General features: G+C 42.2%; 2 protein-coding genes across 3 annotated transcripts; both read left to right on the forward strand.

Annotated features, from left to right (window-relative positions):
• The first annotated feature begins 241 nt into the window (after window positions 1–241).
• Window positions 242–57,144, forward strand: HTR3B (5-hydroxytryptamine receptor 3B). The gene is made up of 10 exons (XM_045837375.1): window positions 242–281; window positions 11,572–11,628; window positions 16,042–16,202; window positions 45,785–45,829; window positions 46,160–46,269; window positions 46,700–46,869; window positions 47,443–47,600; window positions 55,761–55,971; window positions 56,106–56,288; window positions 56,909–57,144. Exons 1-10 carry the CDS (start codon window positions 242–244, stop codon window positions 57,142–57,144), a joined length of 1,371 nt encoding a protein of 456 aa, XP_045693331.1.
• Window positions 57,145–80,971: 23,827 nt separating this feature from the next.
• HTR3A (5-hydroxytryptamine receptor 3A) lies at window positions 80,972–96,018 on the forward strand. Of its 2 annotated transcripts, none has more exons than XM_045839689.1 (9): window positions 80,972–81,046; window positions 83,287–83,430; window positions 84,528–84,572; window positions 86,781–86,890; window positions 88,302–88,471; window positions 92,612–92,772; window positions 93,161–93,371; window positions 93,484–93,705; window positions 95,720–96,018. In XM_045839689.1, exons 1-9 carry the CDS (start codon window positions 80,972–80,974, stop codon window positions 96,016–96,018), a joined length of 1,437 nt encoding a protein of 478 aa, XP_045695645.1. The 2 variants fall into 2 exon arrangements, with proteins under 2 accessions (XP_045695645.1, XP_045695640.1); XM_045839684.1 differs by having other exon boundaries at window positions 80,972–81,038; window positions 83,264–83,430.
• Window positions 96,019–135,379: the final 39,361 nt, after the last annotated feature.

Here is a 135,379-nt window from a genome sequence, read left to right on the forward strand (position 1 = left end):
CATCAGATTCCTTAGAAAGTAATTGTCTTCTAGAGAAATGAGAAACTTGGCACTCCTCACAAGTCTGTGCTGTCTCTGCAGTGGACACCTTCAGCGGTCTTCCTGCATCTCCTCAGATCCCCTTTTAGTGTTTCTGTGCTCCCTCTCTAGGCTTCTGTGTACAATGGCTTCCAAAGGCCCACACCTACAATTATTTTTCTGGGCTACTAAAAGTTTTGCCCATCCACATAAAGAACAGAAAATGCCTGGGAGTTCATTACCTGCCACCCTGACCCCAACAGGTATGAGTGAGGGCATGACAGCCAGGCTCCCTTACTAATGACAAACTCTTAGTAAAGTTTTTACTGTTAAGTTTCCTTCAGTGTTAGGCTAAAACAACCCTTTTTCCTTGGCTATTTTTTTTTTAGTCCTTCTACAAAAAGCACGCATACACAAATCCTTATCTCAGGTATACTTCAGAAAAACTGAGTCTAAGACAGTCAACTTTCTGGAATTTTACTTCTGTCTAATATTAAAATTCTACATGGCTTTTAAAAATATTTTTTATAACTTTTCAGAGGTGGACAATCAAGGCTTTATTTATTGTCATTTTTAGAAAAAGAGTAGAGAAGGTAGCCCTTGAGAAGTTGCTCAGTCACTAGGAAACTTGGGAGCTCCTGGGGACAAAAAGTTTGGAAGAACGAGAGTAAGGAAGTAAGCAGGGAGGCAGTTATTGACAGTTGTGAGCAGAGTAGAGGTAAATCAGGCTGGTTGGTGTGCATTGGTGTTGGGGAACCTGAGGAAGGGTATTTAGAACAAAAGAAAAAGAGTAATGATATGAACAGAGGCATGACATGACCTTCAAGTCATGTGAAAGTGCACAGTATAATACAGCAACTTTCACCTTCCTCATCTCATGGCACACATAAACTAATTACTAAAATTCTGCCACTTACCAAAAAACATATTTTTGCCAATCTGACAAAAAAATAGGTATAATTTTGATTCTTTTATACCAGACAGCTATTGTTGTGTTGATTGTTGTCATTTTTTAATTTGACAATCTAAGGGGAAAGAGGTCAGTGCCTCTGACTAAATAGCCAGGTATTGCATGTTTTAAAAATTCTGAAAAATCACTGCTATAATAAAATGTGAAATACGTTGGAGTTTTCTGGAGCTGCAGGCATGACAGCTGTCACAAGGTGGCGCTCTGACTACATTCACTTTTGTTTCCAAAGAACTTTCCATTTTCCCTCTCTTTGCTTGTAGTCTTTAAGGGCTCTAACTAGAGGTCTGTCACACTCCAGCCAAAGTCCGCCAACCTGTTATTAGTGCTACGCCTTCCTTCTGGAGCAATGACAGTGTAAATCTCAGCAATGGCAGAAAGGGGACAAATACAGCTGTTGTGCATTTTAGAATAATTGCTGCAAGCCATTTGGAGACTGCTTTACAGTTGCAGCACATATGCAAACTTATACAATATTTTCCAATATATTTTCCTTAACACTTTGTTACATGACCTTGTTAATCCAGTCAACTCTTGTTAATCTGGAGTCATCTGTACAACGCCCCCTCCTGCTTCCCCCGCCCCTTACCCCCCCCCCCCACACACCTTTAAAAAGTGAGGCTTGCCAGTCTTCTGGAAGGTACTATGCTCTCTCATTTCACCATCCTACCTTTTCACATGCTATTTCTTCTGCTGGGAGCTCCATTACCCCTTCTCCTCACCTAGTTTACTGTCTTTACCAGGACAAAGGAGGCTGTTTGTGAAAACTTCTCCTACCCCACCCCAAGTCTAGGCTCATTTTCTTTTACCTTCATCTTCCTCAGCTGCTGGCATTTATTATAAGTGTTTCTTATCTGTCACCTCCACCCCAAGTTCCTCGAACTTTCTTATCATTATGTATCCCCAGCATCTACCACAATTCTCCACATAGTGAGCAGATGAATGCATAAATGCATAAAACAGGCTGGAAAAGATCTAAGACCTTGCCCCATCTTGAGTCCACAGTACACATGGAAATAATCCAGAACTTTAGAACTGAACCAGAATATCTTTTTTTTAAAGATTTTATTTGTTTTTAGAGAGAGGGGAAGGGAGGAAGAAAGAGGGAGAGAAACATCAATGTGTAGTCACCTTTCATGCACCCCCAACTGGGGACCTGGCCCTCAAACTAGGCATGTGCCCTGACTGGGAATCAAACTGGTGATCCTTTAGTTCACAACAAGACTTCAAGGCCCATAAGCTGTACAAAAGCCCTGGACAGCATGGTTTACTGTGTGAGACTACCTGCCTTAAGTTGCAGCCTAAGCACTTTGCCGGAACTGGTGTGTAGCTGTGGGCATACATAGAAGCAGCAAGCTCACAGTTCTATGTTCCTCTGCATTTTAGGAGGGATACCTCACTCCTGGTAACTGAGATTGCTGAATTTTAGGCACCTTCTGAAAAAAATCAAAGAGAGGTGTGAAATACCTGTATCTGGGTCCCATGTTTATCCTTTGCATTGTTTGCTAGCTGGGTTTGCAACAAACCATAAAAATATAAAGCAATCTCACTCTGAACCCAGCTTGTCCTTCTCACTCAGCCTTTGTGAGATGGGTGGTGAAAGGAAAGCATATTGTATGTAGTTGTGAAAAAGCTAGACCCTCTTTGCTGTCATCTTTCAAGCATAAACTGAAGTTCTTTTCTGCCCACTTAATTATTCCATCCCTCTCAAACATTCAATGAGCTCTCATGAAGTACCAAGCTCTGGGCTGCAGACACCAAGATGAGTAAGATCCAGTGCTCTGTCCTGGCTGGTGTGGCTCTGTTGGTTGGAGCATTGTCCTGTAAACCAAAAGGCTGCCAGTTTGATTTGTCAGGGCATGTGTTTGAATTGCATGTTCGGTCCCCAGTTGGGACACAGGTAACTTTGGTCCCTGGTCAGGATACATGGGAGAGGCAACCGATGGATGTTTCTCGCATCACTGTTTCTCTCTCTCTCTCTCCTCTCCCCCTCTCCCCTCCCACCCTCCCTTCCCCTCTCTCTAAAATCAATAAGCATGTCCTCAGGTAAGGATAAAAAAAGATACAGTGCTTTATCTTTAAGGAATTCACAGAATTGTGGAAGAGATGGGAAAGTAAATAGTCACAATACAGCTGAGTAAGTGTGATCATGGGGATATTCACGAGACCCTGTACATTTAGGGAAGTGAGCTGTGGTGTGCTGGTAGATGTTTAGTGACCTGTGTGGGGAGGCCCTGATTTGTACAATTTCTGATTTCCACGTGGCACATACTCCCATCCTGGCTGATTCCAGGCTACTACTCTCTTGGTGTTGAGGCACACAGTTGGGAAGGCATGCACACAACTGGCACTGGTGCAGCAGTAAGACCTGGCACCAGATCACCACCATGGCTTTTGCCTTGGGAGGCCCTGTGCAGAGAACCCACCTATGCTGTTCCTGGGCTTCTGACCTACTCAGCTCATACTTGAATTTTGTTCCAAACTGGTAAGTGTGTGGTAATTTGTTATGCAGTCATAGAAAACTAAACAGAGCTTTTGGTACTCTTTCTACAGACGTAAAAACTAAGGCTTTGAAACAGTAAACAATTTGTCCAAGGCCTTGAGCATCTAACAGTGATCTGGGAGGCAAAATAATATGTGTCTGACTTTAAAGCCTGTAACCGTAGCTCATGTGTTCTATTACTTCCCATAAAAAACATGTCATGTAAATCATGACGGTCAGACTCATGGGCATTCTATTTCTTTATTTTTATTTTTTTCAGGGACCAGAAAAATGTGCATTTGTTATTATTAATGAAATTTGAGCCAAAAGAAAATCAAATATTGAGTGTAGCTTTGGATTTGAAGTGGTGCCCCACTGGTTACCTTGATATTTATTTCAGAGGACAATGCTTTAGAGTAAAAGAAATTTCACATGGGAATCTCCTCATTAAATATCTGAGTTTGGCCATAGTGTCCATTTCTGCTTTCCTCCTCTAGCCTGACCAGATGTGCTCAGAAAATTTGGTTCCCTCTGAATATATACATTTGTCAAAATTCCTGTCACTTTTAGCAAGACTGCCAAGGGAGCAAACAAAGGGAGTTGGTGATTAACTTCAAAGAACTTTGTTGGAGAGGAATAAAGATATTTAAAGGCCTATTTTGTGAACTAATTGCATTTGCATATTTATGGGATTTACTGATATAGCAGTAATTAAAAACTATTTAGCAGTCTTAAAGGACACGTAACTCAGTTGCTGTTTGCATAATAAACACTTTCTTATTATATTTGCATAATAAACCCTCTCCCCCTGTTTTCTCCAAAAGACACTGGTCCGTCTAAAAGGTGCCATATCTTATTTGGAAATAATGGAGAAACAAGTGCCCAGGCTCATGGGAATGTGGAGAAGAGAGCTCAGAAAGAAGTGTATTTCTACATACTCTCTTAATGTTAGGCCTATCTTGAACTGCTGTCAGAGAATGGTAGTTCAAACCTCAGATTAATGTCTTTCTTTCTCCCAGGTGATATTTAAGAAACTTGAATGCTTAGCCCCCAACGATTGTGATATTTGATTTAAACACTAATCTGCTTGAAGGGCCTGAATAGAATTCCCCCCACCCCAAATATTTATCCTTTCGAAGGAGATATGTAAGTGGGGTGAAATCCTTGACTAATGGATTATAAGAAATAGTGTGAGTACTGTAATCAAAACAGCCTAGTACTGGCATAAAAACAGGCACATGGACCAATGGAACAGAACAGAGAGCCCAGAAATAAACCCAAGTCTCTACGGTCAATTAATATTTGACAAAGGGAACAGCAACATAAAATGGAGTAACAATAGCCTCTTCAACAAATGGTGTTGGGAAAACTAGACAGCTACGTGCCAAAAAGAAAGAAACTGGAGCAGCAACTTACACCATTTATAAAAATAAATTCAAAGTGGATAAAAGATTTAAATATAAACCATGAAACCATTAAAGTCCTAGAGAAGAACATAGGCAGGAAAATCTCAGATATATCATGCAGCAACATTTTTACTGATATGTCCCTTAGAGCAAGGGACACAAAGGAAAGAATAAACAAATGGGATCTCATCAAAATAAAAGCTTCTGCACAGCTAAAGAACAAAGTATTAAAATAAAAAGAGAACCAACTGTATGGGAAAACATATTTGCTAATGATACCTCAGACAAGGGTTTAATCTCCAAAATATATAAAGAACTTACACGACTCCACTCTAAGAAGACAAGCAATCCAATTAAAAAATGGGCAAAGGACTTGAACAGACACTTCTCCAAGGAGGACATACAGAGGATCCAGGGACACATGAAAAAATGCTCAGTATCGCTAGCTAAAAGAGAGATGCAAATTAAAACCACAATGAGATACCACTTTACACCAGTCAGAATGGCCATCATAAACAAAGCAACAAACAACAAGTGTTGGAGAGGTTGTGGAGAAAAGGGAACCCTAGTGCACTGTTGGTGGGATTGCAGACTGGTACAACCACTATGGAAAACAGTATGGAACTTCCTCAGAAAACTAAAAATGGATCTGCCTTTTGACCCAGCAATTCCACTGCTGGGACTATATCCTAAGAACCCTGAAACACCAGTCCAAAAGAACCTATGCACCCCAATGTTCATAGCAGAACAATTTACAATAGCCAAGTGTTGAAAGTAACGTAGGTGCCCATCAGTAAATGAATAGATAAAAAAACTATGGTACATTTACACAATGGAATTCTATGCAGCAGAAAGAGAGAAGGAGCTCCTACCCTTTGCAACAGCATGGATGGAACTGGAAAGCATCATGCTAAGTGAAATAAGCCAGGCAGTGAAAGACAAATACCATATAATCTCACCTTTAACAGGAACCTAAACAACAAAACAAAGAAATGAGCAAAATATAGTCAGACACTGAAATAGAGGACAGGCTGACAGTGACCAGAGAGGAGAGGGGAGGGAATCTCAGGGGAGAATGGGAAGGGTTTACAGGAACAAATATAAAGGACACATGGACAAAAACTAGGGGGAGTGGAAATGGGAGGGAGGTGGAAAGGGATGGGTTGGTGGGCTGGGATGGGAGTAAAGGACAGAAAATTGTACTTGAACAACTACTAAAATAAAACTAAAAAGAAAGAAATAGTGTGAATAAAAAGTACAATATTTAAGAAGTGAGAAGAAATTTCTTTTTTTCTTTTTTAAATTACAGGTTGAGCAGGGGAGATATAGCAAATCAAAAGGCACCGAGTAAACAAACTAAATGTAGACAGGGCAGTCAAGTTGGAAAAAGACATATCTAAGTTGCCTGGGTGTGCAGGGCAGAGTGGTCAAGGAACAATCAAGAAGCATCTGTGTAAAACAGCTTTGAAGATAAGTTGCTCACACAAAACCTTTCCAATCTTGGCAGAATTCATCAGCCAATAAAGAGCTGTAATGGGCAGGATCACCAGACTATTGTTAAATTAGCTAATGAAGGTCATAATGTACCTGTATCACACATCATTAACAAAAGCCTTCCAGTAACAGATGGGTATATCAGAAAATGAGAAGAAAGGGAGAGGTAGCATGCCCCAGAAGGTTTGACTTAGAGTCATGGCTACTATTGTAAAATGTGTGGTAAAATATAATGTTGATCATCATCTAAATTAAACCATTGCATAAAAGGCAAGCTTCTGTGTTCCTTTCCTATAAAAAGCGCTACCTACATAGTTATGCTGCCAGCAGCTTGCCTTCCTCTTGTCCAAATTCATCTCATAGGTGAAAGATGACAATTCGGAGAACCAATGGGAAGTGCTGGGACTTTCAAGGCCAGAGCAATTCATGATGATCTTTTCTCTCAATGAAGCCTCATTTTTCTGGTCACTAGATCAATAAATCTACAGATAAGTATCTCTGAAGAATACTTCTCCAATAAATTTTCTATAACTTTGTATCAGAATTCCTCTACAAGGTAACATGTCATTATTTTTTCCCACAAAAGTATTTTCAAATGCACAGCAAATTGGAAGAATAGTAGAAGACCTCCCTCTACCCCTTGCCAACCATTTAGAGTAAGTTGCCAACATGATATCTTTCTACCTGTGATTACTTAGTGTTTTATTCTTATAAACAAGAATATTTTTAAAATATATTTTATTGATTATACTATTAGAATTGTCCCATTTTTTTCTCCCCTTTATTCCTCTCCACCCTGCACCCCTTCTCCCACCAGCATTCCCCAACCTTAGTTCATGTCCATGGGTCATACATGTAAGTTCTTTGGCTTCTCCATTTTCAAACCCTGTCTATTTTGTACCTACCATTTATGCTTCCTATTCCCTGTATATTTCCCCCATCCCCCACTCCCCCTCCCCACTAATAACCCTCCACATGATCTCCATTTCTGTGATTCCATTACTGTTCCAGCTGTTTGCTTAATTTTTTTGTTTTTGTTTTTTCCATTTAGTTATTGATAGTTGTGAATTTGTTGTCATTTTACTGTTCATGTTTTTGATCATCTTATTTTTCTTAGATAAGTCCCTTTAACATTTCATATAATAAGGGCTTGGTGATGATGAGCTCCTTTAAATTTACCTTAACTGGGAAGCACTTTATCTTCCCTTCCATTCTAAATGATAGCTTTGCTGGATAGAGTAATGTTGGATGTAGGTCCTTGCCTTTCATGACTTTGAGTTCTGCTTTCCAGCCCCTTCTTGTCTGTAAAGTTTCTTTTGAGAAATCAGCAGTTAGACTTATGGGAACTCCTTTGTAGGCAACTGTCTCTTTTTCTCTTGCTGCTTTTAAGATGCTCTCCTTATCTTTAATCTTGGATAATATAATTATGATGTGCCTTGGTGTGTTCCTCCTTGGGTCCACCTTCTTTGGGACTCTCTTGAGCTTCTTGGATTTCTTGGAGGTCTTCCTTCCCTCACCAGATTGGGGAAGTTTTCCTTCATTATTTGTTCAAGTAAGTTTACAATTTCTTGCTGTTCCTCTTCTCCTTCTGGCACCTCTGTGATTTGGATGTTGAAACATTTAAAGATGTCTTTGAGGTTCCTAAGCCTCTCCTCATTTTTTCTGAATTCTTGTTTCTTCATTGTGTTCTGGTTGAATGTTTATTTCTTCCTTCTACTCCAAATCATTGATTTGAGTCCCAGTTTCCTTCCCATCACTGTTGGTTCCCTGTATATTTTTCTTTATTTCACTATGCATAGCCTTCACTTTTTCCTCTATTTTGTGATCATACTCAGTCATTTCTGTGAGCATCTTGATTACCAGTGTTTTGAACTGTGCATCTGATAGGTTAGCTATCTCTTCATCCTTAGTTCTATTTTTGGAGCTTTGATCTGTTCTTTCATTTGGGCCACATTTTTTTTTTGTCTCAGTGTGCCTGTTATATTGTAAGGGGTGGAGACTTAGGTATTTGCCAGGGCATGGCAACCCAGGTCTCTGCATTGTGGCCCTGTATGTAAGGGAGGGGTCCAAGAGGGAACAATGTTGCTTGCTGGGCTCTCAGCTGGCTTTCAGTCACTTCCCTCAGTGCCCACAAGCAAGTGGGCCCTTCTGATGCTGATTTCCAGGTGGGTGGATTTGTGTACATTCTAGGACCATGTGGATCTTCCAACACACTCTCCTGTGAGGCTGGGAGTTTCTCCAACTGCCACAACCCCCACAGATTTTTATAGTCGGAGGTTTTGAGGCTTTATTTTCCCATGCTGGATTCCTGGGTTGTGAAGTCTGTCTCACTCCCCAGTTTATCCCCACACAAATGTGGGTCTGCCCAGTCCACTAGCTACTGCCTCACCCAACCTGGTTCCTCCAGCCACTGCCTTGCCACGAATCCTCTCTGCCCTGGCTGCCCATCTCCACCCTCCTACAAGTGTGCATGAATGTTTCTTCTTTAACTCCTTGGTTGTCAGACATTCGTACAGTTCGATTTTCTGGCAGTTCTGCTTATTTTTTGTTTTAAAATTTGTTGTTCTCCTTTTGTTGTGCAATTAGACAAAGTATATCTACCTGTGCCTCCATCTTGGCCAGAAGTCTGAGGATTAAGAATGTTCTTTTATATAACCTCAAATAATCAAAATCAGAATACCAACATTAGTACATAACTACTATCTCATCCACAGACTCCATCTGAGTTTCACCAATTCTCCCAAACCTGCTCTTTATAATGAAAGGATCAAATTCAGAATCACACATTGCAGTGACTTGTCATGTACCTTTAATCTGATTTTGTTTGATGCAGTTTCTTTCTTTCTTTCTTTCTTTCTTTCTTTCTTTCTTTCTTTCTTTCTTTCTTTCTCTCTCTCTCTCTCTCTCTCTCTCTCTCTCTCTCTCTCTCTCTTTCTTTCTTTCTTTCCTCACCCAAAGACATTTTTTTTTCATTGCTTTTTAGAGGGATAGAAAGGGAGAAAGAGAAACGTTGATGCAAGAGAAAAGCACTGATCAGTTACCTCTCCTAAGCTCCCTGGCCAGAACTGAACCCACAACCCAGGCATGCACCCTGACCGAGAATTGAACCCACAACATTTTGGTCACATGACAACATCACAACTAACTGAGCCATACCAGCCAGGGCTGATGCAATTTCTTAGTCTTTCCTTGACTTTCATAACTTTGACTCTTTTGAAGATTACATACCTGCTGTGTTGTAGAATGCCCCACACTATGGGGTTGTCTGGCATTTCTTTTTGGGTAGATTCAAGTAGTGAATATTTGGCAGGATAACAGAAATAATGCTATGTCTTCCATCTTGTGGCACACAATTCTCATGACTGGTGATGTTAACTTTCACCACTTGATTTAGGCACTGTGTGCCAGATTTCTACACTGAAAGTTTTTTTTTCCCGATCTTTGTAATTAAATTACTATCTTGTGTAAATGTTCTGTTCCCTATCAAATTTTCACTGACTAGTTTTTATCACCCATTGATGTGTCTTGAGTGAATTATTACTGTGAAGATCCATCAGTCCTTCTACGCTTATTAGTTGGCATTCTAATTTAAGGAAAAGCCTTCCTTTCTTCCCTTTCAGTTATTTACTTATATCAGTAGGACTTGTGAATTATGACTTATTTAGTGGGTTATAATTTTTCACAACCATTATCGATTTTGATGCTTGAATTGCTCCAGATTTGACAATGGGGAGCCCCTTCAAGCTGGCTTCTAGGTCTTTTTATCATGTCCCCATCATTCTTCCAGCATTTCTTTATGATACAACAAGATGCTCTAGGCTCTTATGCCATCTCAGCGCTGGCATTTGTCATTTCTTCATTTCTTCCTTTTAGGTTATGCAGTATTTATACGCTAAAATCTGGGTACTGGATATAATCATTGCTATTGGGGTGACCTTACTCCCAGGCCATCTAGTAGACAAAGCTAGGGATATGGCTGTGTATGATCATGTGTACACACAAATTTACATTTGTATTGATTTCTATATTGAGCTACATATATTGAAAACCCTGAGTTCACACTGATATCCCCAAAACCAACTCAACACCACAAGGGTCATCTTCATTTTCCCTTTTTTTCCACATTTGTAACTCTCTTCACCAAGAGTAGGAAACCAATCTGGCTACCATTTTATTGGTAGATAAAAATTAGTAAGAGAATTTCATGGATTCTAAACAAAGGGACTGGATAATTAGGAGAACACGAATCGGGTATATACTTTCCCCCTCTCAATTTGCTTTGTGATAACTTATCTCACAATTGTGCTTCTATAATCTCATTTACAGTAAAAAGAAGGGAGCTATTGGAAATGGTATGCAATGTAGTTTTTGTTTCTAGAACATCTGGGAGTCTACCAATAGAAGTTATAATAGAGTTATTATATAAAATTGTGATCTTTTTCTAAGTAATGAAGAGTGAATGGGTACTCAATCAAAAAGTGAAAAAATTTACTGAATGATGTTAAACATTGGTAGTTCTTATGTTCAATAAGTGCAGAGGATCCTCTCTTGCATAGTTACTTTCTGAATTGTGGGCAATAAAAATTTAAAAAGCACTCCTGTTTATCAAAAATCAATGTTTCTTTTCATTAAAGGGGCTTAGGAAAAACAAAAAAGCACTTTTATCATGGCGTTGTTAGCAGTTGTTCTTTGTTAGGCAATACCAAGTTTCCATTTGCTTTGTGTAATTCAAGTCCAATAACCATTGTGAAATGCTGGAGATGTTACTGCATATTTAGAACAGCTATTTGGATCTCAATTATTAATGAAATTAGTGTCCTGAATGTTAGCAAGAGTATTGCCTTAGGTAAAGGCTGTTAAGGAAATCATATTAGTGTGGAATTTCCTCTCTTTAAGGGCGCCTCTTAGATTACATTATTTATTTAGATATCTCCTGTCAAGAAAATTGAAATGTTGGCCATAATCTGACCCTGGGGCAGAACCAAATGCAGAAGTTAAGGGACATTGAGATGGTATGAATTCCAAAACATTTCTGTAGTGTTGGTATTGCCTTAGGTTTCCATTTAGTGCTCACAAAACAGCACTAGCAAGAACATAAACTGGCAAACAAAGAAGAGCCAAGTGAAGACAATACAAGCCCTTTTAGGAAAAATTAAGTGGCATTCCATCTTACAGGCAAGTTTGCATTTCTCCTTTTTTTCCAGAAACATTGGCAAGTGCAATGGCTCCTCTGTGGCCCTTCATCCTGGTGGCTGCCTCAGGTGAGTTCTCTAAATGATTTCACTAGGCATTGAGTATTAACTCTTAGAAACTAGAGACAATATTTTTCTACAGTATGCTGTATATAACTAACTCCTCATGAGTGTTCATATTTATTCATCTGTACATGAAGTCTTGTGAAGCTACAAGGAGACCAATGATTTGTTATGACTTTGCTCCTACAATTACAGATACATACACATACAGAGTTACACAGTGAGGCTTTTACGCATAGCTGAAAATAGGTTCTGAAATGTTCTCATTGTTTGCTAAATCTCCGCTGTTCTATGAACCACTCTCTTTGCTGTGATTTTCACTTAGAGTATGGGCATTCTCTTTCAGGTTTGCTTTTATGTCTGAATTGTATATTTTTAATTATCAAAAAATAGTCTTGGCTTGATCATAAGCTTTTGGTAATCCAAAGAGTCCCTAGGATGCATCATGGCTAGAGACTCCTGAATACTATTTTGGCATTAGGAGCTTTACATCAAGCCACAAAGTTTGTGTAGGTGAATGTTTCTCTAAAAACCGGTACTGTCAACTTGCATATTCTGGGTATATAATTCTTCTTAAAAATACTTTAGAAGCTAATATATTTTTCCTCAATTTTTGGAACTAAATTTCCATGTTGTGGATATTAACTCTACTGAACTGAACCATTTAAGATACAATGATTCTTAGAAAACATGCACAAATCAAGAATTTATCTTTATGCTGGTATTTCCCAATATCCTCCTTTCTTGAGGGTTCTCCTAGAGTCTAAATCTGAATATCCATGTTTTAAAATATAGCTGGAAGTGGAATTAGTCAATTATGGAGATGAGGAAGGAATTCAGTAGTCAAGAAACTGAAAATTATTTTTCTTAAAATTTATTTATTTATTTTAGAGAGAGGGGAGGGAGAAGAGAGGGTAAGAAACATCAATGTGTGGTTGCCTCTTTCATACCCACTACTGGGCATCTGGCCTGAAACCCAGGCAAGTGCCCTAAATGAGAATTGAAGCAGCGACCCTTTGGCTTGCGGGCCAGCACTCAATCCACTGAGCCACACAAGCCAGGGCTGAAAATGATTTTTTTATTGAGAGGAGGAAAAAATAGCCACTTAACATTAAAATATAAAAATCCTGGGTATTGAACATAAAGGATAAAAGCCTATCTTAATTATAAAAATGAAAACAGAGGAAATTTCATTAAATGCCAAATGGGTTCCTTAGGAGAAAATAATTTTGAACATTAAACTAAGATAAAATAGATAAAGGTAAGGAAACAGAAGAAATTCTTCTTAACAATGTCTCTCTATTGTTTTGTATTATGCTTGATTTTTATTTTAAATGTGGCAGAAAAGGGTTTTTTAATAGTTTCTAACACTCTGTGCCTAGGGATAAATCATACTGAGTATATTTGTTGCAGAAAAATCTACCCTTTAGAATTTTACCTGGGTTAGTATCAAATTGATATGTAAATATAAGATCACTGAACTGACCACCAGTCCACGGTTGCTCCTGGGAGACAGTGTGCTGGGGTAGAAGGCCTGGATTAAGAGCACCATTTAGTTCCTGCTCCACTACTCCCGGCCAGGTGACCCTGGGCAAGTCTCTTAGAGATTATAATCTCTTAGAGTTTCAGTTTCCCTGTAAGTTAACTATTTTGTACATCCAAGAAGATCAAATAAGCATGGTGAAGTTGTAAGGTGCAATGCAAATATAACATATACTTATTATTGACCTGAAAACATATATACTCAGAAAATAAAGATGAACTATTTCTGCCCAATAATGTACAGCATGCGATGTGTCAATCTTTCTTTTGAAAGTTTACATGCTGCTGTTCCTAATATTTTCAGGGAGCCAGGTCACAGATCACTCATGTTTAAATTCCAGCCTCTTCACTTACAAACTGTATGACCTTAGGTGGTACTAACCTCATTAAGTCTATAGTCCTTCACCTGTAATAATAGTGACTCATATGACTGTAGAGTGTCTATCTCATAGGCTGTTGTAAAAGTTAAATGAGTTAATTCATGTAAAGGGCTTTTAGCCTATTGCCTGACATATGGCAAGTTTTCAATAAGTAGTACCATGTACCTAAACCTGTATTTCTTTGTAACCTCTTAGATGTATGTGTAACTCTCTTAATCCTAAAGATAGTATATTCACTGAAGCCAGAGAAGCTCTTTTAATCAAAGTGCTCAGAACATTTTAAGATGGGTGTGTGAAGAGAAACTCATTTAAATAAGGAAAACAAAGGAATAATTCTATTGCATTCTTATCTTTTCTAAAAAAAAAAATCTCTCTTCACCTAAAAGTGATTCACATCTCAGGTCCTAACACATTCTACCTTCCAGAAATCTTACAAGTGAATCATTTGAAGCTGATTATTAGGGGGCAGTGCTAGTGAGGAATGGTCCCTGGGTTTGTTGATAGCTTCCATCAGTGTCTGTTGAAACATCACTTAACTGTGAGTCATTTAGTGCTTGTGTGAATGTCACATTAGCTTTCAAGAGACATAATTTACTGCTAATTAATGGTCACTTAAATCCTTAATCTCTCTCCTGTAATAGATCTTTCTCTTCAGGCAAATTTGCATTCATAGTAGAAATGTAATTTATTATTTCTTCCCATTTTAAACAAAGAAAGTTCCCCTTATAGTTTAACTTAAACCTACTTCCTTTTGCTTTTTATTTTCTCTTATCATTGCTTGATTTTCTTTTGTTCCTAGTTCTAGCTTCCAAAACTTTCTCTGTTTATCCAAAGACTTTGACATGTTCTAGGAAATATGTTTATCCATAGGGGACCTATTGATTGTTTCCTAGAAAAGATAGTAGAGGGGAATCTGAGTCTTTATGAGAAGAGGGTATAGGGAACACAGATTCATTTCTCAGAATTATGTTTTAACTTGTCTGAGGCAGTTTCTGGTATTGAAACATGCAGTTTCAGTATTCCCCCAACTGGGACTTGAATTGGGAACTTCCAAGAGAAGTAAAAGCGAGGTTGCCCAAAGCAAGTTGCAAAGAAAGCACCAGACAAGCTTTGCTTTGTGCCTCTGACTTCTCACCCCTGGGGTATGCCAGCAAGAAGTGATCTCAGGTAGAGATTTACAGCACATTTTCTGACAATCACAGTTCACAAAACACCCTAAAAATGATGTCTGATTCAAGCCACCCACCTTAGTCTCGCACGCCTGAATAGCTGATGCCATTTTAAGCATCTTCTCGGGTGAACAGTTAGGAAGTTAATATTCTCATTAGGCTTCCAGTTCTGATGGTAATGAAAGTGAATATTCCACTGCCCACAATGAGTCTGTAATTGCTACTCCAGCATTGTTGTTGGCATTTTGGTCACAATGACATTGATAAATCATAGAAATTGCTGCCTGTGGCAGCAAGTGACATGACATCATTCATAAAGAAATGGGTATAAACAGGATTGTCGCAGAGGGAGAAGATATCTCATTTACAGTTTCCTGCTGAATCCTGCATACCTTCAACAGCTCATCAAAATAACCATCAAAACCACTGAAAGCCCCGATGAATTCATGTGCAGGACACTGCAGACAGATTTCACTCATGCACTGTGGCAGGAGGTGTGCAATTTGCTTCAGTCCAATGACTTAGTGAAGCTTTGAATTCCCCAAAGGCTGGCAAAGCTTGTGAACAAAATATCTTTTTGCAATTCAGAGAAAACCCTCACAAATTTGTCACTTCCAATTGTTGATGCTCATTTCTCTGGCTTCTTTTCCCCTGGCCTCCCCTTCCTCAACACCAATCACTATTCCTCTACAAATCAAGATTCCTGGATCTCAGGAAATGGTTGTTCCCTGAAATCAAAGAGAATTTTCCCAAAATGAAGATCTCATTTTCTGACAAGTGCATTTTATTTAAAGACATACCAAGTGAGAAAATTGATTTTTTTGAGGAGAAAAGTAAGAATTGGAATCTCATTAACCCCATTATTTAGAAATCCACAAAGATCTTTGCTTTCATTGGTTTATCCATGTTTTTGTCTGGTTTTCTATTTAACTGTTGAATTACAAATGGAAAATCAAAAGAAAAATCCAATGGGAAAGTTAAGTTTGGCTAAGTGGATAGGAAGGTTTCTCCGTGTACCAGGAGAAGGTGATACAGGAACAAAGAAAGGATTCTGTCCTCAAGATGCATGTTTGCTGCAAAAATGAAATCATGGGTTTGGCATCCTTGGAGATGGGGTTGATTTATTCATCTGTGCAATGAGATTGCTCTTTTGGGCACTTGGGCCATCAGTTTATTTACATCAGTTATTTAAAACTGCCAAAACCTCTACCAGCTAACTGTAAACTTAAACAAATCGGAGTAAGCCACCAAATCTGGAAGAGTGAAATCTCCTAAAGATGCTAAGTTCTTCTTATTTTCATCTTCACAATGATAGTTTCCTTTTCCAGGAATCCTAGCCATAGATACACCTCATCCCAGGAATTCTGCTTTGTATCATCTCACCAAGCAGCTATTACAGAAATATCACAAGGAAGTGAGGCCAGTTCATGACTGGACGGAAGCCACCACTGTACACCTGGATGTATCTCTCCGTGCTGTACTGGATGTGGTAAGGACCATCTTACCCTTTTGTAACACTACCTGCTATTACATAGAAGCTTAGGAGTAGTTTTCTTCTTCAGATTCTAGTTGAGATGGTAGGGAAGTTATACTAGGCTCATTTTAGTGGTGAGCAGGAGGTAGAATATTTATTAGGCAAATCCTGCTTTCTAGCCTCCAATTTATATTGTGAGGGGTAGTCTAGTAATGTGAATTTCACAGAATTAAAATGTTTCAAGAATTCTAGTCATAGATCTGGTGCATATTTTATGAGTATTACTGAAACAAAAAAAAGGTAATGGTCATTTTTCCCCTGTGGTTCACATTTCTTAGTGGTAGTAGATTTAAGAAAACAGCTGCAAATTATTGCCTGAAAATTTAAAAAGAGAAAAAAGTACCATGGTATTAAGTTTATAAAAGGCCTTATACCTAAGTTTTTTGCTAAGGATAGTGAGGGAGAACATTTGTTTACCAAAGCATGTTTTTCCTAGTGTATCTGAAAAATAGGTTGTTGTGAAAATTAAATGAGAAACATTCATGTGAAGCAGTTAGCAGAGGTCTTATTAAGCCCTCAATAAATAATGGCCCTGATGACTATCCCTGTTTCTTCTTTCTCTTTTTTCTTAATTACGTAGTCTTCAATACCAATAATAGGTCCCAGATTTTATTTTGACTTCTCTTATTTTAATTTATTTTTCAATATAGTTCACATGCAATATCATACTAGTTTCAAGTGTACAACATAGTGACTAGGCATTTGTATACCTTACAAAGTATTCTCCCTACCGTAAGTCTAGTACCCATCTGGCACCATACATTGACTTTTCTTATGAGCAGACTTTACTGAACTTGTTTTGTTACAGTAACTTAATGATTATTTTTCAATTGACTTCTCAAAACTATTTTTTCTAATTGAGCTATACAGTACAGATATGGAAATGTATAGATAAAATTTCGTAAGTGTGTACACACATATAATCCATTCCTATCAATATATCAAACATTTTCATCACCCTAGTAGGAGTCCTCATTTCCTTCTGAGTCAATCCCATCCTATCCATCCGTAGATATAACCACTGTCCTGATTTCTTTCATCACAGATTATTTTCGTCATTTCTAGAATATTATATGAATGAAATCTTACTGTATGTCCTCTATGGTGTCTGGATTTTTCATTCAGTATAATGTATCTGAGGTTCACTTATGTCATTGAGTATGTCAGTTTTTCTTTTTTACTGATAAGTAGTATTTGGCTATGGGTTATATCATGATTTCTTTGTCCATTCTCCTGTTGATAAGCATTTGGGTTGTTTCCAGTTTTAGGATTTATTTAAAAAGCTGGTATGGATATTCCTGTCCAAATCTTTTGTGTATATGTGTTTTCATTTTTCTTAGGTAAAACCTAAAAGTGGAATCACTGAGAAACTGCTAGACTGATTTACCCAGTTGTAATTTACCTGGTTGTAATTTTACACTCCCACCAGTCATCTGTGTGAGTTCCCACTGCTCTACATCCTCATCACCATTTGATATTATCAGACTTGTAACTTTTAGCCATTCTGGTAAGGGTGCAGTGGTATATTATTGTGATTTTACTTTACACTTCCTTGATGGTTAATGATTTGGAGCCCTTTGTTATGTGCTTATTAGCTACTTACATAGCTTCTTTGTGAAGTAGCTATTTAAGTATTTTCCTTTTTAAAAAAATTTCGCTGTTGGTCTTTTTATTATAGATTTATGAGTTGCTTATACACAAGTCTTTTGTCAGATATGTATTGTGAATGTTTACTCCCAGTCTGTAGCTTGTCTGCTCATCTCTTAATGGGTCTTATGATGATCAGGAAGTTTTAAATTTAGTGAAGTCCATTTTTATCAATTCTTCATTTATGGTTAGTGCTTTCTGGGTACTAAGAAACCTTTGTTATTCCAAGTTCACAAAAATGGACTTCTGTCCATTTTCTGTCAGAAAATTTGTAGTTTTTAGTTCCTTAGATTTAGTTCTATGATCTGTTCAGAATTAATTTTTTTGATGGTATGAGGTATGGGCCAAGGTTTTTGTTGTTGTTTTTGTGGGGGAACTGGTTTTTTTGTTTGTTAATTTTTTTTGAAAAGGCTTTTCTCTCTCCATTGAATTGCTTTGGTGTCTTGGTTAAAATTAAATTAACTGATAAGTGTTGGTTTATTTCTCTTGAAATCAGGCAGTATAAATTCTTGGATTTTGTTCTTCATTTTTAAGATAGTTGGGCTTTATATGACCTTAATATTTCTTCATAATTTTTATGATCATCTTGTCTATTTCTATTTTTATCTTTTTTATTTGTCTTTTTAATAAGAGAAAGTTTATTTAGAAAATCACAGAGAGGTAATAAAGGTGAGCCAGTGGGTTGCGTAGATTTAGGAAATGACTTACAGAGGCAAAAGAAGGGTCCTTGGAGCTTAGAAGAAAAAATGGCTCCTCAGAAGAGAATGAGCCTGGGGAAGGAAAGGGGGAAAGGCATGAGCGCGTGTGTGTGTATGTGTGTGTGTGTGTGTGTGTGTGTGTGTGAGAGAGAGAGAGAGAGAGAGAGAGGGAGAGAGAGGCTGGGGAGGGGAAGGGAGGGGAGGGGAGGGGAGGGGAGGGTTGCAAATAGGGGAGAGCTGCAGTCCGTTTCTATTAAAAAAAACTGCTCAGAGTTTGTTTTGGTATTGTGGGATCTACAGAGATATTTTGGGGGAGACTGACATCTTAACAATGTTGAGTTTCTAGTTCTTGAACGTGGTGTATGTCTCCATTTATTTGGGCCTTCAGTAGTGTTTTATAACCTTAATGTAGAAGTTTTACACATATTCCTATTAAATTTATCTCAAAGTATTTTAGGTGTTACTATAAATATCACTTTAAAATTTTTACTTAAATTTTTTCTTTTCTAGTTGTTTGTTATTATAGAGAAATATGATTAATTTTGTATATTGATGCTGTGATCTTGCTGCCTTAGTAAATTAACTTATTCATTCTATTAGTTTTTTTATAGATTAATATTGTCTACATACACAATCATGTAATTTGCAAATAGTTTTACTTCTTCCTCTCCAATCTCTATGCTCTTTATTTGTTTATTTATTTTGACTTATTGTATTTCTTAAGATCTGTCCTACAATGTCAGTACAAGTAATGAGACCTACTATCACTGTTTGTTCCCATTCTTAGGGGAAAATCTTTCACCATAAGTATGATGCTAGCTGTTGGGTTTTTTTCTTAAAATGGTCTTTATTAGGTTGAGGAAGTTTTCTCTATTTTTTGTATAATGAGAGTTTATTTTAAATTATGAATTGATGTTGAATTACATCAGATTTTTAAAAATCTATTTGGATGATCATATGATTTTTTCTGTTTATGCAGTTGCTAGAGTAAATTATTTTGATTTATTTTCAAGTGTTAAACTACCTGTGAATTCTTAGGATAAACTTCACTTGATCTTGATATATTATCCTTTTTATATACTTCTAGATTTGAATCTCTACTTGATATAGATTATATTTATGCTAATGAGGGGTTTTAGGCTATAGTTTTCATTTCTTGTAATGTATGTCTAGTTTTGGTATCAGGGTTGTGTTAACCTTATAAAATTAGTTGAAAGTGTTCCTCACTTTCAAATAGAAATTTTCTGAAGGAGTTGTGTAATGTGAATATTTTCCTTCCTTACTGTTTGATAGAATTCACCAGTAAAACCATCTGAGACTGGACTTTTCTTTGTGGGAAGGCATTCAAATGTAAATTCAATTTCATTAACATATAGGAATGTTCAAATTTTCGATTTCTTCTTGTTTCAGCTTTGGTATTTTGTATTTTTCAAGGGATTTGTATATTTCATCCAAGTTGTCAAATTTATTGGTTCATAATATTGCTTTATAAAATTTTTTTAGTGTCCAGAGGATCTCTAGTGATATTGTCTTTAACATTTCTAGTATCAGTACTTTATGTTTTCCCTTATTTTCCCTTGGCTAATATGCAAAGGTTCATCAATTTTCTTTATTTTTTTTCAGAATACCAAATATTGATTGTTAAATTTTCTCTATTATTTTATTTCATTGATATCTACTCATATTTTTTTCTTTTCTTAGTTTGCATTTAATTTTTCTTCTTTATATATTTTTAGAGCAGAAACTTACATTATTGATTTTAATTTTTCTTTTCTAATTATAGCATAAAAAGTTGTAGATTTCCCTCTAAGCACTGCTTTTGCTGAATCTTACAAAATTTTAAGACATTTTTAAAATTGAGGTATAAATTACACAAAATGAGATTCTTCTTTCTTAAGCCAGTCTCTTCCTTCTATCCTCAGTCCCTGGAAGCCACTAAGCTTATTTTTCTTACTATAATTTTGACTTACAAGAATGCTGTACAAGGGAAATCATATAGTATTTTGCCCTTAGTTTCTGGCTTCTTTCACTTAGCTTAATGCTGTTGAGATTCATCCATGTTGTGCTGTTGCATGCATCAATGGTGGTATTCCACTGTAGAGATGTACTTCAATTTATTTATGTATTTAACAGTTGTGGGATATGTGGGTTAGATGTCAGTTATTGGATGTGTTTTCACTTTGTGTCTATTATGAATATAGCCACTATAAACATTTGTACGTTTTCACTCCTCTAGGATAAATAAAGAGGTATGGGATTGCTGAGTTGCACGTTTAACTTTATAAAGGACTGCAAACTGTTTTCCAAAGCAACTTTACCATTTTGAATTCCACCTGCAATGTATCAAAGTTTTGGTTCCTCCACATGATTGCCAGCATTTGATACTGTCAATGTTTTAAATTTTTAACCATTCTAGTAGATTTGTGGTGCTAGCTCACTTGGTTTTTAAACTTTTATTGTACTGCAGACTAATAATACTGAACATTTTTTGTGAACATCTAATTTGCCAATTGTGTGTCTTTTGGAGTAAAGTATTTGTTAAAATCTTTTACCCATTTTTAAAATAGGATTGTTTACTATCTTACTGAGTTGCAAGAGTTTATATATACTGTGGGTCTATGTCTGGACTGTATTCCATCCAACAGTTCGATGTTTCTCCTTACACCAGTATGCTGTCTCAATTACTATAGTATTATGGAAGTCTTGAAATTAGATAGTGCGTCTTCCAACCTTATTCTTCTGTTTCAAAATTCTTTTCACTCTTCTAGATCCTTTGTATTTATATATAAACTTTGGAATCAATTTATCAATTTCTAGTAGGAAAAATCTGATGGAATTTCTATTGGGATTACATTAAGTCTATAGATCAACTTGAGAATTGACATCTTAATAGTGTTCCAATCCATGAATGCAGTGCATCTATCCATTTGTTTAGTTCTATAATATCTGGTAATATTGTGCATTTTTAAGTGTTTTACACTTATTTTGTTAAGTTTATTACTAAGCATTTCACATATTTGATGCTATTACAACCAGTATATTAAACAGAATGCCTGTTCGTGGCTAGCACACAAAAATGCAATTGATGTATACATATTAGCCTTGGTTCCTGTGAATTCTACCATCTCTTATTAGTCAGGGGCTTTTTTGCAGATTCTTTCAGATTTTCTACATAGAAGATCATGTTGTCTGTGAATAAGAATAGATTTACATCTTTATTTCCATTCTTTACCTTTATTTCCTTTTATTGCCTATTGTGCTGGCTTGAACCTCCAGTACAGTGCAGAATAAAAGTATATACTGTTCTATAAATTTCAATTTGATGTGTTTGATCATGTTTAAAATCTTCTCTAACTTTTTATATTTTTTGTTGTTTCATTAATTTTATATTGAGGAGTGTTAAAATCCCCAAGTGTAGCTGTGGTTTGTCTATTTCTCAGCTCTGTTCTTAGGTGTATAGCCACACAGGATTTCATGTATTCTTGATAAAGAGATCCTCTTATCATTATGAAATGCCCCTCTTCATCTATGGTAATATTCTTTTTTCTTCAAGTTTTTCTTATGCTACCTTTTTGCATGGTATATATATTGCTATTCTTTTATTTTTAATCTTTCTGTGGTGTATTCAAACTCATTTCTTCGAGACAGCACATAGTTGGGTCTTGATTTTTTCCAACTTTTTATTTTCAAATAATTATAAATTTACAAGAAGTTAGAAATAAATTTACAGGAAGATTCTGTACACCCTTTACCCAATGTCTTGCAATATTAACATCTTACATTAATATAATAAAGTATTTATATTAGAAAAATAACATTGGTGCAGTCCATAGAACTCATTCAGTTTTCTTCAGTTTGACACGTATTCAGTTTTGTGTGTGCTCTTCCATGCAATTTTATCATATATGTAGCTTTGTGTAACCACCACCATGTCAAGCTATATGGTCATCACCACAGGGCTTCGTGGCATTGTTCCTTCCTAGCTATGATTGTTTCTCCTCCCACTCTTTAACTGGCAACCAGTCGGTCATGTCTCCACTTTGTAGTTTTACTTTCAAGACTATTTTTAAAATTATATTTTACTGATTATGTTATTACAATAGTCCTGATTTGTCCCCCTTTGTCCCCCCTCCACACAGCATCCCCCAACTCCCTCAGGCAATCCCCCCACCATTGTTCATGTCCATGGGTCATGTGGACAAATTATTTGGCTACTCCATTTCTTATCCTGCACCTTACATCCCTGTGGCTATTCTGTAACCACCTATTTGTATTTCTTAATCCCCTCACCTCTTCACCCATTCTCTCATAGCCCCCTCCACCCAGCAACCATCAAAACACTCTCTGTATCCATGACTCTATCCCTTTCTTCTTGTTTACTTGGTTTGTTTTTTAGATGTATTTGTTGATAGATATGTATTTTTGCCATTTTATTGTTCATAGTTTTGATCTTCTTTTTCTTAAATAAGTCTTTTAACATTTCATATAATGATGGTTTGGGGTGGTGGGGGAGTAAATGCAAGCTACACTAACCTCCTTCTAGGACCAATCTGGAATTACAACTAAATTGTAGAGAAATAATTCAGAATAACCAACTGAACACTACCTGGAGAGAAGCCTTATAACCAAGGACAGACAGAAAGAACCACTTTATCACAGTATGACTGGTAGCCAGTGTGGAGGAGGTGCAAGAGGGCTGGCTGGGCTCCCATGGGTGTCTGCTGAAGTCCTGGAGGGATATTTCAGTGGCCATGGTTTCCCTTGAGAAGTGTGGGGTCTAAAACCCAAGCTTGGCTACTCAGCCTACAGCCCCAGAGCTGGAAAGGAACCCAGAATACATCCAGCTGTGAAAAGCAACAGGGTTTCTATCTGCCATGGTGAGATGGCTGGAGAATCAGAGACTCTCTGAAGGGGCCAACGCACAAAATTTTGTTTGTAGCCTCCACCAAGGGAGGGCAGAGTGGAATAAAGACACTTGAGGACAGCCTGCGGAGGGTGGGGGCAGTGTGGCTCTGGGCATAGACCTAAAGGAACAGCTACCAGGATCCCTGTTCTGAATCATTTCCCATACAGCAGAAGCCATCTTACTCAGGTACAGCACTCCCCTCCAAATGGAATCAGCCTGAGGGGAAGCAATAGCACCACCTACAGGAATTGCTCTGCCTCACCCTATGGTGCTTGAACCAGGCTATGGATTACAGCTTGATTAAGTTAAAATCTGAGCAGGTCCTTGGCTGATTAGCTTAACATCTGAGGCAAAAAATACAAAGCAGCCAAAATGGGAAGACAAAGAAACAGACCTCAAGTGAAAAAACAGGAGAATTCTCCAGAAGAACTAGATGAAATGCACACAAGCAATTTATCAGATAGAGATTTTAGAGTAATGATTATAAAGATACTAAACTGCATGAAAAAAGACGTAGAAACCATAAAAAATGACCAGTCAGTAATAAAGAATGCAATATCTGAAATAAATAATACACTGGAAGGAATAAAAGTAAGTTACATGAAGCAGAAGATAGAATCAGTATTTTGGAAGATAAGGTAAAAAAAAAACACCAGGTAGAGCAGAAAAAAAAGAAGAAAGAAGTTTTAAAAAAAGGAGGAGAGCTTGTGAAACATTTTGGACAACCTGAAGCATAACTACATCCACATCATGGGAATACCAGATAGACAAGAAAATGAGCAAGGGATCAAGAACCTATTTGAATAAATAATGACCAAAAACTTCCCTAATCTAGTTAAGGAAAAAGTGACACATGTCCAGAGAGCTCAGAGAGTCCCAAACAAGTTGGACCCAGTGAGTCCTGTGCTGGGACACATCATAATTAAAATGACAAGGTTTAAAGACAAGGAGAGAATCCTAAAAACTGAAAGAGAAAAGCAGGTAGTTACACACAAGGGAGCACCAATTAGACTGGCATCTGATTACTCAACAGAAACATTTCAGGTCAGAAGGGAGTGGCATGAAATATTCAAGGTGATGAAAAGCAAGGACCTACAACCAAGGTGACTTTACCCAGCAAGGCTATCATTTTAAATCAAAGGAGAAACAAGGAGCTTCCCACACCAGAAAAGACTAAAGGAGTTTGTTAACATGAAACAAGTACTGCAACAAATGTTATAGGGCTTGCAAGAAGAAGAAGAGGGAAAGAAGAAGAGAAAGGAGAAGGAGGAGGAGGAGGAGGAGGGTGAGGAGGAGGGGGAGAAATGGAAGGAAGGAAGGAAGGAAGGAAGGAAGGAAGGGAGGGAGGGAGGGAGGGAGGGAAGGAGGGAGGGAGGGAGGGAGGGAGGGAAGGAGAAAGAAAAGGAAGGAAGGAAGGTAGGAAAGAACAAACATGAAGAAAACAGTCTAACAATAAAATAGCACTACATATGCATCTATCAACAATCACTTTAAATGTAAATGGCTTAAATGCTCCAACCGAAAGATACAAGGTAGCTGAATGGATAAGAAAACAAGACACATATATATACTGTCTCCAAGAGACCATTCTCAGATCCAAAGATACACACAGACTAAAAGTAAAGGGTTGGGAAAAAAACGTTTCATGCAAATGGAAAGGAAAGAAAAGCTGGGCTAGCAGTATTTATATCTGACAAAACAGGCTTTAAAACCAAGGTTACAGTAAGAGACCTGGACTTCCTGGAGTTTATTTCCTTTACTAGATTGGGGAAGTTCTCCTGCGTTATGTTTTCAAATAAGTTTTCAACTTCTTGCTCTTCCTCGTCTCCTTCTGGTACCTCTTTGATTCCAATGTTGGAATGTTTAAAGTTGTCCTGGAAGTTCCTCGGCAGGTTTTCAGTCACTTCCCCTGCTACCCTCAAGCAAATTGGGCCCTTCTGGTGCTGATTCCCATATGGGTGTGTTTGTGTACATTCTAGGACCCTGTGGGTTTCTCCAACAAACTCACCAGTGAGGCTGGGAGTTTCTCCTCTGGCCTTAACCCCCACAGGATTTTTCAGTCAGAGGTTTTGAGGCTTTATTTCCTGTGCTAGAAATCTGGGTTGCATGGTGTGTCTCGCGCCCTAGTTTTTCCTCCTGGTGTACTTGCATGCAAATGTGAGACTGCCTGGTCTGCCAGCTGCCACCACCCTGCCACCCTCCCAGCCCAGTCCTCAGCTGCTGCCTTGCCACAAGTCCTCTCCACCCAGGCTCCCCGTCTCTGCCCCTCCTACCAGTCTCAATGAATGTTTTTTTAACTCCTTGGTTGTCAGACTTCCATACACTTCGATCTTCTGGCTGTTGTGGTTATTTTTTGTTTTCAAGTTTGTTGTTGTCCTTCTTTTAGTTGTGCAAGGAGGCAAAGTGTATCTACCTTTGCCTCCATCTTGGCTGGAAGTCTAAAAATTCACATGAAACCACAAAGGGTCCCACATAGCAATACTGATCCTGGGAAACAAGAACAAAATTAGAGGAATCACAGTACTTAATATCTAACTACACTACAAGGCCATGGTAATCAAAACAGCTTGGTACTGGCCTAAAAACAAACACATAGATCTATGGAACAGAGTAGAGAGCTCAGAAATAAACCCACACATTTATAGTCAATTAATATTAGACAGGAAGCAAGCACATAAAATGGGCTAAAGATTGTCTTAGCCCAATAAATGGTGTTGGGAAAATTGGATAGACATGTGCAAGAAAATGAATACACCACACACAGGAATAAATTCAAAATGGATTAAAAACTTAAATGATAGACCCAAAACCATAAAAATTCTAGGAGAAAACATAGGAAGCAAAATCTCAGGCATTGCTCACAGCAATATTTTATCACAAATATCTCCCAAGGCAAGGGAAACAAAAGAAAAAATAAACAAATGGGTCTACATCAAACTAAAAAGTTTTTGCACAGCAAAGGAAATCATCAATAGAATAAAAAGACAATCCGCAGAATGGGTGAACATATTTGGTGGTAATTTCAAATAAGGGGCTAATATCCAAAATTTATAAAGTACTTATAAAACTCAGCACCAAAAAAAACAAACAATCCAATTAAAAAATGGGCAAAGGACCCAAATAGAAACTTCCCCAAAGAGGATATACAGATGGCCAATAGACAGATGAAAAGATGCTCTGTCACTAACCATCAGAGAAATGCAAATTAAAACCATAATGAGATACCATCTAACACCTGCCAGAATGGCTATCATCAATAAACCAACAAACAACCAGTGCTGGCGAGAATGTGAAGAAAGGAGATCCCTTTTGCATTTTTGGTGGAAATGTAGACTGGTGCAGCCACTATGGAAAGCTGTATGGAGGTAACTCAAAAAATTAAAAATGGATCTGCTGAGTTCCAACCAAGATGGAGGCATAGGTAGAAACCCTTTGCTTTCTCTCACAACCAAAAGGAGGACAAAAACAAATCTAAAATCAATAAACAACCAGAAGTGCCAGAAAATCAAACTGTATGGAACTCTGACAACCAAGGAATTAGAGAAACAGTCAACCAGAACGACCAGACCAACCAGACCAGTAAGATGGGCCAACAGAGAGAATCTGGGGCAAGGTGGGAGATCATGCAGGTGGGGCTGTCTGAATGGGAAACTGAGACTCAGAGCTGACTATGGACCACGGTGGGGGTTACCAGGGTGGGAGAAACCCCCAGTCTCACATGAGTGTTTATTGGAAAGTGGGGCTAGAGCCAAGCAGGCAAGCTGCATTGTTCCATCTCTGGCCCCTCCCCCACAGACAGCACCACAGCGCAGCAAGGAGGGTTGCCCTGCCCTGGTGAGTACCTAAGGTGCACCAAGACAAAGAACTATGGCCCATATGAAAGAACAGAGAAAAACTCCAGAAAGAGAGCTAAGTGATGAGGAGATGGCCAACCTATCAAATAGAGAGTTCGGAGCCTTGCTAATCAAAATGCTCACACAACTTATTAAGCTTGGTCAAAAAATGAAAGAACAAATGAAGGATACCCAAAGTGAAATAAAGCAAAATATTCAGGGAACCAACAGTGACAGGAAGGAAACCAGGACTCAAAGCAACAATTTGGAACAAAAGGAAGAAATAAACACCAAACCGAAACACAATGAAGAAACTAGAATTCAAAAACATGAGGAGAGGCTTAGAAAACTCTGGGACAATCTGAAACATTCCAATATCCAAATTTTAGGGGTTCTGGAAGGAGAAGAACAACAGTAAGACATTGAAAACTTATTTGAACAAATAATGAAGGAAAGCTTCCCCAATCTGGTGAAGGAAATAGACTTCCAGGAAGTTCAGGAAGCTCAAGAGAGTCCCAAGGAAGTTGGATTCAAAGAGGAACACACAAGGCACATCATCATTAAGTTACCCAAGATTAAAGATAAAGAAAAAATCTTAAAAACAGCTAGAGGGAAGGAGACAGTTGCCTAAAAGGAGTGTCCATAAGACTATCAGCTGATTTCTCAAAAGAAACCTTGCAGGCAAGAAGGGACTGGAAAAAAGTATTTGAAGTCATGAAAGGCAAGAACCTCCATCCAAGATTACTCTGTCCAGCAAAGCTATCATTTAGAATGCAATGGCAGAGAAAGTGCTTCCCAGATAAGGTAAAATTAAAGGAATTCATCATCACCAAGCCCTTATTATATGAAATGCTAAAGGGATTTATCTAAGATCAAAAACTATGAACAGTGAAACTCATAACTATCAACAACTGAACCTAAAAAACAAAAACTAAAACTAAGTGAACAACTAGAACAGAAATAGAACCAGAGAAATGGAGATCACATTGAGGGTTTTCAGTGGGGAGGGGGAGGGGAAGAATGGAGGGAGAAAATACAGGGATTAAGACGCATAATTGGTAGGCATAAAATAGACGGGGAGAGGCCAAAAGTTGTATAGGAAACAGATAATTTAAAGAACTTATGTGTACAACCCATGGACATGAACTAAGGCTGGGGAATGCTAGAGGGTTGGGGGGTTCAGGGTGGAGGGGGGATAAAGGAGGAAAAATTGGGACAATTTTAATAGCATAATCAATAAAATGTGCTTTAAAAATAAATAAATAAATAAATAAATAAATAAATGCATTTTTGTAAAAATTTGCCCCCCCAAAAAATGGATTTGCCTTTTGATCCAGCCATCCCACTTCTGGAATATACCCAAAGGAACCCAAAATACTAATTCAAAAGAACATAAGGATGCCTATGTTCATTGCAGCATTATTTACAATCGCCAAGATATGGAAGCTTCCCAAATGTCCATCAGTAGATGAGTGGATAAAACAACTATGGGACAATTACACAATGAAATACTACTCTACCATAAAAAGGAAGAAAAGTTTACCCTTTGTGACAGTATGGATGGACCAGAAGAAAATTACGCTAAGTGAAATAAGCCAGTCAGAGAAAGACAAATACCGTAAGATTTCACTCACATGTGGAATCTAATGAACAAACTGAACTAACAAGCAGAACAGAGACAGACGCATAGATGGAGAACAGATGACAGCTCTTGGGGGAGGGGGGTTAGAGGTTGGAGCCATTGAGCAAAAAGGAAAAAAGACTCATGGGTATGGACAAAAGTGTGGTGATTTCTTGGGGGAGGGCAGTATAAGGGAACTAAATGTTAATGGAAAAAATGCAATAAGGATTAAATAAAAGTAAATAATTAACTAACCAAATAAATAAATAAGTAAATAAATAAATAAAGATTTGGTTGTGATGATCTCCTTTAGTTTTCTTTATTGTAAGCTCTTTATCTGCCCTTCCATTCTAAATGATACCTTTTTTGAGTAGAGCAATCTTGGCTATAAGTACCTGCTTTGTGACTGAATATTTCTTTCCAATCCATTCTAGCCTGGAAAGTTTCTTCTCAGAAATCAGCTCATGTTCTTATGGTAACTCCTCTGTGGGTAACTAACTTCTTTTATCTTGCTGCTTTTAAGATTTTCTTTTTATTTTAACCTTTGGCATTTTAATTGTGATGCATTGTGGTGTGGGCCTCTTCGTACCATCCTGTTTGGGGCTCTGTGCTTACTCAACTTGCATGTCTATTTCCTTCACCAAATTAGGAAAGTTTTCTTTCATTATTTTTTCAAATAGATTTCCAATTTCTTGCTCTTTCTCTTCTCCTTCTGGAATGCCTATGATGCTAGTGTTGCACCTCTTGAAGTTGTCCCAGAAGCTGCTATACTATCCTCATTTTTGGTATTCTTTTTATTCTTATTGTTCTGCATGGTTGTTTTTTTGCTTCCTTCTATTCCAAATCCTTGATTTGTTTCTTGGCTTCATTCACTCTACTGTTGTTTCCCTATAAACTGTTCTTTATTTCAATTACTGTACCCTTCGTTGCTGACTGTATCTTTTTTATACTGCTGAGGTCCTTACTAAATTCCTTGAGCACCCTGATAACCCATGTTTTGAACTCTGTATTTAACAGATTGCTTATCTCCATTTCATGTAGCCCTTTTTCTGGAGTTTTGATCTGTGCTTTCACTTCAGCCATGTTTCTTTGTCTCTTCATTTTGATAGCCTCCCTGTATTTGTTGCTATGTATTAGGTAGAGCTACTTTGACTCTGTGTCTTGGTAGTGTGGCTTAATGTAGCATGTGTCCCATAGGGTCCAGTGGTACAGATTTCTCTATAACCCAAACTGGGTACACAATGTGGACCCTTTGTGTGGGCTGAGCACACCCTCCTCTTGTAGTTGAGCCTTGGTTACTGTTGGCAGATCAATGGGAGGGATTTACCCAGGCCAGTCAGCTCTGAGAGGATTGGCTGTTACCACCAACCACCAACCAACCAACCTCCAACCACTATGGAGGATCAGCGGTGCAGTGGCAGAGTAGTGGTGCTCTGACATGGTCTTTAGCCATACACTGGGTGTGCTGGCCCTGGTGTTTCCCAGGTGATGCAGGCCAAGGTCAGCTCCCACCTGTGTTTTGTGCAGGGCTAACCTGCCTGAGCTATAAAACAATCTGAGATGACTGCTACTTGTGCTGGGCTTGGAGATTCCCTGAAGAAGCCAAGCTGTGAATCTAGGCTGGCTGCTGCTAATTCCAGGCCTGGGGCTCACTGAGACCAGCTGCTGTTTGTTTGGTAGGATTTGGGAAGTTGTGAAGCATGAGACAAGACCATACATTCATAAGGAAAAGCAGCTTCAGTGGGCCTGTAAGTTGGGTTGGGCAGAGTGTTTGGGTATCTCCAAGGTGGGTCAAACTGTGTTAGCCAGGTTGATGGGATGTCAGATATAGCACCAGCTGGCCAGATCTGTGGGGGCTGGGTTTAGCAAAAGGACAATGACCTTTACCCACCTTGATGGCAGGCACTTCAGTTGCTCCCTGTATGCCACTGGTGCCTTACAAGGTGCTGCCACATTTTTGAGGCTCAGAGGGAGTGAGTCTGAGTAGGTGAGTTCATGTGTGGGTTCTTTAAGAACAGCTTGGGACTCTAGAAGATTCTTCTACTGACTCAATTCCTGCTGCTTTTTGCAGCCAGAACTTGTGAGGACTTATCTTCCTGGTACTGGAACCCTGGGCTGGGGGCCCTGGTGTGGGGCTGGGACTCCTGGCTCCCAAGATATTCCTCCCAAATTTTTATCCACCACACATGGGTATGGGGCTCACCCATTCCTGTCTGTGCACCTCCTACCAGTCTGGATGGATGTGGTTTCTTTAATCCCATAGTTGTCAGACTTTCAATCAACTTAGTTTTTGATGGTTCTGAGTGATAGCTATTCTATATTTGAGTTGCAGTTTTGATATGGTTGTGTGAAGAGGTGAGCCATGTCTGCTTACACCACCATCTTGACCAGAAGTCCTCAAGACTTTTATGATTTCACCTATAAGTGGAACCTAATCAATAAAACAAACAAGCAAGGAAAATATAACCAGAGACATTGAAATAAAGAAACTAACAGTAACCAGAGGGGAGGAGGGAGGGGCAATGGGGAAAGAGGGGAAGGGTTGTCAAGGAACATATATAAAGGATACATGGACAAAGCCAAGAGGGGCAGGAATGAAGATGGGAAGTGGTGATGGGTGGGGTGGGGGAGGAGTCGTGGGGGGAAAATGGAGACAACTGTACTTGAACAACAATAAAAAATGTGAAAAAAATAAAGAAAATGGGCTATTTTATAAATGGAACCATTCAGTATGAAGCTTTTGGGATAGAGTATTTTTCATTTAGTAAAATTCCCTTCTTGTTCTTCAAAGCTGTTGTGTATATAAATAGTTCATTCCTTTTTGTTGCAGAGCAGTAGTCCAGGGTATTGCTTTTTGAACCAGACAATCTATGCATTTTAATTGAAATCTTTTGTCCATTTACCAATACCATCTTGTTATTTATTTCCTAGTTGTTCCATTTGTTTTGCGTTCTTCTTTTCCTCTTATACTACCCTATTTCAGGTAAATTCAATTTTTTAACACTTAATTTTAGTTCTTCTAATGTCTTTTAACATCTTTCTTTATATTTTTTCAATGATGTTTTAGGGGATTTCCCTATCCATTGTTCAATTAATGTACTTAGAATTCACATTATTACACTTTACATAAATGTATGAATCTTACAGCAACAAAATTCCATTTACCTGCTTCTCATCCTTTGTACTGCTTTTGTCCTCAATTTTACATGTATATACCTAAATATATCCTGCAAAACAATGTGATTATTTTAATGTACTTAAATTGAATTAAGTTAAAATAACAATAATTCCTCTCTAATTTATTTTAATGTATGTGTTTTTCTTCCTTTTTAATTTTATTTTTCAATTACAGTTTACATTTAATATTATTTTGTACTAGTTTTAATTGTAACAGCACTTGAATCAAGTGTAACTTGAATCATGTGGTGCCAGTGGTTAGACAATCACATACTCTACAGAGGTTCCCCCAATATTTCCAGCATCCACCTGACATCATACATAGTTATTACAATATTAATAACTGTATTCCCTGTGCAATACTGTACATTCTCATGACTATTCCATCTCCACCAGTTCATACTTCTTAATCCCTTCACCTTTTTCATCCAGTCCCCCAACAGTCCCCCTCCCCTCAGGCAACCATCAATCTGTTCTTCGTATCTGTGAATCTGTTTTTCTTTTGTTTGTTCATCTATTTTGCTCCTTAGATTCCACATGTAAGTGAAATCATGTGGTATTTGTCTTTCTTTGTCTGGCTCATTTCATTTAGCATAATACCCTCTAGGTCCATCTATTCGTCTAATGACAGGCACTTGGGTTGCTTCCATATCTTGGCTATTGTAAATAATGCTGCAATGAACATAAGAGTTCATATATTCTTTCAAATTAGTCTTCTGGGTTTCTCCATGTATATTCTGAGAAGTGGGATTGCTGAGTCATAAAGCAGTTCCATTTTTAATTTTTTGAGGAACCAGTGGAGGTGTCTTTCTATGTTAATATCTTATAGCTGTGCTATGAATCATAGACTCTGATTTTCTGATTAAGAATTAGGCATTGAGTACTTCTGGCCAAGATGGAGGCATAGGTAGACATGTTTTTCCCCCTCACACAACCATGATAAGGTTTACAACTAACCTCAAACAAAATACAACCAGAGCTGCCAGAAAATCAAACTGTATGGGAGTCCTACAACCAAGGATTTAAAGAAGAAATATTCATTCAGACAAGTAGGATGGAGAGAGATAGGGAACCAGGGTGGAGAGGACATTGTGTGGTAGCAGAACAGGTGATTCCACATTCATGTATGGTGGATAAAATCAGGAGGAACACTTGGAGAGCAAGCCATCCCAGCCCCAGTCCAGAGCACTTGCAACCCAGGGTTCCAGCACCGGGAAAATAAAATCTCATAACTTCTGGCTGTAAAAACCAGTGGGGATTGGGGCAGTGGAAGAAATTGCCAGTCTCTCAGAAGAGTCCATTTAAAGGAACTGTACAGCCCTAGGATATATGCAAACCTACCCACTCTGGGATTCAGCACCAGGGAAGCAGCTAGAAGAGTGCTGGTTGCATACCAGAAGTGGTGTAAGTGACTGGAAACAGGACAGGGGCCTAGGGAGCAGCATTGTTCTCTCTCTGACCCCTCCCCCACATACAGTGCCACAAAGCACCAAAATGGGTTGTCCCACCCTGGCAAATACCTAAGGCTTCACCCCTTACAATGTAGCAGGTGGGCCAAGATGGAGTCAAAGAAGCTATACCTAATACACAGAAACAAACACCAGGAGGACTGCCAAACACCAGGAGACAAAGAAATATGGCCCAAATGAAAAAACAAATAAAAACTCCAGAAAAGAACTAAGAAGTGAGGAGATATTGCTAGAATACATGAGACATATTATATTGTTGGATACGGCAAACTTTCCTTGAGAAACCTGCAAACATCTTATATCCCATTCCTCTCTTCTAATCTCTTTCTGCTGTCTTAATGTGTCTTGTTGTCTACATGTGCTCAATACTCCATTGAATGGAACCCCTTGTTGTTTTCCTTCTTGTATGTCATTCATTCTGCCCTTTCCTCCACTGAATATCTTCATTCTCATTCTCCATCTACAAAATATTATAATCCTTTAAATCCCAGCTCCTAGTATAATTCCCCTCAATTTTCCAAGCTGACAGTGATGTCACCTTTCTTTAAATCCACTGAAGTCTATATATTTCTCAATGCATGTAATTATTTGTTAAAATGTCATGTACCCTAATTTATTAATAAGCTACTTGAGGGAAGAACTTTATTACTCACATTTCTCCCAATATGTAACACAGTATATCTTACTTCAAAGATATTTGTCTAACAAACTAATTAGTTAATTAAAATATGTAACTACAAATTATAGGATTGTCTTTATGAGTGATTTAGTCTAATATGCTTTGTAAAAGTAATACATTCAGGTGAGCCAAACCTTAAGTTCATTCCAGAGGCAAGGCCAGTGTTGAAAGTCTTGATCAAATCACTCACAGACTCTGCTCAGACAAGGACACTCCCAATGTGAATAAATAACTTGTTGGATGCATTTGCCAGCAGCTTGTGTTAGCGACTTTTGTTTGGAGTGAAGAGCTTCCAGTCTAGCTTTCATCACTGTACCTCACTTCCATTATAATGTTTTGCCTCTTGTTTTGTTTATACGAAAGACTACAGTCTTGTCTTAGAATTTCTGGGTATTATGAGTACCTTAGGGAAATCTGATTATAGAGATAATCTACTCAACAGTGAAAAGTTTCAATTTGTTCCTATTGAATTTTGTCAATTTGGAATCCTAGATACCTTTGTATTCCAGTACATTGACTAGAGCCTCCCAGCCAGACGTTGAGGCATCTGTTTCTATAGTTTTCAGAAATGGGAGAGATAAACAAGAATGTGGGGGAATTATCTGTATATTTGCTAACCACCAATTTAGATCTAAATAGACTCCCTCTGTTAGGAAGACTAATGAATTCCAATTCTCTGAAATATCCTTTGCTTTTAAACAAGCAAGATGGAAGGTATCTAAAGAAAAAACAGAGGGAGAGAGAGATACACAGAGAGAAAATCTGTGAATAATGCCACTAGAGAACCAATTATGTTTGCCAGCTGGCATTGAGAAACTTGCTTCCTTTGACAAGAAAAAAAAAGATTTCAGTTTTAGCCTCAAACTCCTTCTTGACGCTGTGTTCTTTAGGGCTGAATAATGAATCCTCCCAGACACCCCCATAAGATGTTAGAAAAGAAATTCTTAACATTATTATCACATATAATATGACAAAGCAATGGGTAAAAAGAGAAAAATGAGCTACGGCTTCAACGTGGCACTTAGTAAGAACCAGCTGGTAACAACCCAGAGGTCATTTTCCAATCTTTCTTTTTTTTTAATTTTATTGTTTTGATTATTTCACTGAGATTTACCTCTATTTTGTTATTCTTTAAGGGTTATAAAATAAATAAGAATAAATATATTGAAAAAGAAAAAAATCAACTGAATAAAAATGAAGTGAAAATAAAGCATTATAACAAAAGAGACCTTCTCCCAGCCACCTGACTGAGTCAACAAGATACATTCCTGACTTGGCATGGCAATGATAAGGAAACTGGTCAAGGCATTTCATAGATGTAGAAGTATGTTTGTTGTGAGAAAGTGGTTAACATCTATATTTCCTGGTAACATAAATTGCAACTGGACTTGTTTTTTTTTTTTTCCTATTTGTGGGGAACTCTCATTGACTGCAGCTAAATCTGAACTGAGGCTTTTGTGCTTTTGTGGGAGGCATGAGTTATTTCAGAATCTCTCAGCTGCTAACTTAGAAGTAAGCTGTGTCACCTAGCCTGGTGCTCTCAGTAGAGGCCTTTTTCCACTGATAAACCCCTGCATTGCTGATCTTGGCTGGGCATCCCCTCTGATCCTCCTCCAAACTGCTCCTTGTAGAAATGCTTGTGAATTCAGTCTTTTCACTTTGTATACTACTTTAAAAACTGCCTTTCCCAAGCATTCATTTGAAGTCCACAAAAATCTGTAACACAAGTTCACTCAGACTAGCCCCTGTTGAGCCACTGACACTCCATAACTGTTTACAATCCTTTTTTTTATTTTTTTAAATGTATATTTTATAGGTTATGTTATTACAGTTATCTCAATTTTTCCCCTTTTGTCACCCTCTACCCAGTACCCCCATTCCCTTCAGCAATCCTCCCCTGGTTCATGTCTATGGGTTGTACATATAAGTTCTTTGGCTTCTCTATTTCCTATGCTATTCTTAACCTCCCACTGTGTATTTTGTACCTACCAATTATGCTTCTTATTCCTTATACTTTTCCCCCCTTTCTCCCCCTTTTCAGTGATCTCCATTTCTCTGATTCTGTTCCTGTTGTTTGCTTATTCAGTTATTTGTTTTTTTAGATTCAGTTGTTGGTAGTTGTGAGTTTGTTGTCATTTTAGTGTTCATGGTTTTGATTTTCTTTATCTTAGATAAGTCTTTTTAACATTTCAGATAAGAAGGACTTGGCGATAATGAATTCCTTTAGCTTAACCTTGTCTGGGAAGTCTTTTATCTGCCCTTCAATTCTAAATGGACCATCTTTAGGTCCAACTTGTATGGAAATCTCTGAGCTCCCTGTACTTGTATGTCTATTTTCTTTGCCAAATTGGGGAAATTTTCTTTAGTTATTTTTTTAAATAAGTTTTCAATTTCTTGCTCTTTCTTTTCTCTTTCTGGCACTCCTATGATTCAGATATTGGTATGTTTAAACTTGTCCCAGAGGTTCCTAAGCGTCTTATAATGTTTTTGAATTCTTATTTCTTCTTTCTGCTCTGGGTGAATATTTACTTCTTCCTTTTGTTACAAATCATTGATTTGAGTCCCAGCTTCCTTCCCTTCACTGTTGGTTGCCTGTGTATTTTTTTAAATTTCACTTTGCATAGCTTTCACTTCTTCCTTTATTTGGCTGTCATGCTCAATCATTTCTCTGAGCATCTTGATTACCAGTGTTTCAAACTCTGCATTTGCTAGGTTGGCCATCTCTTCATCATTTAGTTCTTTTTCTGGAGTTTTGATCTGTTCTTTCATTTGGGCCATATTTCTTTTTCTCCTCAATTTGTCAGTGCACTTGCTACATTATAAAGAGCAGAGCCTTAGGTATTCAGCAGGGTGGGGCAACCCACTACATGGCATTGTGTCACTGTATGTAGGCGAGCGGTCAGAGATGGAATCATGCCTCTTGCTTGGCTCTCACCCCACATTCAGTCACTTCCCCTACTTCCCCCAAGTGACTGGCACCCTTCCAGCTGCTGTCTTGTTGATGATTTCCCCAGTGAGTGGGCTTGTGTATGTTCTAGGACCTCGTGGGCTCCTCAGACTCTCCTGAGAGACCAGCAGTTTCTTTCACCACTGCAGCTCCCACAGATTTTTACAGCCAGAGGTTATAAGGTTGTTGTGGGTTTTTTTTTTCCCTCCCATGCTGGAACCCTGAGTTGTGTGGTCTGTCTTGGGGCTGGAAATGCTGGCTCCCCAGTTTCCCCTCCCAGTTTCTATCTGTAGGTGAATGTGGGACCACCCATTCTGCTGGCCATCATTCTGCATGTTCTCTCCTCCCTGGTTGCCCATCTCTGCCCCTTCTACCATCTAGATGAATGTTTCTTCTTTAACTCCTTGGTTGTAAGACTTCCATACAATTCAGTTTTCTGGCACATCTTGTTGATTTTTGTTTTTGGATTGGTTGTTACTTTCTTATGGTTGTGCAAGGGGAAAAGCATCCTATCAATACCTCCAACTTAGCCAGAAGTCCCCTTATTCTTTCTCAAGAAATCTGAAATGCTTATTCATTCATAACTTGCTTTCTTGACCACAAAAAGAGGGAAGTTTAATCTGAAAAGTTTATTGTTATTCTTTTAAATGATATCATCCTGTGTGTGTCTGTGTACTGCACAATTCCAGGTGAACCATCCAAATGGACTAAATACCAATAGTATCTCTTTATCCCCCACCCAACCTGGATTAAAGAGAGGGGTAGTCTCGACCTTATGTACAAAAATGATAAATTTTTGATGTGGTTGGATAATTGACTGGATAATTAATTTAACATACTTGTTCTGGAAAGAAAACAGAATTGTGATTTGCTTTCATACCATCAACTCCCCAAACTATATTATTTTGTTAAATTTAACAAAATAATATAGTTTGATATTATTTTTGATATTGACTTTGTTAAATTATATAACTTGATACTGTACTAAATATCACAGATACAAAAGTTAGCTAAATGACTCCTTAGCTCTGAACCTAAGTCACCAAGGCATATGTTTTACTTATTCTATTTCACATGTCTTCATCTTGAATCTTCCATTTCTTTTTTTCCTCTTCCAAAGATGTAATTTTTATACATGGAAAGGAATGGAAAATATGAGTTTAAGGTGATGTCATTAACTGTTTGTGTTAGCCTTCTTACTTACAAATTCCTTGGAAATGTCTTAAAAAGGAGTTCCTTTGTCTTTATTAATATAATTTAAAATTAACAGCTTTACAATTTAAGGGTTTTTTAGTGTATTTAGAGTTGCATAACCATCACCACTAATTTCAGAATATTATATCAGAAAGAATGGATATACCATTAGCAGTCACACCCCAAGGCCCCCCCTCCACCAGCCATAGGCAAACACTAACCTATTTTCTGTCTATATAGCTTTTCCTGTTGTAAACATTTCATTTAGATTTGCCTATATTATACATTCATATAAATGGAATCATACAATCAACAATCTTTTGTGACTGACTTTTTTACTTAGCATGTCTTTTTTTTTACTTTAAATCACTTTTTTCTATTACAGTAGACATACAACACTCTATTAGTTTCAGGTGTACAACTGAATGATTAGACATTATATAACATACTAAATTATCACCTTGATAAGTCTAGTACCCATCTGGCACCTTGCAGAGTTATTATATTACTGATTATATTCCCTATGCTGTACTTTACCTCCCCATGACTATTCTGTAACTACCAATTTAATTTTTTAAAAGATTTTATTTACCCTTAGACAGAGGGGAAGAGAAAGAGGAAGAGAAACATCAATGTGTGATTGCCTCTCACATGCCCCCTACTGGGTACGTTGGCCCACAACCCAGACATGCACCCTGACTGGGAATTGAACCTGCAGCCCTTTGGTTCACAAGCCAGTGCTCAGTCCACTGAGCCACACCAGCCAGGGCCCAATTTCATTTTTTAAGCATTTTTAAAAATCCTCACCTGAGAATATGTTTATTGATTTTAGAGAGAGAGGAAGGGTGTGTGTGTGTGTGTGGAGAGAGAGAGAGAGAGAGAGATGTAAGAGAGAAACATTGATTGGTTGCCTCCCATCCTCCCATACTTGCCTGAGCCTGCAACCTAGGTATGTGCCATGACTGGAAATCAAACTCGCAACCTTTTGTGTATGGGATGATGCTCCACCCAGTAAGCCACCCAGCCAGGACATGTAACTACCAATTTGTACTTCTTAATCCTTTCATGTTTTCCACCCATGCCCCCTTCCATTTTAAGATTCTTTAATATTTCTTGTAATACTGGTTTAGTAGTGATGAACTCCTTTAGCTTTTTCTTCTCTGGGAAACTCTTTACCTGTCCTTTAATTCTAAATGATAGTTTTGCTGGGTAGAGTAATCTCAGTTGTAGGTCCTTGCTTTTCATCACTTTGAATATTTATTTCTAATCCCTCTGGGCTGCAAAGTTTCTGTTGAGGAATCAGTTGACAGTCTTATGGGAGCTCTCTTGTAGATAGTTAACTGCTTTTGTCTTGCTGCTTTGAAGAGTCTCTCTTTGTCTCTTTTTTTTTCTTTGTCTTTAACTTTGACATTTTAATTATGATGTGTCTTGCTGTGGGTCTCTTTGGGTTTATGTTGTTTGAGACTTTTTGTACTTCCTAGATGTGTATGTCTGTTTTCTTCACTAGGTTAAGGAAGTTTTTGTCATTATTTTTTCACATAGGTTTTCAATTCTTTGCTCTCTCTCCTCCTGTCACCCCTATAATGCAAATGTTGGTATACTTGAAGTTATCCCAGAGGCTCCTAATACTATCTTCATTTTTTAAAATTGTTTTTTTTTCTATTCTGATTGGGTGGTTTTTGCTTTTTCATCTTCCAAATCTCTCATTTGGTCCTCTGCTTCATCTGCTCCACTGTTGATTCCTTGTCTTACTTTCAGTTAAAGTACTCTTCATTTTTGACTGGTTCTTTTTTTTATATTTTCTAGTTCTGTTTTTATGTTTCCTATCTTTTGTTAATGTTCTCACATCTACTCTTTCTCTAAATTCATTGAGAATCCTTATAACCAGTGTTTTAAACTCTGCATCTAGAAGATTTCTTGTTTCCATTTTGTTTAGTTTTTTTTTTCTTTGCGGGGGCGGGGGGATTTTGTTCTGTTCTTTTATTTGGGATATGTTTGTCTCCTTATTTTGCCAGCCTCCCTGTGTTGGTGTCTATGTATTAGGTAGAGGCTACTACATCTCCCAGGCTTCATAGAGTGGCTTTATGTAGTAGGTGTTCTGTAGGGTCCCATAGTAGAGCCTCCCCAGTCACTTAACCTGGGCACTCTAGGTGCACCCCCTGTGTAGGTTGTACACTCTTCTGTTGTAGTTAAGCCTTGATTGCTGTCAGGAGGGATTTACCCCCAGGCTGATCAGCTATAAGGAATGGCTGTGACCACTGTGGAGTTTCAGCTATGCAGGAACCCACCCACAGAGCAGGACTTACTTCAGCAAGTCTCTGGTGCCCACTGAGTTCACCTCTTGAGTGTGTCATTTGTGGAGGTGGTTCTGGAGCCTCCCAGGCAATGCATGGCATGGTCAGCCACCACTTGGCCTCCTGAGCTACAAAGCAATGGCTGCTACTTCTGCTGGGCTTGGAGGTGCCTTGGCAAGGTCAAGCTATGAACCAAAGCCAGCTGCTACTAGTGCTGGGCCTAGTGTCACTTAGCAAGAAGAACACAATTTGGTTCATAACGGTGATGTTGAACATCTTTTCATGTGCTTGTTAGCTATTTGTATAGTCATACACTGCATAGTAATGTTTTGGTCAATGACAAAATGCATTTGTGGTAGTGATCCTATAAGATTATAATGGGTGCTGAAAGTCTTCTACCACCTAGTAACATCATAGCACAACCTCATGTGTTTGAGGTGATGCTGATGTAAATAAACCTACTGCGCTGAATCCTATAAAAATATAGCACATACAATTATGTATAGTACATGATACTTAATGACAACAAACAACTATGTTGTTGGTTTAGGTATTTACAATGTATACTTTTTATCATTATTTTAGAGTATCATTATTCTTTCTACTTATAAAAAAGTTTGCTGTTAAGCAGCATTCTATGATACGCTGACAGCAGCCTTATACATCTTGTGTTTACTGCATTTCTTGAATGTACAATATTATTTTCTCTTGTGCTTGATTTGATCTCTTGTTATTTTGTATAGTAACATGTTATACGGGCTTGTAGCCTAGAAGCAATAGGCTGTACCATAAGCCTAGGTATGCAGTAGTCTATACCATCTATGTTTGTGTAAGTGTACTCAATGATGTTTGCACAATAATAAAATCACTTAATAATGCCTTCCTCAGAGACCATATCAAGTTGTTAAGTGGTGCGTGAGTATATCTCCTTAGGAGAAATGTCTATTCAGTCCTTTGTCCATTTTTTCTACATAGGATTTTCTCATAGAGAAATTGAATTTTGTCCTTACATTTAAAAAGAAATCAACTGGAGTTGTGTATTTAACCATAAAGCCAATAAACATTACATAAAGCACGTAACCTTCAAAGCCTTAGTAGATGTTCTTTTGAGTGTTTTATTTTAAATACTATGATTTTCTTAAGAAATACAAAATTTCAGATTATTTTTACTACAACTCTTCTGGTTCAAATTTAATTATCATTTGGAAAGCCAATGCTGTATAGTAAGTTGCTGCTTACAATCAGTAAGACTTACAATGCTTTTCAACACTTTTAAACCTTCATTTATGATTGAAAACAAGTTGTTCATTTGTTTTCTTTTAAAAATATTTTAAAATTTAATTCAACTATAAAAAGTACAGTTTACCCATTTCTCACACTCCCCATTTTTTGCAACCACCAATCTCTTTGATCTGTGAGCTTGGATTTTTTTAATCCTCACCTGAGGACATGCTTATTGATTTTAAAGAGAGGGAGAGGGAGAGAAACATCAATGTGAGGGAGAAACATCAATCATGCCTCTCCTACATGCCCCGCCTGGGGACAAACCCACAACCTAGGTATGTGCCCTGAATGGGATTAAAACCTGCAACCTTTCTGTTTACATGATGATGCTCCAGCCAACTGAGCCACACCAGCCAGGGCTGAGCTTAGATATTTTTGTTGTTGGTGTTGTTGTTAAAGGTTTTATTTATTTATTTTTAGAGAGAGGGGAAAGAAGAGAGAGAGAGAAGGTGACGAACATTGATGTGAGAGAGGAACATTGATCGGTTGCTTTTCATACACACGCCGACCAGGGACCAAACCCACAACCCAGGCATGTGCCCTGATGGGGGACTGAAGTGGTGACCTTTTGCTTTGTGGTACGATGCCTAACCAACTGAACTGAGTCACATTGGTCAGGGCATGATTTCATTCTTTTTATGACTGAATAATATTCCATGGTATATGTATACCACAAATCTTTTATCCATTCATCCATCAATGAACACTTAACTGTTTCCATACCTTGGCTGTTGTACATAATGCTGCAATAAACATGGGGGTGAATATATCTTTTTGAATTAGTGTTTTCATTTTATTTTAATAATTACCCAGAAGTGAAATTGCTAGATCATATGTAGTTCAATTTTTAATTTTTTGAGGAACCTCCGTACTGTTTTGCATAGTGGCTGTCCCAATTTACAGTCTCATCATCAGTGCACAACAGTTTCCTTTTTTCCACATCCTTGACAACACTTGTTATTTCCTATCTGTTGGTAATAGATGTTCAAACAGTATGAAATAATATTTCATTGTGGTCTTGATTTGCATTTCCCTGACAATTAATGATGTTCAGCATCTTTTCATGTACCTATGTGTCTCTTTTTAGGAAAAATGTCTATTCACACCTTCTGCCCATTTTAATTAGATTTATTGTTATTGAGTTGTATGAATTCTCCATATATTTTGGATATTTGCCCCTTATCAATTATATGACTGGTAATTATATTTTCCCATTCAGTAGTTTGCCTTTTCATTTTGTTAATGGTTTCCTCTGCTGTGCAGAAGTTTTTTAGTTTCATGTAATTCCACTTATTTATTCTTGTTTTTATTGTCTTTGTTTTTGGTGTCAGATTGAAAAAAAATCGTCATCAAGAACTATGTCAAGGAGCTTACCAACTATGTTTTCCTTTTTTTTATTTTATTTATTCATTTATTTATAAAGATTTTATTTATTTATTTATTTTTAGAGAGAGGGTAAAGAAGGGAGAAAAAGAGAGAGAGAAACATCAATGTGTTGTTGCTTCTCACACAACCCCTACTAGGGACCTGGCCCAAAACCTAGGCATGTGCCCTGACTTGGAATCAAACCTGTGACCCTTTGGATCACAGGTTGGCACTCAGTCCACTGAGACACACCAGACAGGGCCTGACTATGTTGTCTTATAGGAGTTTTATGGTTCCAGGTTTAATATTCTTTAATCCATTTTGAGATCATTTTTGTGACTGGTGTAGGATAGTGGCCCAGTGTCATTCTTTTGCATGTGGCTGTCCAATTTTCCCAACACTATTTATTAAAGAAACTATCCTTTCCCCACTGTATATTCTTGGCTCCTTTGTTGTAAATTAATTGATCATATATGTATGGGTTTATTTCTGGGCTTTATATTCTGTTTCATTGATCTATGTTTCTGTTTTTATGCCAATGCCATACTGCTTTAATTACCATAGCTTTGTAATGTAGTTTGAAATCAGGGAGCATGATCCCTCCAGCTTTATTTTTCTTTCTCAGAATTGCTTTGGCACTTTGTCCATTTTTAATTTGAGTTCTTTGTTTTTTTGTTGTTGAGTTATGAGTTATTCATATATTCTAGATACAAAGCCTGTACCAGATAAATGCTTTGCAGATATGTTCTCCCATTCTGTGAGCTGTCTTTTCACTTCTTGATGATGTACTTTACAACACAAATTTTTTTAATTTTGATAAAGTGCCATTTATTTTTTCTTTTGTTGCTTGTTCTGGTGTCATATCTAAGAAGCCATTGCCTAATTCCGAGTCATGGAGATTTACTTCTGTATTTTGTCTATAAGTTTTACAGTTTTAGCTCTCACACTTAGGTTTATGATTCCTTTACAGTTAATTTTTATATAAAATTTCTCTTTTAATTCCATCCTAAAACATAGTCATTTTAGAATGTTCTTTGCTAGATTAGAGATAAAAAATTAGTAAGGAGTTTTTTAGGGTTGTTTTGGGGGGCCTTTTAAAAAATCACTGACTCTTTGCAGACATGGGAAATCACATCTATTTACATAATCAAAAATATACCTCATTTACAGAAGCTCATTTAGTCTGTTTTGTAAGAAGAGAAATCCAAACATTAGGTAACTTAGGAATGGCTGCCAATAGCAGCTGAGATAACACTTCATTCAAAGAGTATGAATAATATATTGATTACAAATAAAACCTTGGTCTCATCCTTTAGCCCAGAATTGGCTATGGCTGCATATCATTTTTTAGTTTGATTAATGGCAGAGTAACTAATTAGAGTGGGAAAGAGATTAGCAAATCATTCAAGATGTCAAGTGCAGTCATTGTGTCATAGATAATATAGTAAATCTTATAGTGACAAGTGTGTGTAATAAACAGGAGCTGAAAATACTCAGATCTTGAAAAGTCAAGATAATCCAGAATTATAGCCTAAAATTCAATAGAATCTTCACACAGGTTTTTAAAATCAGTGTAATTTATTTATTTATTTATTGGTGACTATTATTTTTTATTATATTCTCACACTGCTATTTAACATTTTTCTCTAAAGAGACATTGTTTTTTAAATATTATTTTTTTATTACAGTTGGCATTCAGTAAGATTCTGTATTAGTTTCAGGGTTATAGTATAGTGGCTAGACAATTATGTACTTTACAAAGGGGTCCCCTCAATATTTCCAATACCCACCACACATAATTATTTCAATATTATCAGCTATATTCTCTATGCTGTACTTTACATCCCCGTGACTATTTTTTTGTTTTTTTTTATTTTAATTGCTGTTCAAGTACAGTTTTCTGTCTTTTACTCCCATCCCAGCCCACCCCCCCAATGCTCCCCACCTCCTTCCCATTTCCACTCCCCCTAGTTTTTGCCCATGTGTCCTTTATACTTATTTCTGTAAACCCTTCCCCTTTTCCCCTGAAATTTCCTCACCTCTCCCCTCTGGTCACTGTCAGCCTATTCTCTATTTCAGTGTCTTTGGTTATATTTTTCTTGCTTGTTTGTTTTGTTGATTAGGTTCCACTTATAAGTGAGATCAAGTGGTATTTATCTTTCACCGCCTGGCTTATTTCACTTAGCATAATGCTTTCCAGTTCCATCCAAGCTGTTGCAAAGGGTAGGAGCTCTTTCTTTCTTTCTGCTGCATAGAATTCCATTGTGTAAATATACCATAGTTTTTTGACCCATTCATTTACTGATGGCACCTACTTGTTTATTTAGATTCGATTTTATTCCTGTGAGTTGACATATTATTGAATTGGTCTTTGATTTACTGACATGATAATATTTGGTATGTATTTTCTTTTTGTTTTGCAGGATGTACAGAACCAAAAATTAAAGACAAATGTATGGTACCGTGAGGTAAATGATTCTTTCCTTCCATGCATGCTGCACTCCTGATCTTGATGTGTTGAACATTATTATTATTCTAGGGAATAGATATTATTATCTTAATGTTTACAGTTCCTTAGGTCTGCAGCAAACCCAATTTATTTGAATCCATGTAAGTGTATGGCTATGGTTTATGGTTGGGGTTACTCTCCTTAAGAGTTGGATGAGAAGTCCTCTATCCTAGTGGATAGTACCAACAGACTGATCAGTTGGATAATTTATCCAAATCTCTCCTCAATTCTTTGGTTAGGTTGATATTGCCTCTTTTTGATAAGCTGACTTTTTGGCTACTCCTAACAGGTTTGGGATGATGAGTTTTTATCATGGAACTCCAGTATGTTTGATGATATTAGAGAGATCTCCCTACCTCTAAGTGCCATCTGGGCCCCTGATATCATCATCAATGAATTGTAAGTGTTTTGGGTATATTTCTTTGGGATTTAGACTGCTTAGAATATTCAGGCCAGTTTTTGCTTACTTTCATTCATTGTTGCTATTTTTTGTTTCTCAACTTGAAGAGGAACATATTGTTGGGATATTCAGGCTAAAAGTACCATGAGTTAATTATTAATGCTTGAGGTGACTTATGGATTGTTTGTCTCATAATAGTGGTGTTAATAGTAGAAATAATAGTAACTCTATGTAATAGTAGAGTTAATTTATGAGGTTGTCATAACTGAACCCATCTTTGCAAGGGTGAATTATCTTGGAAAAGTGATTTTGTCTACACTTCTGGGCTAGTCCTGGGTGTCATGGTCATTACCATCTTGTAATCCATTGTGTGTATTGAAACAACTAAAGCTCTCCCTGTAACAACAAGGTCTCTTTTGTTTCTTATAGTGTGGACATTGAAAGATTACCTGACCTCCCATATGTTTATGTGAACTCATCTGGGACCATTAAGAACTCTAAGTCCATCCAAGTGGTCTCTGCATGCAGTTTAGAGACATATGCTTTTCCATTTGATATCCAGAATTGCAGCCTAACCTTCAATAGCATTCTGCACACAGGTAAACTATGAGAGGTACTGTCTTCTAGGGGGAACATAGGTGTACTGGGTTGTTAGCACACATACATGTAATTACATTATACCATTCCTCATGTCTATTTTATTCTTGTATATAATTGACTTTTTCAAAACCTGAATACCTTCTTGCAGTTATTTGGCTATATTCTCTATATCCTCCTGTAATTTAGACTAAGGGCAGTTTGTGCCCAGATGTATAGCCCAATTGCTGCTGTTGCTTTGTTGCTTTGGGAATACAATTTTAGGCCTCCACTGCCATTGAGAATGTTATAGAAGTCACAGGAGCAGCTCCATTTATGAATTCATGCAGTCTATGAATAGTGGGACCAAATGCTAGATTCATAGTTTTTTTCATGGCTAGAAAGGTTTACCCATAATTCTTTGAATTACCGGTAAATGTGGTTTACCCACACTTCTACCCATAATTCAAAATGGTTATGTTGAACCCCCCTGTCATCTCAATAAGACTGTACATGCAGAGGCAGGAATAAAATGAAGGATTTGGTGTTGGTGCCTCTCTCTCTAAGGAGAAGTCAATTGTTTCTATTGTTTTTAGTGGAAGATGTAGACCTGGCCTTCCTGAGGAGCAGAGAAGACATTAAGCATGACAAAAAAGCATTTTTGAATGACAGTGAATGGGAACTTCTTTCTGTGTCCTCAACATACAACATCCTGCAGAGCAGCGCTGGAGATTTTGCACAGATTCAGTTTCACGTAGGTCCTTCTGCTTCCTCTCCCTGTTGCCCACTTCTCTGCAATCTTTGGCCTTCTGTACTGGGCTGAGGAATCTCTGCTCTGTTGCATATTCTCATTCATTATCATTCAAGAACAGCTGATTCAGATGACTCTGGACATCCATTTGCCCTCTGGCATTTCAGAGGCCAGAGGTTCAGACACAGATCCCAGAATCCTGCTGTAGATACTCCACATGTGAATAGAAAGAGAATGGTTTTCAGACACTAGAGACATGAACGACCCACCAGAACAGGAACCCTCAGCCTTTTAGCATATACTAACACCCTTGCTTCCAATTGCTATGGAGAGAAAAACATACAACAACAATAAAAAATTGGGAGAGTGGTTCTTTAACATTATTGTCCTGTTTTTAATTGAGTAAATTAATAATTAATTCCAGATGTAGATGCATAAAATTGCCATATTATTAACTGGAATACCTTGAGGGATTAGTTAACAAATCACCTGCAGGGTCCTCAGAGACCATTGGTTGTTTTCAGATCAGAGAGAACAACTGCCTTAAAAACATGTGATGAAAACCCAAAATGCTTAGATGTGCCACCCAGAATGCTCCTGGGGTGGGGTGGGGGCGGGGACAGGAGGTATAGGGGAGTGGAGCCTATTGCTTTGCACTTCATAGACAGCCATTGTCCCTTCCCTGGCCCTCCTGGCAAACCATCCTGACAGGTGGGCTACATGCAGCCAATAGACTCACATCACTAGTATTCAGCTCTACTTTTCTGCACAGAGTCAGCTAGTGGTAGTAGTTTCAGGGGGTGGTAGGAGGGGGCATCCTTTAGGCCAGGTAATGGATTCGATTGAAAAATAGAGACAACAGACAGATCAGGATTGTATACGAGATGAATTATCCTGGAAATAAACCTTTTGTATAACAAGGAAAATTCAGAGTAGACTAAGGTGCTACAGTTACAATGGATAATTACGTGCTAAGGGATAGCGGTGATGAAATAAGCTATTATTGAGGATATGGATGCCCCTCCAGTGGTTAAAAGGTATTGTATGCAGTTTTCAAGGAAATCTCATGTTAAATTGGAGCCTCTTAGAAAGCACTGTGGTTTGAACCTGGCTAATGTATAACCCTGGGTACTAGCTAATCACAACTCATACCTTCCCAGTGGTTCAGTTTGGGTTCTTGCCTATTCTATTTGGTTTTTAGCAAAGCTTGTATTGTGACTTGTTTGTCCACTTTTTTTAGTGAGGGAAAAGGAGGGGAAAAAACAAAGCTTTTTTAATTTCAATGAGTTTCTTGGCTGAGAGTAAACACCTCATTAATTTTAAAGATATCGGCCCACAAACATTATTAATGCAGTCCAAATAATGGAGAGCATTAAAGGGAAATGTGAGGGAGTAGCACGTGCAAGGTGGAACACAGTCACCTACCAAGCACTCTGGAGAATGCTGCACACTCCATTACCTACACTGCGCGGACAGAGATGAGCAAAAGCAAGAGATGGGACAAGTAAACACACACACTTTCTACACAGGTCAGCCATTATTTGTAGGTACATGTCACCCTTCACCCTAAATATTAATTTGTCTTCTCAACAGTGGTAAAGATTTTCTATGTACTATAATGAACAAAGGTGTAAAAGATTGCTTAAGGAAGGAGAGGCCCCCCTGGATGTCAGCAGCCATGGTCCTGATACCCTGTTCTCTATACTGCCATGCTGCTTCTCCATTCACAGTGTTTACATTGAAGTGTACTGTAATGGAGGTGGGCAGACTATGACTGCACGTTCTCAGAGCTCTTCCCTGGGTCCCTTTGCCCTGGGGGCTAAGGTGGGTTATCTAGCAGAGCTGGCTTCTACACTGGCCCTCCGGAAGACAGGAGGGAATGAGTAGAGTCATGGATCATTTTTGGTAAGGCAGGGAGCCAGACTCATGAGCTTAAAGGAGATTTGGTGACTATCCCAATTTTTTGTCTCCCTAGACCTCCCCCAGCCTCCCTACCTCCCCATTCCTGCTATGTGCTCTGTGGCTGAACTCATGTTCTCCTCCTCTGTACCAGACATCCTGCTTTGAATTAAGCAACTGAGGCACCCATGTCCTTCAGCAGCCCTTGGCCAATGATGTGAAATTCAGAGCCCAGTTCCAATCAAACATTGGGTCTCCTAGGGTCCTGACAGGAAAGTCATCTCCCTCTTAATCCAATCACCTGTTGTGCCCCAGTCCAGGCTGCCCAGCAGGGGGTTGGGGACAGGTGGGGCAGGCAGGAGGTACAATGATCTATTCTAAATACATCATCACCCTGGGTCTGATGTTCACTGTTGCCATTGAAATGAAATCCAATGTTCCAGATGCCTTGCTAGTTCCAGCCGATGTACAATCATACCTGCCAGCAACAGGACAAGTCTTGTTTCTTAGAGCACACTGCTGAAACTTTGGAGTTGGGCTGCATCCCATGAGGGCCCCAGAGCACAGGCACTTCCTCATGCGAGGATGTCTGTGTGCAGCCGGGCACCCGATCCAGCAGCCACAAGAGGGGAGGTTTCCTCCAACACACTATTGGAGGAAACATACTACTAGTTCTCAGAAACAGCAGGGTGAGCATTCAGTTTCTGTATGGCAATATATATATTTTTAATAATGAGGGTAGAAGTGGGAGGAGTTAGGAATAAAATTTAGGAACTCATCTTGGATAGAAAGAGTAAACAGCTATGGGAACTAAAATGAGTCCAACCACAGATCTTCACACTGAGTAAGGTGTCTGTTCAGGCAGGAGTTAGGGGTCCACAGGGCACTTTTAGGAAAATACAGAGGGGCATTTGGGAAAGGAAGGTGCCTCATTTATCTTCTTTTTCTGACTTAATTTTTTTTTAAGTTTAGTGTAGAGTTGTCTTGTTGAGATATCTATTGAATGCAGTTCATAAACTTGATAGATCCTTCTGAACACCAGCAGTTCAGGAGAGGGAGGGAGAGGGAGGGAGGGAGGGGGAGAGAGAGAGAGAGAGAATGGGAATGACTTCAGAGCCCTGGAAATCATTCCAGGGTCACTCAAGTAATCCTAGAATCGTGGACTCTGCTAATTCAGTCAAGCCATGATCCAGATTTAAGAACTCTTACTCTGGTGGAAGGATCTTACTTAAATGCCAGCAACTTTCCCATTCTTTCTGAATTAGTAATGTTGGGAGGGGCTTGGGAGAAGAGGAAAATGGGCTTCTGTATGAAGCGTGAGCCTGGGCGTCAAAATTCCAACTATGTCATAAAGACGGTCATGCAAAATTGAGTACTGGTGGGGTCTACCATCAAGGAGGCAATTAGAGGCTAACCTTGGGGCCTATTCCATCTCCAAGGAGCTCTCCACACACACATTCTGAATTAGATTGATCTCTTTCATTAACAACAATAGGCTCCAAATACCTTTGTGTACTTATTATTACCTGGCTTTAATGGATAATGAAATTGTGGCATAATATTGCTAACACCTGAAGGGTGTCTAATGGAGAACACAGACTGAAACTAAAGTGCTTTTTCTTCCCTTTCTGTGAAATTTAAAGGCACCAGCTCCTTTAGTCCATTAGAAATGCTGGGCTTTAGATAGGGGCAGTCTGCAGAGAGCAAGCAGTGTGTCACTGAGCTGATAACATACCTTCCTCACAGAATAAGCAGAGGTTGTTGCCCCTGGTGTAACCTGCAGAGAGGTAGCCCTCAGAGGGGGCTAGCTTCAGTCAGAGAACCCCCATTTGGGCTAACTGCAAGATCCCACCCCATTGAATTCAAAATAGCATTATTAATAGAGTACAATGCAACTCAACAAATACCTTTTGAGCTCTTATTTGTGCCAGGCTCAATGATAAGACCTGAGGACACAAACACAAACAAAAGAAGGCTCCTGATACCTATCACAGACCCCAAAATCTTCCCAAGGAGATATAATAACAACAACCACAAAATTGAGCATTTACTCTATGTGAGGAACAATTTTAAGAGTTTATACATGTGGTCCTCACATCTCTATGAGATGGGTGCTCTAAGTATCTGCATTTTAATGAATGGATTAATTGGGGTTCCGAGAAGTTAAGTAATTTACCCAAGGTTATAGGGTTACTAGTAGAGCCACGACTAAGACCCAGGCAATCTAACTCGAGAAACTCTGTGCCTAATTCTATATGATGATGACACAACTAAACATAATGCAATATATTCCAGTCCATTCTGTGTCATCTGTTCACCGTGTGTTACTGGGCAAGCCACCTGTATTAGTTTCCTAGAGCTGCCGTAACAAAGTACTACAAGCTGTGTGACTTTAAACAACAGAAATGAATTCTCTCACAGTTCTGGAGGCTAGAAGCCTGAAGTCAAGGTGTTGGTAGGGTTGCTTCCTTCTGAGCACTCCAAGGGAGAATCTGTTCCATGCCTCTTGCCCAGCTTTTGGTGGTTTCCAGCAGTCTTTGGGTCATAGACACATCACTCCAACCTCTGCCTTCATCTTAACATGGCCTTCTCCTTTGTGTGTCTCTTCTTCTTAAAAGGACACTCTAGTCATATTGGATGAAGGATACACCTTCTCCAGTGAGACCTCATCTTAACGAATCACCATTTCCAAATAAGGTCAAATTATGAACTTCCAGGAAGGACATGAATTCCTGGGCTCATTATTCAACCTACTACTCTCTGGCTCCTGAAAATTCATGCCTGTCCCACATGCAAAATATGTTCACTCTGTTCCAATATCCCCAAATATCATAACCCGTCCCTGCTCCAACTCTAAGATCAAAGTATCATCTAAATATAAACTGAAAAGTACCCAAATCTCACCATCTAAATCAGGCATAGAATCTGGGTATGGTCTATTTTGGAGTAAACTTCCTCTTCATTTGTAGGTTTGTGAAGCATCTAACCACCAGATTCTGGACCTGATCCCACAAGACAAGAGAGATTTCTGTTTTATATTGCAGCAGAAGCTACCATAATTGCTTACTTCTGTTCCTATTGTTTTCCCTCTTCTTTTAGCTGCTTTTGATCCAGTGAGGAATATCCTTCTGACAGGACCAGCTACATAATTTGTGGAGCCTAGTGGAAAGTAAAAATTCAGGGCCTCTTGTAAAAATTTATTAAAAATTTCAAAATGGCACCAGCAGAACATTAAACCAAGCACAGGGCCCTTGTAAATGTGGGGCTTTGTGCAACTGAGCAGGGTCCATGTCATGGAGCCAGCCTGCCTCCCAAGCTCCTAGCTCTTGCCACAACTCTCTCCTAGCAACTGCAATTTCTTGGACATCCAGAGCCCTGAGAAGTCCCATTGCCCATCCTTGGTTCTGGCTCAGATTTATATCCATTCTTTGCATCAGCCTCTGAGGGGGAGAGGAGTCATCTCAGCACGTGCTATTTACATAGGAACTTTATTTAAAGAGTACAACAGCTAATCTCAATTGTACCCAAGATCTTTGGCAAGGCAAAAGTAAATTGCTATTTTAGAGGGAAAAATCAGGCCTGGAGAGGTTAAATACCTCATTTGGGATCACTGAAACTAGCACATATAGTCACTTAGAGCCAAGGGCTCTAGAACCCTGTGCCCTTGACTACATCTGGACTCTTTCTGCTTAACCAATGTGCCTACCCGTACTTTTCTTTAGGGTGGTATTCTTATACTTTTCATCCCCCTCATGTAATAACCACAACAAAGTCTCTAGGAAGTCTCTTGCTTCTATTCTGCAGAGACAACAGGCTTGGTTCCCCACTCCCCAAACCCCACCAACCACCATGCCACATGTCCAGATCACCAATAGGTTAGCCTGGGTCCACAATCCAGGACCCCTGTGGGCTCTGACCACTTGGCTCCCTGATCTTGCCCCCGCCTAACCACAGCCAGCTCAGTCACAGCATTGTGAAGGGACCTAGAGAGGTGCAGGTTGATGACAGTTCTTTTTGTCAGTTGTTTTCCCTGTTGATTGCACTTTGGTAGAAATGTGTTTTAACCAAATTGTTGCAAAGCAGTGAGTGTTGCTCTGGTTTAGATATCTGCAGCCAATTATGTTTAATGTGAAAGACAACAGCCAGACTACAATCTGCCAATCTGTCAAATGTGCCTGGCCTTTCAAGCTCCACTGAGACAGAATATGCTCTCAGGCCCAATGGCTTGAATTGGGGAGTCCCTGCTCTCATCAGCAGGGTGATATCTGATCTTACCCAGTCAAGTTCTTTCCCTGCCCCCATCTGCACCATTCCTGGCCTCCATCTTGGCTGATTTCTCTGTAATTCTCATCCATAGCAGGAGACAGAGTTGAGGGAGAAGAACCCTGAACTGAACTCAGAGGTCTGGTCAGATCAAGAGCTGTAGCTCTGCTATATGAAAAAGAACACTGGGCTTGGAATCAGAAGATGTGGAGGCACATCCCAACTCTGCCGCTTACCTTACTAAAAGGAGCTGAGTTTTATTTGTTAAAATGTATAAAATGGGTATATTATATATTACCTGCCAACAAGCTTACAAGAATTAATTAAATCACATCACATGCATAAAAGTATCAAGTATACTCTCTGACATATAGAAAACCTAAAATTGCTTTATGAATCAGAGAAATGGAAAATTTCAGACATTATTTTTTTCCAAATCCATAAGTAAAGGCCTAGACCTTTGTTCAGTAAACATTTATTGAATACCCATTATAAAATAGGTATTATTTTTGGTTCTGTGAGAGATTTTTAAAAATTGCTGTTTTCACCCTCAAAGGGTTTACCATCTGGTGAGAAAATTTCGCAGCCATGTCATTCCCTGGTTTCTCTCCAGGAAAAATGAAAATAGTTTGTGTTTATTAAAGACACTTCTGGTCACCATTCCAGAGAAACTAAAAAATGGCAACAAAAATCATATTTCTTTTTTAATTAAATATTTTATTATTATATTACAATTGTCCCAATTTTCCCCCCATTGCTCTCCTCTATCCTACCCACACACCCTACTTCCACAGACAATCCCCACACCATTGTCCATGTCCATGGGTCATTCATGGGTTCCTTGACTGGTCCCTTCTCCTTCTTCCCACTCTTATCCCCCACTCCCCTCCCCTCTGGTCACTGTCAGTTTGTTCCTTATTTCCATGCCTCTGGTTCTATTTTGCTCATTTGTTTGTTTATGAGGCTCAAATTCCCAGCTACAAAACCCAGTCAGCAGCTCAGTACACCAGCAATGCTGCAGGCCATGATGGGTATCTTCAGTTGGTCCCCACACAGATCCACGTTCCCCTTCTCCTTGTGCTCTGTGCTCTAGAAGACTGAACTATGGCCTGCAGAGTTGGAATCCCTGGTCACGATTGGCTAATAGAGACCAGTGGCAGAAGGTTGGAGTGAGTGAGGTGCTTGCTTATCTCTCCATTTTCCTTTCTGTGGAGTCACCACCAGGCTGGCTTTGACCCTAAGAGGAAGCCACAACTGTCCACAGTCCTCCTCACAGCTTTCTCCTCAGGTCCCTTCAGGGTAGGAATAGCTCACTTAGTTACCCCAAATCCCTGGGGCACTGCCCTTTTTCTTGTGGTTTTCCTATAACCTGCCCACACCTTCTCAACAGTCTCTTTATTAAGTCCTCCTCAGATTTTCTAATTTAATTACTCTTTGTTCCTGCCCAGGCTCCAACAAATACACTCACAGGTGCTAAGAAGCTCTCATTCCAAGTAAGAAGATAGACTAAACCCAAGACAATGCAATATGTTGAATAACGAGGGGTTTAAGAAGAAAGATTTTTATGTAAGACCTGGTTTTAAAACAGTTTTGTACTCACCAGCTATGTGAGTTTAGACAAGCAATTACATCTCTATGAACCTCAGTTTCCTTGTTTATAAAATGGAATTAGTAATATTCAGCCCTTAGAGTTGTTGTGAGGAGGATTAACTGAGACAAAACACATGAAACACTTAGTCTTGTGCCTAGCAAACAGAAAGTGGTAAATAAATGGTAGCTTATTATTATTATTATCAATATTAATATTAATTGTATGTAAAACTTAAAAGCTTGTTTTCTATTTTCTAAACCACAAAATAGTCTCCTATTTCTAAACTACATAAACTTTTCACATCATGCAAAATGTTGGGACTTCAGGACACATTCTTGGCTATGGGTTTGGCCAAATACTTGTCCATTGGCTTAGACCCTCTTTTCAACAGATTTCTTGTCCCTGATCAGGTGGTGATTCGCAGGCGCCCACTGATCTATGTCGTGAGCCTTCTGATTCCCAGCATCTTCCTCATGCTTGTGGACCTGGGGAGTTTCTACATACCACCCACCTGCCATGCCAGGATTGTGTTCAAGACCAGCGTGCTGGTGGGATACACCGTCTTTAGAGTCAACATGTCTGACGATATTCCACAGAGTGCAGTGAGCACCCCTCTGATTGGTATGCAGCCTTAGGGGTGCCAGACACCCATCTTGCATGACTTGTGAAAAAGACCTGCTGTTGCATTCAGATCTGGGGAGGGAGAGGTCCCCATGACTCCAGCTAACTCCACCTCTTTTGATTCCTTCTCTCAGGGGTCTTCTTCACAGTTTGCATGGCCTTCTTGGTTCTCAGCTTATCTAAGTCCATCTTGTTGGTCAAATTCCTTCACAATGAGCAGTGCAGCGGGCAGAAGCAGCCCCTCTTGTGCCTTCAAGGGGACACAAATGCTGATGGATTTAGAATGGATCCCAGGGCTCAGCTTGTTGGGGTGACAGGTTTGTGAGAATCCTTGAGTTCCCTAACCTGTCTTTCTTTCTCACGCTCAGCACTAGTTCTCATTGGTGGAGCACCAGGTGGTGTGTTGGGTTTTGTGAAAAAATGTGAAACATCTACTTCTTAGCCTCTGTGCTGCATTTTACATTACTTCTCTGGAGACTGAAGGCTACCTCTTGCTGGCTTCCAAGAAAGTCTCATTTTAACATGAGGGTCAGATCCTCAATTCCCTTAGCTCATTCTACTTTTAGACACACACAAACAGTGTGTGTAACTTTGGATTGTAGTTGCTTAATGTGCAAAGGTTTAAGAATCATCTAGGCAGTAAAGCTCCAACTGAGTCAACAGGGGCTGGCCCCTACCTCAGAAAATTCCTGGAGGGATCTAGCCTAGACACCCTACTTACACAACAGAATTCTGCCATGTTCTCCAGAGCTTCCTTCAGCAGTCTTGGTTCCCCTCAGCAGGTAGGGAGAGAGTCCCCAACTCCAAGACAACTCACTTCCCAGTTTTGCCCATAACCTTCCCTGAAGGATGAGGCCATCAGCCTCAGTGGGAAGTCCAGGGGTAAGAGGCCTTGGTAGTCCCTGATTGACCTAGGCTATTTTCCTCTCTCACACAGAGTCCCCTGTCTGTCAAGAGCACCAGGCCCAGTCAGGGACCCTGAATGAAGTCTTGTCCCAGCTTCACTCCATCAGCAGCTACTTCCAAACCCAGGACCAGATGGACCGACAGGAGGTTGGGTGGCTGGCCCTCCTGGAACGCTTTGACCGACTGCTCTTTCAAGGCTACCTTGTGGTGTTGGTACTCTACACCATCACCCTGTGCTCGCTCTGGGCACTGTGGAGCGGCTTGTGAAGAATGAACCTGGCTTTTCTCAATCAATGTGCTCTTACAACACTTTGAGTAAGCTGAACGTTTCCTGTAGGGAGATTAGAGGAGAGGAATGGTGGGTTAAAAGGCTCTCCAACCCCTATAAGTCTTCATTCAGTCCAGTTATGATCACCTAATCAGCTATTACATGGCCCAAGAATAATGTAGTCATGATGAAAATGCATAAATAGTATGGGGCATATGGGGAAAGTAAGCCTGCCCTTATCCCAGTTCATTCCCCAAAGGGACCAATGATAGCAGTCTTTCTTAGCAAATTTCTAGGTATATACATGCATATTATGCATTTTTAGCAGGGGTTTTTTTTTCAGTATAAGATCCCTTTATCTCCTAGCCCTGTCTTGGTCACTTATTCAGTCAGTCATTCAATTAAGTTCTAGGCATTGTGTTAAGCGCACCAGAAAATACAGAACAGGCTAGCCGTGTATCATTCTTTGTTTGACTTGATGCCTAAAGTCAAGCTTGTATCAACCAGGGCACAAAATTTCTGCCATATCTGTGTCCTGAAGCTCTTGTTCCACTATCCCAGTTGAGTCCATCTTCCCCCACATCACCTCAGCAGTCAGTGCATTACTCTTGGAGGGAATCCACATGCCAAGGCTTCCAGGCTCAATCTAGTACAATGTTTAGTCAGCACACACCACACGTAAGGCACTGAACTGGGGGATAGGCTTAATGCATGGCCCTTGGGTTCAAGGAATTTATAATCTATTCTATATTAGTTAGCTTTGGCTGCCATAACAAAATATCACAGTCTGTGTGGCTTAAACAAAGCTTTATTTTCTCACAGCTCTGGAGGCCAGAAGTCCAAAATTGAGGTGATGGCAGGGACAGTTTCTTCTGAAGCCTCTCTCCTTGGCTTATAGTTGACTGACTTCTCCATGTGTTTTCATATAGTCTTTTCTGTGTGTGTGTCTGTCCAAATTCTCTCTTCTTGTAAGGAAACTAGTCATATTGGACTAGGACCCACACTAATGACTTCATTTAACTTTAATTACTTTTTTAAAGACCCTGTGTCCACATACAATCACACTGTAAGATATTGGGGGCTGGGACTTTAACCTACAAATTTTGGAGAGACACAATTCAGCCCACAACAGTAATGTGATTGTGGAGGCTGGCAAATCTAAAATCTGCAGGCTAGGCCAGCAAGCTTGAAACAACAAGCAAGAGTTCCAGTTTGAGTCTAAAGGCACTCTGCTAGCAGGATTTCCTCTTCCGTGTAGGTCAGTCTTTTCCTATTAAGACCTTCAAATGATTGGATGAAGCCCACTCACTTTCTGGAGAATAATCTGTTTTATTCAAAGTCTACCAATTTAGAATATGGAGGCATAGGCAGAAACGCTTCGCTTCCTCTCACAACCAAAAGGAGGATAACAACAAATCTAAAATCAATAAACAACCAGAAGTGCCAGAAAATCAAACTGCATGGAACTCCAACAACCAAGAAATTAAAGAAAAAGTCAACCAGAACAACCAGACGAATAAAACCCCGTGGTGTGGGCAGGATGGGCTGAGAACAATTATAGTGAGGCAGTGGACTATGTGGGTGGGGCTGGCTGTGGCAAGGTGCTGGACTGTGTAGGCAGGGCTGGCTGAAGGCAAAACTGAGACTCAGAGCTGACCGTGGACTATGGTGGTGGTTGCTGCGCTGGGGGAAACTCCCAGTCTCACACCAGAGTTCTTTGAAAAGTGGCTAGACACAGCAATCAGACAAGAAAAAGAAATAAAAGGCATCCAAATCGGAAAGGAGGAAACAAAACTATCACTGTTTGCAGACGACATGATAGTATACATAGAAAATCCTATTGACTCTACCAAAAAACTGCTTGACCTAATAAATGAATTTGGCAAAACAGCGGGATACAAAGTCAATATCCAGAAATCAAAGGCATTTCTGTACACCAACAATGAAACAGCAGAAGCAGAGATCAAGGAAAAAAATCCCATTTGAAATAGCAAAAAGAAAAATAAAATATCTAGGAATAAACCTAACCAAAGAGGTAAAAAGACCTTTTATTCAGAAAACTACACAACACTGAAGAAAGAAATCAAGGAAGACACAAACAAATGGAAACATATACCATGTTCATGGATTGGAAGAATTAATATCATCAAAATGTCCATACTACCCAAAGCAATTTACACATTCAATGCAATTCCTATTAAAGTACCATTGGCATATTTCACAGACATAGAACAAACACTTCAAAAATTTATATGGAATTATAAACGACCCCGAATAGCTGCTGCAATATTGAGAAAGAAGAGTAAAGTAGGAGGGATCACAATACCCGACACTAAACTATATTACAAGGCTACTGTAATCAAAACAGCCTGGTACTGGCATAAAAACAGGCACATAGACCAATGGAACAGAACAGAGAGCCCAGAAATAAGCCCAAGTCTCTATGGTCAATTAATATTTGACAAAGGAGGCAGCAATATAAAATGGAATAAAAATAGCCTCTTCAACAAATGGTGTTGGGAGAACTGGACAGCCACGTGCAAAAAAAATGAAACTTGAGCACCAACTTACACCATATACAAAAAATTAATTCAAGGTGGATAAAAGACTTAAATATAAAACATGACACCATTAAAGTCCTAGAGGAGAACGTAGGTAAGAAAATCTCAGATATTTCACGAAGAGACTTTTTTAATGACGTGTCCCCTAGAGCAAGGGACATAAAGGAAAGAATAAACAAATGGGACCTCATCAAAATTAAAAGCTTCTGCACAGCTAAAGAAAACAGTATGAAAATTAAAAGAGAACCAACTGTATGGGAAAACATATTTGCCAATGACACCTCAGACAAGGGTCTAATCTCCAAAATATATAGAGAACTTACACGACTGTACTCTAAGAAGACAAGGAATCCAATTAAAAAGTGGGCAAAGGACTTGAATAGACACTTCTCCAAGGAGGACATACAGAGGATCCAAAGACACATGAAACAATGTTCAATATCGCTAGCTATCAGAGAGATGCAAATTAAAACCACAATGAGATACCACTTCACACCAGACAGAATGGCCATCATAAACAAAGCAACAAACAGCAAGTGTTGGAGAGGTTGTGGAGAAAAAGGGACCCTAGTGCACTGTTGGTGGGACTGCAGACTGGTACAACCACTATGGAAAGCAATATGGAACTTCCTCAGAAAACTAAAAATGGATCTGCCTTTTGACCCTGCAATTCCACTACTGGGACTCTATCCTAAGAATACTAAAACACCAATTCAAAAGAACCTATGCATCCCAATGTTCATAGCAGCACAATTTACAATAGCTAGATGCTGGAAGCAACCTAGATGCCCATCAGTAAATGAATGGATCAAAAAACTATGGTACATTTACACGATGGAATTCTATGCAGCAGAAAGAAAGAAGGAGCTCCTACCCTATGCAACAGCGTGGATGGAGCTGGAAAACATTATGCTAAGCGAAACAAGCCAGGCAGTGAAAGACAAATACCATATGATCTCACCTTTAACAGGAACCTAAATAACAAAACAAAGAAACAAGCAAAATGTAACCAAAGACACTGAAATAGAGGACAGGCTGATGGTGACCGGAGGGGAGAGAAGAGGGAATTTAAGGGGGACAGTGGGAAGGGTTCACAGGAACAAACTTAAAGGACACATGGTCATAGACTAAGGGGAGGGTGGTAATGGGAGGGAAGGGGGGTGGTGGGAGGGGGAACTGGATTGGGAGTAAAAAGGAGAAAACTGTATATGAACAATGATTAATAAAAAGAAAGAAAAAAAAAAAGAAAAGTGGCTAGAGACAAGAAGGCAAGCTGCATTGTTCCCTCTCTGGCCCCTCCCCCACAGTGCAGGAAGTAGGGTTCCCAGGCCTGGTGAATACCTAAGGCCCTGCCCCCCTACAATTTAGCAGGTGTGCTGAGACAAAGAAATATGGCCCAAATGAAAGAATAGAGCAAAGTTTCAGAAAGAGAACTAAGCGAGGAGGAGATCGCCAACCTATCTGATGGAGAATTTAAAGCCCTGGTAATCAAAATGCTCACAGAACTGATTAAGCTTAGCTGAAAAATGAAAGAACAAGTGAAAGATACCCAAAATGAAATAAAGCAAAATATTCAGGGAACCAACAGTGACAGGAAGGAAACCAGGACTCAAAGCAATAATTTGGAACAAAAGGAAGAAATAAACATCCAACCAGAACAGAATGAAGAAAGAAGAATTCAAAAAAGTGAAGAGAGTATTACAAAGCTCTGGGACAACCTGAAATGTTCCAATACTCAAAGTATAGAGGTGCCAGAAGGAGAAGAACAACAGCAAGAAATTGAAAACTTATTTGAACAAATAATGAAGGAAAACTTCCCCAATCTGGCAAAGGAAATAGACTTCCAGGAAGTCCAGGAAGCCCAGAGAGTCCCAAAGAAGTTGGATCCAAAGAGGAACACACAAAGACACATCATCATTAAGTTACCCAAGATTAAAGATAAAAAGAGAACCCTAAAAGCAGCAAGAGGAAAGGAGACAGCTACCTACAAAGGAGTGTCCATAAGGCTATCAGCGGATTTCTCAAAACAAACCTTGCAGGCAAGATGGGGCTGGAAAAAAGTATTTGAAGTCATGAAAGGCAAGGACCTCCATCCAAGATTACTCTATCCAGCAAAGCTTTCATTTAGAATGGAAGGGAAGCCCTGGCTGGCATAGCTCAGTGGATTGAGTGTGGGCTGCGAACCAGGCATCACAAGTTCGATTCCCAGTCAGGGCACATGCCTAGGTCACAGGCCATGGCCTCTAGCAACCCCACATTGATATTGGTGTCTCTCTCCCTCCCTCTCTATCTCTCTCTCTCTCTCTCTCTCTCTCTCTCACCCCCCCTTCCTTTCCCTCTCTGAAAATAAATAAATAAAATCTTCAAAAAAATAATCTTAGAATGGAAGGGAAGATAAAGTGCTTCCCAGTTAAGGTCAAGTTAAAAGAGTTCATCATCACCAAGCCATTCTTATATGAAATGTTAAAGGGACTTATCTAAGAAAAGGAAGATCAAAAATATGAACAGTAAATAACAACAAACTCACAATTATCAACAAATGAACCGAAAAGAAAAGAAAAACAATGAAAACAAAAACTAAGCAAACAACTAGAACAGGATCAGAATCAGAGAAATGGACATCAGATGGAGGGATTTCAGTGGGGAGAGGGAAGGAAGGAACAGTGGGAGAAAGGTACAGGGAGAAAGAAGCATAATCGGTAGGCATAAAATTAGACAGGGAGAGATAAAAATGGTATAGGAAACAGAGAACTCAAAAAAACCTTAAATGTTCATGTACAAGGCATGAACATGACCTAAGTGGGGGGGAGGTGCTGGAGGGTTGGGAGGTTCAGCGTAAGGGGGAGAATAAGAGAACAAATTGGGAAAATTGTAATAGCATAATCAATAAAATATACTTTTAAAAAAGTCTACTGATTTAAATGTTAATTCCACGTGAAAAAAAATACCTTCATAGAAGCAACTAGAATGTTTAACCAAATATCTTGGTATTGTGGTCTAGCCAAGTTGACACATAAAATAACCATCATAGTCCCAATGGCCCCTTAGCTTCTTATGTATGCCTACAGCTACTCATCTTGAACAAAAGAGCCCAGATCACCTGACACTTGGGTAACTAATCAATTTCTGGGCCATACTCTTTCATAGCCATATCTGCATTGATTAGCCTATCATATGGCAGTTCCTGTGTCTTCATATCCTGAATCCTAAGATTGGAGTTCAAGCCTACCACAAAATGTCCCTCCCCTTACACTTGACTTTCTTCATTTTTTATTGCTTCCTATTACTGAGTCTTTAATTCAGCCAAGTCAACTTGCTTGCCATCCCCATCAGTACAGGCTTTATTTCCATGTAGGCCTCCACTTTTAGTTGACATAGTCTTTTGTTTCACCAGCCTGTATGTCACAGACTTCTTCCCCCAACCTTTTTCACTTTGTCACCTCATGACTCTATCCTCTTCTCTATCTTTAGTCTTACATTACCTTTTATTCTTTTCCCTTTGAATGTTTTTTGGCTGTGTGTGTGTGTGTGTGTGTGTGTGTGTGTACATCACTTGTCAAGTAGAAAACAAACTCCTGGAAAAGTAATACTGTTTTCTGTTTCTAGTTTATCTCTCCTCTCTGCCCAGATCCATACAGAGTTTTGCTTATGGTGATTCCACAATAACTATCACAGAGCCACTCATTCTAGCTCAGAGATGGTGGACATATTTCTAGTGTGTCTTCCAAAGTCTGAAGGACAAAATCTACCTAAGGTCATACACCCAGTCCCTCACTCAGGGCAACCACCAAGAGTTGGTGGGTAGATGAACACAGTGGGCTGAATGACAGTTATCACCCCTAATACTGCCACAGAGGACATAAAAGTCCAAAGCTGTTTGCTAGAAACTCTTCCAGCTCTAAAATTGCTTAAAAAAAATCTGTCGCTCTCCATCCTCCCCACCTCCTGGAAGAAAAAGAATTTAAATTCAAACAGCCTTTACCTGCATCCCTTCTCTCTCATTACCTCCCAGTTAGTGCTCAGTGCCAATTGTCCATGAAATTCCACTGCTGCTGTTAATGAAATGAGGAATATAAGAAGTTTGTGAACAGGAAGTGTCCACACAAACTTCCACCTGTTTCCCTCCTCACTTCCTACTTTCTAAAACTGGCCTCTTCTGCCTCCACCTGCTCAGTTAGCCTCTAAATTGATCCCTAAATCTCTCTTCACTTCCTCAGTTATTAGAGGAGGAGAAAGCCTGCTGTGAACTCCCCACTATGAAGTCTCCTTCCTTTCCAACCATGTTTGGATAAAGCACCTGATTTTGGTCCTGGCCCTAACACTGCATAGCTAGGGGACTTTGAGCTTAAATTCTCAGGGCTTCAGCTTACCCTATTTGATATTGGGGCTGTTTATACTTACTCTATCCATATTGTAGAGTTTTTGGAGATCAGAATGAAGCAATGTATTTAACATCACTTTTAAAAGTAAATAATACATCTCAAAATAAAAATAAGGCCCACCTGCTTTAACAGATGGATTCCAGTTTTGAGTCCTTGGTATCCATGTGAGGTCCCATTTTCAGCTACTTCCATCAGAATTCAGTAATAGGCTCTGGTACTCTCCAGAAGTGCATTTATCCCAGGATCCTGAGGCCAAGGGCTGAAGCCATCACCTGGCTTCTTGTAGGGGACTTATATGGTGGGGGCTGCAAAGGGACTCTCTATTCCACTTCCATTACAGCTCGTTCCTTTGCTCCCTTTCCAGAGAATGTGTCTCAAGTTCTTTATGTCAGCCTATAAGAAGCAGCCTTTCAGGAGTGGAGACTGGCCAGTAAGCTGAGCCCTCCTCTGTTTATGTGCCAAGTGTCCCTGATCTCAACATGGCAACCAGGAACTCATTCTAAGTCCTAGAGTTAGGTCTATTGTACATCCAAAAGCAATGCCATTATTAACAAATGGCACTAGAGACCTGCTCCTGGGATGGTGTGCCTCTGCTGTGGGAGGAAGATAGAGTCCCAACAGCCCTTATTTACAGAGCAGTTTTAGCTCAGCCCCTCCAAATGTTTATTAATTTCATGATTCCTTTTTCATAGGGTAAGGAAACTGAGGAACAGAGCAAAGATAGGATTTTCCCAGCTGTGATTGCTTCTACCATCTGCTGTTCCCCAGAATCTCTAAGGTAGTTTCAGCGCTCACCAAGAAATCATAGTTTCAGTGCTGGGGACTTTACTGACATGTAGAATAGAGTTGGTTAAGCACAGCCCCAAGCTATAGAGGGAGCCCTCTGTTTGTCATTACATCTTGGAATAACCTCCAAGTACTGCTGTAATGTTTTCTCATAGCCTTTGCAGCCTTTTGCATAGCCATTAATTAGGTGCCAGTGGGTCTCACTCTCCTCCCAAGACATCCCCATCTCCTTCTTGAGATATGCTGGAGGAGGGGAACTGTTGTGGTTAAGGAAGCTGAGCCCTTACCTCTTACATGTCTAAGATCCAGTCATCTCCAGTGGTCTGGCTTTAAGCCTGGACAGGTCAGACCAGGAAGCAAACCAAAGAGCTGCCAGCATGAGACTGCCCCTGACAGAATTAGCCCTCCTCTCAGCGCAGCCTCCAGAGTTCCCAGATCCTCTCTCCCCTCAGGGAGCTAATTATACGTCTAAAAGCAAGGTTAGTAGCAGGAGGTGGAACTCACATTTTTACCCTACCCTGTGGCTCAGGTGTCTAGAAAACTTCAGATCTTCACTTTGCAGGTAAGGCATTCCTCCATCAATTCCTGGATTGTGGGTGACTGGTCACCTCAGGGCAGAGACCTCTGTTTCCATGTTCCCTCCAGGAAGGCTATGCCTCCCTCCCTGCAACTCCAGCTGTGCCCTGGGACCCATCACAGGCATCTCCCTGTCTTGTTCCCTGGCTCACACTCCATCTCAGCAGCCAGAACCTCTCAGTTCTTAGTTATCTACCTGCCGAGACAGTAAGAGCTTCATAATTAGCTGAGCAACAGCATGGAGGCTTTTATGAGCAACAACACCCCCACCACACTCTGGTATCTGTAATTGAAATGACCCACACCAGTGATTAGATTGGGGGACTGCGCAGTGCCCTTCCCTGTCCTGTCAGGGGGGTGATGTAGTTAAGTTTGCGCTTCATTTGGCAGAGTCTGTAAAGCAGGAATTGCAGGGAGGGTTTCTGAAGGGGTGAGAAGGGGCTCCTGGGCAGTGGGCAAGCTCTGTGACAGACAGCAGACTCCAGGTCTGGAGGTGGGGGGAGTCCACTGCTCCTTCCTCTTCACCTTGAGCTTGCTACCTCTCCCCAAGCCTAGTGCCAGGCTCCAAAGACCTGGAGCCCTCTGAGGCCCAGTGGGATTATCAGCCCCACTCAGTGTCACTAGGGACCAAGCTGCACATGGACAGCCAGCCCCTAATCAGACCCCACTCCCGGTCACCTTGCTAATCCTCTCAGGAGAGCTCCAAGCCCAGAGCAAGGAAATGAAGGGGCTGTTGACCATTCTTTTTCTCTCCACCTCTCTGCTAATCTTGTCTTCTCAGCTCTTCCCCACACAAGCCTTCTCCTCCACCCCAATTCTATCCTCCCGCTGCCTCATCCCACCTCCTGGCTCCTTGAGCACCAAGACTGAATTTGGTAGTTTTGCAATAACTGAAGTTTGCCTAAATTTCAGTCTGCTCCTGACTCTTCACCTTCTGCACTTACCTAGGGACCTATGTCACCACATTGACCAAAAAACCTCTTACTGCTATGCTCTTCCTAAGTCCACCTTCCCCAACATCATGCACAAAACCAATCAAAATCCCTCCACTTATGCCCATTCCTAGAGAGTTGTTTAAAACTCTGCTATCCCCAAGTACTAATTGGTGAGAGGGGTCATGCCAAATTCTCAACAGGTGCACATGTGTCCCCAGAGGGACACAGAAGTGAGCCGGGTATACTCAAAGGCCCAGAATGAACAAGGCCCATCTTCTAGATCATCAGTTTCACTCAATATGGTGTTGTTAGGAAAAGTGTTTACTCTCTGATAAGAACAAATTCTGATACTTTGGTGAAGAAGCAAAAAATTAGAATTAAGATAAAACTTAAGACTTCACAGAAGTGGGGTGGGGACTCCTTTGGCTATGCTCCTGCTTTAAAATATAGTGTATTAATAGACAATCTGAGGTGTACCAAAAACAACAGATCAGGAGACAATTGCCACTGAAAAAAATAGTTTATTATTCACAGATCCTAGGAGGAGGGAGAGGGCATGCCATGGGAGGGGAAGGGCAAGGGAACCCACACAAGGAAACACCAATGTTGATTGCAGGCAGAGAGAGGGAAAAGGGAAGTTTGGGCCAGAGCTTTCACTGCAGTTTCCCCAGAAGAAACAGGTGAGGCAGGGGAAGCAGGCTTAAGAATGCCCATTTTGAATAATTTCAGCAGGCTCTGGGGCATAGGACTGTCCCTAGCCATCCAGTACCTGACCCCTAGTGTGGTCAGGGCAGGTGGATAATGTGGCCTAGAGTAGAGAACCCCATAAAAGAGGTGGTTGGAACATGAGCTCTGGATTGGTTGGCTTGCATGTGAGAAGTGAACAGATGGGTGAGTTGTTGCTGTCTCTAGTAGCTGTCTAGGACCGGCAAGGCCCCAAATGTCATAGCCTCAGAATATGGGAAATAACAGAAATGGTGACACAGACCATCTGAGTAACACAGCAGTATGCAATCAATTTTTTTCTGGGTACTTCATTGAAAGAGGCAATACAAGTCAATGGACTGACTCTAAAGGTAAAACCATTGGGTCTGGTGTTAGAAGATGTGAATGTGAATTCCAACTCCACTGCTCATTCAAATTGTGATTTGAACAAGTTACTGAGTTATCCTTGAACCTCAGTTTTTTTCTCACTTGTAACTTCTGGGAAAGAGCTTTCACCGAGGTGCTGTGAAGACAGAATGAGATACAGTTTGCAAAGTGCCCGGCACAGTGCCTTGTACTAGAAACACTGAGAACGCAATGATTATTATTGTTATTACTCAATACCTTGTTACTCAACAGGACTATTCCAAGAGCCCAGAGAGATGACATATGTGGAAAAGCTATGTCAATGCTAAGGATTTCCGTCTCCAAATCTGGTCCTTAGACTAGCAGCATCAGCACCTCCTGGGAACTGGTTAGAAATGCAGAAGCTTGGGCCCTGCTCGACCTACTGAATGGGAATTGGAATTCTAACCAGGTCCCAGGGGATTCACATTTGCATATTACAGTTAGATAAGCATGAATCTAAAGAATGATGGAGAGGGAGAAAGTGGGAGCTCTGGGAGGGAGCCTCACAGCAAGCCCAGGAGCTAGGGGTTCAGGGACAATACAGGGCCACGTGGGCCTGCCTCGGCTCCCAGGGCAGCTGGGCCATCCAGTCTCCTGCCAATCACTGCAATCCACTCAGTAATCTGTCCTCCTCACAATCAGAGCAGTCAACCACTCAGTGCAGCTGGGCAGCTGAATTATAGGTTGTGGGCAGGTGGTGGCAATGGCTCTGTGTGCTGTCCAAAGAGAGAGGGAGTGAAGATAAAGGAAGGCCCCTTCCACTGCCCTCCTTCCCCTGACAGCAGACACCCTCTTTTCTGGTGAACTAAGCTGCCAGCACCAGCAGTTAGACAAGCCCCCTTTTTCCCCCAAAACCCACTCACTGCAGAGGACAAACCCCTGAGCCTTCCTGTCTGCTGTGTCATGGCCTTAGGATCTCCAGGGACCTCAGTTGTGTGAATCCTTTGCCTTCTGTGATGAACAGATGCAGTCCCTTAGTTCACCCAAACCAGCTCCACTGCACAGAGCTTCACACTGAGAACCCCAGGTAGAGGTATACCCAAGACTGGAGGAAGCATGCTGAAATCATCCTTCTGGTATCTTTGGCACCTAGTACCAGCCTGGCCCAGAGAATGGGCACAGGAGGTTCTAGATGAAGGAACTGCACTCCAATCTCCCTGAAAGGAGGCCAACCAAGCTACAGCAGGGGAAGCACCTTGCTGCCACTTCATATTAAAGCACTAGGTATTGGGGGTAAGGAGGGGGAGAACTCCAAGTAACCAGATAGGCCATGCTGCTGTCACCAAATTTATTACTCTGCCCCCAGCAGTACTAGTGTTGGCAGGATGTGCTACTCAAGTACAGCCGACATCCTGTCTCTCCATCAGATCCCCAAGGCCACCCAGTGGCCTTCTCTCCCCACCACCTTGTCTCAGCTCCAGTCCCTGGGAGGGATAAAAGCTGTCTCTATGTCAGACCTGCCCTTGCTGGTGAGATTTCAAACACCCATTAGGTTTTATGGACACTGCTTCCAGGGTTACAGGAGGAGATGGTTCTGGGCTGCAGTTCCAGTCATCAGGTCTCCCAACTGCTTGTTGACACTTCCGGCCACTAAGACCATCTCCCCCGGCAACCCGTGCCCTCTTGCCTTTCACCTACCATGATGCTCACCCTGACACCTGAACTTGACACTGAGGATTCCTGTGCAGAGCCCAAGCTTGTCACTGTGGCTTTGTAGGCCTGAGGTCCCCTGTACTGCCTCTTTGGGCAGTGGGGTGTGTGAGTGGGCATCTGTGTGCACATGCATTTGAAGTGGTAACTCAAAGTTGGAAAGGAACTATACCAGCTTGCTCAAAGCTCTCATTTTGTAGATGAGGCTGAAAAAGGATAACAAACCCAAGGTAGTGATGAGGACGATGGTAACGTTGCTGATTACTGATAGCTAACACCTGTAGGACATTTATGGGACACTTACTGTGTGTAGTACATTGCATGAGGACTCCTCATATTGTATCTAATTTAGTTCTGTGGTAGGGTAAATGGATATATACAGACACCAAGGCTCAGAGAGATTAAGTAACTCTCCCATCATACAATGAGTAAGTAAAAGAGTAGAATTTGAACTCAGGATTATCTGATGTACTATCTAGTAGCTTTGTTAGTATCTAGATGCATCGAGTATCTCTAATGTTTAGAGAAGGGATGATAATAACAAGGGCCCCCTCTGTCACAGGGAGCTGTGGCAGTTAAATGAACTCCTATGTGGGGTGGAAGCTGCAAAGGTAAGGAATTAGTACTCTCAATTGCAGAGTATAAAGGAGAGCTGGGTCCTTCTGCTTCCCAATGCAGTATGCTTCCCTTGAGGTTTATCCTGCTGGAAAAGAGGCCCCTGCTCCAGTGCCCTCACGTGAAAGACATATGCACTCTCCTGGACGAGAATCTGAAGACCCCATCTGCTCCCTGCTCAGGCTAAAGAGAAGCAACCTCAGTTTGATGGAATGACAACTCAAGCTGTAGAATTCAGAATGTTCCCGTGATATAAGAGAGCGTGCCTTGCAAAGTGCTGCTGTTCTCTGTGCTCATAAAAATACCTTCAGGGGATCCAGAGGGAAGGAAAGTTTCCAGAATGATAATCAGTGGCAACAGCAAACGTGCAAATGTGATTATGTCAGCAAATGGGCAAAATTCTGTACACTTCTGGAGGACTCTTCATTTAGGACTAATTAAATACTTGGAAGCAGGAAGATTGAGAGGGTCCTCTTGGGGAAGCTACTCCAGGCCAGCAGGACACTTCAGTGCCTCTTTACAGTGTTTGGGAAGCTCCAGAGGAGGAGGAAGTGGGTGGCTCAGCTTGGAACCACACTCTGGAGGAGGAGCACAAGGCTATCTGGGTGAAATCACTCCAGAGATTGCGGGGTCCTCCCATCCCAAACTTGGTCTTTGAGATTTTATATGATGTGAGAAAACTTACCTGGGTTTGTGCTGGTGGTTGTGAAGAGAAAGCTGAGGCATGGCATGTATTAGTTACCTATGGCTGCTGTAACAAATTATCACAAACTTAGTGGCTTAAAACCACTCAGATATACAGTATTCTCATAGAACTCTGGAGGTCAGAAGTCCAAAATCAGTTTCACTGGATTAAACTCAAGGTGTTGGCAAGACTGTTTCTTTCTGGAGGCTCTGAAGGGAGAATTCATTTTCTAGCCCTTTTCAGCTTCTAGTGATCACTTGCATTTCTTGGTTTGTGGCCCCTTCCTCCATCTTCAAGACTCATCATTCCTGTTTCTGTTTCTGTCATCACATGGCCTGTTCTGTCATCAAATTCCCTTCTGCCTCCTTCTTATTAGGACAGAGTGCTATAGACTGACAAAGATATGTCATGTAACCAATCCATCTATCTATTAACAAGTGTATGTTCAGCACCTACTGTGTCCTGTGTGAGGTGATTCAGAACAGGAGCCCTGCTGTGTTCTTTGAGTAGGGAGATTCATTCAACAAATATTTGTTGAGCCCCTTTTAGGTATCATTCACTATTCTAGGTACCTGGGATACATCAGTAGATGAAGTCCCAAAATCTCCCTGCTCTCATGGAGTTAGCATTCTATTGTGGAAACAGAGAATAAAGAATCAAAGTAAGTCAATCACATGGAATGCTAGGAGGTCATGGTTCATGAACAAAAGAAAAGAGTAGGTCAGGGTAAGAGGGATCAGGAAGGCTGCAGTGGGACAGGGCAGGTGAGGGAATTAATGGAGTAGTCAAGGTAGCCTTCACTGAGCAGGTAATATTTAGGCAAAGATTTGAAGGAGGTAAAGGGGAATTACCTATGTGGCCATTGGTGGAAAAGTGAGCTCCAAACAGAGGGAAGAGCTACAGCAAAAGCTGTAAGGCAGAAGATGTCTGGTATGTGTTAGGAGCAGGAGGAAGGCTGATGGGCTAGGATGGCCTCTGTCGAGGCAACCAGGCCGAACCTGAAAAGGAAAAGAGGAGACAAAGCAATGCCAAGTCTCTAAACACTCTGGTATGGAACTCTGAAAAATCCTCTGAACTACAAACTAGTTCTGGGGTTAGCAATTGGGTGACCTTGCTGATGTCACTGATCCTTACTGAGATTCACTTTCGTCAGTTATAAATTGCCCCAGGTTCTACCCTTCATCCATTCATTCAATGGACTCTGTCAAGCACCAGTGGGGTCCCAGACACATGGCACAGTGCTGCAGACTTCAAGATGGGTTATGCACAGTGTCTGCCCTCCCTGTCCAGGGTCTTTCCTGCTCTAATTCTCTGTGCTGAAAGAATTGAAGGGCTTGGTCCTATGGACAAGAAAGCATGATGATGAAAGGACTTTGCATTGACAAGGAATTAGACTACTTATTAATAGTCCCAAAGGATAGCACTGGATAGGTAGAAGTTTTAAGGAAACAGATCTGGGGAACAATACAAGAAAAATACCTGCAAAAACACTTCCAGCCAAGATGGAGGCGTAGGTAGATACACTATGCCTTCTCACACAAGCAAAAGGAGGACAGCAATAAATTTAAAAACAAAAAATAACTAGAACTGCCAGAAAATCAAACTATATGGAAGTTTGACAACCAAGGAGTTAAACGAGAGACATTCATCCAGACTGGTAGGAGGGTGGAGAGGACTGGGCAAGGTGGCCATTGGAGGACTAGGCAGGCGAGGTGGTGGACTAGGTGGTCCCACACTTGTGTGTGGGTAAACTAGGAAGAAGAACTGGGGAGTGAGACACACTGTATAATCTAGAGTTCCAGCACAGGGAAATAAAGCCTCAAAACCTCTGACTGTAAAAATCTGTGGGGATTGTGACAGCAGGAGAAACTCCCAGCCTCACAGGAGAGTTCATTGGAGAGACTCACAAGGTCCTAGAATGTACATAAACCACACACCTGGGAATCAGCACCAGAAGGGTCCAATTTGCTTGTGAGTAGTGAGAGAAGGGACTGAAAGCCTGCTGAGAGCTGAGCAAGCAGTATTGTTCCCTCTCACAGCCCTACCCCACATAAAACACCATATTTCAGCAATGTGGGGTGCCCTGCCCTGGTGAATACATAAGGCTTCACCCCTTACAATGTCACAGGCACACCAAGACAAAAAATATATATAGCCCAAATGAAAAAACAGATCAAAATTCAAAAAATAACCCTGGCTGGTGTGGCTCAGTGGATTGAGTGCCGGCCTGTGAACCAAGAGGTCGTCGGTTCAATTCCCAGTCAGGGCACATGTCTGGGTTGCAGGCCAGGTCCCCACTTGAGGACATACCCACTGGGGGCAACCACACATTGATGTTTCTTTCCTTCTCTTTCTTCCTCCATTCACCTCTCTCTAAAAATTAATAAGTAAATCTTTTAAAAATTTTCAAAAATAGAACTAGGTGATGAAAAGATAGCCAACCTATCAGATGCACAGTTCAAAACACTGGTATTCAGGATGCTCACAGATGGTTTAGTATGGTCACAAAATAGAGGAAAAAGTGAAGGTTATAGTAAGTGAAATAAAGAAAAATATATAGGAAACGAACAGTGAAGGGGAGGAAACTGGGACTCAGATCAATAATTTGGAAGAAATAACATTCTACCAGAACAGAATGAAGAAACAAGAATTAAAAAAAAAAGGAGTAGAGGCTTAGGAACCTCCAGGACAACTTTAAATGTTCCAACATCTGAATCATAAAGGTGCCAGAAGGAGAAGAAGAAGAGCAAGAAATTGAAAACTTATTTGAACAAATAATGAAGGAGAACTTCCTCAATCTGGCAAAGGAAATAGACTTCCAGGAAGTCCAAGAAGCTCAGAAGAGTCCCAAAGAAGTTGGAGAGTCCCAAGGAAGCACATACCAAGGCACATCATAACTACATTACCCAAGATTAAAGATAAGGAGAGAATCTTAAAAGCAGCAAGAGAAAGGGAAACAGTTACCTATAAAGGAGTTCTTATAAGTCTAGCAGCTGATTTCTCAAAAGAAATCTTGCAGGCAAGAAGGGGCTGGAAAGAAGTATTCCAACTCATGAAAAGCAAGGACCTCCATCCAAGATTACTCTATCCAGCAAAGCTTTCATTTAGAATGGAAGGGAAGATAAAGTGCTTCCCAGTTAAGGTCAAGTTAAAAGAGTTCATCATCACCAAGCCCTTATTATATGAAATGTTAAAGGGACTTATCCAAGAAAAAGAAAATGATCAAAACTATGATCAGTAAAATGATGACAAACTCACAACTGTCAACAACTGAAATAAGAAAGAAAGAAAGAAAGAAAGAAAGAAAGAAAGAAAGAAAGAAAGAAAGAAAGAAAGAAAGAAAGAAAGAAAGAAAACTAAGCAAATAATAAGAACAGGAACAGAATCATAGAAATGGAGATCACTGGAAAGGGGGAGAAAGGGGAAAAAACGGGAAAAAGGTACAGGGAATAAGAAGCATAATTGGGCCCTGGCTGGCATGGCTCAGTAAACTGAGCACTGGCCTGTGAACTAAAGGGTCACTGGTTTGATTCCTAGTCAGGGAACATTCCTGAGTTGTGGGCCAGGTCCCCAGTAGGGGTTGCACAAGAGGCAACCACGCATTGATGTTTCTCTCTCTCTCTCTTTCTCCCTCTCTTCCCGTCTGTCTAAAAATAAATAAAATATTTTTTTAAAGAAGTATAATTGGTAGGTACAAAATAGACAGGGGGAGGTTAAGAATAGTATAGGAATTGGAGAAGCCAAAGAACTTATAGGGATGACTCATGGACATGAACTAAGGGGTGGGGAATGCTGGTGGCAGGATGGAGAGGGACAAAGGGGAGAAAAAAAATGGGACAACTGTAATAGCATACTCAATAAAATATACTTTAAAAAATAAAAATAGAGAATTCTAAAAAAAAGGTAGTTTTTCATTGGTTTAACCAAGGTAACACAGATAGTTTTTGATGGAACCAGGACTACAACAGGCTTGTATTTACCATTCTTCCCATTACTTCTTTTAAAAACTGATTTAATTTTTTGGCATAGGTTATAGATTTACATGCTACAAAATTTAAAGGCATAATTGGTATCCCCCATTTCCACATCTCACCACCCCCAAGAGGCAATGACCATTAAGTTTGTTGTTCTTTCCTCTTCATATCTTACCCTAGTGGAAAAGGTAGAAGACAAAATCAGGTCTTCATGGTGCTGCCCTTGCTTGGCTTAGGGTTCTAACCAGGCTTGGTCATCTATTAACTGTGTGGCCTTGGACAAGTCACTAAACATCTCAGCATCCTAGTTCTTCATCTATAAGATGGAGGTAATGTCACTTACCTTAGAGTTTCAAAGTAAAAAAGAGAACATGCATGGAGGTTAATTGTAAACCATACAGGAATGTCCAAAGGTTGGTGAATTTTATTGTTCTCTGCCTGTGCTTTCTTTTCTCTGGAAGAGCCCAGAAATGACCACTATGTTCTCATTGCCTCTCAGAGGCAGTGGAGAGGATAGATGGGAGATGGGAGTCATTTCTACAGGATAAAAGGAAATGATTCAAATTTTACCAAGTGCAATTAAAGTTATATATTAGAAGAAACTTTGTTTTGGAATCCCAAAGGGGTTTGTGAGGTTTTTTCCTTTGAAATTTTCTCAGAAAATTCTAATAACAGTATATTAAGACACTAATGTCCCGGAATGGGTGGGGGCAGTGGGAGGGGATTGACAGAAAGAACTTTTCAGTCCTTTTGTCTCTGGATTGGAATTTAAGTGAGAGAGAAATTAAAGCCAATCCATCTTCTGCCCCCAGGTCCAGCTCTGGAGTTACCAGATGGACTAATAGCCACTCATCAGAAATAAGATGGTCTCTCTGGTCCCTCCCCAAATTTAGTAATTCTCTTGAGTTAAAGAGAAATTTTAGCCAGATGCCCTTCCAAACCTAGTTCCAACTTTAGGTTAACCAGATGGGCTAATGACTCATCACTAGCACCATGAAGGCCTAGCCTTTGCCATCAGCTTGCTAATCTTAGAAGCACTTTCCAGGGTCACCCACTCTAGAGACCACCCTGGGATTGGCTCTGTTGTTTAGGGCACAGAGAATAAGTTTCCACCCTCAAAGAGATGAAAAGGCTAGAATTTGATAGAGATTTGGGGAAAGGGGTAGGGGAAAGTGTCACCTTATCAGACATACTCAGGAGGCTGTAATATCCCTCCTTGGGTATGTGCAAGGACTAGTATGAGACCATCATCCCTCCATGCCAGAAAGGAGGGGAAGAGGGAGAAGAGAGGATGGGTCCTGCCTGCTCTGCTGTTTCTCATACCCATTATTCCCTCATGGCTGGTGATCACCACCTCCCGTATGAAAACAAGTCCCCAAATCTCCAAAGCTTAAAGCAGGAAGATCTCTAGGCAGGAGGGACAGTGAGACCAAGCAGTCCACTGTGGTCCCTTGGGTTTCACTATGCTTTGATGCCTTTCTCTCTCAGACCAGTGCTGCTGTCACAACACTGGTCTACTTACTCAGGAAACAAGTCCCCTTCCTGTCTCCTCTTAGTGTGAAAGATGAAGGCTACAAGACAGGGAACATAAGCAAAGCCATGTGCAAAGATGGAAAGAGTCTGTCTTGTACAGCACAAAGTGCTCAGTTCTCCTAGAATTGTCACATCCTTCCCAGAGTCCCCAAACAGTTTCATGGAGCTCTGAAAGATCAGCACAAGTTCATGGGCCCTTGCTTTGTTTTCTCCATTCCTTCACCTTGCCTGTCTCCATTTGGAATGTGGCAACATAAGCACTCACCTCCCAAAAACAAACTCTCAGTCATCTTGACCTTTTGGGGTCAGTACTGAGAGAAGAAACCCCACTATGCTGTTTACTTCCTGATCTTAGCCTGTCTGGACAGAAGGCTAGCCAAGGCCTCTTCCCCAGGTGACAGAAGATAAGAAATAATCCCCTTCTAAGGAGGCCCCAGACCATGCATCTGGACTCACCACTGCCATTCCACAAGGAGGGGCTGCAGAAGTCACCAGTCTGAAATAGACCACAGCACCCCATAGATGACATTTGTTGAAACTGGTTTTGCTGGGACCAGGATGGTAGAGTGCAGCATTGCTGAATGCACTTTGTACTGAGAAAAACAGTAATCTTAATGGTCCATTAAGTTATGTATTCTTATTTATGACACTCTTCAATAAAAATATCTTTAATTAGCAGGTTCCTGTAGGATCAGCACAATGAGCCTGCCCTTGCAACAAGAGGAATCAAGGCAAGAATGAGGACCCCATCTGTTCTCATGACTGGATCCAGGGTCCAATCAGCCTGGGTCTAATCCAAGACAATCCTCTGTGACTCCGTGTGACCAAGCGGTGGAGAGTACAGGCTTTGAAGTCACAAGACCTAGTACCACACCCTTCACATATTAGCTGTGTAATTCTCCACAGATTGCTCCACTTCTCTGTGCCTCAATTTTCTCATATGTGATATGGGAATTATAATATTTTCTTCACAGGAAATAAAGATGCAATATGATAAATCGCTTAGCACAGTGTCTGGCATGCAGTGTGTGCTCGATAAATGACAAGTACTGTTGGGGGAGTGATACAGAACCAGGCCATTCTGAGGACAAGGGCCTTAATAGAGAAAAGGCCATGATTGAGTCATGGCGGGATATCAAGGAAAGAAAGACAGCAGGCAAGAGACCCTTTTATATCTGTTGAGGACATTGTTGCCTGCTTTTCTTTTCTTTCTATAAAAGCCACTGCTGTTCCTTTGTCAGAGGAACTAGGAAAATTGAATCAAGCATCTTCTCATTCTGCTGGATTCCACCCACTCCATGGGTAGACAACCTCTAAATCTTTTAACCTCTATGCTGAGATGTGTCACAGCCAAGGAACTGGGTAGAGGAAAGGCTACACCTGTCTGTCCTTATGTCATCCCCAGAGCAGAGAAAGGTGGTTCTCTTGGGCACACTGAGGGAGTGCCAAGCCTGGGTATCCAACCAGTGGGTCTTCAGGGAGCCCTCTCCTCAAGGTGATGGGGATGGTGAAGATTCGTCTTTCATTTAGCACCATGATGATAAACCTTAAATCTCCCCACCTCTTCCCTAACAGGTGGGCCCCTTGTGGGGCCAGATGTTACTACACTTGCAGAGTTTTTGTAAGTTTATAGGTTTTTAAAAGGTCAGGTTCTTTGGTGGTAAAAGTTTTACAGACCAGTAAAAATTTACTGCAGAAGATGGGAAATACAGCTATAATGGAAAAGGCTGGAACTTGGAGTCTAGAGGATCTCAGCTCCGTCCACAGTTACCTGTGGGAATTGAGGCACATCAGGAAGGCTCTCTGGGCTCTGTGTTTTGACCTGGAAAATAGGAGCAAGAAAAGTGATATGGATGGATGGAAGGCTCTTGGCACATGTGTGAGAACAATGTTCCTTTCCAGGGTGCTAGGAGCAGCCAGACACAAAGAGAGGCCCAGGCCTGTGGGCCCATGCAGTCTGGAGCTTTTCATTACCCACACTGGACTGCTGCCAGCTGCGTGTCTGCCTCCACTCCCTGGGAGGAGCCTGGCCGTCTGCACTCCCAGCACGGGAATCAAATTAGCCCTGCCTCTGCTTTTCCCTGATCCCAACCAACCAACAGGAGTTCATCAAGGCCTCAAACTAATTCTTATCTTGTTTAAAAGGGGCAAAAGTGACTCCAAAGTTTCACTGGAGGCAATTTACACCTGGCCACTGGCCACAGCTCCAACTCCCCCCGTCTGTTGTGCCATTACATCCATTAATAGGAAATTTCTTCAGGGGAAACTTGATTGCTGCTCCATCAGAGAGGCTCACAGGCAATACATCTCCATCTGAGGCCGTGGCCTTCCTGGCTCACTCTAATCCTGTTACCTAAGAAGCTAATTCTCTAATGCACACACTGTACTGAAGACATCCTCTTCCTTCTCTAACACAATTGGGCAGTCCCAGGGGGTTCCAGGAGCTCAATGCAGGAGTGAAGGCCTGGGGCCCATGGGACAGGGTGTCCAGGCTTTCTCGCTGCCCCTAGACAGGTCTTAGCACATGCCCATGGCTGGCGCTCCACTCCACAGTGTGAAGAGTCCACTTTCCAGTCCACAGTGGGGAGGGGTGAGCCCCTCCAGCTGCTTTTGCCTTCTCCTTTCTTCTCCTCTTCTTCCTTTTCTTTTCCTCCTAGGATTTTCCTATTTTTTTCTCCCCTTCCTCCTTGCCTTTTTTACTCCTGTCTTCCTCTTCCTCCTCAGTTTCCTACCAATTTTCCTTCCTTTCTCATTTTCCTTTTCTTTTTTACTTCTCTCCCTTCTCCTCTTCAGATCCCCCATTTTCTATAGTTTTGCCTTCTGTTTCTTTTCATCCTCTTCTTGCCCCTTTCTCTCCTGCTTTGTCATTGCTCCTTTCAGAACACGTACAATGCCTGATGTCCCTTGCTGCCTACTGACTCCATATGGCTCCACTCTGTGAAAGCATTGGGCACCAGGGCACACTGGCCTTGGCTTGGAGCAAGAGATGGGGAAACTTTAGGGGCAGTGGCTGTGTGTGGGGGGTGGGAATAGTGGTTAATTATCTGTTCTTTGATGATAAAATAACTAATGAAACCCCAAGTGGGTTTGTTATTGCCATATGAAGGGACCCCACCAATAAATGGCAAAATGCTACATGCAGATTTCATCATGCAAACAAGAGGAGAAAGCCTTCTAGAAACCTGCAGCAGATTTCTAAGTGGCAGTGGAGGTGAGCATGAGCCTGAGAATTGTGTTCATCACTCCAGATGTTGTGCTCCAGGCTACATTGAGGAATCCAAAGGAGCCCTTCTGAGTTTGAGCCTCTTTAAGAACTCAGTCTGCCTGGAAGTGCACAGCAGTCTGCTCTTCCAGCCTTGCCTAGTCCTGCTCTCAAGCCTGGAGTCTGTATCTTCTTTCAGGGCAGTGGGATTTGACTCTCTAAATTCTGTCAGAGTTTGGGGTCCCTTATTTTCTCCTATTCTACCACTTCTCCTCATCTCCATTCCCTTAAAAGGAACTCTTGGAACTGATTTTCCTTGTTTTTCTAGATTGTGCAGTGACAGAACACATGACCTAAAAGAAGAGTAGCCCAGGCTTGAGCTTAACTAAATATCCTGAGCCCAAACCCTGGCTAATGGCCAGGCAAAGGGACCCCATCAACAAAAGATATAATGCTATATGCACATCTTGTTGTGCACATGAATGAATAGGACGAAAAATCCAGACAGAACCAAGAAGGACTTACCTCTGACCAAGGTGTTTTTTTTTAACAACTAAACTTCAGAAAATTCTTTCTTGCAGCGTTTTCACCCTATTGTACATTGGAAAGGGGATTAAAAGGAATGGAAGTGTTCTGTGGTTGAAATTCACCATGCTTGCACTTTGGTACAGGTGCATCTCACCTTGAAAACACTTGAGACAGAAAGTCCACATCTATTCAAATGCTGAAGTAGGGGTGGGATGCCTTCAAGTATAAATCTATAACAATTCTGTTCACAGACAATTTGGTGGCACATGGTTGGGTATATGAGGGATAGATATGTGCCTATTTAACTTAATAAAAAAAAGAAAGTAACAGTTCTTTCAAGAAAACCATATTTAAAAGAAAAAATGTGTGATCGCACACGATATGATATTAAGCAAAAAAGGGTCCAGATACAAATTTATATGTATGGTATATTTACTTCATTATATACACACTACAGAAGGAAATTATAGAAGAATATACACCAAAATATGATCAGTGGCTGTTTCTAGGCTGTAAGCAATTCTATGGATGATTTTAATTTTTCTTCTTTTTTTCTACAGTGAGCATGTATTGCTATTCTATTTTAACTATACATATTAACTTTGCATAATAATATATATATGATAGTTATATAGTATATAAAATAATTGTATGTATATATGTATATATATTATTTCTTGAATATTTAAACACAGGCATTTAGATGAAGACAAAAAGGCAGACATGTGGTGACTCCAGGTCCCCTTTTTCTGTCTGAGGGATGCCCAGTCACCTGCTTAGCTAAGGGCACTCTGTCACCCTGTAGCACAGGAGAGTGGCCCTACTGCTCTTCCTCCTCACCCCACCCAACCCCAGCCCAATGCTAGGAAATACATGCCATGGGATGTAAAGCAAAACAGTGGTCTGGAGCACCTCCAAGCAGACAGGCTGTACTCTTGCTTCAGGGGCTCCTGCAGCCCACTGACCCCCCACCTGGCAGAATGGATGGACTGAGCTTCAGAGGAATGACATCAACAGGGCAGGCTCCTCCCTCAGTGGTTCCATCCCCTTCCCGCCCACCCTGAAACCTGATTCAGCTGAAGGATTGATTGCAGGAAAACTTGGCAGCTTCCCAACCCTGGTGGCCCAAGCAGTGTGAGGATACAGCCTCAGAAGGTGCTGGGAGCAGCCTGGAGAGGCAGGCTGGCTGGGACATGAGGTTCGCCAAGTGCAAACATCCTGGCCTTTGACGGGACTCACCCTGAACGCCAGTCCACTCCAAGGCCCCCACGCCGTCGGAGCTCACCATGTTGCTGAAGGTGCCACAGACGCTACTGGCCTTACTTCTGCCCATGCTCCTGACACAGGGAGAAGGTAAGGCAGTGATGGAAGACAAGTAGGACTGGCTGGCTATCTACAGAGGGGCAGTAGGGGGTGCTTGATTCCTCCCAGGCTTGAGGGAAATTGGGTTTTTGAATGGGAATGGCTGAAGGAAAGTCAGGAATCGTACCACATATGAGCATAAGAGCATTTTGAGGTACGATGGTCAAGCTAGAAAGTTGAGGAGGTTGAACCCTGGGTGAGAGCAGAGCTTTCTGAGGGGTGTGGAGCAACTTGCTGTATTGGAAATACATAGACACATGCAGGAGAGGGATTTCTCTCCTCTTTGCTCTGCCCCTAAACTCATCGAAAGGCAGCTCATTTGTTCCACCCCATCGTGTCATAAATGAGAATGGTGTGGTCCAGACAGGCAAATGATTTATTCAAGGTCACACAGCTTGTTAGCAGCAGAATGGAGACCAGAACTAAAGGTAGTCATCTTTCCTCAGCTTCACCAGTTTTGTTGCATGGGTTCTCTGGGTCTTTGTTTCCCAAAGTTTCCTTTCAGAGCTCAACTCCAATAACTCAAAACTTCTCTCTGAATTCCTGCCCCTCCTTCCTGCCTCTAATGTGGATACAGGGTGTTTTAGTAAGGTCTTTTGTTTTAGGAAACAAAAGATCTGTTTCCTTTGCTGCAGATAGTATTTATTCCCCATTTTAGAAGGTTTTCTTCTCAGCCAGAGTTGGGTTGAAGCTGGGGCTGGGGCACAACTAGCCTGTACACAGGGCTGGGCAGATACACAGGGCTTGAAGGCATGATGCTTTTTCAGCCCTGTGAGTTGTTATTAGGGAAGCTCAGTGGAACAATCAAGCCTGGTTATAAAGTTATGTCTCTCCTGGCACTTCCCTCCCAGAAATGGCCCCTTCCTCCAAGGCCCTCTCCAAGTGGTCTGAATCCCAGGCAATAGTATCTGGGCTGTTGCTGCTATAGTGAAGATACACAGGGCTCTGGGTTTGAATCTCAGTTCCTCCACTTTTCCCCAAAAGTGGAATACTCACATTTCTGAGCCTTGGGAATTCTTATCTGTGAAGTGAGCTATCGTGACAGACAACTGAGGGAGCTCTTCTAAGACTGAAACGAATAATGTTAAGTGACATTATTTCAAAGGAAATGCTCAGTAAATGCTCTCTTGTCTTTCCTCTCTCTCTGCTCTTCTCTGTCCTGAGGGAAGATGTAAGTTTATCAGAGATAGGTGAGTGAGAGGCAGGAAGGGGACTCTGTAGGACCAATGTGCTGCACAGGTTGCATACATGACAGACTAGATGGAAGAAGAGGTAGCGCTCTTTAGAGAAAGCCAGGCCTTCTGGTCTCACCCTGCCAGTCCCCTCAAGGCTCTGTGGCCCATACCCTGGTCTTCTAGGGTGCTCCTCTCCCTGAAAAATGCCTTTTACTTTCATATTTCTTGTCACCTTTCAGGAAGTGCTTCTAGTATTTCCCAGAAGGACATCTGAGGTGCACATGAAATCCCCAGAGAATTGGGGTAGGGCCTAGGAGGTCAGTTTTCTCGTCACTGTTTTGCCCTTGCAGGCCTCTTGCTCTGGAACAATTTGGTTTCTCTTTGCTTCCTCCACACCTCACACCAACCCTCTTCCTAACCTCATCAAATTTCCCACCCAAAAAGGATACCTGGCAAACCCTCTCCCAGGAGTTTGTGTACACGTGGATATGGGAGAGGGGAACTTCTTGGAGTGGATTTTGCAGGCAGTTAAGGAGTTGTCATTTTTCACTGGATGTCCACCCTTCTTTTTTTGTCAGCTGCAGGCTGAGGTCAAGGAGACAACAAGCTGTATGGACACTGAGATTGACCTTGACTGAGGCAAACCCTCCTGCAGACCTCTGAGCTTAGAAATTATGCACTTGGAACCACTTTTTTGGTACCCTTCTCACCTTCCAGTATCACACACCCAGGGCCAGCTCCTCTATTTCCCCAGAGCCCCCAACCAGGGCCCCACAGGCTGACCTCCTCTGAGCAGGTTTCTTCTCTCAACATTTCTTGGCCCTTGGCCTACTTTAGATCTCACCTGTCTTGTGTCACCTTCTCTTACAATCTAGCTCTGTCTCTCATGTAAATGAACATGTAGGTTACACTTATGAGATAATACTTTTGAATTATGGAGGAATCTCTGCAGATGAAGTAGAAATTTCAGTTTGTGGGGTTATCTGGAAATCTAGTAAGGTGACTCAGGCTCTGATGTCCACTGTGAACTATTCTTCCCAGCCAGGCATAGAGGAGGCCTCCAGGCCCATAATACCTCCAGGCCCACTCTGCACAAGCTGTCAGATCACCTCCTGACCAACTACAAGAAGGGTGTGCGACCCGTGCGGGACTGGAGGAAGCCAACCACCGTATCCATTGATGTCATTGTCTATGCCATCCTCAGCGTGGTGAGTGCTCAGCCCCAATGTGTCCCAGCTCAGAGGTGGCAGGTTGAGGTGGGAGGCCATGTGAAACCAAGTATTCCACTGGGCAGCATGGTGGACATTCAAGTACTCATAGTATCTGTGGCCTGGCACCATGGCTGGGGACAGACTGTAGCACTCACCTCCTACAGAGCTGCCCAAACCAGGAAACTGGAGTTACCTATGTGACTGCCTCTCCCACACTCCTACATCCAGTGGGTCACTTGCTACATGTGGATCTTCACACACTGTACCATGTCTCCCTTTGTAAGCTGTGTGAGGGTTGAGACCACCCTATTCACCTCCATGCCCTGCATCACACGGGTCCATGGCCTGCATCACACTGGTCCATGGTACATGGTGGGTGTTACTTAATGGTTGTTGAGGAGTGAGTTAATCATAAATCAATTAATTAATTGATTCCTTCATCAATTACACTAGTAGAGTGGGGTGCACTGCCCAGTACAGGAGGTCGGACATTGGGCAGAGATGAACAAGAAGGCAATTGCAGAGATTCAGGCTATTGTGTTGGATTAGGGTGGGCAGAAGCTGACTTCACAGTCTCCTTTGCTGTCCATGTGGTCGTTTTGGAAAGGGAAGCTGCTAATTGTATGAGAGAGAGGGAGAGTGATGAATTTTTTACTCTGTGTGGTTTTGTACCTCTTGACTTCATACTAGGGCAGGAGAGAGATATAAGTCTGTGTGTGTTTGTGTGTGTGTATATATATAAAGTCTATATATATAGAAACATAGTCTATATATAGTATTGTTATATGTGCTTTGAATTATCTTCTATTACTTTATGCATGTCATATATGTAAAATATATAACATAGTAGAATATAATAGGAGATATATAACTACACGTCTATCTGGTTGAAGAAGAAATCACTGTATTTCTTTCTATATGCATCCTAGTAAAAGACCAACTTTTCCTGGCTGGCCCTTCTCCTGCCCCTTTTCTTCACTCTCACTTCTCAAGGAAATAGGAACACAAAGTAGCAGCTTTTCCTGGGGTTCATGTGTACAGGGTGGACCCCAGCCCACAAGACCACCTATGCCAAGCTCCCTTTCCTTTCCCAGGATGAGAAGAATCAGGTACTGACCACCTACATCTGGTACCGGCAGGTGAGCAGGCCAGCCCTTTGCCCCCAGCCTCATTTCCTGGGGCAGAACTTACCCTTCCAGGAAGGATTGCTCCACCTCAGGGTGTTGGGAACCTCAGAGGCCTTGATGAGGGAAGGTGGGAGGAGGTTCATGGGTATATTCGGCATGAGATCCAGAAGTCTGGGCTCCCCTAACTCAGGACTGGGAGCAGAAGGGAACTGAAAAATCAGTGGAGGAGGAATCCTCTGAACCCACTCTGGGTCCTGCAGTTCTTCATGGCATCCCAAACCAGTGCGTGTCCAACCTTTGCTAAATGAACACCTTCAGTGACTGGGGACCCAGAGGCAGCTACTTCACTTTCAAACAGCTCTAATTGCTAGAGAATCTTCTTTCTATTAAGCCAAACTGGACAACAACCAAATTGGGTGATTGAAACAGGATAAATCCATCCACTCAGTCTTCATGTCTTTGGTGATTTCCCAGTCTTCCAGCTGCTGATGGTCATTGGTTAGGCACCGACAGGTGGAATTTCTAAGGCCTTGGCAGCAATTCTGGCTTGGAGCTGGTGGGGAGGGCAGGCAAACAGTGGTGGCTGCAGTCCACAGGTGTGTCCTGCTCTGGTAGTTACTGGGCGTGTGGGGAAGGTGTCAGAATAGAGGGGAAGCCAAAGCCACTCCAGGCAGGGGCAGAAGAGGGTAGGCAGGGAGATGAGGGCAGTTCATAGAGATCAAGCCTGAGAGAGACTCTGGGTACATGCCTGGCATACAAGGGTCTCTGTTAAATCTCCCCCTACCCTTCCTGGACACACTGCACCACAACCAGCTCATGGGACAGAAGTGGGATAAAAGAAGCATCTAGATGCTGATTCCTGACACACTGCTCCCTTTCTGTCTCAGAGAGATCTGAGCACATGCTGCCTCAGGTGAAGGGACCCAAGCTAGAATAGGCATCCTGGGACTCTTTTCCTGGGACACAGTGCCTGGATGCCACCTCTGGACCTCTAGAGTCACTTGTCTGCCCCAGCAGTCAGGGGATGCCAGTCTACTACAGGCTAAGTGACTGGAATTAGAGACACAAACTAGACTCACAATGAGCTCACAGACTAGCGCAGACCACAGACATGTGAACAGACATTTACATGCAGCCACCCCAAGGCAGCAAGGCAAGATGTCAAGTATGAAAGCACAGAGGAAACACATACGCCTACTTGGGAGTGAATAGACAGTGCCTTAAGCCTAGAAGGGTGAGTAAGACTCACCTTGATATAGAAGAGAGATTATAGTATGGGAGAGGGAGCAGAGTATTTAGAGATGTGGAGGTTTCCACAGCATTTAATTCCATGTGGCTAGAGTGTAGACTTCACAGAGAGGCATGGCAAAAAAAAAAAAAAAAAAGGTGGAGACAAATTATGTAGGCCTTTGTTGACCACAAGGTTTAACTTCATCCTATTGCCAATGAGGCACCACTAAAGAATTTTAAGCAAGACAGTGATATGATAGAATTTACATTTTATCTTTCTGTAATGGTATTATCCATTATATTCTATTTTATAACCTTTTCGATGTGTGTTCTTTGCTTTTTTCCTAGTGATTTGAAAGATATTCTCATTTTAATCTAGTCATGCTTATATTCACTTCACACTATTTTGTCTAGTTATCAATGATCATAAATAAACATAGACTATATGCTTCTGAAGCATACACCCAATACAGTATTTAGTAGGCCAGTCCTCATAGGCCACTTCCACTGACCCACCATCTTTTTCCCATGTTTTCAAATAGAATGTGAAATGATAAAACACAGATCTATTTTAGGTCAGTCATTCTGGCAGGATAGTGGAGAATGCATTGACCAAACTTAGCAGTAACCATCTCTGCCCAGTGAGGTGCTTGCTATTATCCCCATTTACATATGTGCAGACCAAGGCCCAAAAAAGTATTTGTTTAAAACCCCTCAGTTGGTGGCAGGGGTTTCAAGACATTAGAAATGACTGAATGCTTTCACTAGGAGAGGGTATAGCTGTGTTGTGTTTGTATATAGGGAGTGCATGAGTGCAGAGGTGGGAGGCTCTCAGGTACCCGAGTGTTTTGGGTTCCAAAGACACCCAGATTTCTCCAAGAAGATGCCCACCTGTCTCCTGGCACTGAGTGGTGAAGTTGGCCTGAGCTGGGGACAGCCCCCAGCTGAGACAGAGAGGGTTACCCCTGACCATTCCTGCTCCTTCTCTAGTACTGGACTGACGAGTTCCTCCTGTGGAACCCTGAGGACTTTGACAACATCACCAAGCTGTCCATCCCCACAGACAGCATTTGGGTCCCAGACATTCTCATCAATGAGTTGTGAGTACTGCCCTCAGATGCTGGGCGGCCAGGTAGCTCCCGGCTGGGGAAGGATGGGGCAGGGAGACCAGGTCACTGTTGCTGCATTTGGGATGTCACACCCAGACTTGTAGAGCGGTAAGTCAATTAGTTGCAGTCCAAATTCTCTGTTGTCTTTCTCCCCCCCCCTTTTTTTTAAACTCCTCTTTTTCTATGCTTCATGTTGAAACTCTGCACTTCTTGATCCACGGGCCCCTTCCTGGGGAAAGGAAGACAGTGAAAGAATTCACTGTTATAATAGCCAAACGAGGGACAGCTGCAAGGGACAGTAACGTTACTGAAAGGAATGAAGTGGTGGTGGTGGTGTCCACTGTTCCTGGCCACAGGGGAGATATGGGGCTAGGAGACAGTGACATCTCTCAAGTCACACATGTGCCTGATCAGCCATGAATTGCACTCTCAATCTGAAGTGGGTCCCACTAGCCTTTGTTCTCAGCAACCAGACATTGTCTCTTTGGTCCCAGCCAACATTCCTTCTCCCCATCCTTCAGGTTCCTTCAGGTTTTAGTACCTGGGCTTCTGGGGCTAGTGCAAAGAACATGGCTGGGGGAGATGAACAAAAGGAGAAGGTGGCGGGGGGCAGTCACCTTCTGCCCAGGACTCACTGCATTGCCCAACTCCGGGGGTGCCACTCACACTGTTTTTCATGAGAGGCAGTTCACCTAGAGTCTGTGCCCTGCATAGTTCAGGCCAGAGAGATTCCGGGACATTCCAGTTTCCGGCCACAGTGAAGCAGCTTTAGTCTTCAGTTCTTATCTCTCAGCCCAATTCCACGAAGGCCACAGGCTCAAGACCCTGGGCTCAGACCACTGCATGCCACAGTGGTCACTTGGGAGACCCCAGGGGTCAGGAATCTGCTGAGAAAGCAGAACAAAGTCTCTGCCTTGCCCCAGTTCTTCTCAATGATTTTTCTAGTTCCTTTTTCTCCAGAGATTATTAGTCTCATTTCACAGGACTTCTAGCAATGGGAGGTCAGGACAACTCAACTCAGGGTGGAACCCACCAACCTGCCCGTTGCCATGGGACTGATCATCCTGGGAGCAGAGCTCTGAGCAGGATAGAGGGGGCAGCATAAGCACAGCTGAGTATACTCCTTGGAGTCCGTGGCGTTTGAAGCCCATGGATCAGGTCTGCCTTTCGTGGCTAGGGTGCCAGAGGGATAAAGGAGAAATGCCTTTATTCAGGAATATATGACAAGTAGCCATGCATTATCTAAGATAGGTAAGGTTAGAAAAAACAGAGTCCATGTAAAACTATGTTGCTGCCTTGGCCCTTCCTGAATTTCTTTCCCCGCTGGGTGGCTCAGGAACATTCAGACTCCCAAGGGCTTGATCTGCTTTTAAGCCCCAAACTGACCCTTCTCCCTGGCCAGTGTGGACGTGGGGAAGTCTCCAGATATTCCATATGTGTATGTCCGGCATCACGGTGAGGTCCAGAACTACAAGCCCCTCCAGGTGGTGACTGCCTGCAGCCTTGACATCTACAACTTCCCCTTCGATGTACAGAACTGCTCCCTGACGTTCACCAGCTGGCTGCACACAAGTGAGTACAGGGGTGCCCTCCAAAGGCTGGGGCTCAGTGGGGGCCAGGGGCACCTGAGTGAGGAGCACATCCTGGATGCAGTCTCCCTCACCCAACTTACTTACTTGCCACTTATTTCTTTTCCTTCTCTTTTCTTTCTTTCTTTCTTTCTTTCTTTCTTTCTTTCTTTCTTTCTTTCTTTCTTTCTTTCTTTCTTTCTTTCTTTCTTTCTTCCTTCCTTCCTTTCTTTCTTTCTTTCTTTCTTTCTTTCTTTCTTTCTTTCTTTCTTTCTTTCTTTCTTTTTTCAGTTTCGTTGATTCCTAGAGATGGGACATTGCACACTGTGTAAGAATGTATTCATTTAACAGTTATTAAATTCTATACATGGGGCACAAGAATAATACCAATAAGTTCTCTGATAAACTGGAACTATTCCCTGTGCTTTCTTCACAATTTGTTTCTCTTTGCTGTTGTTGTGTAATATTTTAAAGAAAAGCAGCAAGATACTGATGAAAAAACAGTCACAGCTACCACTCTGGGATTTGGGAGACCTGGGTTCTGCTCCTGGCTCTACCCTATACCCACTCACTGCGTGATTTGAGTAAGATCTGCTCAGAATGTCACTTCCCTCATCTGCAAAATGAGGTTTACGACAGACATGCAGTTTTTAATGGTACTCAGTGGACTGCAGGGGTGCTTTACTGGTTTTACAAATACCCAATATTAATTTCACAGGTTCTGGGGCTCCTGTGAGGCTTCCATCCATATCCATCCATATGCCCAATCAAAATTTCTTTTTTTTGCTTATCCAAATAGTTTTATTGTCTTCAGTGACCGACATTATAATCTTCTCTCTCTTTTTCAATGTTATGCAATTTCATACTTAAGATATCAAGATGAGGATTTCTTTCCTTTCTTTTTTTTAACCTGCTTGAAATTTACTGGGTTTCTTGGATCTGAGGACTGGAATCTTTCAATGATTCTGGAAAGTTCTCAGCCTTTATGTCTTCAAATATTTTTTCTTATTCTATCATGTCCTTCTAAAATTCCAAATAGATACAGGTTAAACTGTCTTATTCTGTCCTCCATGTCTCTTATCCACTTTGACATAGTTTCTACCTATACATGTCTCTGGACTGTATTCCAAACAGTGCCTTCAGATCTGCTTTCTAGCTCACTGACTCTTCATCTATGTGTGATCTGCTGTTTAGCCAATCCATGGAGCTTTAATCTCAATAATATATTTTTCATTCCTAGGTAGTCTATTTGAACCTTTTTAAAATCCATTTGTTCTTTATTCACACTTTCAATCTCTTCAGAAGTCTAACCAAACATATTAAAATCAGTAAATTTTTAAGCAATTGATTTATTTGTTTTTATTGAGGTATAATATACCTAACATAAAATTTACCATTTTAACCATTTTAAGCATACAGTTCAGTGGTATACAGTCCATTCACATTGCTGTGCAACCATCAGCATCATCCATCTCCAGAATTTTTTATTTTTTAAATACATAACTTTATTATGTTTTTTCCCATTATCATTTAGTCCCCTTATACTCTCTTCCCCCCATCAATCACCACCCTGTTGTCCATGTCTTTGAGTCATTTTTCCTTTTGCTCAATCCCTCCTCCCTCTAACCTCCCCCCAACCAGCTATCATCTATGAGTCTGTCTCTGTTCTGCATGTTAGTTCAGTTTGTTCATTAGATTCCACATATGAGTGAAATCATATGGTATTTATCTTTCTCTGACTGGCTTATTTCACTTAGCATAATGTTCTCCAGGTCCACTCATGCTGTTGCAAAGGGTAAGATTTTCTTTTTTATGGCTGAGTAGAACTCCATTGTGTAAATGACCCATAGTTGTTTTATTTTTTTAAAGATTTTATTTATTTATTTTTAGAGAGAGGGGAAGGGAAGGAGACAGAGAGAGAGAGAAATATCAATGTGTGGTTGCCTCTCATGTGGCCCCTGCTGGGGACCTGGCCTGCAACCCAGGTATGTACCCTGACTGGGAATCGAACCGGTGACCCTTTCTTTGGTTTGCAGGCCCACACTCAATCCACTGAGCTACACCAGCCAGGGCCCATAGTTGTTTTATCAATTCATCTGTTGATGGACACTTGGGCTGCTTCCATATCTTGGAGATTGTAACTAACACTGCAATGAACATAGGGGTGATTTTGTTCTTTTAAATTAGTGTTTTGGGTTCCTTCAGTTATAGTCCCATCACTTATTTTCTTAATGCACTGAGCCACTGCTTCCTTGTCCTCCAAATGGGATTAATATGGTAGCCCTATGTTTCCTTCAGTCATTATGCTGGTTGAATGAGACCATGTAAACTGACTGAAAACACCCAGTAAGGTCCAATACTTTCCCAATATCACTATCAGGAGCTGGCACTCAGTGTCTCTCAAAGCCACCCACTTCTCTCCACCGATGCACCCTCCCCTAATTCAAGCCGCCCTGACCTCATGCCCATGTTTCTGTGGTAGCCTTCTAGTGGGTCCCCTCCTTCATTCTTGTCCCCTCCAATTCATGCTCCTAAGAACAAGTGGAGATCTTAATTGAAATGTAAATCTCATCACATCTCTCTGTGCTTAAAACCCTCAAGAGCTTCCCAGCACTTACAGAACAGCACTTACAAACAAGAGCTTCCCAGCACTTACAAAACAGCACTTACAAATAGAAGTTATATCCTCCACCTGGCCAACATGGCCCTGCAAAGTGTGGGCAGGCCCACAGCGCATTCCTCCAGCCTCATCTCACTCCCCTGAGATCTGGCTGCCTCCTCCCCACGCCCACTGTGCCTCTGTTTTCCCTTTATCACATGCTTCCTATCCTAGGCCACCTTGCCCCTACTACTCCCTCTCCTGCTTCCTTCTTGTTCCATTCCTGCCCCCAACCACACTTGGATTGGCCAACTCCTTCACTCACCTTTGAATCACAGCCTCAGTGTCAGTTCCATGGAGAAGCTCCCTATCAGTTCCCACACTAGACATCCCAATGCCCAAATTTATAGCCTCCTGTTTTTCTTCCACTTCTATTGCATTTGTAAGTTCTTGTTCTATGTCTACTTCTCTACCAGATATAAACTGAGAGAGGGCAGGGACATGATTCTTTCCCACCATTAGATGCCCATCACAGTCCCTGGCACAGGCAAGGTACTGAGAGACTTATATTGAGTGGACAAACATTAGGTGCTCACTAAGGTCTACTGAAGTGAGTGTCACACTACTGCAAAAAGTCACCCTCCATTTCTATTCTAATTTTATTAAATTCACAGTGAGTTGCAAAAGTATTATGTGACTTCCTTGAACAAAACCCAAAATTACAAATAATCTTTGAACTTTGACTTCTACCCTCATTTCCAAACTCTTCACAACTCCCCACACCGAGGCTTAACTTTCAGCAGTATAAACTTCAGATCCTTCTCTATCCTTTGCATATACACACATACAACATATCTATGGGAAGTACATGGAAATTATAGGTTTTTATATAAATATCATTTATGCTACTGCTACTTGTCTCTTTTTACTCAACAACAGATCTAGGACATTTTTCCAAGTTAGTGCATATTTAGATATCCCTCATAAATTCTGACTGCTGTGGAATACCCCATGATTTGGATTATTAGGTTAGAGTTTATTAGGTATTTTCTTGATTGATGGACTTTTAGGTCTTTCCCATAGTCTTGCTGAAATGGATATTATTGTCTTTCTAGTATGTGTGTATATCTGTTTCTTTAGTATAGACACAGAGACACTAAACTATTATTCTGTAAGTGGGGATTTTGCTTGTTTCCTTATTCAGGCTTCTCTGTGAAGGCAAAGGGGAACAGTATTGACTTATGTTCACTTTCTAAATGGGTAAATCTAACAGGAAAACCTAGAAAGGTGAGGAAAAAGTGTGTGTGTTGGTGGGGAGGGCTTTTTAAGAAAAGGTTTGTTTGGTTCGTTGAATTTTGCTATGTGTTTCATCCAAGACTTCATTTCCCTCACTACAGCTCCACTACACAGATGGGTACAGTATGCACAACTACTTCAGCTTATAGCTGAGGAAACTGAGGGTGCAGATTAAGAGCTGAAATGTACTAAGCCATGTGGGTGCTCCAGACACCAGACCCCAGAGCTGGCTTATTTCTTCCCTCTCAGTCCAGGACATCAACATCTCCTTGTGGCGCTCACCAGAAAAGGTGAAGTTCGACAAGAGCGTCTTCATGAACCAGGGCGAGTGGGAGCTTCTGGGGGTGCTGACCCAGTTCCGGAAGTTCAGTATGGAAAGCAGTGACTGCTATGCAGAAATGAAGTTCTATGTGAGTGGAACAGGGAGTGGAGGTGGGGAAAATAATGACCAGAACTACTGGATTGTCATACCCAGGTACCCTTATGGAGACACATGGGGAGAAACCCATGGGTCAGGAATGTGACTCTGACCTTTGCCCAAGTCCAGGGTCACATTCATCTCACACTCACTTCAATGAGGTAGATGGACAACAACTGAATTGTTCCTCATTTATCCTGAACAGCCATAAGCCTGTGTCCGGAGGCATGATGTGGGGTCTGTCCATGTCCTTCTCTGACAAACCAGGTTGAAAACTCCACCAAGCAAGGGGGTCAGGGATGGGGTCGTTGTTCCTGGGTACCACCCCATCCTTGGGTGGTTCCTACCCAACTTCCTCCAGAGCTCTTTCCTGGTCCCAGGTGGTCATCCGCCGGCGCCCCCTGTTCTATGTGGTCAGCCTGCTGCTGCCCAGTATCTTCCTCATGGTCATGGACATTGTGGGTTTCTACCTGCCCCCGGAGAGTGGTGAGAGGGTCTCCTTCAAGATCACACTCCTTCTGGGCTACTCTGTCTTCCTGATCATTGTGTCTGACACGCTGCCAGCCACTGCCATCGGCACTCCCCTCATTGGTAAGGCCTGCTCCTGAGGAAGATCTTGGTGTGGCTGAGGACCCGAGGAATGGACCGCTCCCACCTCCTGTATGTGTCTCCCCCTCTCTCCCCCCTTGCCCGGGGCACACAGGTGTCTACTTTGTTGTGTGCATGGCTCTGCTGGTGATAAGCTTGGCTGAAACCATCCTCATCGTGCGGCTGGTGCACAAGCAAGACCTGCAGCAGCCTGTGCCTGCCTGGCTGCGGCGCCTGGTTCTCGAGAAAGTCGCCCTGCTGCTTTGCCTAGGGGAGCAGCCAACTTCCCATAGGTGCCCTGCCACCTCCCAAGCCACCAAGAGTGATGATTGTTCAGGTGAGAGGGAAAGGGGAGTCCTGTATGAAGGGGCCACTTCTGACCTGGATGCAAGGACATGGTGGAGGGTCTCTGGAGTATATGCCATGCCCGAGAGCCTGGGCAAGGCCTGGGAACCAGGTGGTGCCCTGCACATGGCACCCCACACACAACCTCATCGGGAAGGAGCAGCCCAAAATGTCAATCTTTCTACACCTTCACGTGCTCTCATCAGCCTGGGTGTGTGGACAGGGTAAGGGTAGGAGTCCCAGGGGCCAAGCTGAGACCTTCAGGCTGAGAGTAGCTTCTCTCTGAGGACCCCAAACTGGGTCAAATAAATGCCCCTCAGGTAGTTATCTGACTCCTTGCAACATGTGGTTAAATATTGCAGCCAGGAATTCTAAAACACTATAAATCTTTTTTAAAAAATTTATTTATTTACTTTCGTAGAGAGAGGGGAAGGGAGGGAGAAAGAGAAGGAGAGAAACAATAATGTGCAAGAGATACATTGATTGGTTGTCTCTCCCACACCCCCAACTGGGGACCTGGCCTGTAACCCAGGCATGTGCCCTGACTGGGAATTGAACCAACAACCTTTTGGTTCACAGGCCCAACACTCAACCCACTGAGCCACACCAGCTAGGGCTAAAACTCTCTAATTCTAATCAACTCAAAGAACCTTAGAATTTTAACTACCTACGAGACAGAGAGACAGGGGTGCAGAGAGACACTAAGTGTGGAGCTCATACCCCCTGGGGAATTCGTACAGCAGCCATTTGCTGGTGGTCATGGTGGGTAGTTTGTTGGTTTATTTTGAGCACTTGGGGCCAGGCATGTGCCACGCATTTTCTGTGCATTATCGCAGTGGTGGCCCACTAGGATTCTCATCCTCATTTTTCAAATGAGGAAACACGGTTACATAGAGGCCAAATAGCTTGCTCTAAGTCACAGAGCCAGAAAGTGGTAAAGTGTGATTTGAAATCGGGCCCATCTGACTCGAAGCTAGTGTTTGAAACCACTTCACCCCACTGCACTCCTTTTGCCCTCTCTTCTGGCGAGAAGACCGGGCCTTTTACAGATGTTCTATTAACCTAAGACCATCTCAACATGATCTAATGAGCTACAGCAACAATTTTCCTCTCATGGCATATATAAACTAATTACTAAAATTCTGCGGCACACCAAAATATATGGTATATTTTTTAGCAGACCTGACAAATAATAGGTATAAGTTGATTCATTCATACTGGACAGCTATTGCTGTTTTAGCTGTTGTCATTTTTTTTGTATTTGACAATAGAGGTAAAGAGGTCAGTGCCCTTGACTAAATAGTCAGGTATTGCATGTTTTAAAAATGCTTGCAGTGCACCAGTGTGTCTCAGCACACCTACTGAAAATTGCTGAGCTCGAGCACCAGCCTAAGGCCCAGTCTCACCTGGTGAAAGCAGCCATATCTGAAGGTGTGTTTTCTGGTGCAGGAGGATTCAGTCATGGAGATAACGGTGCCCAGGCAATATGACATAATCGAGAATACATTGGGTTCCACTCTAGATATCTAGCCCTTGGTGACCTCACTATTAAATATTGCTCCAACTGTGTGACCACATGCTAGTCACTTAATCTCTCTGAGCTTTAGCACATTTATACAAAAAGTGTGGATATTTATTAACCCTGCTCTGCCCTTTCATGGGGCTGTTATAAAGCTCAAGTGAACTAATGGAAATCAAATTGCTAGGGAAAGCCCATGAGTTTCTTTTAAAAAGTGCATGGGAAGCATAAACACCAAATTCATGATGCTGGTGACTTGGGGAGGGGAGGAAGGATATGACTAAGGAGGGGAATACAGGAGCCTTTGATTGTATTGGTTTTCTTAAGTTGCTCAAGTTGGATGGTGGGTACATAATTATGTTGGTTATTCTCAATACTCTTTATGTCTGAAATTGTTCATAATAAAAATTTCTACAGGCTAAAGAAACATAAGGGACAGGCCATGTGGCTGGGGCTCCCTCCCTTGCCAATGTTCTTCTCCTTCTAGACATGGGAAACCACTGCAGCCATTTGGGAGGACCCAGGGACTTGGACAAGACCCTGAGGGGCAGAGGCAGCCCTCCCCCACCGCCGCGAGAGGCCTCCCTGGCTGTGCGTGGGCTGCTCCAGGAGCTGGCCTCCATCAGGCACTTCCTGGAGAAGCGAGAGGAGAGTCGAGAGGTGGCCCGGGACTGGCTGCGTGTGGGCTCTGTGCTGGACAGGCTGCTCTTTCGAGTATACCTGCTGGCGGTGCTGGCCTACAGTATCACCCTGGTCACACTCTGGTCCATCTGGCAGTATTCCTGATGAGTGCAGCCCAGCAGGGGGAAGGTACTGCTTAGGGTGGGGATGGTGGATTTCAGGGCCCAGGGAATGCCAGAGATATTCTCAAAACACATACACAGTTCCATCCCTGTTTCCAATGCCAATTTATCCCAGCAATCCTGAACCAGGGCCTTAACTCCTCCACCAAAACCTTAGTGTTCAAGACCCTTACAATCTCCCCCGCACCCACCTGTCCATTATGGCTTTAAAACAAGTTGCCAAAGATCAGAAGGAACCCATGTATCCCCTAACTTCACTCTATATATCTGTGCATTAAGCCTCAGTCTTCCCATTGGCACCTTCCTAAATAAGGGACTTTGGAATTCCCCTCATCTCCCTTGATGTTGCTTTTCGATTGAAGGCAAACTAACTCTTTACTACTCGGGCCTGATAACTGCATTAGGTTCATCCGTCTCTAATGTCTCCTTCTTCACCTCACCTGTAAACACTTCCCTGAACATTCATGTGTCATCAGATGGTGGAAGTGGGGTAATAAAATGTGATAAATCCCCTCTTCTTGACCATTTGTCAGGATCTGGGTGTGTGGATGAAGAGGTTTAGAGTTACTGGTGAAAATGAGGTTGGAGGATTACCTGTGGTTTCCATTGTCTGGTGTTTCCTGCCCCTAAGGAGTTGGGTGGTGACCAAATGATGGCTGTTATAAGGAAGAAACAGCCCTGACTGGTGTGGCTCAGTGGGTTAGGCATCGTCCTGCAAATCCAAAGATCACTGGTTGGATTCCTGGTCAGGGCACATGCCTGGGTTGTGGGCCAGGTTCCCAGTTGGAGGCAACCAACTGATGTTTCTCACCCTCTCTTTCTCCTTCTCTTCCCCTCTCTCTAAAAATAAATTAATTTTTTAAAAGAAGAAGAAAAAATAGGAGGTGGGATTTAAGGTGGGAGGGTCAGGGCCATGAACACCTAGCAATGGAGAGGTGGGGAGAGGGCAACTCAGTTCTGTGATTTCTGGAAAGATACTGGAAGGATCCACACAGTACTTATGCAAGAGAATCCTGCAGAGGCGATGGGAACATCAGCACCATGGCCAGCACCAGTGGGTTTGGCCTTTGAAAGATGGAGACAGCTGTGGTTTGATTTTTTTTTTTTTTAATCTCCTTTGGGAACCCTCAGCAGCCAGCCCCTGGCACATCCACCAGCAAGCAGGACCATGAGGGTGGCAGGAGACAGCATCAGGGGCATGGTCTTTCATCTCACTTGTTACTTCTGATTCCCTCTCCCAGATATCAGGGTTTGAGACAGGCTGAGCAGCATCCCAACTCTATTAGTGCATCCCCCTAACAAGCATTCAGAGAGAAAGAATGCCAGAACCCACCAGGAGTGGCCATTTCAGTGTCCTCCGTGTTTGCCTGAGGCTTGCTCTGTTTCTCCCTTTCTTCTGCCAGTCATGTCCCTCCTCCCTGTCTTGGGCTGCTTGTCACTCAGAGAAAAACATACACAAGGACTGAACACACCAGGTAAAGGGAAAGGACCCCAAAGTAATATCTGGAATGATATGCTCCAGGTTGGCCAATTTTAAAGGATTCAGAATGAAACACCTGAAGCTATACCTTCCCTTGATCACAAACTCTGCAGTTCCACTTGGCAGATGATCCTGAGCAGAACCTTGGGCCCTTGGGAGCTTCATGTCTGAAAGAGCCTAGAGGCTGAGGAAGGGGGCTTCTCTGGTTCAGCTTCTGTCAGCTTCCTGTCACCCAGGTTCCTGAGCATGCAGCAAAAGCTCATTAAACATTGTCTAGCTGGCTGTTGGTTCCTAAGGTGAATGACCATGAGGTATCAGTGCAATATTCACCCCAGACATATGTGCTTTTGGTATTAGTTAAGGATTTTATATTTATCTTGGTTTTGTTGGTGGTAGATATCAGGGTCTCCCAAGAAAAAGCAATAGCTTATGGGGTTGTAGAGTAGCCCCCATTCACAACTGTTGCTTCATACTAAGTAGAGATTTTCATCCAATGCTCTCAGAATGGTCCTTGTGGCACGTTCTTTGGAGCCTGGTCTTGGGACCAGGAGCTGCCCCTCTGCACTTGAACTTGCTGGGCCAGTCATGCTACATGATGAGCCTCATGTCTCAGGCCAGAGAGAGAGAAAGTTAGATAGTCTGGTGCTGTCGATGCACCACTGGCCAGGTCAGTAAGTGGGCAGCTATTGACAAAGCGTCCAACCAGAGAACTAGTAAGACACTAATCAACCTATTGATTCCTCATCTCCCCCTCCCCATCCTTCACCCACAATCATTGGGGCAACAGAGCCCAGCACTGAGGCAGCCAATTAACCACCTCAAGAATGAGCTGCCACGTGTAACATCTTCTGCTCCACTAACCACAGCCAATCAGTTCATCAATCCACATCCAGGCTGCACTGCCCAGGGATGGGAAACTTAGGCTATGGCCAGGGAATCCCCATTGTACTAACTCTTGTCATTAGTACTGACCTTGGACTTCTCCCAAGGAGACTTTTACCCTGCCTGGGATATGAGAAGACCCAGAATCTCCCTCTCAACTGTTATATTTCCCATAATCCACTGCCTTCCCTCCTCCTGCCACTTTAGTCCATTCCTTCTCCTCTGTTCTGATCGGAGAGAGAAAATCAGACACCACCCATGTCTTTCTCAATGCTTCTGAGAAGCCTGTTGCTTCTGTATCTCATCTCTACTCCTTTCCATTCACCTATGAATATTCCCAGTTCTCACCTCCCTTTCCCATCTACTCACTTTCCAAAACCTGTCACTTCTACTCAAAAGATCCCATCAAAGGTATTGAAAGTGCCCAGCCCTCTGTAGGGCTCCATGCTGTGGAGACTGTAGGCATCTCAGGAGGCTGTCTTTCCTGCTGGAAGATGGCATCCTCTCTCTCTCTCTCTCTCTCTCTCTCTCTCTCTCTCTCTCTCTCTCTCACTCTCTCTCAATGACCTCAGGGCCCATGGCTGGATTGGACGTTCTGCAGCTTTCAGGATAGTCCAGGGAGAGTAGCTGAGCTCAGAGTCAGGCGATGGGCTTAAGGGAGATTTCCCTGAGAGACTAGGAGGAGGACAAACTGCCTGGTGGGGTAAAGGAGGGGAGGGAGAGCCTGTGGAGAGGTGTTTCAGCATTCCCCAGCCAGATTCTCCTCCCTCCCCCACCTCCCTCTAGTCTCTGAATCAATACATTTGGAATCTAATCTAATAACAGAGATTTAACGAGGGGATAATGCGTGTGCAGCGGCCGGGCGCTTTGTCTCTTCTTTCAAGTGGCAGCTGGGGCCCATTATCTGGGGACAATGCCCCATGCTAATCACTCCTCTCTCCTCCCAAGTGTTGGGGAGGGGCGGTGGGCAAGAGAGGGCAGCTCCTCCCCTGATTGGAGAGTAGGGGAGGGATGGTCGGGGTGCAGGGAGAAGTCGAGAAGGGCCTGGAAAGGGCCCCACAATTCTGTGGACCTGACACCAACTCATTGGCCTTCTCCCCGAGCCCACACTGTCCGCCCTGCCAGGCAGAGCAGGGAGCCCCACAGTGCACACAAACAGCAGATAATTACCTATCAGCTGCAGCACCAGTGGCTGGGAGTTGGGTGGGTTTTGTTTTTTTTTTCTTTCCTCTAACTCAGTCCTCTATAATTTAAGCTCTCCTATTAAGGACTGTGATTGGCCAGCCCTGCCTGCCATGGCTTGAGAATCAAACCCTGGCTCTAAAGACCATGAATACCCCTCTCTGAAACAGAAGCCTGCTTCCACATCCTCTATCTCTTCTATCTGGGAACTGACCAAAAAAAAAAAATCTGAGCTGTTCTAAATTAAAATTACAGCGGCCAGAGAGTTGAAGAAAAGGAAAGAACAGTTAGCCTGTTAATAGCTGTGGGCCGCTCTGACAAAAGACTGCTCACACGCTTTAGTGTATATTGAAACTTCCAATTAATTTCCAGGTGGCTATTTCCACAATTATTCTAAAGAGGGAATAACCAGTCACCTTTGAACTGCAGAAGCCTCTGCTTCTGATTTACAGATGAACTTCCCGGACTTGCCTACAACCTATCCAAGAGATCAAACTCTTCTTTCTTGGATTCTGCACCTACCCTGGAAATGTCCTCTTTCAGCTTCTGCCATCCATCCCCTTTGTCTACAGTTAATGTAAACCCTTTCAGAAAGGCTTACATCTCTCTTCCCTCCACTTGGTGTATAGATACACAAAACTCCTGGCAAAGCACTGTTGCCTTTCCTACTTAAGCCATACTGCTGGGGAAATAGACACCAAATCCCAAGCCCCAGAGCTGACATAACCACCTCCTTCCTTCCTCCACCTCCTCCTCCTCCTCCCCACCTTTCCTTCTTCTGCTAGCAATGGCCTAATAAACCCTTTCTTTTAAAAAGGCTTGCAGCCATGAAAGTTCAAAATTTTTGTTTAACAGACTTTATAAATGGACTTAACCTACAGGGAGAGGTGTGGAGGTTAGACAGTAGGAAGAAATTGCTGATAATCATATTCCTGACATGACTTAGACTGGGACTCTAAAAGGGAGAGTGGAGTCTCATTTCCTAGAAGCCTTTAAAGAGAGACTTCTATTTAGGTCGGGGAGGGGCAGCCCAGGGAGAGAAGCCTTGCTGCAGTTACCACCATCAGACTGGCCCTGGGAGGGCACCCAGAGCCAGGACCGAGAAGCCTGTTCACTCTCATTCTTCTCTGCAACACGTTTATCAGGGACAATATGAGTGGGCTGTCCAAAATGTGAGCTTTTGTCCCATTACGTCCTAGCTGTGAAACCTTGGACAAGCATGAACTCCTCTCATCTGTCAGATGGCTAGCATGTTAGGACCTGGCTCCTGGGTGTTGCAGGGCATCACGCTCCCGGTGGGGGCAAAAGCCCAAGGCACTCATGAGGCCAGGGCAAGTCAGCCCTTCCTCAGCCTGCTCACTCACATTCCTCATGGGTGCGAACTCCTCCCAGGGAGAGTAGAGGAAAGGCCTTTATCCTTCTGGTCCCCCTTTCAGATATGGACAAGGCAAAGTGAGCTGGTCACTCACCACAAGGCCAGTGGGAGCTAAAGTTCCTGTTGCCACCAGGCTAGATTCAGGCCTCTGCATCCCATACCACTGTGTCCCTCTTTGTCCCATTCCTTTCCCCACCCCTCACCCCAGCACGTTCATCTCCTCTGCAAAGAGCCCTTCCATAAAACCACCAGAGTTTCTGCTGCAGGAAAGTGTATAGGTACTGGCAAAACTTGGGTGGCCTATCCTTACCTCTGTTGGGTCTCTCCTATTCAGTACCACCTCCTGTCTCTCTGTCTGCAAAGAGAGCTAAACTATTGGTGTCCATCTTTGGCCAACAGCAAACACAACCCTGTCCTTCTAAGCTATGTCCACAGGGTGGCAGCAAAGTCCAGAAGTTCTATGGAAAGGACCTTATATATTATTTTATTGCCCCCCTCCCTCCCACATGTCCCCATGTCCCTGTAGGGGGGACTCTGAAGCCCCCTGCTTTCTAAGGCAGCCTTTTTGTTCTGGCTAGCACTAAGGATCATGCTCCAGAGTGCTTGGTGCCATTCCCATGCTTTGGGCAGAGACTGGCTCACTGCCCCCTCCCCTCATCACACCGATTGGTCCCTGAGCAACTGCCCCTCTTGCTTATGTGTTCAGGAATGGACCCCACCCCTAGCCACACACTTAGTTGCTCTTCCACTTTCTGTTTGTGCTGGGGAAGATTTTGATGCCTTAGGGTGAAGCTGTTTTACCGAGAACCCATACCATGTATACAGGCCCATGAGGACTCTCAGCCTTTAATTCTGCCCGCACCACTAGGGCCTCAACTATAGCTCATCTCACACTGGCACTGAGATGGACATCAGTGGTCCTTAGAAGAGAAGGGTGAGAGTAAGGTGCTGCCCAGAACAGAAGCTGGGGAGGCGGTCAGGGCAGCAGTTTGGGAGGGTGGGTCACTGGGAGATACTCCCCCAGTGGCTCCAGGGTAAGGACTGAAAAGGTGAAGTTACGTTCAAATAGGGTGAAATGACATGATTTTTTACCTCTTCCAGGGCAATGCCCATAACTTTGCTGTTGCCACATGCTAGCTGTGTGTTTCCAGCTGCTGCTGTAACAAATTACCAATTTAAAACACAAATTGTTTGTGTTGTAGTCTGAAAGTCAAAAGTCCAAAATGAATTGGCAGGGCTATGTTCTTTCTGGAAGCTCCTTGCTTCTGCTGGGTTCTAGAGGCTGCCTATACTCCATGCCTTGTGACCCTCCCCCCATCTTCAAAGCTGGGGGTGTGACATCTTCAGCTTTTCCCTCCTTGTCTCATCTCCTCACCTGACTCTCCTGCTTCCCTCTTTCACTTATAAAGACCTTCGTGATTATAATGGGCCCACCCAGGTAAGTAGAATAGTGTCCCTCTCTCAAGATCCTTAAATTAGTCACATTTACAAAGTTCCTTTTACATTGTAATGAAAAAATAGTCACAAGTTCCAGGATTTGGAAGTGGATAACTTTGAGGGGGACCATCATTCTCTTTACCACTCTGAGATTTAGGGCAAGTTGCTTAACTTCTCTTTGGCTCAGTTTCCTTATCTGTAAAACAGATACAATAAGAGCTCCTATTTTTATTCACAGAGCATGGGAACAGGACATCAAACACTTGGGAATGTTGTAAGAAGCAGCACAAGCACCAGCTTAAGGGTCTAGCACAAAGTAAATGCTTGATAAATTTCAACTGTGGTTTGTCAGTTGCTGGCACCAATTCAAGGCCAATAGGAATACCCAATGTGAGGAGCAGGTGAGAAAGGAAACTTTGTTCAATACAAAACAATTCAACTGTGAAACAGCACAGGGCCACGCCCGTCTTGGGCTAGACAACTCTGCTCTGTTCCATGTTAGTGTGATCCTCTGCTGCTGTGACATCTTTGGTACCTCAGCTCCAGCTGGAAAAACAGTCTTGGGTGGAAAGGGAAAATGAACTCTTAGCCAGAGGGGAGCTGACTTATATAGACAGAAGCTCCTGCCCTTAGTCCCTGACTGGCCTGTCCTCATACAAACAAGGATTCCAAATCCTCACAATTTGTTTGGTCCAAAAGGCACTGTCCTGATTGGTCAGAATGGAGCTGCTCTGATTGCTTAGGGAAGAAGCTGATGGGGGATAGAGCTGCACAGCTCTGACTGGATGGGAAAAGCCTCAGTCCTACTGATTGAAATAGGACTGCAGGAACTGCTTTATAAGGGCAGGCTCAGATGGCAGAAACACAGTGCAGGCAGGCCAGTGCAGGTTCTCCCTGAAGTGCAATTTGCATGAGAGGCTCCTGTTTAGAAATGGCTCTGGGTTTTTATCTGTTTGTTTTTTAATTGGAGCCCAGTTAGCTACCTGGAACCCTTTGTAGTAGGTATCTATCTCAGGGTCCACAGGTTTTATGATTGATCTTATTCATAAATCTAGAAACTTCCTGCCCAGGCCCCTGCACAGCAAAATTGAGATGTGGTCCATCTCAGAGACATTTAATTAATACCGTGTTAAACAATAGTTTCTATCAAGCAACATTAATTTGTGCAGTGGTGTCAGAGTGATGAATACTGAGTTACCACATAACCTGAAGAGATATGAAAGCAGAAGCCTGGACCCAGTGAGTCCAAGACTCCAGTCTGGCAGGAGATACAGAGCATCAGGCTAGAGGCAGCCTCTCTTCTTTCCTCTCCCTGACCCACACCCAGGGGTTGCTCACTCTCCTTCAAAGAGAGGTGCTTGACAGTGGTAAGGGCTTCTTGAGGCAAGAGGTAGTGACACAGAAGAAGGTGCAGAATCGCTTCCCCCAGAAGCCTTTAACAAAGACATCTCTCCTTCTCCTGATACACCTTCTTTGTCTGAGAAAGTAGTATAGGCAGGAGTGTGGACAGCATAAACCCTCAAGGACCTTCCCAGCTTAAGGTCCAGGAAATCCTGCCAGTCCATCTGGGGACACTCAGTCATGGAGCAAGGTGCCAGCTCCGGGCTCTGTCTCTTTCTTTTTGCTGACATATTCACCCCCTGCCCTTCTCACCCAAGGACTCATTTTTCTGGTTCTCACTAATGAAACTCAAATCTATCTGCCATATGGGTTTGTCACTGGGCTTAAAATTCCCACTAAGAGGTTCATTCCTCAAAAGTCTTCTGAAAGTGAGTAGTGTTTCTGCTGCCACTCTAGCCTCACACAGTATGTACCCATTCAACATCCTCCCCAGTTTCTTACTCTCACAACAATTTTTAATTCATTCATTTATTGCCAGATAATTTGCTTAACATTTGTCCTGACTCCCAGCCTGTAAGTTCCCAAAGGCAGGTATTTCTCATCCTACTCACCACTCACATAGTGCCTTGTTGGGAACTGCCCTGACTGGTATCAGAAGCTGAAACCCCCGCCTAGGCTAAGGCTAAGGGAACGCCCTTGGAGCTGTAAGCCAGCAAGGAGACAAAAGCTTATCTTCCTGGCAGGAATGCTGCTTCTGCTGCTTTATTCATGACTGAACCCCAAAAAGCTTGGTCGGTTAGCCAAAGACGGGTAAGATTCCCCACGGGGGGGAACGACCTAAGACAGGCACGATCACTTTGGGAGGCCCCCCAAAAGAAGGACTTGGGGGGCTGCAGCAAAAGGGGGTGATGGACCCTCGCTCCTCGGCTTTGACATAGCCTGAGTTCTCAGTGTCTGGGGAAAAAAACCTCCTTGTCTCCCAGTTGCCTTAGTTCCCTTGCCCCCACCTAAGCCTGAAACAATGACAGGGTGGTGCAGCTCGGTACTGAGAAGTGCGGATTCCCCGGGGTGATCAGGCCTAAGAAAGAACATGTAAATTACTGTGAAACCTTCTTTGTTTAGAATGCTCTCAGTTAAATGAGAAGGGTCTTAGGAGGAAGTTATTTTGTTCCTCAGTCTTACAGCTCTTTGACCCCCCAACTCAATAGACCGGCAGAGTTCTTTGTTTTCTATGGTTCCTTACTTCCCCCTAATGAGCACTGTACTTTACCTGAATTATTATGCAGAATGAGCCCAATAAAAGCAGGTATGGATGGTAAATCAGCGCGCTCCCCACTAGGCGGGGTGGCCATTTCGTCCCTACTTCCCCACAGAAACTAGTCTGTCTCTGTGCATGTGTGTTTTTTCTCGCGTGTTTATCGTCGAGCCATCCACAGCGTTCCGTGGTCACTGCTGGCCGGTGACCCACGAGCAACAGTGCCTGACACTTAGTCCATGCTTTGCATTTAATGAGCAAATCAAGAAACAGCTACTATGCAGAAGGAAGACCTTATCTGAGATCCTTTCTCTACCCTAGTCTTCAGCTCTCACTGACACTGTCCATTTGGGTGAGGAACAGGGAGTAAGGCATAAGAGAGAATCCTGGGCAGCCAAAGGCACTGAGGATGGGGGAGGGGCAGGCTTGAGAAGGGCTTTGGGAGGCTGGGTGGCCACTAAAGCTCCTGATGTCACTTCCTCAGTGAACCTTCTCTGAAACCCTTTAAAAGAACAAGTAATTCCCCCACCCTGAACTTCCACATCGTGTGCCATAACTGTTTGAGGGCTGAATCCACCAAAATCATGAGCTCCACAGCATGGACTAACTGCTTCTTACTCAGCTGTGTCTCCAGGGCCAGATGAGTACCTGGTATATGGGTGAGACTTCCTATTTGCTGAAAGAAAGGGGTGGTGGTATAGATTCTGTGAGTCCCTTTTTGCTGAGATGACCATATAATTGGTTATCCAGACCACAGCATTTCTGTCCTGGGAATGGAGGCGCTATTAATAATTGCTCATGAACAGCTGCACCATGGCACAGTCCCAGACCAGCAGGGTGTATGGCCACCATTCTTCTTTAGAGTCTGGCCCCCTGGCCCCTTCCATGGCTGACTCCCTACTCTAGTCAGTCAAGCCAAGAGGGCTTCTGCCCCACAGATTCTAGAGTCAAGAGATCGCAGGCTGGGGGAGGGGAGGGGAGGCCTCAGCACTGCCCTTTGTCCACTGTGGGGTCATGGTTTTCCTCCTGAGCTTCACCTCAGAGGTTGGAAGAATTTCCTGTGAGGTCACAGGTCAAACACCGCATGTCCTGAGCAGAGCTACAAGGAGTCCCAGCTGGGCCTCTGCCCTCTGGCCCCCAGGAAGAAGGATGAGCTGATTCTGGAGCAGGAAGCACGCTGGGCAGGCCGAGGCAGGCAGGCAGGGCTCCCAGGGCCCCACCCCTATCCCAGGAAGGGCATGGCTCTGGTGACTATCTCCAGTGGGAGATGGTGGGGGATGTGATGGAGTGGAGTGCAGTGTGGAGGGTTCTCTGCTGATAGAAGAGATACACCCCATGGGGTTGAATGCTGGCTACCTGGAGTGGACTGACAAGGAATCCCCATATAAGCCACTGCCACATAAAAGTGTACTTTTCATTAGCAATTCCTTTTGTGGAGAAGGAAGCCCCTATGTTCTCCTGCAGAGTAAGGAGAAAGTGCAGTTGCATTGCTAGAGAGTGAAATGGACTTGGGTCTCTCTCTAGCTTCCTGACTATCCCCTGGGAGTTCCCCACAGATTGGGAGTAGGACAGAAACACCCTGGGGCCAGGTCATATCTAAGCAGTAACCCCTATAAGATGGGAACTGAAGGTGGGATAGGAGGGCCACCCTGAACTGTAGTTGTACGCTGGGCTTTGGGATCTGCTTCACCATCCCTGCGTACACTGGATGCCAGTTAACAGGGCTGCTGTGCCAGGCTGCACAAGCTGTGCACCGTCCAACCCCAGGAATTCCACTCACAAGGACCCCAGCATGAGTGGAGCCCCAGGCTGTGCCCCTCAGAAGGTTCTGGTCATGAGCCTTTACAAGTTAGTCTCTGTATTCTGGCAAGTTCCTATCTAGCCTACAAGATCCAGTTTAGATTTCACCTCTTCTGAGAGTTCTCAGTGCCTCCTTCTCTGGGCACCCATCACACCTCCATATACCTCCACCCTACAACTTCCTACACGGAACTGCAATCATCTGTTCAAGTGTCTTTGTCTCCACTGTTCTCAAAGTCTTAATCTTCCTCCCCACCATCTTCCAGTGTCTGGAATGTGGAGTCACTGAATACTGTTGACTGAGTCTTAGAGCTGGGAGGGCCTGGAGATCATTGTACACTCTTTCATTGTAGAAAGAAGATACTGTGGCCCAGGCAGGTGAAATGACTTGTCCACGGTCACTCAAGGTGTTGGCAGCAGTGAATGGGAGTGTGTTCCATAACCTCAGGCAGCGACTGGCCCCTCAGAACTGGGGCCAGGGCAGTCTTGCAGGAATAACAATGGTCCCTATTCTGAGAATTCTTAGGAACAGGAACCCAAACCCTCTCTCTGGTAGGTCACTCCCTTTGGTCCTCTTCTTCTCTCTCCCCTCTCGTTTTCTAGCCATAGGTATTTTTAAGGCTATTTTGACTCTTTCTGCTATAATAAGAAACCAGCAACTAACTATTATAAGTCTGTTTTACAAGCATGTGGAAACCCCTTTTATCTACTTTGCTTTGAATGGTTATATCTTTTATCCCTAGGTTTCAGGAATATAAAACTTTACAGCATCTGCTGCAAACCTTCATACTTTGCAGTTTATTGTTCCCTCTGCAGATATATCTTTCACATAAATATGACTTTCATCTGTACAGTACCAGGCTTGGGCCTCTGTGGCTATCCACAATTTCATTGCTAGGGCTCGGCCTTGGACACGAGGTGACACACACAGCCACTGGACTGGTTGGCCACCCTTGGCCCTTTGTCTCTGATCAGAGCTGAATTAGCAGCCCTCCACAAAGGAGGTCATGGACCCCAGGAGAGGGAGATGTAATGAGGAATCCCAGAGGCGATAGTCCCCACTCACCTTGTGCCTGATCTGAGTTTTAGGCCCCTGTAGTCACTGGCCAAGAATGTCCTAGCTTTTCCCATCCTTAGGTAGAGAAATCCTTTCTTAAAGCAGCTGGGATAAGCAGCAGCAATAAGCTTAGCCAAAGCTCCCCTAGGTGTGCCCAGAGCAGAACACAAGCCAAGTTCATGGGCAGGCACCATCCTGGCTTCCTGAGGCACTAGCCTCAGGGCCTCTCTGAGCAGAGGCTCTGTCTAGAACAGACATTGTAACAAGGATCACACAGGCAATTCTGTCCCCAGATGAACTCCCCAAGCTTGAGCTGATTTTCTGTTTGTTTGTTTGTTTGTTTGTTTGTTATTCTGGAGTGTTTGGATCAAATGAAGAGAATGGATAGCACCTCATCTGGTGGCCACAAGAAGGCACCACCCCTGGACCTCCAACTATACTGAGGGTAATTGATCCAAGGTGCCAGCTGCTGCCCTGAAATCCATGGCATCCTGCACCGGCCTTTATGCTGAGGACACACTTTCTGTGGCCAGTGACTGAGTGTGGCAAAGAGAGGATAAGAGAGGCCCATTACTGGGAGACAGGAGTCTTCTGATGGCTGACTGGCTGGAGGATTCCCCAGCAGCCTTGCCAAACCTTTCTTACACTGTGTGGCAATCTAGGGAGATTGCGCCTAATCCTCCTTTCCTCCCTCCTGCTCTGGAATCGGACTCAAAGAACAATCTGATAGCTCTCCCAGACTGCTCATGCTGCCTCTCCATCTCACAGGCATTTCCCCTAATAAAATCCTTGCACATTTAATCTCATATTGGCGTCTGATTCTCAGAGGACCAGGAATAGCACACTCTCATTTACATAAGGAGAGAGAATTGTATATATCTGTGCTGCGGATGGAAATTCTGGGCCTACCTGTTATTTATGTAGATAGCTGTTAGAAAGACTCTAGATGGGCGGAATAGATGTGTATCTGTTTACATACAATGCTAGGAGCTAAACTATGTGTATCTCTAGGTATAGCATATGTAGGTGGGTGTAAATTGATAGCTATAAATATACTTTTAAAAAGGAGACTATTATTTTAGAACACTTTTAGATTTGTAGCAAAATTAAGTGGAAGGTACAGAGATTTCCCATATGCCTCCTACCCCACCCTCCCACACACAAAGCCTCCCCCATTATCAAACCTCCCACCAGAGTATATGTTTGTTACAATCAATGGGCCTGCCCAAGGTTCATAGTTTGCATTAAGATTCACTCTTCATGTTGCACATTCTATTGGTTTGGACAAATGTATAATGACATGTAGACACCATTATAGTGTCCTGCAGAATGGTTTCACTGCCCTAAAAATTCTCTGTGCTCCACCCATTCATCTGTTCCCGACCCCAAACAACCCCTGGCAACCACTGACTTTTTACCATCTCTACAGTTTTGCCTTTCCCAGAATATCATATAGCTGGAATCATACGGGATAAATATACTTTCAAAACTGTGCTCATCTAACACTTGGGAAGCAATCGCTAGTTAACTGATGGTGTTCTGAGTGGAGAAAGTAATGCATGTGTAGCCATAATACCAATTATCTTACATACATACACACTTTCATTTATAGACATGATAGCACTGAATTCTCACAAGCATTCTGTGACAAGTGCAATGTTATCTCTGTTTCACAGATGTGAAATGGAGGCCAAGAGAAGTGTTCCAGTAGCAAGTGGCAGAACCTGGACCTGTGTATATGAGTGCAACTACACAACAAATGTGCACAGGTAGACAAAAGTAGGTGGGAACCGACTGGTAAGTAGACCTACCTGGACGTATGAGGAGACAGATGTGTGGACCAGCAAATGGATGAGGATGTGCAAACCGTTCCCCCAAAGTCACAGCCTGCCGTCTACAACTCGGGACTCGGGATGTGGCTGTGTTTCAGCAGGAGCTCAGAAAACCGAGTTCTGTCTCAGTGAATTTATGTCACTGCTTAGCAGTAAATCAAAACCCATGGCTTCTTGTTATCACTCACCTAGTTATTTGGATTCCCATGTCTTGTTTTCAAAATAAAACTGCTCTTACTAAGATCAATGAAGACCTCCTAGTTGTCCCACCCAGTGATCACAGTCAGTGCTCACCTTCCTGGCCCTCTCAGTGACATTAACAGTGTTGACCACCCTCTTCCTGAACCTCTTCTCTATGACTCCCTTGACATCACTTCATTCTGCTTTCTTCTCGTCTGTCTGGACTCACTCCTCAGTCTCTTCCAGGCTGTTTGGCACCTCTGTAGCAGACCTAACAGTTTTCTTCCCTTGCTCCTTTCCCATAAGAACCAGATTTTGTTAAGTATCCTCCCCCCCCGTGTGGTGGTACATTTCCCAGGCATTGAGTCCAGTCCTCTGAAACGAGCCCTGATCAGTTTAAACCACTGGTTCTCAAAGTGTGGTCCCAGGACCAGCAGCATCAGCCTTACCTGGGAACTCATCAAAAATTCAAGTTCTCAGATATCACTCCAGGCCAACTGAATTGAAACCTCCAGGCATGGAGCCTGGTAACCTGTGCTTTAGCAAGCCCTCCAGCTGATCCTAATGCATGTGCAAATTTGAGAACCACTGCTCCAAGCCAGTCATGATGAGTGGTCTTTTCCCCTTCTCAGTGATTGGATTAGGCATACATATGTGGTGAAACGTTTACTAATGACAAACGAAAGGAAGTCTGCTGGGCAAGGGGGTCTTGGAAGAGATGATCGCTCTTCATCTAACAGACACTGTTGTGCTGGATGTGATGCCTGGGACTACTGTCTCCCGCCTGACCATGGGGAGAGCAGCATAAAGGCAAGCCAGCAGTTTGGGAATGGCAGAGCAAAAAAAAAGATGGAAAGTATCTGTATGGGTTGAATTGTGTCTCCTAAAAAGATATATGAGTTTCTTACCCCAAGTACCTCAGAATATGTCGTTGCAGATGTAATTAGTTAAAATGAGGTCACAATGGAGGAGGATGGGCCCTAACGCTAATATGACTGGTGTCCTTGTAAGAAGAGGCACACAGAAAAAGATGGCCATGTGGTGAATGAGGCATACACTGAGTCTCCCTTACAGGTTTTCGAGGGAGCACGGCCCTTCTGACAACTTGATTTTGAACTTCTACCCTTCAGAACTGTAAGGCAATACATTTCTATTGTTTTAAGCCACCCAGAAGGTGTGACGTTGTTATAGCAGCCCTAGAAAAGTAATACAGGATCATTCTGCTCTATTCACCAAGGCTACAGCTGCCCTACCCTAAGATCACTTGTTACATGGAATAAAAATTTTTCTTTATCATTTAACACAGTTGGATAGTGTGGTTTTTTGTCTTTGTTTTTAGATTGCAATAGCTTCATGACTGACAACCATTAAGTGTTACATTCCTTGGGGCCTCTCCTTGGCCCTCTTCTCTTCTGACTTCACACTCCTGCCTGGGGTGAGCTCATATACTCTCATAACTTCAAATATTACTCACTGGGCTCCTAACTGCTAAACTTGTATCTCCCAAGACACACTGCCTTCCAGAGATACATATCCAGTATGTATTTAATATATCTCTTTCAAGTCAAATTTTAGTTCCAACCCCCTTCTCCAAGCTATCAGAACTTCCCTGTTTTCGGTTTTAATGCATGTCACAACTATTGACTCAGATGTCCAACTAATGACCAGGGTGTCATGCTGTCATCTTTCTCTCATGCTTAGAACATCCACAGTTCTTTTATTTATGTATGTATTAATGTATGTATGTTTGTATGTATGTGTGTATGCATGTATTTATGGACAGAAGGGAAGGGAGGGAGAAAGAGAAGGAGAGAAACGTCAGTGTGGTTGCCTCTTATGCACCCCCTACTGAGGACCTGGACTGCAACTCAGGCATGTGCCCTGACTAGGAATCAAACCAGTGACCCTTTGGTTCACAGGCTAGTGTTCAATCCACTGAGCCACACCAGCCAGGGCCACAGTTCTTTTGAATCTACCTTTTCTTCCTATTATCTCCTGTATCTGTCTTTTCTTTACCATCCCCATTTTCAATGAAACAATGTAAGTTCTCATCATTTTTGCCTGGTGTATCATAACTCTAGCCATGAATATTTCTCCACATTACTGAGCATTAAAAATGCATCTCTTAGGGTTTGATAAATTTTAATGATGAAGTCATCTGGATCTATAGTTTTCTTTGTGGATATTTTTTTATTATAAGTATGGATCTGATTTACTTAATAGATACAGGATTTTTCTAATTTTTTAAAAATTATATTTTCACCCTGGCTGGCGTAGCTCAGTGGATTGAGCACGGGCTGCGAACCAAAGCATCGCAGGTTTGATTCCCAGTCAGGGCACATGCCTGGGTTGCAGGCCACAGCCCCCAGCAACTGCACATTTGTGTTTCTCTCTCTCTCTTTCTCCCTCCCTTCCCTCTCTAAAAATGAATAAATAAAATCTTTTAGAAATTATATTTTACTGAGTATGCTATTACAGTTATCCTAATTTTTTTCCTCTCTGCCCCCTCCACCCAGCACCCCCAACTCCCTCAGGCAATCCCCACACTATTGTTCATGTTCATGGGTCAAGCATATAAGTTCTTTGGCTACTTCATTTCCTGTTCTGTACTTTATATCCTCATGGCTATTCTGTAACTACCTACTTGTACTTCTCAATCCCTTCACCTCGTCACCCATTTCCCCACACTGCCTCCCATCTGGCAACCATCAAAACGTTCCTTTTACCCATGAGTCTGTCTCTGTCTTTCTTGTTTGATTAATTTCTTTTTTAGATTAAATTATTGATAGATATATTTTTGTCATTTTATTGTTCATAGTTTTGATCTTCTTTTTCTTACATAAACCCCTTTAACATTTCAAATAATAATGTTTTGGTGATGATGAACTCTTTTAGTTTTTTCCTGTCTGGGAAGCTCTTTATCTGCCCTTTGATTCTAAATGATAGCTTTGTTGGGTAGGGCAATCTTGGCTATAAGTCCCTGCTTTTCATAACTTTAAATATTCCTTGCCAGTCCTTCTAACCTGCAAAGTCTCTTTTGACAAATTAGCTGATAGTCTTATAGGAACTTCCCTGTTGGTAACAAACTTCTTTTCTCTTTCTGCTTTTAAGATTCTCTTTTTATCTTTAACCTTTGGCATTTTAATTATTATGTTTTGGAGTGGACCTCTTTGCATCATCTTGTTTGAGACTCTGTTCTTCCTGGACTTGTATGTCTATTTCCTTTACCAAATTAAGGAAGTTTTCTTTCATTATTTTTTCAAATAGATTTATAATTTCTTACTCTTTCTCTTCTACTTCTGGCACCCCTATGATGCAAATGTTGGACCTCTTAAAGTTGTCCCAGAGGCTGCTATAGTATTCTCATTTTTTTTGTATTCTTTTTTTTTCTTGTTATTCTGCATGGTTGTTTTTCACTTTCTTATCTTCCAAATCATTGATTTCATTCTCGGCTTCACCCACTTTACTGTTGTTTTCCTGTAAACTGTTCTTTACTTCAATAAGTGTATCCTTTATTTCTGACTAGATCTTTTCTCTGCTGCTGAGGTCCTAACTAAGTTTTTTGGTTAAGACCTCAGCCACATATCCTTATAACCACTGTTTTGATCTCTGCCTCTGATAGATTGCTTATCTCCATTTCATTCAGCTCTTTTTCTGGAGTTTTGATCTGTACTTTCATTTGGGCCATGTTTCTTTGTCTCATCATTTTGTCAGCCTCCTTGCGTTTGTTCAAAGTAGATAGAACTACTTTGATTCCATGTCTTGGTAGTATGGCCTAATGTAGTAGGTGTCCTGTAGGTTCTAGTGGCACAACCTCCCCTATTACCCGAGGTAGGTACTCAAGGGAAGCCCTTTGTGTGGGCTGAGTACACCCTCCTCTTGTAGTTGAGCATTGGTTGCTGGAAGGTCAATGGAAGAAATTTACCCAGGCCTGTCAGCTGCAAGTATTAGCTGTGACCACTTACCACCAGCCACCACCCTCTGTGGAGGATCAGCTGTGCAGAGGCAGGGTGGTGGTGCTCAGACATGGTTTGTAGCTGTCCACTGGGTGCACTGGCCCTAGGGTTTCCTGGGTTCACAGACCAAGGTCAGCCCCCACCTGTGTTTTTCCTGGGTCTACCCTGCCTGAGCTATAAAGCAATCTGAGATGGCTGCTACTTGTGCTAGGCTTGGAGATTCCCAGGCAAAGCCAAGCTGTGAATCTAGGCTGGCTGCTGCTAATTCTGGGCCGGGGGCTCAGTAAGGCCAGCTGCTGCTTGTTTGGTAGGATTTAGGAAGTTGTGAGGCATGAGCCAAGACCATCCATTCATAAGGAAAAACAGCTTCAGTGGGTCTGTAAGTTAGGTGGGGCAGAGTCTCTCAGTATCTCCAAGGTGGGTTAAACACTGTTAGCCAGGTTGATGGAGTCTCAGATATGGCACCGGCTTGCTGGCTCTGTTGGGGGAGGGCTTAGAAAAGGAACAATGGCTTCTGTTCCACTTGATGCCAGACACTTCAGTCCTCCCTGTATACCACTGGTACCTTTCAAGCTTCTACCATGTTGCTGGAACTCAGAGGGAGTCAGTCTGAGTAAGTGAGTCCATGTGTGGGTTCTTTAAAAGAAACTGCTTGGGGCTCCAGAAGTTTCTTCCACTGAGTCAATCGCCACTAGTTTTTGCAGCAAGAATTGTGGGGACTTATTTCTTGGCACCGGAACTCTGGGCCAGGGGCCCTGGTGTGGGGCTGGGACTCCTCTCTTGAAATATCCCTCCAGAGTTTTTATCCAATACCTGTGGGTGAGGGACCAGCCTATTCCTTGTCTGCACCCCATATACCAGCCTGGATGTGCATGGTTTCTTTAATTCTGTAGTTGTTGGACTTCCATTCAACTCGATTTCTGGCAGTTCTGAGTGATATTTGTTCTACAATTTAGTTGTAATTTTCATGTGGTTGTGTGAAGAGGCAAGCCATGAAGAGGCAAGCCATGTCTGCCTATGCCACCATCTTGACCAGAAGTCCCAACATTTTTTGGTGTTAACTTTGTAAATTGTATTGTGCTAGGAATTTGTCTATTTCATTTAAAATTTCAAATTTATTGGGTAAAGGGTTTTTTTTTTTTTGCCATAACACATTTGCATTAGTTTCCTTGGGCTATGTAACAAAATCCCGCAAAATGGGTGGCTTAAAACAACAGAAATTTATTGTCTCGCAGTTCTGGGGACAAATGTTGGAAATCAAGGTGTCAACAGGGTTGGGACCCTCTGGAACCTGTAGGAGAGAATCCTTTCTTGCCTCTTCATTGCTTCTGGTCATCAGTGTTGGAGTTCCTTGGCTTGCAGTTACATCACTCTCATCTCTGCCTCTGTTGTCACATGGTCTTCTCCCTGTATCTGTGTCTTCTCCTTTTCTTATAAGAACATCAGTCGTATTGGAGTAAAACCCACCCTACTCCAGTGTGACCTTATCTTAACTTGATCACATCTGCAAAGACCCTGTTTCCAAATAAGGTTACATAATGAGATATTGGGAGTTAGATTTTCAATATAACTTTTTTAAAGGAGGACACGATTCAATCAATAACAATCTTATTATTTTTTGTCTTATTTTATTTTAATGCATTTATGTAAAAATGGTAAAAGCCAAGAAAACTTGTAAGAAGAATAAGAAAATTGGAAGATTTACATTGCTGGTTTTTCAGACTTTTCTCATAATTACAGTAATGACGACAGATTGAAATGGGGCAAGCATAGACACATATAACAATGGAACAAAATAGAGAGTCAAGAAATAAGCTCAAACATATACGGACACTTGGTTTATGACAAAGATGGCACTGCACAGTAATGATAAATGATGATCTTTTGAACAAACTGGGTGTCCACATGAGAAAAAATTGAATCTTGACTCCTATTTCATATCAATCACAAATATCCATTCTATATGGATGGTAGATCTACATGTAAAAGATAAATCAACAGAGTTTTTAAAAGAAACATAGGATATCTTCATGCTCTTACAGCAGTCAGTAATTTCTTGCCTAGTTTTTTTCTTCCAATAATTGGCACCACCACTCACACAACTGCCCAAGTCACTTTGATTTATGTATTTTTCTCTTCACCTACATGCTCTCATTCACCATGCCCTGTCTTCCACTTCTAAGATGCATATCAAACCCACTGACTACATATAAGCCACCATGGTCTTCCATATGCAACAGCTTCCTAACTGTTCTCTTTGTTTCCACTTGTTATATTACTTTCCCAACTAAGATCTCTCATTGACTTCCCATGATGTACCAAAACCTTACCTGCCTCAGGACCTTTGAACATTCTGTCCTGCTGCCTGAAATGCTCTTTTCTCAACTCTCCATATGGATGGTGCATTCTCTACTTTCCTCTCTTAGCTCATGTCACCTCCTCAAAGAGTATTTCCCTGCAGACTTATACATGTTCTTCCCTCATCTCTGTTATTCCCTAACACAACATGCTGTCTTTTCCTTCATTGCCCTTCCACATTCCATAATTATCCTTGTATTTTAACTTTACTCATTAATTAATTCAATAAATATTTATTGTATCTCCTCTGTGCCAGGCACTGTGTTAGGTTCTAGGGACAAAATCATAATCAAATAGACAATGTCTCTAATTATATAATCATACAAATGACAATATAATCACAAACTCAGACGTTCTTGAATGAAAAGCTTCTAGAAAATTAAATACCTAACATTTACCACTACCTTTGCTCACTCCCTAAATTCTGATGCTTCTTTGGTTAAATTTTATGTTCTCATCCCTTTCTTCCCCAGATGTGCCAGGTGGGCTGGAGCTGAAATTTATGCAGCACTCATGAAGAGTAAAGCAAATTTTGAAGAGTAATTCAGCACTGCCTACTTAAGTAACAATCCAGCAATTCTGCTCCTGAGATCCCAAAGCTGTTCTCCCTACAGCTCTTGAGGCTCCTGATGAAAGGAGGCCAGTGATCTAGCTACTGATCTAGGAACAGACTACAGTGCAGATGGTTTGGAGGAACCCTCAAAACCTAGTGAGTGGCAGGCACGCAGCCTGGAAACAAAGGCTCTGAGGTAGAGGTAACTCTCACTGTACGTGGCTGTATGGTCTATGACAGCCTCACAGCCGGAGCAGTTGGAATGCTCCCCTTCAAACCTCCCAGCAGGCAGCCATATGCATGTGATTTCTTTAGCCTCCTGAATGGTCTCCCTGCCTTACTAAGCCACCTTGACCCTCTGCACTGCTTTCAGAGTGGTTTTCCCAGAACATAATCTGAGTATATATGCCTTTCATATATTTATTAATAGCTTTCCTCAAGGAGTTCCCATTGCCTTTGATAAAACTAAAACTCTAGCATCTATACAAAATTCTTTAGGACCTGGCCCCTTTCAAATTGTATATTTCTGTATACACTTCTATCTCTTGGCACACACACATAAACTAGCCTCACTGAACTACCAGATGTCCTTCAGGGGGGCCTTGCTGCCCCTTCCCTTTAAGTCTTTGCACAGGACGTGCCTCCTGCCTAAAACACCCATGCAGGGCAGGCTGCACAGCTGGTCCAAGGGCTTGATGGTCTGACTCAGAGCCTGCTAGGTAACTAACCCTTATTCCACTTCCACACATAGAGTCCAGGGATATGCATGACCAGGCTGTGCTGCAGAGTCTGAGTCAGGTTTTGATTATGCCTTACTGTACTATGTATATGTACTCAATGTACTCAGCCAATATACTCTGAAATGGCCATGCACTTGGCCCAGGTAAGGGGGTGCATTCTCTGGCAAGAATGCTGCGTAGGTTGTGCACCGTCTCATGTCTAAACATGGGTATGTGTTTATGTCTGCAAATGAAAGCAGGTGTATGAGAAGCTAAACTTTAGGACCCCTCATTTGCTCAAGCCCCTTCCAATGCCCTGGAAAGGTGGAAGTTGGCTCTATTTACTAGCTTTTTAAAATGTATAATTTTCTCTGATTTTTCCATTCTAAATAAATATTTATTTTGTACTTAATTGTATATTCATAATTTTATTATTTTTCTTAAAGGGGGCCCTTCCAAGCATATAAACTTCATGCTCATAAAATCTAGAAATATGTCTTTTCCTAGAAACAGACAGACTTCAAAAAAGTCTAATGTGACCCTCATTTATTCACAAGTCCTCACCTGCAACTATGGGCCATTGCTGTGGGGAAGGTTATTGGTGTCTCTGCCATGTGTCCCAAGTTCCTTTCTACTCTGTAAATAAGGAAACCCTGTTTGAGCTACACAAGTGGGATCTTCATTTGGTTATTTCTCTTGGTCCAAACCTAATGTGTGTACACAGTTGCACCTACTTCTTCATCTGGTTCAGTTCTACTCATCTTTAAGGGTTTATCTCAGGAGTCACTGTCTGCTAGAAGCTTTCCTGGATGCTCTCAGTCCAGGCTGGGTGCCCACACATAGCAGACGTTCAGTAACTGTTGCATGAATGAATGAATGAATGAATGAATGAATGAAGCTGAGCCATCAAATTAGTCCCCTCTGCTCCTACAAAATACATCCTTTTTGGTTGGTCCCAGTGGAATCCTGAGTTCCATCTGAAACAAACTCTTAGTCCTCTGATTCCTGGGTTGAATGAAAACTCAGGAATCCCATAGGATCCTCTCACAGGATCCCACATCTCTCACTCCTGATTCCATCAGTCAAAGGTGGTTCCATTTTCTATTCTTTTGTGTGACCTAATACATTCTAGTTCCTGACCTTTATATGCCACCCACTGTGGTAAAAGTCTTCACTTCTTCTCTGTCCTTTCTCATATATTTTCCTTAGGTAGCTGTCTTAGTCTTCCAGGGCTTCCCCAACAACATGCCACAGACCAGGTGGCCTAAGCATCAGAAACTTATTTCCTCAGTGTTCTGGAAGCTGGAAGTCCACAATCCAGGTGTCAGCAGCGTTGGCTCCTTCCGAAGCCTGTTTCCTTGGCTTGCAGATGGCCTCCTTCTCATCCTGTGCTCTTCCCTCTGTGCACATCTGTGTCCTAATCTCCTGTTTTAGAAGGACACCAGGCATCTTGGATTAGGGTCTATCCATATGACCTTGTTTTACTATAATCACCTCTTTAAATGCCCTATCTTCAAATACAGTCACATTCTGAGGCACTAGGGGTTAACTCTTTAACATATGAATTTGGGGGAGACACAATTCAGCCTGTAACAGAGTTATCCTCATTTTATATATCAGGAAACTAATACCCAAACGTGTCAAATAACTTGCTGTCTTCATCCATTCGGGACTGCAATAAAAAACTACCATCGGCTGGATGGCTTAAACAACAACAAACATTGATTTCTCGCTGCTCTGGAGGCTGGGAAATCTGAAATCAAGGTGCCAGCAGACCCAGTGTCTGGTCAGGGCCCGTTTCCTGATTTGTAGATAGCTGCTTTCTCCCTGTGTCCTGATATGGCCAAGAAAGAGCTCAAGTCTCTCTCGTATTTCTTCTAACAAGGGCACTAATCCCATCCCTGAGGAATCCACGCCAATGACCACCCAAAGGCTCCACCTCCAAATACCATTATGTTAGGAATTTGGCTTCCATATCTAAATTTGGGGAGGACACAAACATTCAGGCTATAGCACTTGCCCATGGTCACTCAGGCAGCAGGTGGAGGAGCTACAGCTTCTGAACCCAAGTCCTGGTGCTATCTGTTACACTCCATCAACTCTAGGGTCACAGCCCCTAGCCCCTGACCTCATCCAAGATCTCTGTCCCCACTGTTATCACGCTGCCATTTCGTTGTCTGCAGAGTGACATATCTCTCTGTGCCACGTGAACACTGGCAGCCATCACCACGCAATTGGGAGGCATGGGGTTGGGCGTTCTGAAGCCAGCCCAGGCAGTTACAGTGGGAACTGGGGTTGGGGCTGGGCCGCAGTGCAGAGGAGAGGTCAAGGATATATTGTTTGGAGCCCAACCACCCAAGCTCAAATGCGGGCTCATTCATTCTCTAGCTGTGTGGTCTTGGCTAAGTTATTTAGCCCCTCAGTGCCTCAGTTTTCTCATTTGCAAAATGGAGATACTAACAACAGTACCCAAGTTTGTTACTGAGATGATGCAATGAGTCAATATGTAAACAGTAGACACCAGCCCTTAGTGTAACCCTAATGAATTAGAGAGATAATTATTATTACTGCTATTTTCTAGGGGTGGAGTCTCCTCAGCCCCATGTTCACACCACTTAGCCGGATTAAATTGCCCTGAGGCAGGAGTAGGGCCAATTCCTATTGAGGGTCCCTAGGAGGGAAAAAACAGGCAAGGAAGATGGGTGTTTGCAACACACCCTGATCTCAGGGGCAATGCTGTGGCCCCCTCTCTGCCTCCAGAAAGCCCTTCTGTATAGTCTCTGCTAGTATGAGACCTGAAGAGTTGGTGGCAGCGTGTGGCTGCCAAGAAGCTTTATGGTGTTTCATGCCAGCTCTGGCTTCTATTTTGGGACCCAAAAAGGTCAAAGTCAGTCCCTGCCTTCAGATATGGTGAGATGCATGCTGGGAGCATATGGGTTCTACAGCCTCCTGGGCCCCACTAACCAGGAGGCACGAACCTCAAACCCATCAAGCACAGGGTTGACATAAACCTGAGCCCCAGGGGCTGCTGTGTGCAGAATCCCAAAGAGCCCAAAATGGAGAGAAATACAACTTCTCACAGTGCATTCTGCAGTTTGTCTGCTTCCTCCTTCTCCCACTCTCTCAACCAATGAAGTAGTTTGGTTAAAAATGAAATACAGTAGCAATTTAAAACTTCCCTGTGGTGGGGGACCCATGGGCAGAAACTCCCGGCTGCTCAGGCTGCTGTTGACTCTGGCAAGGCTGAGCTCCTCACTGCCCCTGTACGAAATGTTGCACTGACAAGTACCCCATAAAACACCCTGTAAATGAAGCTCTAAGGGCCAAGTGAGTCAAGCTGGTGACCGGGGCTTCCGTCCTGGACTTTCTCCCTTTGTGCTGGAGCCCAGAGTACTTGGTGCTTGCTTTTGCTTTAGCCCATTTCCCAGGAGCCTTGTAGATTTAAAGTGACCTCAGCCTGTCTACAGGACTTCCAGGTGGAGAGATTTCAGAGTATTGATAAAGGTCCTACTCAGGCGCTGTGCAGAGGGGAGCCAGCTGAGGTGCATGGGAAAGGATTTTAGACTTGGGATCGGAAGGCTTGGGTTTCACTCCCTGGCCTGCCACTTCCTAGCCATGACCCCAGAAGTCACTGGTCTTCACTTAAGAACTTGTAGAAATGCCAGTTAGCAGGCCCCACCCCAGACCTGCAGGATCAGTAACTCAAGCAGATGCCCAGCAATCTGTGTTGCAACAAGCCTGGTAGGTGATTCTGGTGCACATTAAAAGCTTCAAACCCTGTCTGAAGTCACTTCCCTTGTCTGAAACTCACTCACTGTCTTCATCTGAAAAATGAGGAGAAAATGTCTGTTTTGCAGGGTTGTTGCATTAAATGAGATTACAGAACATGCAAGTGCCTGGCACCACACCTTGTCACACAGAAGGGGCCCAGAAAGTGCTGCTGTGCTGGCAGGCTGAGAGTCCACCTAGACCTGGCACCTGAGCCCTCACTGGCAATGTCTGGTGGAGGGTGCCTCTCACTTAGGTCTGGCTGTAAGGGATTCTGAAGCCAGACAGCATCTCACCAAGCGTCAGCGAGCTGTTAGGATGCCAGCATACAGATCCTGGAGTCCTGAGGCAGGCTTGAGCCTTCAGTCTTCACCTGTCCTCCTCCTGCCTCTGGGAAGGGCCATCTGCAAATAATCCTAGGAGATAAATGTTCATTTTCTTCTCTGCCATGCTCCATCATCTTGTGAGCTGAAATGTTCCCACCTACCAAGAACAATCACAAAGTACCTACTATGTGTCATCTGCCACATGTCAGGCACTGCCATGTAGCATACACATCATGTATTTACTTTTCGTCTTAGCACTGGAGAGTGGAGCTACTCATCTGTTTCCTCAGTAAGAAAAACTGACACTAAGAAAGGTCAAGTAACTTTGCCAAGGGCACAGGGGATGGAGCAGGTCCAGAGCATGAACCCAGTTCTAATTCCAGTGCTCTTTCCAGATTATGACCCAGCTGTTAAATTTTCCCCTGTGTTGACCACGCCTTCATTGATTCAGTTAACATATGTTTTTTTTTTCTAAACAGACTTTACATTGTATATAATTCCACACTAGTTTCAGATGTACTTGCAAGTGGCTGGAAAACCATGCACTGTGAAGGATGGCTCTCCCACTGCCCAAAGCACCCACCTGGCCCCATATCCCATTATCTTGACATTATCAACTACATTCTTTGTGCTGCAGTCTGCATCTTTGTGGCTATTCTGCAGCTACCAGTTTGTACTGCTTAATCTCATCATCTTTTTCAGCCAGCTCCCAACCTCCATCCCTTCTGACAATTGTCAGTCTGTTCTCTGCATCTATTGGTTTGTTTGTTTTTCTTGTTTGTTTGTTTCGTTCATTAGATTCCACATATAAGTGAAATCATATAGTTTTTGTTTTTATCTGACTGACTTATTTCACTTAGCATAATGCCCTCTAGGTCCATCCATAATCGCCTTTTCTATGGCCAAGTAGTATTCCCTTGTTAAATGTACTCCAGCTTTTGTATCTACTCATCTACTATGGGCACTTGAGTTGCTGCCAAATCTTGGCTACTGTAAATAATACTGCAATGAACAAAGATGTAGCATATATTCTTTCAAATTAATGTTTCATATTTCTTCAAATAGATTCTCAGAAGTGAAATTGCTGGGTCATGAGGCAATTCCACTTTCAAGTTTTTGAGGAAACTCAACACCATTTCCCCTAGTGTCTACAACAATCTGCATTCCATCAACAGTGCATGAGAGTGCTCTTTTCTCTACATCCTCGCCAACACTTGTTTGCTGATTTATTGATGATAACCATTCTGGCAGGTGTGAGGTTGTGTCTCATTATGGTTTTAATTTGCATTTCTCTGATGATTAGTGATGTAGAGCAACTTTTCAGTTCTATTGTTCGTATGTATGTTTTCCTTGGAGAGGTGTCCATTCAGGTCTTCTGCCCACTTTTTAATTGGGTTTTTCATTTCTCTGGTGTTGTCTGAGTTCTTTATAAATTTTGGATATTAACCCCTTATCATATTTGAATATCTTCTTCCATTCAGGAGATTGTCTTTTTGTTTTGCTGAGGGTTTCCTTTGCTGTGCAGAAACTTTTTAGTTTGATGTAGTCTCACTTGTCTGTTTTTCTTTTGTTTACCTTGCCTGAAGAGATATATCAGAAAAAAAAATATTGCCACAAGAAATGTCTAAGATTTTACTGCCCATGTTTTCGTCTGAGAGTTTTATGCTTTGGAGTCTAACATTTAAGTCTTTAATCCATTTTGAGTTTATTCTTGTATATACTACAAGAAGGTGTTCTAGTTTCATTTTTTGCATGTTTTGTCCAATTTTCCCAACACCATTTATTGAATAAAATGCCTTTACCCCATTGAGGGTTCTTGTCTCCTTTGTCAAATAGAGACTGACCATATAAGCATAGGTTTATTTCTGGGATCTTTATTGTTCCATTCATCTATATGTCTGTTTTTATGCCAGTACCATGCTGTTTTGATTACTTTGGCCTTGTAGCATAGTTTGATATCAAGTTGCATGATATGTCCAATGTTGTTCTTCTTTCTCAAGATTGCTGAGGCTATTCAGAGTCTTTCATGGTTCCATATAAATTTTTGGATTATTTCTTCTAGTTTTGTAATATACGTCATTGGTATTTTGACAGGAATTTCATTGAATCTATCAATTGCTTTGGGTAGTATGGACATTTTAATGACGTTAATTCTTCCTATCTACAAACATGGTATGTGCCTCCACTTATTTGTACCTTCTTCAATTTCTTTCTTCAGTGTCTTATAATTTTCTAAGTACAGATCTTTTGCCTGTACTCAGAAAAATTTATTCCTTGGATAAATTTATTCCTAGGTACCTTATATTTTGTGCAATTATAAATGTCATTGTTTTCTTAGTTTCTGTTTTTGACAGTTCATCCTTGGTGTATAAAAATGTCACTGATTCCTGAATATAAGTTGTGTATCCTGCTACTTTATTGAATTAATTTATCAGTTTTAGTAGGTTTTTTTGATGAAGTCTTTAGGGTTCTCTATATTAAGTATCATGTCATCTCCAAATAATGACAGTTTTACGTCTTTTCCAATTTGGATGCCTTTTCTTTCTTCTTCTTATCTGATTACTGTGACTGGAACTTCCAAAACTATGTTGAATAAAAACATAAGGATGGTGAAAGCAGCCATCCCTCTTATATTTCTGACCTTAAGGGAAATGCTTTTACTTTTTGTCTGTTGAGTATGATGTTGGCTGTGTGTTTGTCATATATGGCCTTTATGGTGTTGAGGTATGCTCCCTCTAATCCCACTTTGCTCAGTTTTTATCATAAGCAGGTGCTGGGTTTAGTCAAATGTTTTGTCTGCATCTATTGTTAGGTCATGTAATTTTTATCTCTCCTTTTGTTTATGTAGTGTATTATGTTAAGTGATTTGAGGATATTGCACCAATTTTGCATGTCAGGAATAAATCCCTGTTGATCATAGTACATGATCTTTTTAATGTATTGCTAATATTTTGTTAAAGATTTTTGCATCTATATTCACCAGGAAAATTAGCCTATAATTTTTTTTGTAGTATCCTTATCTGGTTTTGGAATTAGGATAGTGCTGACCTTGTAAAATGAGCTTGGGAGTCTTCCCTCTTCTTAAATTTTTTAGAGTAGTTTGAGAAGGATAACTGTTAACTCTCTTTGAACGTTTGGTAAAATTCACCTGTAAAGCCATCTGGTTCAAGACTTTTGTTTGCTGGGAGTCTATTGATTACTGCTTCAATTTCATTAGTTGTAATAAGTCTGTTCAGATTTTCTGCTTCTTCTTGATTCAGTTTTGGGGATTGTATGTTTCTAGGAATTCATTCATTTTGTTCAGATTGTCATATTTGTTGGCATATAGTTGTTCATAGTAATTTCCTATAATCCTTTTTATTACTTTGATTTGAGTTGTTACTTCTCCTCTTTTTTTTCTGATTTTATTTATTTGGGTCCTCTCTCTTTTTATCTTGATGAGTCTGTTTAAGGGTTTATCAATCTTGCTTATCTTTTTAAAGACCCAGCTCTTGATTTCATTGATCTTTTGTATTGTTTTTTTAAACTCTATTCACTTACTTCCAATTTAATCTTTTATTATTTCCTTTCTTCTACTCATTTTGGATTTTGTTTGTTGTTCTTTTTCTAGATCCTTGAAGTGTAAGGCTAGTGTGTTTATTTGAGTTTTTCTTACTTTTTGAAGTAGTCTTCTATTGCTATGAATTTCGCTCTTAGTACTGTTTTTGGGTTGAACCCTCCCCCCCGCAACAGATTTTGGGTTGTTGTGTTTTCATTTTCATTTTTCCCTTGATCTTATTGTTAACCCATTCATTGTTTAATAACATGTTATTTAGCCTCCATGTGTTTGTGTGTTTTTCAGTTTTTTACTTGTAATTGATTTTTTGTTTTATACCATTGTGGTCAGAGAGAGTGCTTGATATGATTTTAGTTGTCTTGAATTTATTAAGACTTGTTTTGTGTTCTAACACGTGGTCTTTCCTAGAGAATGTTCCATGTGTACATGATAACAATGTATACTCTGCTGCTTTGGGGTAAAAATCTCTGGAAATATCAGTTAAATCCATCTGATCTAGTGTGTAACTTAAAGCTACTGTTTCCTCATTGAATTCTGCCTGGAAGATCTATCCATTGATGTCAATGAGTTGTTAAAATTCTCTACTATGAGTGTGTTGCTGTCAATCTCTTCCTTAATGTCCACAAAAATTTCCTTTATATATTTAGGTTATTCTATGTTGGGTGGATATATGTTTACAGGGGTTCAATCCTCTTTTTGGATTGATCCCTTTTGTATTATGTAGTGACTTTCTTTGTCTCTTGTTGTGGTCTTTATTTTGAAGTCTATTTTGTCAGATATAAATATTGCTACTCCAGGGGTTTTTGTTTGTTTGTTTGTTTCCATTTGCATCAACCATCTTTTTCTATCCCTTTACTTTGCCTGTGCGTATCTTTTGTTCTGAGGTGGGTCTCTTTTAGACAGCACACATAGGGTTCTTGTTTTTCTTTTTTAATCCATTTAGCTACCCTAGAGTTAACATGTTTTTTGAGCACCTATTATGTGCCAAGCAATGTGTTGGGCACTATAGCTAAACTGAATTCTATCTATTTCTATATAAGCCAGCTTTGTCTTAATGGTGTATTAAGTGAAAAGATGCAAGTTGATCAAAGTATGATTATTTGGGGCTTTGAGTCATATACAGAAACACAGATAATCTGAAAAACATTGTTTCACCCCAGCTGGTATGGCTCAGTGGATTGAGTGCTGGCCTGTGAACTAAAGGGTTGCTGGTTCAATTCCCAGTTGGGGCACATGCCTGGGTTGCAGGCCAGGTTCCCTGGTGTGGGGCATGCAAGAGGCAACCAAACATTGATGTTTCTTTCCCTTTCTTTCTCCCTCCCTTCCCCTCTATCTAAAAAAAAAGAAAAGAAAAGAAAAACATTGTTTTAGGTTCTCAATTCCCTTTTGTTTGTTATTTTACACATATCTCCACAAGGTTAGGAGATAGATCAGAATTATCTATAGACATACAGGGAAAACATGCAAATGTCCTCAAGTGCTAGGATGAGAGAGCACACTCTAGTGTCAGGAGGTGTGTGATATGTGATTTTATTTAAGTTCATCTAGATATCTCTCAATTAGCCCTGACCGGTGTGGCTTGGTTGGTTGGAGTGTTGTCTTATACACTAAAGAGTTGTGGGTTCAATTCCTGGTCAGGGCACATACCTAGGTTTCAGATTTGGTCCCCAGTCAGGCCATGTACTGGAGGCTATAGATTGATGTTTCTCTCTCACATTGATGTTTTCCTCTCTCTCTCTCTTTCTCTCCCCCTCCCTCTCTCCCTCCCTCCCTCTCTCTCTAATGGCAATAAAAAATGTCCTCAGGTGAGGATAAAATATATATCCCTCAGACTTACAGCCAAGATGGAGGCGAAGGTAGACACACTTTGCGTCCTTGCATAACCAAAAGGACAATAACAAATTAAAAATATAAAACAACCACAACTGCCAGGAAATCAAACTATATGGAAGTTCAACAACTAAGGAGTTAAAGAAGAAACATTCATTCAGACTGGTAGGAGGAGTGGAGAGAGGCAGCCAGGGTGGAGAGGACTCGCAGCAAGACAGTGGCTGGAGGACCAGGTGGGTGAGACAGTGGCTGGCATACTGGACAGTCTCACATTTATGCATGGATAAACCAGGAGGAACAATTGGGGAGTGAGACAGACTGTGCAACCTGGGGTTCTAGCATCGGAAATAAAACCGCAAAATTTCTGGCTGTAAAAACCTGTGGGGGTTATGGTGGCAGGAGAAACTCCCAGCCCCACAAAAGAGTTCATTGGAGAGACTCACAGGATCCTAGAACGTACACAAACCCACTCACACAGAAGTCAGCACCAGAAGAGCCAAATTGCTTGTGGAAAGCAGGGGAAGTGACAGAAAGCCAAGAGCCGAGCAAGCAGCATTGACCCCTTTTGGACCCCTTCCCCACATACAGCACCACATTTCAGTGACGTGGGTTGCCCTGCTCTAGCTAACACCTAAGGCTTCATCTCTTAGAACAGAACAGGCACAAACAAATAAATAGAACAAAAAAAAATATGGCCCAAGTGAAAGAACAGATCAAAGCTCCAAAAATAGAACTAAGGATGAAGAGATAGCCAACCTATCAGATTCAGAGTTCAAAACACTGGTAATCAAGATGCTCACAGAAATGATTGAATATGGTCACAAAATAGAGGAAGAAATGAAGGCTATGAAAAGTGAAATGAAGCAAAGTATACAGGAAACCAACAGTGAAGGGAAGGAAACCAGGGCTCAGATCAACAATTTGGAGCAGAAGGAAGAAGTAAACATTCAATTAGAACAGAATGAAGAAACAAGAACTCAAAAAAGTGAGGAGAGGCTGAGGAACCTCTGGGACAACTTTAAACATTCCAACATCCAATCATAGAGGTGCCAGAAGGAGAAGACGAAGACTAAGATATTGAAAACATATTTGAACGAATATTGGAGGAGAACTTCCCCAATCTGGCAAAGGAAATTGACTTCCAGGAAGTCCAGGAAGCTCAGAGTCCCAAAGAAGTTGGACCCAAGGAAATACACACCAAGGCACATCATAATTACATTAGCCAAGATTAAAATGAAGGAGAGAATCTTAAAAGCAGCAAGAGAAAAAGAGACAGTTACCTACAAAGAGGTTCCCATATGACTGTCAGCTGATTTCTCAAAAGAAACCTTGCAGGCAAGAAGGGGCTGGAAAGAAGTATTCCAAGTCATGAAAGGCAAGGGCTTACATCCAAGATTACTCTATCCAGCAAAGCTATCATTTAGAATGGAAGGGCAGATCAAGTGCTTCCCAGATAAGGTCAAGTTAAAGGAGTTCATCATCACCAAGCCCTTATTAAATGAAATGTTGAAGGGGCTTATCTAAGAAAAAGAAGATACAAAGTATGTACAGTAAAACAACATCAAACTCACAATTATTAACAACCACACCTAAAACAAAAACAAACACAAACTAAGCAAACAATTAGAACAGGAATAGAATCACAGAAATTGGGATCACATGGAGGGTTATCAGCCAGGAGGGGGAAGGGAGAGAATGGGGGGAAAGGTACAGGGAATAAGAAGCATAAATGGTAGGTACAAAAGAGACAGGCAGAGGTTAAGAATAGTACAGGAAATGAAGAAGCCAAAGAACTTATATATATGACCCACAGAGATGAACTAAGGGCATGGAAGGAATGCTGGTGGGGTGAGGGTTGCAGAGAAGAGAGGAATAAAGGGGAGAAAAATGGGACAACTCTAATAGCATAATCAATAAAATATAAATTTATATTAGAACACCCTCACCTAACAGATGTTCCTAGTCCCTTTTCTCCTGTAATCCAGAAAGAAAAAAAGAAAGAAAGAGAGAGAGAGAGAGAAAGAAAGAAAGAAAGAAAGAAAGAAAGAAAGAAAGAGAGAGAGAGAGAGAAAGAAAGGAGGTAAGAAAGTCTTTCTGAAATGGACTAGGAGGTACAATAATGACAGTCTAAGTTGGCCTGGAATCATTGTTCCTTTGATGCTAGAGACATGTGACAGCTTTGCCCTGCCATCTGCTGCTGATCCAAGTTTTATATTCCTTGTCCTCTGGCACCACCCCTAAGGGGGGCTGCTGTTAACTTTCAAGGGACTCTAAGGTCTTCCCAGTCACTAGGGGTAAAAATAAGGAGTCAAAAGGAGACAAAAATGGCAGATTTGTCTGTTTTAATGTAGCAAAGAGCCACAGCAGTGGGTCTTGTTAAAAAGAAGACTTGAAAATGTCATTGTTATGGAAGCTGGCTGGCTTGGCTATGGGGCTGTTTTATGGGCTTTTGGGGTTGGCCTGAAAAGGGGACTTTGTGAGCCCCAGGAGAGTTGCTATTTCACACACCTGCTCTCTGCTGGGGCTGGCTTCCCTCCAAGCTTGATGGGGAGTGGGGAGGAGCTAATGAACTTTCAAGTGATTGACAGTCCTCTCATCCCTAGGCAGCCTGGCTCCCAAACTAAGAGGACAAGGTTGCTCAGGATTCATGTGATAGGTAAAAAGGCTCCTTTCTAGTTGCATTACAGCAATAAACTTCCTCTAAGCCCCTAAATAATAAATTCAAAAAGAGCCTGATTGAGATCCTGGCTGTCATGACTGTGCCCAAGGGAGTCATTTAAGGAGAAAGGCTAGGTTAAGGGCATTAACAGAGGAAACTTTCTCTGGAGGATGAAGCTGAGAACCTCAGAAGAGGCCTTGGAAATGTCTGCTGGTGTAAGCTATAGATCCTGGGCACTGTGGAAGCTTAGAACAGACATTGATGGTTGTATGTGACAATCATGGTAATGACTGGTTCTGTGCCTGGAGCACTTACATACATTCATTTATTAAATAGCCACTTATGAGGCACTTACTATATGGCCCTTCATATATGTCCCTAAAATAGCCCATGCCCTCAGGCTCTGATGGGGAAACTCACTAAACTGTCTCTGAGAAGAGTGACTTGGGTACTTCTGTGTAACCCCATTCTCTTTCTCTGGTTCTATGTGTTTATGCTTCTCCCTCTCCAGATCTCCCTAGGAAACTGGTAAGGTTTAAATGAAGTCTGTAGTGTAGTTAGTAGTATTGTACCCAGTGTTAATGTTCTAGTTTTGATAACTTGGCTGTAGTTATGTAAAATGTTAACATTTGGGGAAGCTGAGGAGTTAACATTTATGGGAATTTTCTGTAAGTCTGAAATTAGTTCAAAATAATAAGATTTTAAAAAAAGAAGGACGTCTGAGTAGGAGTTTTGTTGACTCCTGACTGCTTCTTTTCCATCTTCAGTCTCTGTCAGTCTGTCTGTCTTTCTATAGTCCTGCTAATATCTCCTTGCCCCTCCTCTCTGACCATTTTCCTTCCTCAGTCTCTATCTCTGCCACTCACCCTCTTCTTTCTCAAGATTGCTGAGGCTATTCAGGGTCTTTTGTGGTTCCATATAAATTTTTGGATTATTTCTTCTTGTTCTGTGATATATGTCATTGGTATTTTAATAGGAATTACCCTGAATCTACAGATTGTTTTGGGTAGTATGGACATTTTAATGATGTTAGTTCTTCCTGTCCATGAACATGGTATGTGCTTTCACTTACATGCATCTTCTTTAATTTCTTTCTTCAGTGTCTTATAATTTTCCGAGTACAGGTCTTTTACATCCTTGGTTAGGCTTATTCTTAGGTATTTTATTCATTTTGAAGTAATTGTGGCTGGGATTGTTTTTTTTTTTAATTTCACTTTCTGTTAGTTTGTTATTGGCATATATAAATGCAATTGATTTTTGTACATTAATTTTGTATCCCACTACTTTGCTGAATTCATTAGTCAGTTCTAGTAGTTTCTTGTTGGAATCTTTGGGGTTCTCTATGTACAGTATCATGTCATCTGCAAATAAAGACAGTTTTACTTCTTCCTTTCCAATTTGGACGCCTTTTATTTCTTCTTTTCTGATTGCTGTGGCTAGGACTTCCAGTACTATGTTGATTAAGAGAGGTGAAAGCAGACCTGTCTGCCATTCATCTCTTTCCCACAAAAATCTGCTCTCCTCCCCACAGTGCTTAGGTGTTTATAATCAGTCACCAAATTCTGTTCATTAAGCTTCCTGAATATCCATCAGCTCCCCACCCCTAGTGCTATCTCCAAGGCTCCTGGGTGACACCATCATCACTGCATCCGTCACCCAAGTACTCCAGAGCCCCCTTCTCTCTCCTGAAGGCACAAAACTGGGTTTTTCTACATTAAGCTGAGGTTCCAGGGCTGAGTGTCAGGGAGAGAGAAGGGAAGCAGAGGGTGAAGAGAGAGGCTTCCATTAGAGCCTATGGGAGAATGAAAGGGAGGGGCCATGGCTGTGCGGAGACTGTAAGAGATGCCAGAGCAGCCTATGTCTCCCTGGCAGGTGGGAAAAGAGACTGAGGTCCACACAGAGACTGTGGCTCCATCCCACCACACCTGCACCTTGTCTGTTTCAGCCTCCAGCTTCCAGCAATGCCCCCTCTCCACTGCAATTAGGATAGTTCCACCAACCTTTTAAAGGCCCCAAAAACCCTGTGCAAAATAGAGTCGCATAGTACTACTTTTAAAACTGCTTATCCCCTCCTCAGTATTTTGTTTCAACAATACCAAACACATGACAATGTTGTACCCATTGGAGGCAAGGCCACTGGAGTGTTTATAGGTTTGTATTCATCAGTCCTTGGTAAAAGGTTACCTGCAGTGGGGTAGGAGTTGGGTTACATGATTCCCGGCCCTTGAAGCAAAGCAGGTTCCAGCAGCTTGAAAACAGTCCAAAAGAGACACTGGCTGTTGGGAGTGAACACCCGCCAGGATGCTATGCACACAAAATGGCAAAGGGATCTGAGAAGCTACTGGCAGAGCAGGAAAGCATCTGCTACAAAAGGGGTTTGTTGCAGTTTTAGATGGGAAGGCCTCGTTGAGAAGATGACCTTTGAATAACAACCTGCAGGAAGCGCAGCAAGCTCTGCAGTTATCCCTAATGTCCATCACGTGCCTGGCACATAGCAGGTGCTCTATGTTTTTTTGAGCACTAGATGAATGAATGGATGAACAACAAATGATGCCCTGTGTTCCTTTTCACTTGTGAAGGATTTTGGGCTCCAGTCTCCACCCAAGGTCCAGGCCTGAGGGTGCAGTGGGTGGATCATGCAACCAGCAGGTCCAGCTACAGGCCTCTTCCAGATTTTCTCCTGCTGACGACTCAGAGCCAGAAAAAAATTAGCACTCTAAGGCCCACAGCATCCTTATGAAGTAAACACTCCAAGCATTGGAGAGTTGCAAACTCACTGGGTGCGTGTGGGCTGCCTCGGGAGCAACAAATGAGCCTAGGCAGATGGTGCGGAAATAAACGGCACCATCTTTTTACTGTAGCGGTACAGTCGTAATTTTGCAAAGACATTTATTAGGTGGCGTCTCCCTTCTGTGGGATCGTGCTGCGGCTGGCACACTGAGTTGCTGCCAGCAAGGTGGAACGCAAACCCTAGAGCTGATGCTGTGATGGGCACCCTCGTTCTCTCTCATCCTTTCCTCCTATCCTCACTTCTGACAACTTATAGGTTAGTTTGATGCTTGAATAGCTGTTTCTCTCCAGTAACATGTATTCTTTGTAAGTGTTGCTTGTTGTGGCACACCCTAAGAGAACTCAATCAAATAATTACCTTCCCTTCTATTTATTCTCTCCTTTTCACTTGTTCTGCATCACTATAAAACATTAGATGCTCTCCTCTGAGTAGCAAGCCTTCTCTGTACTTGTGAAGTACATGTATGTACAGTATTAAATCCACACCCAGTAGCTCTTCATCTTGCTGGATCTGACAGAGCTCATGGCCTGCAATAGGTTCCCACCACCTCTTTGGGGACTTGGAGAGCTGGGGTCATTGAGGTCATTGTCTCAGCCCATAGGCCCCAATGGCATGGAGAGGCCAGGTCAGGAGCCTACATCCAGCTGCACCTCAATATGCCCTGACCTTAACCCCTTAGCCCAGGATCCTCATGAGCCCCTTTTGCCATGAGGAATCTTGCCGAACTTGGTCAAACTTTCCCTACTTCTCAGGATCTAGAGGAAGTGAGAACTCACCAGCAGGCCACAGCACCTGAGTGTCTGGGTCCCACAGCTAGGACTCAGCTGCTTGCTTGCTTTGGAACCTCCAGGTTTTTCTTGCATATATTTCTTCTCTAACTTGACTGGAAGCTCCCTGTAGGCAGGTACAATGCCTTTTACCTTCCTTGGTTTTCCCAAAGCCTTTGGCACAGAGCTGGGGATCAACTCAGAATTCCCAGTAAGTCCTCATGGCTTTGAGAGCCTTTCCAGGAAGTGTTCTCTGATAGGCCCTTCCTTCCACCACCCCACTCACATTAACTTGCACATTTAATAAATGATTTCACTGTTTTGTAAGAATCTCTCCAGCTAGATGATAAGCACCTGCAGCATCCTACATTCTTAGACCAGAAAACTCCTCAGGGGTCCCTCTGCCCCCCTCATAGCCAATGTATGAACGAGAATCCCGGATTTTCTCTTGCTCTTGTTTTGTCTTCCCAGTGCCCAGACTGCACAACTTGCAGGAAGAAGAAGCCGAGGGTTGTAGAAAGAGCACACACTTAGAGTCAAGACACCCCAGGTCTAGTCAGTCCGGCACTGCCCTTCTGAGGTTCACAGACTTTTCTGGCCTTCATTTTTCTCACTTATAAAGTATGGAAATTCTTATCACATTATATAATGTTACAAAGCCAAAGATCTAATGATCATTTGGTTCACCCTCTGCTTGTAGATGTGTATCTGTCTATTCTGGAAAGGCTGCCAGAGGTGAAGTTCAACAACCTTACCTGTGCCCTTGACCCAGGGCTTAACCACTCTGGTGTTCAGAATGCCTTCCTTTGGCTTCTACAGCTTGCTTGTAATTTAAGCAGAATCTCCATGTTCTCTCAATTGCTTACCAGGGAGACCACCCATATTTCTTCTTCCACAATCTGGAGCTAAGTGGGAAGGTTAGAGAGAGCATGAGGGCAGGGTGGGGTATGGAACTCCCCAGGGAAACACTTCTCCATCCAATCCTGCATCAGGATCACCTTGGATCTGATGGATCAGAGTCTCTGGGATTAGGGTCCCTGACTCTGTAGTTTTTAAAAGCTCTCTAGTTAATTCTGAAGCTTGATCAGGGTTAGAGAGGGCCTGTTAGGGGATGGGGTGGGGGGGGGGTGCGTCTGGGGTGGTGTGGCTCTTCCTCCTCCCCTACACGCCCATAGGCAGGCCTGGAAAAACCTCTGGGCTCTCAGCTTCTCCTGTCACTGAGCTGTGGAGTAGGACTTACAGCCAAGGCAGATGACAGTGTCTACTTCAGGACCGTGGCAATGGCTGAGCAACACAGCCTTGAGATAAGTGCAGAGCAGCAGGGACGGGCCTCTACCAAGAATGGGGCTAAATGTGAGGCTGGCCCCCTGCCTCCCTAGCAGACCACAGTGATCTTATACCCTGCCAGCTCCACCTGGAGGGACTGTCACCCACACTAACCACCAGGCTGGTTGGATTACCACAGGGGCTGACGGCTTCCTCTCCTGGTCACTGAGGAGTTTACTCTTCTGATATCCACCTCATTCAAGTTCCTGAGTATATGCAGGCTGGCTGCTGAGGTCAGACCATTCCTGACTCCAAGAAGTTTCACATCTATGGAAAGGTCTCATCTTCCTTCCCACCTCCAGCCTTGGACTCCGCTGTGTGCACAGAAGTGCCCAGTGCCAGGGCTTATGAGGCCTGTCTCCCATACACGCTCCCACTGGGACTCCAGAGTCTCCCCGAGATCCCAGGTGAGCTGAATGGACCCTAGTCCACAGCAGGAAGCATGCTTTGCCCTGAGCTCTTTGGGAAGCAGCCATGTGGCCACAAGTGGTCACCCCTTATAAGTTCTCACATCTTGGTCTAGACTCTGATTCTATACCTCCTTCTGCTTCCTACTGGTCTCAATGAACTTCCAGATTTTTCTGTCCATTTTTGGCTTTGCCAGTTCTTAGGCCTGAGCTTCTTACGCTGTCTTCTTATCAGGAGATTTCTTATTCCCATATCTTCTCTCACCTCTCAACTTGCCTCACTCGCCCCCTCTAAATGCAAGAGGGTTTAGCACAGGGAGCAACTAATGAGGTTTCCTATCTCTTTCTGAAAAGGATATTTCTGAACTCCCAAGCTACAGCCCGGGACACGGCTGTGCAGCATGGCTGGTGGATGGGCTGTGCTCTAGGACCTGCAGCTTGGTGGTGGGGAGAGGCGCACCCTCGAAGCGTCCTCTCCTCCCACGCCAGGTGGGACCTACTCCGGAA

This window comes from Phyllostomus hastatus, unplaced genomic scaffold (assembly GCF_019186645.2).
Source record: "Phyllostomus hastatus isolate PE091 unplaced genomic scaffold, TTU_PhHast_1.1 phas_contig_113, whole genome shotgun sequence".
NCBI lineage: Eukaryota > Metazoa > Chordata > Mammalia > Chiroptera > Phyllostomidae > Phyllostomus > Phyllostomus hastatus.

What these genes read in the sequence shown, in the direction of transcription:
- HTR3B (XM_045837375.1), top strand. Translation starts at nt 242, where the DNA reads ATGCCTGGGAGTTCATTACCTGCCACCCTGACCCCAACAG. An exon ending in CATCCTGGTGGCTGCCTCAG is followed by an intron (nt 11,629 to 16,041) that starts GTGAGTTCTCTA and finishes TTCCTTTTCCAG; the next exon opens with GAATCCTAGCCATAGATACA. An exon ending in GATATCATCATCAATGAATT is followed by an intron (nt 46,270 to 46,699) that starts GTAAGTGTTTTG and finishes TGTTTCTTATAG; the next exon opens with TGTGGACATTGAAAGATTAC.
- HTR3A (XM_045839684.1), top strand. Translation starts at nt 80,972, where the DNA reads ATGTTGCTGAAGGTGCCACAGACGCTACTGGCCTTACTTCTGCCCATG. An exon ending in GACATTCTCATCAATGAGTT is followed by an intron (nt 86,891 to 88,301) that starts GTGAGTACTGCC and finishes CTCCCTGGCCAG; the next exon opens with TGTGGACGTGGGGAAGTCTC. An exon ending in CAAGAGTGATGATTGTTCAG is followed by an intron (nt 93,706 to 95,719) that starts GTGAGAGGGAAA and finishes TTCTCCTTCTAG; the next exon opens with ACATGGGAAACCACTGCAGC.